This window comes from Motacilla alba, chromosome Z (genome assembly GCF_015832195.1).
Source record: "Motacilla alba alba isolate MOTALB_02 chromosome Z, Motacilla_alba_V1.0_pri, whole genome shotgun sequence".
Classification (NCBI taxonomy): Eukaryota; Metazoa; Chordata; class Aves; order Passeriformes; family Motacillidae; genus Motacilla; species Motacilla alba.
Window position 1 is genome coordinate 51,942,397 of NC_052046.1, and position 144,179 is coordinate 52,086,575.

Sequence of the window (144,179 nt, forward strand, 5' to 3'; positions counted from 1 at the left end):
TAAATAAGCCTTTTAGCAGTTTGGTTCAAGGACTGCTGCCAGTACCCAAACTGTAATGATTAAAGGGCTGTTTTACATTAGACACTGTATCTGTCTTTCCTTGGTCAGCTTCAGGAGCACAATCGGACAGTAACACATTCCTCATTTGCAAAGGAAACTGATCTCGCTATTCACCTCCTTGTAAAATTCCTATTCCTGGCAGTCAGAACGTTGACCTTCCTACCTAAGGAAGACTTTAAAATGGTTAACAGATTTGGTGAAAGTGACTGGTAACAGAAAATCTACAATTAAGATGGTCTTCTTCAGAAAGCTGTTTGCTATTCTAGCCCAGTAATCAAGGCTGTCATGTCAAATCAAGGTCTTGATTATCCTTGTATAATTTTATGCATCATCACAGGTACAAAAACAAACAGATGATAAAACAGTTTTGTTAAGCAAAATTCATTTTATTGGATAATTCACGCCTCTAGCCCCACCTTCCTCCACAACCCTAACACACAAAATCTGCCTTTTTCTATACTGACTTAATAATTTAGAAAGTACAGCCTTTGTGGGTGATCATATTTTCATCTTGGGAAAGAAATAATGAAAGACTAACTGTACTTTAAAAATTATTGTGCTTGATTCTATAACCAGGCCTTTAAAATTTCTTCTCAAAGGAGCATCCTTACAAAACTAAATAAGCTTTCATAGGCAGGAATTTGAAGGACTGGGCTTTACTAGGTGAATAGTTTTCACATGCATGGTACAAAGATCTATTAGTATTTCTTAAAAATCTTCAAAGAGTTAGTGACCAAAACAGACAAGCATCTATTAAATAAAGATTATCTATTAAATAAAGACTACTACCCTATTTTAAGGATGAAACTGCTGACAAGCAGGGAGATCAAGCTGTTTTACTCAAGCTAAATTTAATCATACAGCAGTGATCCTTTTACCATCTTCAGGTAGATTATTATGAAAAAGGCTGGTATAGCATTCTTGAGTATGAAAACCTGAAAATTAGTAATAGCCAATCTTAGGATATCTATCTTATTTTTCAAGAAAAGTGAAAATGCTTGTGAAGAACAGTAAAATTCTTTGTGGTGCTGGGAAGATAATTCCCACAAGAATTTTAAAGTTTTGACTTATTTTTGTCTTCATCTTGGTATAAAAACCAGAAATTATATAAACATTTATGACCTGAAAATCTGAAGGAAAAACAAATGGGGATCTGATCTGACAAAATATTCAAATTAGGCTCTATTCCTCTGCTTATCCATCCATATGCTATGTGTGTTGTCTTTGCAATGGTTTCTATTGAATGGTCATTTTGACCTGAAACAAGGACATTTTTGATGAAATCTGTGGTCAAGTTTCTGTGAAAAAATCTTCAGATTCAAAATGAAAATGATACAGTGAGGAGGAAGATGCCTCTATTTTAATGCCTATGCAATTTTATCCATCAGGGATTCGCAATGGACATTACAGTAATGGCACAATAAAGGCCACTATATTCAACCTGCACCTTCTGCAAGAAATTATTTTGTGTGAGCACATATTATTTAAATTCTTCAGAGGTTAGTAAAATTCTTACAGTTTTAAGCATATCTTGTACCTGCAACCCCCCAAAACAAAACCTGTTCTTTTGCAAGCAGAGTTTCTGTATTCATGAACTTAGTCCTACACATAGTTTGCACAAGATACATAGAGCCTTTGCACAAGATAATGCAGCCTATTTTAAAAATAATTTCAAAAATGTTTGTTTTAAAATAGTTTGTGTAAGCATATGATATACAGTTAAGTGATGAAGTAAATGAGAGAACCTTTCAGGGAAGATTCATTAGAAAAACTGAAGAGCACAACTTTCTTGAACACCTGGTTCCAAAACATTACAAATTACAATCTTCTGTAACTAACAATTAATTCTATAAACAAGAGTCTATTTTAGATCATCTATGTCAAATGCTGATTTGCTACAATCTGCAGAACACAGAGCTAAGGATTTATCTTGCAGTTACCCATCTGAGAAAAAAAAAAAAATCAGAAAACAATGAGTACTAATGTTTTTCCTAACACCCTAAATACATATTCTGTCATCTTAAGCTTGTCTTTACATCTATTGAAATTGTACCAGAGGGGAAAAATGTGGTTTGGAAAAGTTATTTCATTAGCTGCTTTGCAAAAATCAGGAGAGGTACAGAAATATTAGTAATTAACTTTTTCTGCAGCATATTCATGCATTTAGTGGCTCATAAACTTCTATATAGGTAGAGCTGCAGCAGAAACTCCTGGATCTGTTGTAATCTCCTTTTTGTATGTGAAAGGAAAATAATTCAAATTACTTTCAGTAGAAGAATTCCTTGCACATTTTTCTGCAAACTTCCATCATTCTGTATGAGGTGGTATTGTGATCAAATTCACCATCTAATCATAACTCCACCATCTCTTGGCACGGTATTCTAAACTTTAAATGAATGCAATGTTTTTGTGATTCCTGAGTGAAGGGAATTATGTGTAAATCAGCCCTCTAAGGAATCCATAGCTATTGCAGAAGTTCTTTTGTCCCATTATTCCAGTGCAATAACTTCCCTGCTGTTACTTTAAACATTGTAAATAATTTTAGTTATTTTACAGTAATTGGAAACTTATGCAATTTTGTGGCTTAATAGTGCATATGTAAATATAGGCTAATTGAAATTTCCAACTAATAAATGTTCCTAATATAATACTCATAAACCCAGGATATTTCATACAAATATTTGGCCGCATATGAGACATCTGAATTAAATTTTGCTTTGAATTTAAAAAAAAAGGCCTTCATTTTGTTGAATTAGGCTTAAAATGCCATACTAGACATTGGAAAAGTGAGTGAATTCACACAGAAAGATTAAGACAACTATAATATCAGAAGATGCATAATCATTTAGCTATTCTTCAGTCTTATTAACAATTTGTACAATAAAATTTGCCTCTGAATAAGAAACTGCAATGATTGGTGGTGGCAAAACAGAATCATGTTTTTCATGTCAATGTTTCTAATTTTGTCTCTGTTTCATGGCTATCTCTTGCATTCAAAGTTATATTCTCAGCTTGCTCATGGTATATTGCTGCTCACAGCTTCCAAAAGGTAGCAGGTATGGAACTAGCAAATTGGCTAGTCAAAATAAGAATTATTTAAAAATAGGAACATAACATCATGAAACTGTAAGTTCACTGCACTCTTTTATATACTGTGTGCTTAGGAAGAAACATTGTTTCATGGGAACCATCAGGCAGCCTTATCAATAAGCAGAAAGAGCCAATAACACTCCAAGCACAAATGCGTCCTATGGCTTAAGAAAGACAGCCTTTCCACTACTGTGTACAGGCAGTTGTAACTGCAGGTGTCTTCTCCACACTGACAGTGCTAGGTGACAGAGCTCAGCCAGAGTTTCTGCAAAAGTACAAGCTGAAATACCTGGGTGAATAAGACACTAACCAGACGGCTGAAATGGTGAATGGGATGGAGGAACTAAAATGAGTATAAAGTAGAGTCATATTTTTGTCAATAATGTTAACTCTAAAGCAAAATGACAGCTGTGGCATAGCTTTATGCATGTTTCCCTGTTGTTTCTCATGTCAAAGTAGCCTGTTAATGTGTTGACAGGTGATACAGATCCTACAATATTTATGTAATTATGAAAAATATCTAAAGAGACCTGCTGGTGATCTTGAAAGCTCACCTGTGAACTAAGAGCATATGATTTCATAAAAGTTCTCTGTTTTCTCTGAACAGGTCACAGTATTTGATGAGTAGGCACTTTTAGTGAACCAGCCTTTCATATCTCACTGGTAAGTGCAACATGGCTGTCTGTGAGTTTTGCAATGGCACAATACTTCTGGTCATATTCCCATTGGTGTTTCTTCCCCATAGCAATCAAAAAAGTGGTGAAGAATGGTATCTCCTTTCTCTGAGACATTTTCTAAGACTGAATTCTCTCAGTTGAATCTGTTGCTGGCTCTCAGGCCATAGAAAAATTTAGACTTACATCTGTACAGACATAAGGATTGTGTCTGTGTACACAAACCTGTTTCACATCTTTCTTCCCAAATAGCCTGACTTTTTTTTCTCCTTAATGCACATGGCTTTGAGATGTTAGCTATCTGCCAAAAGCTGAAGACTTGCCCAAGCTGACTTTGGCTAGCAAATAAGTCAGCATGTGTTTCTACTAAGCATGCTGTTGGCTTAATTACGTTTAATTAACAAGTGCTTATGTCTGTTGTAGAGGACTATGACTATCTAGTGAAGGCTTATTTATTGGCAACATATGGTATTTTGGTGAATGATTGTCAGAATAACTACAATGAAGCATTTAAAAGAACTTGTTCAGTTCAGACTTGGAACACTAAAAATGTTTTTCAGATGTCCACACCGCTCTTATTTCTTTGAAAATGGGCCTGGTGCTTCTTTCAGCATGTTGTGACCTAAAGAGATGGGAGGTGAGATGAAACTGTCATAATATTAGATTATTTCAGCAAAATCCTGCATGTGAAATAATAGAGGTACTGAGAAGCATAAAAGTATTATTGAAAAATAACATCATTTTAAAAACTTATTAAAATTCCTTCTTTGTATCCTAACACAATTATGTATGCCCTAGACTTTACAGTGATAGCCAAAGAAACAGGATCTCCATTTCAAAAGACACAGAAAGTTAGCATTAACTTTAAGTAACTTGTAAAGAAGAATACAATTAGAAATGTATACTCATGGACTCTATACAAGCACAGACATTAACAATAGTTAAAAAGATTTGCCACAAAAATTTATCTAAGAGAAAAACAGGCAAATCCCACATAAGAAAATATGCTGGTCTAAGCAAACATGGACTTTGCAATATAATGCTTTTTAATAGGATTGGCTAGTAAAAGCACAAATTCAGAACAATAGTTTGCCATTAAAGTTAATCTTCTGATCCAGGGTCAATGCTGACAGTATTTCTGTCTGGATTTTAGCTAGGAGCTCATTGGCAGTTTAACCACCTCTGAATAAAAATCTTTATTCTTTCATGGAATTATCTAGAATTTTGCTGGAAACAAAGTACTTTTCTTTTATTACTTCTTTGAATTGTTATTTTTAGGACTGTACTTGCAAACCAAGAATAGAAAAAAGAGTCACACCAGTCTAGGCACCCCTTTGGCATAAAGTGGCATGCCAACTGAATTTACAGGCTTCTGAGAGGTTGCCTTGAAAATGGAAATTTCCAGGACGAAATTTTCATTCTGAATTAGTGTTCTCAGCATCAATTCCATCTCTAATATTACTGAGGGGACCCTACACCATTCCCTTCCTCACTCCTCAGATAAAGAATGATAGATCTCTTGTTGGTAGGCATCTTTCATAGCTCCTTTTCCCCTGGAGGAGTCAGAACCAGGAGGTTATTCTATACCACCTTAGGTTATTGCCAGGGATGGGGAAAAGGAAATCTCTTCCAGGGAGAGGGGTCCCTCTGGTTAAGTAAATGGGGCAAAGGGAACACAGGAGGACTCCACTTCCAAACAATCATTGGCAAATCGTTCCCCTGTTCTGTAGATTTCATTATTGATTATGTTGCTGTTACTGCTCCCTTTCTTATCTCATTGCTGTTTCCAGTAAATTGGTCTTATCTCAAGCCAAGATCTTTACCTTTTGGGTCACCAGTTCTCCTCTTTGGCATGCCACAGGGAGAAGAGGAAAAGAAGAGGGGGAGAGAGTGAAGGGGAGAAAGATAAAGGGGGAGAGATATAGGAACAACATTCGTGAACCACTACAGAGACAAATAAGATGTATCAGTTGCAAGGGACTGCATAGTTCAGGGCTGTTGTAATAGAACAAATATTCAGCCAATCTAAAGTTGAAGTGTGGAAAAAGACAGTCATGGGATCAGAAGTCCTACATGATCACTTTTGTTGGAAGTGTTTTATCAGTATATAATTTATAAAGAAATGTCACAAAACCTCTTAATAATTGATATTTAACCACGACTGGCAGAATCAGAGGGCATTTCAGCTTCTTGTGCTAAGAAAATATTGTAAAATACTTAGAGTGCATAAAAGCTCACAGAATTAAGTTTTATAATGCTGACAATCTTCTTTCAAGGGGGAAAAGGAGGAACTATTTTGACTGATTGAAAAGCTATCACTTAAATGCAGCTCATAGGACAAAGTTGATTTAAAACCATCCACAGTCCTTCAGTACCTCAATGATCTACATGAAGAAATGCAGCCCAAGTACAACCCCATTTGTTGAAACCCCACTTGTAGAAATTTGATTCCAGTATGTACTTCCTTGTTTTAACAACTGCTTGGTTCATACTGCATGAAAAATATAAACAAGCACATTAAGAAAGTTGAACAATGTTTTTTTTTGGAGGATAGTATTTCCATCATTACCTTTGCTATTGGACCTCCACATTTACTGTTAGTGAAATCCTGGAAGATCTGAGGCACCAGTTTCTACCCAGAAAATGGGGACATTGGACAGGATTCCTCATCAAAGTTTTATGAGTAGGCTTATAACAAAATGCATTCTCAAAAGTTTGCTAATAATATGGTAGACAGGTACAGCTCACCAGTTCTGATGCAACAGTTTATTTGGTGGCCAGAGCCCATGTGAATAAGAAGAATCTTGTGAAATATATTCTTATTTGTGGAAGGGTAAGATGCATCTTCAGAGAAATGCTGCTGTGGTTATGAAACAGTATTTCATGAGAAGATGCAGAAATACTTGTAGAGGTTGAAATGTAGCTAGGATCTCTTTAAATCCACCCCAAGAATGACAAGGTAGAATGAAATATGTATAAGAATTGTACTTGAAAGCAACATTATAGCAACATTAGAGTGGAAATTCTGTTTGTCCAAAAAAGTAAAGAAGGTCCAAGTCAAGCTCCTCACTGAAAGCATGATGGTGTCCCTCATTACTTCTGAAGTACATGACTGTTTTAATTATTTATAATTGCCTAATATACACACTAAGTGAAGTCTCATGACTTAATGATTGACAAGGAAAAAAAAGGTGTTCCTTCCTTCGCTATAACCTGGGAACATTTTGTCATACAGACCTTTTGCATATGCTGAAGCAAAGAAGGAAAAAATCAAGTATCCTCACATGAGAACAGATTTTAAATTCTGATGACTGGTGCACAACTGAAACAGTTCTATGCTGGAAAAACAGGGAGTGAAATTCTACTCTTTCCCTCTCCCCTCTATTCTTCTAATGCACTAAAGAGACTCTGGCTTTCCCAGCTGTCTAAAGAAAAGGCTAATGTCCTTAGCTGTGGATACATGTGCTCCTTGCAAGAAATATAGCCTCTCAATCAAAAAGCTAAGCAGTAGACTTAGATACAAATTAAGAAATCAAACTGTCCTGAAATTTCTCTAGCACCAGGCTCAGGCAGCACTGTTTTCTCGCTAGGGTTGTCCATAGGCATCACCCTTCACTTGTGTTGTACCAGTAGCTGGAATGCACAACACAAAACTGCATATTCACCAAGTTTATTGTATAAGCCCAAGGATTGTCAAAAGTCCCAAACCCCCATATAACTGTGGCCTCAGCTCAGGGCCTGGTCATATCCCTGAACAATTCAACAAGGCATCATACTGCAGTATGAGTAAGGATTCAATTTCACTTGAAATGGTGGAAAATGTAACTGAAAAATATTGGAACAATTTTTAAAATCAGAAGGCCCTTTAAATCATCCTCCTTCCTACATTCTTCAAAATCCCTGTAACTGCGGCCTTCATCTTAGCACCAAGCATTACATTGCACAGAGCCAAGATTAGCCTTGTCATAGTGAAAAATAACCATCTGGCAGTCCTGGTACAGTGTAACAGCGTCCTACTCAGAAAAACAGTGCATTTTAACTATGGACAACTAGTTTAATATCTAAATACCATTACTGTGTTTAAAAGTAACTTTCATTGTTGTCATTTTCCCTAGGAGGATCAGTGACATTTTTCCATGAGAAAGTGGGTGGTGACAAAATTGAAGGGGTGTATGCAATGACATTTAAATTTTGTCCCTCTATTCAAAAGACTCCTTGCCTGCAGAAAACAATTTAAAAATCTATATTTTTTTTCTAGTATCTGCCAGAAATTCATTCCCAGGTGTCAGCTTTCTGATTCAGAGCAGTATTTCCATTTGCCACTCCTCTTCTGAACAAGTCCCACAGTAAGAAAAGCACTGTTGCTGACATGACCCTGATAGGCTGACATACAAACAGAAATGAAAGTTATGATGTTCAGTGTCCCGTTCATTGCCAGAATGCCCTTATAATGACAGTACTCAGACTGGGTGTTTACTATGGGAAGGAAACAAAGAGGTTTGCTCTATATGTGAGAGTACCTTCACATTTTCCCTAACATAAAATGACTTTAAAATGTTGTTTTAAACAGGACAAAAATTAGGAAACTACTTTCCTTCTATGCTGTGTGACAAATCAAAATTACACCAGAGGAAAATCTCCTTAACAATCTTAAGCTAATTCTTGTAGGCCAAACAATGCAAAAGCATACATGTTCAGACAAAAAGTAATTATAGAAAGAGCAATGTATTAGATTATTCATCAGAGAGTATACTATTCATCAGATGTTTGGCTGCATAGACCTTTAATTTCCAATATGGTATCTGCTGCAGTAAAAGTTGATGTTAAAAAGCAATGACCTTTAGATTGGCAGAGCTTTATGCTTCATGCAGTAGCTGACCAACAAATGTAAAACTATAAAAGACAAAGTCAGAATAGATGTAAGAATAACTCAGAACTTATTTTCCTCTCCTACTTCTTTCCCTTTTTTAATTAATTGCACTCCTCCATAAAGTCTAATAAAGATAACCTTATAATTAGATTGTAACTACACACTTCATGTTTTGCCACTGGATTTCATAATAATGGTTGATCTGGATGTCAACAGTGCTGTCAATTCAAGTAGAGCTTACCCAGCATTTCTTCATTATATGCATTGCTGAATTGTCCATGACAGCAGGATATGGAATTTTTGCATGCATTTGGTTTGTGCAGTTCATGGAAACACACATAGGGCAAGCCTACTGCTCCCTTATCTTCCTCTATATTGCATCGTTAACACTGATCAGATTTTATTTATTTGTTAAAAGAGAAAAAAATATTCCAGGAAGGATGAATGTAAAGTCTAATTTCAGATTGTGAGTCTCTGTGAGTCTTGGTTTTTCTTTGTGGTGTTGTGTTTATCACAAAGGGATCCCAAACCTCACCTCAGTTCAGTACAAAAAGGAGACGTTAATGACTTTCTGTGAAAGGCACATAGAAGCACAATCATGTGAGCATAGATTTTGCAGTATAAAATGGCAATCATCCATGTAAGAATGTAGTATTTGTACAGCGTTGAACAATTTCTATTTTTAGAAAACAATAAGAGAAGCCAATGGTGAAGAATGTTGTAATGCCAGCGAAATTTTCACAACTTCATTAATTAAAATATGAAAATATAAATTAATATAAGCAATCTCAAACTCATGAAAAATGGGTTCCATGCAATTGAAATAGGCAAACAAGATGCTTTAGTAATTATTTCCAAATGGAATCAAAAACTGAGTTGTAATATTTAAAAGCGAAGTATTTTTAAAAATAGGATTACGAAAAATATCTTAGGTAAATACAATGTTCATAAGGAAACTTTTATCTATTAAATTTTTTGTTACAAACTGAATGATCTCCCAGTCTCAAAGACTTTCTTTTTCTTTAAGTAAATTGAACCTACATTAAGTATCAATCAAAATTCTACTATAATATAACATAATGAAGTCCCATGCTGTAAAAGCGATACTCAGAACTTAAAGGTGCACATGGGAAGTTTGTTTAACTATTAAATATGGAATTCTCAAGACAGACAATTTAATCTTATTATTCATGTAATGTTTTTTCACTGTGTGGTGCAAATGGAAGCAGGGGACTGACTCAGCAATCCAGGCAGTCCTTTTCTGCCACACTCACATATAATCTTTTCTCGTTTCCCTGAGCACTACCAAAGTTTCTTATTCCTGCTCCTTTCCTTTCCTTTCCTTTCCTTTCCTTTCCTTTCCTTTCCTTTCCTTTCCTTTCCTTTCCTTTCCTTTCCTTTCCTTTCCTTTCCTTTCCTTTCCTTTCCTTTCCTTTCCTTTCCTTTCCTTTCCTTTCCTTTCCTTTCCTTTCCTTTCCTTTCCTTTCCTTTCCTGCCCCTGCCCCTGCCCCTGCCCCTGCCCCTGCCCCTGCCCCTGCCCCTGCCCCGTCCCGTCCCGTCCCGCCCTCCCCTCCCCTCCCCTCCCCTCCCCTCCCCTCCCCTCCCCTCCCCTCCCCTCCCCTCCCCTCCCCTCCCCTCCCCTCCCCTCCCCTCCCCTCCCCTCCCCTCCCCTCCCCCTCCCCTCCCCTCCTCTTGTCCTCTGGGATGGATCTTATAACAGCTAGAAACAGAGAGATATTATTACTAATAAAAAGCTTTGAGCACTAAGGAAGTTAATTCTTTTTGTATGAAGGCAAGGTTTTTTTAAAAACAGTGTTTACTCATAGAAGCAGATTACTGGAAATGAGAGACAGGTAATTGTTTCTCTCAGTGGTAAACATGAATTACTACTTTGTTTCCAAAGGAGTTTCACACACTCTCTAAAATCTGAAAGGCATGTAAGGTGAAATGCAAGATTGAAAAGATAGCTCTTTGTTGATTTTAAGCTTAGTTGAGAAGACAAAGAGACAACAGAGCCATGGCTTGACATCACATATGCATGATGCAGGAACATTAGTCATGTAAACAAGGCAACCTGAAAGGAATAATAAGATAAATTATACCCCAGTTATCACCATCTAAAAATCTGAAAGAAAATACTCTATTTAAACATCAAATCACACGTTCCACAAACAAAGGATAAAAGTTGACAATCTAGATAATAAACCATATTCTTATAGGTACGCTACTGGTTAAAAAGGTATGCAGTCCATGCTCCAGGTTTTGCAGTAGCAATCATTTGCCTGTTTTCCTACTTGTGGACATTTCTCTTTTAATTGAGATAAAATTATTTTCCTTGCACTAACAAACAGTTTGGGCCAGAATTTTCAGGTACATAACCTCCAAATAAGCAATTTTGCCTAGTCATAAGACTTGTTCTCCAAACCCTTTACCAGCTCCATTGTCCTTTCATGGACATGCTCCATCTCCTCAATGCCTCTTGCCATGAGGTGCCCAGAACTGAGCACAGGGCTCAAGGTGTGCCTCAGCAGTGCCACATACAGGGGGATGAACACTTACCTAGTCCTGAGGCCACACTATGCTGGATGCAGGACATGGGCTGCCTCCAGGAGAATACTGTGGGTCACAGAATCAAAGCTTTACTGAAGTCCAGGTAGACCACATCTACAGCCTTTCCCACATTTACTAAGCAGGAATATAGCATGCTACAAAAGAAGCATGGTGTGCTTTCTCAGAAATACCTTACTTTGCTCTTTTGTTGCTTTTTAATACTTCCTTCCTCTCATAATAAGAAGAAAATAAAAAGAGAGACCTTTTTATTTCAAGTTTAGAGCAAGTGAATCTTTTCAGCTGGGAACCTTGAACAATGGCAAAAAATCTTCAAGAATGCATGGAAGACATAGAAGTAACCTGTGTTTCCAGGAAATATTTGGATTCCAATACATATTGGAAATATTTATTTCCAGGAGATTTAGCCCATGAAATGCTGTAGATCTTTCAAAAGTTAATGTCCTTCTTGGGCTACTGCATAGCAGACATTGCAACTTTTCTGTGCTACTAAGTCTTTCCCAGGTATTTCCTCATATCAATGTACATCAATGGTTCTTACGCAATGATAACTCAAGGGAATATAAAATTTTCAGAGAAGTTTACCAGGCAATTTTAATATAAAACACAATGTCCTTTAGGAAGAGAGATATTTTTTAAAACAATTTTTTCAATTGTAAGTGCTTTCAACTTCATAATGTGCATATCTGCTGGTAGGTATCATGGGGGCAGGTTATAAAGAAGCAATGACATTACAAAGACGAAGAACTTCAATGTCTCTATTCAATTTGGATGCACTTGCACTTCTTTAACAAGTCTCTGTGTTGGGTTGTGGTGGGGTTTTATGTTTGGTTTTGGTTTGGCTGGTTGGGGTTTTGTTCAGTTTTTTGCTTGTGGTTTTTTTCTTTTTTTAAATAAAGACAGTGAAAGTAGTTGAATTCTGAAAGACAAGGAAGTAAATTTAAGGTAGCAGCAATAATATAGCAGGAAACTCAGTCAAGATTGTTGACTACTGAAAGCTGTGACCATTTGTTGATCAATCTACTAATTACAGTTGAGACTACTATAAAAAGTCTCAGTCCTAAGGAAATATCATATGTGATTGACAGAGGTTTTTTTTGGGTTTTTTTTGCCCACCAAAAAGAATCAGACTTTCTTAGGAGCAGACTAGGTCTTTGCTTTTCCTCAGAATACTACATTTCAGATGTTAGAAGCTAGATGAAGAAAGACACCTGGTAGAGGTTCAAAAGAGTGTCGTGGTAGATAGAGTCAAAGTGAAAGATAATTTACCATTTAACTAATTTAATTAAGTAATGTAGTAATTTAATTAATGACTTCTACCACATAACAGCAACTCACTGGGTTTTGTTCTTATTTAAGAAAGGCTTGTTAATTCTCACTAAGATACATCACAAGTCTAAGAAAACTGAGTCAGGACTTATAAAATGGCTAATATGAAAAAAAAAATACAGAAGTTACTTTCATAAATAATGTAGGACCTGAACTACAGCATAAAAAGAAGCACATTAAATGAGTTTTATTATTTCAAACATACATATAAAAATGTAGAAATGCTGGACTTTCTGCTTATGAGAAAGCCCAACATACATTTGACTTCAAATGTAAGTTGATTGATTTTTTCATACTTCCCATAGTTTTTATCACTTAAGTATAGATAAAACAGAGCTTTTTAGTATTACATAAACCAAAGCACACATTCTGTATAGAAATGTCAGCTTATATTCCCCAAACTTCCAGCTCTGACTTCCAGCAAAAGACTGTTTTAAAGTTGTTTTTGGCCAAAGGTTAGGAGAAACTACACCAGAAAGAAGACATGGCTTATGACCGCACATTATCAATGTAGCATATGGTGGCTAGCATGAAATTCACCTGCCTGTGGATGTGGCTCCTTCCGTTTAGAGTTACTGCAGCTCTATTAGATCTAGAGTTTATGAACACTAAGCTGTGATTTATGTTGCTTAGAGTTCTTTCTTCTCACGTTGGCATAGTTGCTAAATCTTTGGGTACACCAGATGCCTCTTACTATTTTTTTCAGCTGCACCTCTTTTCTGCCATGAATTTCTAACTAAAAATCTTAATATTTGACAAAAACAAATAACCAAAAAAGTATCTTTGTCATTACATCTGACTACACATCCCAAATTTTTCATGAAGAAGATGAAATTGGGGCAGTACAGAGGAACCTGCACAGAACTGTTCTACGTCAAAAGCACTGTTATGCAGTTACCAGGTGCAAGTATCTGATAATAGTGTCCCCTTTGCAGTGCTTCTTTATGAGAAATGTCAACACCACTCCCTTCTGAAAAAGCAAGCTTCTCCTCTTGGTGTACCTATTTCCTATCCCTATATTTTGTGGAAAGATAAGACAATGTTCCCAATGTCTGGTCCTCTCTCATGTTGGCATTTTATCTCATTGTGCTAGTGCCATTTAAGCAGTTTGCATTGATCAAAAAAGTATGGTTGCTATTCCTGTATTTCAGCACTTGTAAATGCCAAATAAAAATTTGACTACATGAAAAATTCAATGTTTTGACAGTTGTTTTTTTCCAGTGGAGGTCTGATTGTGCTCTTTGAAAGTTATATTAATATATCATTAGCACCCCACTACATTTCTTCAGTTCTTCAAGGTTGTTTTGTGGTTATTACAGAAAGTTCCCACATTGCCATAGGTTGAACAACTTCAGTTGTAGTACACTGAATTCCCTTACTTCAGAAGGGAATTCCGTGTACTGCAAAACTACAAGCAATTACAGAATATTTTTTCCTTGCAGAAGCACTTCAAGGACCAGTTTCCACTGAAATACCCAGCAAATGGTTGATAACAAGCTCTAAATGAGATAGCATGGACACTGGAAGTGACCTAGCTGTGACCACTAACTGGAAAGCAGGTTTATGTATCTTTACTTTATTTTGGCATGCTTCCAGTGCCATCTTAAATCTTTTCCACAACCAATATGTGAGCATAGACCCACATATTTTGAAGAAGAATCTTAAATTGTGGAGAATGGTTTGGTCACATGAATCTTTGTTTCTGCCCCTTAAAAGCACATCTTTGATGACATGAAAGAAAAATATAAATATGTTCCTACAAAGATCACACATCAGGTAATTGAAGCTAAAACCTGGGAACTTAGCAAACTACTCCAAAGCAATTATTTAAAACGGACTTTAAAGAAGTACTCAGGGGTTTTTAGCCAAAATTTTTATGTATTCTAGTTAAAAGATATACAGCCCTAGAATAAAATTCTATGAGGTTCCTTTTAGGGGCAAAAGAAAAAGCAAAAGGGATAAACTCCAACTTAGTTATTGTGACTGCTTCCCTCTAATAACCTTCACCACATATGGAACTCTGATACTTAATTTACAACCTACAGACTTATTCTTTAACTAAAAGCAGAGATCTTTTAGCAGGAAGCTGTAGCTGGATCTTTAAGTTCTGACAAAACTGGAAAGAATCACTAGACACAAAACCAGCCCTATCCTCAGTGACAGAACCCCCTGCCATGTCCTTCAGATAAGGCTGAGTTTACAAATAGCAGAGAAACATCTAAGCCCAACCCACTTGCAACAAAATAATAACTCTACTTGACTAAACCCTTTTTCTTGAAATACCTCTAACACATGAACATTCAGCCGATTTATGTAAAATATTAGTTTTAAGTGGTAACAAAACAACAGACACTTTGATCTAGACTGATTAAAACAAAATTTTGAATTACAATCTTTTTAATATAACAAAAATGTTATTTGACTAATTTATTCCTTGCTTTACAGAAACATTCTGACTTCCCTTTAAAGTAAATGGGATAGACATCAAGCCAGACTTTTTTTTTCCAATCTGGAATTACAAGACTGGATGAAACAGGGTTTCATATTTGTGGTTGTTTTTACCCTGAAACCTGAGATTGTTACTTGGAATGTTAAAAAAAAAAAAAAGCCAACCAGTGATTATTTCGTGGGACTGAACCAACACCATTATACAAGTGAAGTGGTGTAGAAATATCTGAATTTATTGGCTCCAGTTTTCTTTCATAAAACGTGAGGACTACATCACAGCGGAAGTGTTTGGATTCCCCTTGTGAACCACTGACTCTTTCATTTTGCTATGCATCAGCTGAAGAGCAAGATGTAACTTCTGAGTATGTCCTGCCAGGATTTTCTGCATCCTTGAATGACACATCTTTTGCCCCTCTCACAGTAAGTAGGCAGCAGGGGTAATTCAAATGGGAAAAGAGAAAATGTTGTCTACAAAAGAATATCATATATTCTAAAAACAGTAATGGAGAGCTTTAAATTAAAATAAAAAATACAAACATATCACAATTCTATATGAGCTCCAACACTATACAAAAATCTTAGTCTGGTATATACAAAATCTTCACGGTACAAAAATCTTAGTCTGGTACTGAGTACAGCTTTTTTCTTGGTGACCAGACCCAGTGTGAACCACACATAAGATATCTACATGGTCTCACAGTTTGCCCTTTGTACCTAGACAAAGGTACAATGTATTCTCATACTCTCCTTTAACCAGACTCAAGGATGAAGATAAAAAAAGCTTGTTTGCTTCCTACCTATAAATGTAAAACATCATGTCAGCCTCCCATCTAATAAGCTAAAGGACCAAGTATATATATCAACTAGAACATCCTTTTCACCAAAACACAACCAAAATATTTTTGTAATTTCTTCTATTCTGCATAAATTTATCACAAATTCCAATAGCTTTTCATCTCCATGCTCATTAAGCATCTTTTGATTTGTGATGTATTTGTTTGTGTGAATGCAATTGAGTGTGCAGACTTGTATATACAAAGGAAGAGAAAAAGCAGAACAACAGAGTATCATATTGAAAAACATGCATTTTAAAACCCACCTGACTGAATCATATAGCCCCAGAAATGGACAGAGAAATGTAAGAAAAAAATCCACAAAATGTCTAAAGTACAACTTTGAATCAGTCAATATGGTGTCACTTTTACCACTGATTTTGCATTTAATAAAATCAAATGGTTTAATGAAAGGAAGCAATATGTGTTACCTTATTTTTGCATAAAACTTTGGGAAAAAACAAACAAACTCAATCTGCAAACAAACGAACTCAATCTGCAAGAACATTCCACCATTTCCTTATCATACAAATAACAAGTTAAGATCTTTTGGACTCTTAATTACAGAGCTATCTCCAGGAGCTTTTTTCCTCTCAATATATGAACAGATATTTATTATTTAATTCCAATTTTTGTCCATGTATTGATTACATTAATATGTCTGTTTTCCCAGATACACACATTTTCAAACAGATGATCTAAATGAAGGTGATATGACTTCCAGCAGGCCATTTGCATTTATCAATGTCATGCCAATACTTTCAAGTGCGTTTTAACACTATTTTTCAGGTGCCAGTTCAGTTTGCCATTTATACTAAGGAACAGAAGATCTAAAATGCTGAAAACAGAAGACAACAGCATTTCCTAGCATCTGATGCAATTAAAAGGAATGTTTTTAACCAGACTGTTAACATGCATTTTGAATAATCATTTGGAATGGGAAAAGCAAGGGAAAAAAAAAAAAGTGAGGTTACTTTGGTTTGACTTCAATGGATCATGGCATAAACTAAAAGTCTAACACCTCTGGATCAGATTTTCTTCCAGCCCTTCAGGTTCACTGAATGCTCTGCCTGGAAATTAAACAGATCACTATTTCTTACCTCATGTATATGTCTATGTTTACATGAATGTAGTTACACGCATATATATATATATATATATATATATATATATATATATATATAAAAACAACTTTATTATTTACTGAAGAATAGTAAATTGTTTTTTCAAAACAATCAAGAAACAAAATTATACTCTGTATCACATAATGTTTTATTTCTTAGCCATAATTTTGCATATACCACACTTAGTGCCCTAAATAGTACCTGTGAGTTGACCTTTTTGCTCAGCTAATGCAAGATAAAGCTGGGAATAGTATTTAAACATTTTTCTATTTCATATGTTCAGGATATTTATAAAATACACTTTTTCAGAAAATTTGGGAAACCATTAATATTCACTTTTTCATTCAAGTGATATATCTTATTCCTATGTGGGCAAATAATAGTCGCATCTTAGATGGAAGATGGAGTTCAATCAGAGGCTTAAGGCAGTACATTCTGTCTTCTATAAAAGAAAAATCTTCCTGGATTGGGCCAGATGCAAGTAGCTCAGTTTCCTGTAATAATCTCTCAGTAAGAAAATATCTAACTGGGCCCAAGACATCATGAAATGGTTTATCAAATATTTTCAATGGAAAAAAAATTTCAACAAACAAATATCTAAAGCAGCACCTAAATTAAACTCTATTTTCCACTCTCTCATGCTTTTCAAATACTTACTAGGCCAATAAATGTTTTCTTCATTTTTACTGGAGATTTAATGTAGATGTCTTCCAATATAAAAAAGTTCAGGGCACTATCAATATAATCAACTGAATGATTTGAAGATTTCTATTTTTAAAGTTCTGTTACTTTCCCATTACAAAGCTCTGTTAAATAAAAAATCCAAACAAATTATTGAGAAACCAAACCAAACCAAACCAAACCAGACAAAAAACCCAAACCACCCTGCAAGACCCTCCCAAAAACAACCAACCAAAATGCAAAAAAAACTCCAAAAAAACTTCCCACCCAAACAAAAGCAAGTGACAGAAGTATACCTTGGGAAAGAATTGTTTTTTTGTGAACTCAAGAGCTGCTTATAAATATTTTTTAGTACTGTTATATGCTGTTATTATTTTAGTATCTGTTATTCCAGATAAACCAGATTCTAGTACTTTTTTGTGCAAGTAAGTAAACCAGTCCCAGATGTTCTTCATAGACAAAAGAAGATTTTAATGCAGAGCAGCAGAATTATGAAAGACCTTAAGATAAGAAAGAGTGGACAAAGAGGGACAAATATTTCCTACAGTAAAATTCTACACCCAGCAATATTTCTGCAATTGCCCAGGTTCCTTGAAAAGAAAGCTGTGCTTGACAATTACGTCAAATTGGTAATTCTGGACAGTTGCTTTTTTCTCTGAGAGAAAGGAAAATTCTCAGTATATCTTAGGGTGTTCAGTGTATTTTACTAAACACGTCAGAGACCTAGGATAAAATCCTACCTCATCTGAAGTAAATGGAACCTGTTGAATGCATAGAGCTCTATAGTTAGCCCTGTACCTCATTCACTGAAAGTCTTTCATGCTAAATGACTCAGGGGATGGGGAAACACATCAGCTTGACTTATGCTATTAAACAAGGTAGGATAATGTATGAGGCAGAGGTTAGGATTAGGTTGGGTTTAAGGTGATGAGGTTTATGGCTGTGCTGCAGCTGGCAGCCCACATTCAAGGGAAACCATTAGAAGACAACCATCCTGGTGCAATACTCCATAAATGAACTGTTGCACTCCTAGGGCCTTCTGTGAAGTGTCCGACACCTTGGGATAGAAGTAAATTGTGACAGAAGTAAACATGCTTCTCTCTAGCCCCTATTGTCTTCAAACACAGGGGCAAAATACACCAGACTTTGTTGAGCAATTTGCTTGTGGGGAGTTTCACTCAATTGAGAATTCAGAAGTTGTCTTGTGGTTTGGCTGGCTAGTTCAAAGAGAAACAACCAATACTCAAAACTTATTTAAAGACATGTGGGACCTTGTCTGCACCATCTGACCAGTTCAGCAGGAGTCCAATGTGAACCACTTAAAGTAAAATCCTTTAGAACACAGTCTCTTCATTTCCCATTATATCTCAGACTAAGACTGACCTAAAGTTCAACAATCTGTGATTTTTTTTTCTCCCTACATCTATTTGTTTTCTTTTTCCTACCACTGAAATTGATAGTTTAAGGAAAGAGAGAGGAGAGGAGAGGAGAGGAGAGGAGAGGAGAGGAGAGGAGAGGAGAGGAGAGGAGAGGAGAGGAGAGGAGAGGAGAGGAGAGGAGAGGAGAGGAGAGGAGAGGAGAGGAGAGGAGAGGAGAGGAGAGGAGAGGAGAGGAGAGGAGAGGAGAGGAGAGGAGAGGAGAGGAGAGGAGAGGAGAGGAGAGGAGAGGAGAGGAGAGGAGAGATTTAACTTGCAGATGTGAAAAGAATTGATAAAAGTTCTCCTGTATTGTCCCACCTTCAGAGGACTAATAATGTGTCAAATGAAACACCTTATTGAAAACCAAAATATGGGCAGTATAAAAATACTTACTTCAATGTATAATAATGCTAAATGCTGCATGTGCACCTCTATTCCTGTATGCCTTGTGCTGCTTACTCTCTGCTTTTTGGGGTTTACATGGGTGAGATTTGCAAACTATTTTATAGCAAAATTAATGAAGATATAATGGTTTCACTTATGAGATTCAGTCTGTTCCCAAAGTACAATCTATTGCCAGTTTTAAGGCATAGACATTCTCCTGAGTTATGCTCTGCGGTCATGTTGCATAGAGATTTTCTTCTTCATGGATGCTACTTAACTTGGACAGCCGAGCACCTGAGCATGCATAAGCACACTAACAGACAGTAAAACTACAGCAGAAAATGTGAGAGGCTGGGTAAAAAATGTCTTACTACCAACTATTGGATTTATAATAGTAAATTATGAATATGTGCATACTTTTCATTGCTTTTGAACTCAGGCGGATAGATGGAAAATCCTTCTTTTTCAAAAGACAAACATACAAACCAAACCAAACAAAACAAAAAACAAAAACAAGTACAAAACAAACAAACAAACAAAAAACCCACAAAAAACCAGCAGAGACCCGAAACAATGAAACACAACCCCTCCCTGCCCCCCCCACTCTCTCCACACCCAAATAATGTTCAACACCTCACCTATACTGTACTCATTAGCTCTCTTGTTTTCCAAAGGTATCCTTTCAGTGACTTTGGTTGCTTTCTCCTCAACAAGTAGTATTAACTCTTCATCATGCTTTCTTACTGCTAAATATTCATGTATTTGCACTGCTAACCATGATTATTCCACTGTCTGTGTAATCATGATGTGGTTTTCTGCAACAGAAGGCATATCAATATTTTAGAGGCAGTAATATGTAAGCAGAATTGAATGAGATGGATCTATTTTTCCTTACCTTCACACTAACTTTTTATTGGGTGATGCCAGTGATTATGAGCATACCAGTACATCAGAATAGATGGATAGTTGCAAGACATGCCTTTTTAATTGGATGCTTCATGTAAACACTCACTTGATGACTGAGTAGATGATACATATTAGTGACAATTCTATGTGTATGTCAAATAGTGGAATTTATTATTTTGCATTTTGGAAGATAGATATACTCTAGTAATAATCACAGTTGTCAGTACATGTTAGACCCTCAGGATATAATATGAGACTTCTTCATTGAATGTAGTGGAAGGGCATTGTAAGTAGAAAAACAGAGAGGTGGACAGTGCTGGATGACTCAGACAGTTAATTATTTCCTTTTTATACTGTGAGCAACTGTTACTGTTTAAATTTTGCCTGAAGTTCAATGTTGTTTTACTAAGGAAATTTCCACATTTGTTAAGAACTGCATCACACTGGTACTGATATTTTCCCTCCCAATTTAATTTCTCTCCACAGTTCTCCTCCCTATCACTACCATCACAACCTTTGTGCAGCGAGGATACTTCTTTCACATAATTTCTCCACTTTTCATTGGGTCCTAAAAAATATTTTTGTTAATTCCATTCCGACAAGAATATGGGAGCCCAGAGCTTTTGGGGGATGTTGGAAACAGACTTAATGCCTTTTTGCCACCAGTACTGGAAGAGCATCTCCACAGATGCTGCAGCTGTAGCACGCCAGCCTACTACAGCATCTGCATTATGAAGAGACACCAGGACAGGACATTCTGCTCGCACTGAGATTCTACCAGACTGAAATCTGTGGTCTGGAGTAGAAGGTTGGTATAAGAGCAGTTCATACAGCATTTATAATCTCAGTAGGCAAGAACCTCTTCTGAAGGCAGAGGCAGAGAGGTACAATAGGAAAGAGAGGCAGAGGTACAATAGGAAACAGCTGCCAAACTCTAGCCATCTTTCAGCTCAATCTGCTTCCTATTGGCTGACAGAGACCCATGGTTCCACCTAATATTTCTGTACCACATCTCTTCTTTAAAGATTCCTAAAGGCTGCTGCTTTCATACGAGAACAGATACTAAGGTAAAGGAACAGATACTAATGTAAAGAACCTTCATGTACCTTAGCAGTGGCAAGCTAGTTGCTATTCCTAATCCTGAAATGCCAGTGCATTTGAGCCTTCTCTCCCTCTCAGACAATCCCTTTCTTTGTACAATGAAACTTCCATCAGCCATTTCCACAAATGTTTTGAAAGCATGATTTCCACAACATCATTTGCCTCAATGTTATTTCCCCTGTGGTTTTAAGTCTAAGAGTCTTTGGTTATCTGTAGACTCTTTCTAATGTTATTGACAGCTTAGGGGGAAAAACCTCCTATTAATCCTGTCAAAAGACAATATGGAACCAAAACAGGATGGAAAAGTTTTAGTATTTTGCCAGGCAAGGAAAAATAGTATAAAATAACTAGGCCACTGAAGTGCAATGATTAACTGCACTTTTGTGGCAACCTTCCCTTTTAGGTAGCTCCTGAAAAGGGCGATGAAACTTCTACACTTGCATGGCGTCACTGGTAAAAACACATGTGTTTTGCATATGTATGTCACACACAACCTACTATTCTGTATGCATGGCCCTGATCTGGTAAAGTCTGACACAAAGACATCTTTTTTCAAGCAAATATTGTCATGGACTTCAAAGGGACTACTTCCAGGAGCAAAACTTTGTCATGTGTGTGATGACAGGATCAGGGAGCTGGTATGGTCACGCACTCTCATTTACTGTACAAAATAGACACAAACTGCTCCTTAGTTGTCACCTCCTGCAATGGAGGCCTCATTCTTCTATGGGCTGAAGTGTGATACACTGGCAAGTGGTCTTTATTAGAAAGGTCATTGACACTGTCAAGCAGCCTTTGAAAGGTGACATTGCACCTAGAAGGTTATCAGGCCAGAGCCATGAAGTCTACAACAATTTCTTTGTCAATATTGTAAACAGGTAATACATCTAACCTCTTTTCATACTTAACAAAACACAGATGATTAAAGTTCTTCTGCTCCTGCTTCACCCTTCTGTCATCCATGTATACACTTTTCCCAAGCTTTGTTTTGAAGTACCCTGCAGCAGTAGTGAAGTTGAGAAAGAGCTACTTTAATTATAAGTACCACAGTAATGAATTCAAGTACACTCATTTATCATAAAGGGCTTCCCCATCTGTCTCTAAAGTATGCTCAAAAATGCTGCGTATTTGATAACATGAATGTTGAGAATTTAACACATTTTAGTTTTAAGCACTCCATTTTGGCTAGCTTTTTGTAAGATTGTACAACTGACTTTTGACTAAAGGAGCAGATTGGGGGCGGAGGGGAGAGTATGTGTATGTGTGTGCGCACGCGTGCCTGCGTGTGTGTGTGTGTGTGTGTGGTCTCTTCCTAATTTATTTTCACTTCAACCCACTGGGATCAAGCTGCAATCCCTGTAGGCAAAAGAAGATTAGGGAAAGCGACTGACTGTTTTTTCCCAGACACAGAAGGGAAAGCGACTTCTCAAGTACCGCAAGTTTTTCTGGCCACTGTACAAATTGTTCCTTAGTATGGAGAGTTTCCAAAAGACCTAATTAGCAACTCGCTACAAACATTTCTTTGCATTAGCTAATGATCCGGCTACACTTGTAAGCAAACAGTACCAACATATCTAATCAATGCAGAAAACCAACAGAATGCCTATTAAACATCTGGATGTAATTTTCTAGTTAGACTTAGAACAAAATGAAAACATATGCAGGTTTCTTTGATCTATGCCTCAATAAAGAAACTGTCGATAAAAAAAACACACTGGCCAGTCAATGTGTCATTTTCATAAAGCCCAGTCATTTCTTTTCAAATGTTCCCAGTTTAATTTTTTTGGTTTCCTGCAATCTCTAATTTTACCATATTGTGTGAAGCCAAAAGGGATTCTTTGGATCTGATTCTATTTGAGGTTTTACTGCTGTATGATCTGCTACTTGGTTTTTTTTAAATTCAGCTCAGGGATTTTTTAAGCGTGAAGGAATGGGGGAAGTGAATAGTCATAATAGTAAAATGACCTAGTGCAACTTTTTGAACATTCTTGTCTACAAGGAAAGCTACTAATTAAAAAGAAATCAAATTACTAAGAGGGTATGCAATGGCTATTAGCCAAAAGACAGCAAATAATTAGAAATGTAATTGCTTTACCCTGTTCACATCATTTGCACTTCACAAATAAATGAATATTTAAAAAGTGATATTGTTTTTCATGTCCTTATAATAATTACTATTCTTTCGACTGTATAGACAGTCACTACTATACCACATGTACTCTATGATTCAGGTTTTTTTTCTATTTCACCTGCCCTAAACTAGCATTAAAAACAAACAAACCAAACCCCAAAACAAACAAACCAAACCCTAAAATAAACAAACCACATAGAGCAACCCCCATGCCCATTAACACATACATGTTTCTCTTTCAGTTGAAAATCCAGTGATCTATCTAAAACTTTGAAAGCATAAACTCTATTGAATTCTAGAATTGCTTCCTCTATTGACTTGCTCTCACAATATAGAGTAGAAGAGTGGGACAAATCACACTAAATTCTTTACTGCCCACCTGCAGCTAACACCTTAGTGATTAACATCATCAACATCTTTGTTTTATGTGCCAGTTTGCACAAAGTTAAAAAATAGTGCTCATAAAAAGTACTGTGAACAGTGAAGAAAAAAATAATAAACAGTGTATTAAATAGAACATTACAGTTTCACTAAAGAATGGATGCTACATCTGAAACCCTTTCAGTACATTTAACCTACATTTTGGACCCAAGCGTGCTTTTTTTTTCACCCAAAGCTCCAACTGCTTCCAGTGTGAATTTTCAGTAGCCAGTTTAGGATTAGGCCTTTTGCTTTATGAGGTAGGAAGACAATACTAAAATTTTTATAGTAAATAACTGATTTCAAGCAACAGAGTAAAATGGATGACTGGACAGAATGGTTGGGGGGATAAATACTGAAATAAATATTTTTATTTTTGAAATATGAGACAGACATTTAAAACCAGGTATTTTTAATCCAGTTGGAGAATTGTGAAGAGTATATACAGCATTGTGGCAGAACGATCTGGTATAAAATGCTACCTACTTGAATACAACATGCCTATATAAATACAACATTTTGCTGTCTTTCTATGGTGTAAATAGGGAATATTCCCATGGAATGAGAATGTCCAGTTTCCTGGAATTCATCCAGATTTATACCCATCAAACAAAAATATTTTTATGCTTTAATGAGCCAGTGATGATGCATTATAAATGAGTCAAACATCAGATCAAGCTGGTTATTATTCCTCCTATGTAATGTCAGTAGGTCTCACTTGAAAAAAACCCTAGCACATTTGATTCTACTTCTGCTTGTACAGCTTTTCTATCTCAAATATAATGGATAAGATTCGAAATGCCCTTAAGTGTCTGATTCCAGAATCAAAGTTGCTAATAAGAACCAGGAAAACAGAGCTTTTCTCTCGCTGTTAAAACATGCCTTGGACGTTTTAATGTTGAAAAATACAGGTAAGAAGACATTTCAACTTTCATGTAGGTGAGCAATTAAGAAAAAACCAAACCCCTTTAGTTTATGTTCCAAAACACAGTGTTGTTTTAATGTCATATCTGTCAATATCTCATTAACGACTTGTGCCAGCAGGTTAAGCAAAGTACAACAAAAGTTGGGTAAGTGTTACATTATTATAGACTCCATAGCTACTAGGTACACACACAAAGTATATAATCATGGTTTGCATTTTTATGGCACCTTTCATCTGGAGATCTAAGTACTTTAATAAGCATTAAGTAATTAAGCTTTCCATTGCCATGAACAGAGCAGCAAGTTAGCTAGTCCAAGACAACAAGGGAAGAGCTGGGAACAGAATGCAAGTTTTTGAGCTTTGCTTATGCAGGTTGAACACCAGACAAGTTTACACTCCCATCCTGGGAACCACAATCTATCAAAACTCACTACCAAGGGTATTTTGTCTCATCTCTTAGAAACCATTAAAAGCCTACGTGCTTATTTATGTGTTCCCCAGGATGCATGCACATATGCACCATGTACATTAACAAAAACACACATACGTATGTACACCTATAGGTACAGACCCCATTACACGCACTTGTATACGTGTATACAGACAAGCACGGAGACACAGCTGTATCAGGGCTCACTGACAAAACTCTGCGGTCCTGGAATGAAGTCCAAACTTTTCACTGCAGAAGACTGAGACAGTTTCACTCCATTTTGTGTTGGATGTTTTTAAGTAAAACTGGGAATCCAGAATATTCTGGGAATAATAATGGGAAATTATCACTCTGAATGAGTAAAGCTTTATTTTGATATTGCAAAACATTAAATTTCCTATCAAATATTTAGCACAGGCTGCTCTTTCTTTGGAATACAAGATGAAGCACAATACAATTCTAAGGAAGTAATATGTATCTAGCAAAGGCTAGTGGGGAATTATAAGAAAATGCAGACCGTAACATTACCCTTACCATGTTTAAATTATGCGGTTCAACATTCTAAGATATCTTTTTAGGTAGCACACAAGTATATATCAACAGCAAAAGTGTGTATTAAGGCACTGTTTTAAGTCCAAAGGTATTTCACACTTCGTTGTGGAATTCTGCTATGAATAAGGTGCTTGCTAATAGAGGATATGTTTTGAAATGTACTTCCCACTGCAAGCTATGTCACCATTTGTCATCTCCTCAGCAAGCACAGAGTCTGTGGAACTTGTTTGACCCTCATCTATCTCAAGTGGGCCTATAAAGCAAAGTTATTGACAGCTTTCCTCTATCAAGCCCCTCTTAAAAATAAGCCAGTTTTCCCCAAAGGACAACTTCCGTCTGATCAGAGGGTCATTTCAACCAACACAGCAGTTGGCGTGCCCTGAGCCGCGCAAGCACGGGGAGGGCTTATCCTTCCCCTCGGCGTTTTCCGTGTCGCATTGTCAGCAGGTGCCGCGGCCCTACCGCCGTCGTCTGGCGAACGAGGCGGGGCCGTGCGCCCCGACCCGCTCGCCGCCCTGCCAGCGCGCGTCGCCGTGCCGTGTGGGGCCGGGGCGCCGTGCGGGCACTGTGCGGTGCGGGCACTGTGGTGCGGTGCGGGCACTGTGCGGTGCGGGCACTGTGGTGCGGTGCGGGCACTGTGCGGTGCGGTGTGGTACGGGCACTGTGGTGCGGTGCGGGCACTGTGCGGTGCGGTGTGGTACGGGCACTGTGGTGCGGTGCGGGCACTGTGCGGTGCGGTACGGGCCCTGTGGTGCGGTGCGGGCACTGTGCGGTGCGGTGCGGGCACTGTGCGGTGCGGTACGGGCCCTGTGGTGCGGTGCGGGCACTGTGCGGTGCGGTGCGGTACGGGCCCTGTGGTGCGGTGCGAACACTGTGGGGTGCGGTGCGGACACTGTGCGGTGCGGACCGTTCTCCGCCAGACGGGACCCCCCGGCGACTCCGGCGGAGGCGCCGCGCGCAGGCGCCGCGCTCCCGCTGCCGCGGCCCCGCCCGCCAGCGCAGGACCCCACGTTACTTTGACGGACAGCTCGGCCTCCCCGCTCTCCTTCCCGCCGACCTTCCCCGCCCCCCCGCGGCGCCGCGCTCCCCTCGCCCTCCCATTGGCCGGCTCCGAGCGCTGCCGCCGCTCCGCCACAGAAACGCTTCCCTGCGAAAGCCGAGAGGCGGCGCGACTCTGGCCCGCGCCATTGGGCCACGGGGCCGCGGCGCGTCACGGGCCCACGTTGGCGCCTGGGCCGGCGATTGGGCGGCCGCCCCCCCGCGCGGCGGCGTGGGCGGGGCCGCGCCGCTGGTTAGCCGGCGGAGTGTGAAACCGCGTGCTAATGTAAGCGGCGCGGGCGAGCTCGGCGTGTCCAGCCCGGCCACAGCCGCGCTCAGGTCCCGCTGAGCGCCGCCCGCCAGGCCGCCGCCTCGGCTTCCCCTTGCCCTTGGCCGGAGCGGAGGGGACGGGGCAAAGGAAGCCGGTGGTGTTCCCGTACGCTGGGGTTCGGATTTTCTAGCTGGGGGGAACTTTATCCCGGGTCGACGAGGAGCGGCGGGCCACCGCGGAGGAGAGCGAGCATGAGGATGATGCTGATGTCGCCGCGATGTATCGCGCTCGGAGGGCTCTGGTGAGACGCGCAGCTCCCAGATTCGCGCCCGCCTGTAAGAGGCTGTAGTGGTGCTGTTGCACGAAGGAGCTTCCCGTCTGATTTAAACCTCAAAAGGACGCTTTCATTTCTATTTTTTTTTTTTTGGGATTTTTTTTGATCTTCCCCAGCGGGGCTGGTTGCCTGGACGCTAAGGCCAGCAAGCATCTTGAGGGGTTTGCTTTCCTTTTGTGCTGGGGGCTTCTCTGCAACTAACGGAAGAGTCTGTGCTGCGTGTGTGGTACCCTTTCCTCTGCCCTCCAGCGTTTTGTGCATGTGCTATTGGAGCTGCTCCGATCGGCGACGGCTGTGCGAGAGCCCCCGCCCGCCTCCTTCCTCCTCCTGCCTTCCTCCCTTGTTCATCGCCCTGTGTCTTGCCGGTGGTTTGGCTCCTGCGCCGACGCCTGCGAGCAACACGTCTCTGCCTGGAGACTTTCTTTGGCCCCCTCGGCTTGCGACGGTCCCGCCGCGGCACTGCGATCGGCTCCCTCCTGCTGGATTTTCCCCTTTTGACAAGGGGCAGAAGAGGAAAGAGGAGTCGCCTCCGCCTGGGGTTTCCGGCCTTACAATCGCATCGACCACTTGCGAGTCCGTGAAGGGGATTATTCGCTCCCTCTGACGCGCGGCTGTTGCCTCCCCCCTGAGCCCGTCGGGTCCCGTCCCGCCGCGCCCGGGCATTGCGGGCGCCGCCCGCCGGTCGAAGCGCAGCCGAAAGAGCGCGGAGCGCTGGTGACCGTCCCGAGCGCGGCCCGTACGCCTTTCCCGGCCACCTTCAGCCCTCCTCGGAACAACAGCAACAAAGGACGCCGCGGCTGGGGAATGTCCCCGCGGCGGGGGCACTGAGCCTCGCCTCGCCCCGCTGCTGCTCGCGGCGGCGGAGGGAAGGCGGTCGGCGGGTGTCGCCGCTCCTGTCCCCTTGGCGCACCGGGTGTGAAGCCGGGGCAGGGCGGGGAGTCTCGCCGCGAGAGCCGCGCTGCGAGGGAGACCCGCCGCGGCCGGAGCCATGTTCCCCCAGAGCCGGCACCCCGTAAGTACGGCTTGGGCCGCCGCTGCGCGGGTCCGGGGCGCGGGGCGAGGGCCGGACGGTCCGGAGCGCGCCTCCAGCTGGCTTGCTCGGCTGGAGCTTGGGGGGAGGGAGAGGAAGGCGCCCTCACAAGTTCATTCTCTCCGGGTTCGAGCGGCTCGTCCTGCCTGCCGGAGCGGCCCTCAGTACTTTTGTAGCGTGGGCAACTTACTTGCCTTGAGCAGGACGGCGGGGGGGTCGCCGCTGGGCCAGGCAGCATCCGCCGAACGCAGCGCCCGGAATGAGGCTGGCTGTGCCTCCGCGGCGGGGGTCGGCGGGGAGGAGCCGGCACTTCCCGCTTTCGTGTAGACGGCGGCGGCAGGAGTGGGTGGGTCGGAGCCGGAGCGGTTAACCTCGGCCCCACCGCAGATGAGGGACGGGAAGGTGGGTAACAAGTGCGCAGCGCCCCGGGGCGGGGGCGGACCGGGCCGGGCGCTCTCTCCATCCCTCCGGCCCGGCCGCGATGGACAGCGCCGCCTCCTCTTGCCCGCGGGGCGGCCGCGCAGTGTCTGAACGTGCATCTTTCTCCTGTGCCGCCTCCGCGCCAGACCCCGCACCAGGCTGCGGGCCAGCCTTTCAAATTCACCATCCCGGAGTCGCTGGACCGCATCAAAGAAGAGTTCCAGTTCCTCCAGGCGCAGTATCACAGGTGAGCGCCGGCGGGCCGCCCCGGGACCAGGGACTGCGGGAGCAGGACTAGCCCCGGCCGGGCGCGGGGGGCTGCAGCGAACGGGCGCGTCCAGGCGGTGGCGTGCGGCGTCGCGGCAGAGCCCCGCCGAGGGACCCCGACGGGCGAGAGGGGGGCGCGGGCAGCCCCGGTCCGCGGCCGGGCGCGGGCTTCCGGGTGGACCGGGCGCGTACGGGGGGACAGCCTTGCCCTGAACGCGCCGGTGCTCCCCGGGCAGCTGCGGAAGCTGAACTGTCGAAACTGGAGCGTTCGGCACCTCTGTGCCTTTGAAAAAATACAGTGTGTCTTGGGAACCCGTATGTGGAGGGGTCATTTCAGTATATCGCTAGAAGACCTGCGCCAGTTCTGTGGCACAGCGCGTTAAGGAGGCTACTTCTCATGTTTGCTCATTTGTGTGTGGTGTAAATGCAAAAATTAATAAAATGCCAGCGTCCTGTGGTTAAGATCCAGGGAGGACGGTTAAAACACACAAGTACTCAGAGTAGTAACACAAAGTTTACCAGAATGCGTGGAAGTTGTGGGATGCACTCCTCGTTGCTGCTCTGCCCTACAGAAGTTCTTTGTGGATGTGTGCTTGCTGCTGAGGTCCTTTCAGAGATTCAGGGTACAGGTTCTTTTTGATCCTGGCCATCTGGTGTTAAGGAGCATTAATCTTCATTGATTTTGTACTTACATGCACCTGGAACATTTGGAGAGAAGTAAAAGCTTTACAGGTTTCTCAGTCAGAAATTGCTTGGTTTTAGTTATTCTTCCTCTTCCTTTACCTATGATACTGTAGCCTTAACTCGCTTAAGCCATTTATTGCTTAAGAAATACGTCAACTCTAAACATCTGGTTTTGTAGTTGTGAGTGAAAAATACTGTTTGCACACTAACTGTTCCTTAGGATGCTCACAAGTATCATTAAAAAAAAATGGTTTTGATAGAAAACAAAGGAAACATTGAAGCTCAGTGAAGGTAGTCAGAATTATATCACAGTTTGTCATGCAAATGCAACTTAACTTCTGTTTATGAAAACAAAAATGGAAAAGAAACTTGCCAGTAAATGGTAGTCAGAATTACCAGTTTTCAAGCACTGGGCAAGGTAACATGTGCTAGAATGTATTTAAGGCAAGAATTATACTCAAATTGTAATTGTAAATGTGACTGGTCTTACTTGGCAGTCACTTACTAAATGCTGTATAGAAAGAAATGCCTCTATTTTTATCTCTTTTACTCCTGAGAAGTACTTAGAGGAGATTCATATCCTATTCTAACTTGTGAGTTGCAGCACTTAACAGCAGCTCTTTGTCAAAGTATGAAGAGTGGATATGTTTAGGTACTGTAGATAGTTCAGGCCTCATGAAATGTTCTTTAAATTTCAGCACTCATGGAATGTTCTTCAAATTTCTTCTTTTGCCTTTTTATTTCAAGTATGATTGAGTCTTTCTATATTGCAAGTCAGTTTATGAGTTTTTTGGTTTTTTTTAATTATCAGCTTCGGTCAAAATACAAATAGGGAGGGTAGATGCCAAAAAATGACATGTTACATTAAATCATGATCTGTTTTGTAGCCTTAAATTGGAATGTGAGAAGCTGGCAAGCGAAAAGACAGAAATGCAGAGGCATTATGTGATGGTAAGTATATTTGTTTTTATCTTTATTTCACTAAATATCTCCTAATGCAATGTAAGTCAGTATAAGAAAATAATGTGTGCTCATTTATTTGCAGTACTATGAAATGTCATACGGATTAAACATTGAAATGCACAAACAGGTAAGACCTTTTGTTTTCTAAGCCACAAAATCTGCACTCTGTCTGGTGCATTTAAATGTAGCTGTGCTGTTTATGCTCAGATGATGGTATCGTGTCTAAATCAATAGCCTGATTTGTAGCCTGATTAGTAGACCTTTGCCTACCTCTTGTCAGATGAGGTGTAGATTAGGTTAAGCAGCAATACCTTTTTTGGTATTGGTTCTAAAAGACTTTGGCATAAATAGGAAAGATCTTGAATCTGTGGTTTTAAAAATGCAGTTCAGTACTTTACAAGTTTGAGGTTTTTAGGCTTGGGTTTTTTTTTGTTTGTTTGTTTTGTTACTGGTAGAGGTGCTGACATGTAGAGCTGATCCTGTGTCTGTGTAGCATATGTAGTCATAGTTACTCAAATCCCTGCCTTATAAAGGTATGAAGAGATTAGTGACTTGGAAAGCTCTAGTTATGACTGAGTTTGCAAGTTCCCATAAAATTCACACTTATGGCCACTATAATGGTGAATAAAAAGAGTATTGAACTGGAACAAGACACTAAGGACCTCATAAGAGAAGAAAAGCTAAATGATTGCACAGCCCAGAGGACCCTCAATTGAGTAGTCATTGTCTGCCAAATAAAGCATTAATGGCAGGGTGTAAGTATTCTGTAGATATGCTGACATTCACTTTTTCATCAAGATGCTAGTACAATAAGTCTTTCAGAAATCGATGGCCTCTTAAAAAAATTATCATTAGATGAAGTTGCACAGTTGGACACATTTCAAAGTGCAACAATACAATTCTTTCTTGATGTGTATGTGCTATTTCATCTAAAACTCTTGTTTCATTAAATTAAAGAGCATGGCTGACCGGCTAGGGCACAGCGAAGAAATTGATTAGTTCAGGCTTCGGATCTTCAGTATATTCAAAGACATTCATTAAGCAAGTGAATTACGGAGTTGAGTTTTGCTTTTGTAACTCTGAACTCTTTGAATTTTTTTTTTGTTGCTTGTTTTGTTTTCCCCTAAAAATACCATATTTGGTAGGGTGACATTGTAATTCCATGATGGCTTTCCATCTGCAAATCTGGGTAGGTATTCTTTAGGGTTTTGGAGGGTTTTTGCTTGTTTCAATTAAAAATGCCATTAAAAGAAGTCATATTATGACAACTTTTTTTTTTTTTTTTTTTTTTTTTTTTTTTTTTTTTTTTTTAATAATGCACCAAATAACCAGATAAAACAGCAAGCTTAGTATTTGACTTGGTTCTGTATTGTAGCTTAACAAATTTTTTGTGGCTTGTGTTTTAGGAGAATGTCAGTCTTTCTGTTAGGTGACTTTTCATAACTTTGTGATTTTGAGATTTTTTTCTTGCATTTTTTCTCTTCAACAACTTCTTGGCATACTGCAACCTGTGAGGAAGCCAGTATCTGTATAGGGAGATCATTTGTTGAGAAACGGATGTTATTTTCAGGAGCTCTTTGAAAGGAATGTGTTATTTCAGTTACTGTACTAGGAATTAACTTTTAATAATTTAACTTTAAATCAATTAAACCCCCAGGATTAAAGTGGGTGAGAACTAAGGTTCCCACTTTGACCTTAACATATGTATAAAGGTTTAATGTTCCGTATGTATGGCAATTAGAACTATGTACCCGGTGATATGTACGTAGAACTGTAGGCGGTGATTCTTCGGAAGCTTTTAAGATTTATGACAGAGCATTATATCTGTGTTAGTTGTAGCTGGGGAGAGTAGTGCACACTTGCTCTGTGCTTGCTGTTAAGAAATAGTAGGCTTTTGAAGGTATAAATACATTTCTCTGGATGTGAGTCTCAGACACTATGCTTTTACATGTTAAGTAATTCTAATTTCTGGTAAAAGTAGCACCTTCATGTTAAAGGCTATTGATTTAGATTCCTGCAGTGAGGATGCCAAATGGTGTTGCAGTTCAGTATGTAGGTGGCCTTAGATTACAGGAAGCAAAAAAAAAAAAAACAAAACAACCAAACCAAAAAAACCCCTAACAATGACATCCTTCTGAATTTCCACTGCTAAGTTCCGAGGAGGCTTTTGACAGATAGTAATCATAATTCTTATTAACTGGTGACGTCTACCCCCAAGGGTGTAGCCAGGCTCAAATTGATGCTTTTTGCTGGCTGATCACCAGCATGGCCTAAGTGCTCATTATGTTGTAGAAAGGGCCTTTGGAGCTCTCATTACGTTTGACAGGAATTCTCTCTAGGGGGAAACTGGGCATTAGCTAGACTCCTGACAGGCTGAAATTATTCCTGCTTTATGGCTTATAACCAAATGCTAGCAAGACATCATCAGGGGACACGAAAAATTGTCATTTCTGACAACATCTTTGTTACTGGAAAATGCAGCAATGGGGAAACTTTCCAGTGAACAAGCTTTAACATTTTTAAGGTCTTCCTCCTGTTTGGATGCTGTACTTGCTCTGTGTGAAACTCTTCAGACTGCTTGGGCTGCTGTTTGAAAACAAAATTGCACTGCAGCCGAGCTTTTTTGTGGAGTGTGGTGTGTACATCACTTTTAAGGTACAGTCACTTAGATAAAATGAATTACTTGCAGTTAGCTTGCGTGTAAATGAGTTTGAGTTCTTGTACTGATGGATTTGTGTCAGCAGTTCTGTCTTTGTTTAATTTAATAGTCTGTTATAATTTAACTAAAATAAAGTTAGTCAAGACTTTAATGTTGTTATAAATGGACTTAACTGAGGTGAACTTTGCATACACAAACAGCAGAGTTTTTCACTTGAATATGTTGCATTTAAGTCCAGAAATGGCCACAGAAAGGCTTTCCTCTCAAATCTAGCTTTGACCCTTTGCAGTGCTTAACTGCATAATGTGTGCTTAAATCAAGGTGCTGCTGCGTCTCAACCTGCTGGCTGAATAGTGGTCAGGAAATAATGGTTTTGACACATTTGTGTCTGGTTTAGATTTGGTTTTGTTTGTTTCATTCTTTTTCTGCTTAGGTTTTTAAACTTTAATTTAAGAATTCCAGAAATTTTTTATTAAGCACATGTTTTATGTAGACACTTATACTGTGTTTATAGAAATTGTCCTATGGTGAAGTTACTGACCAAGTTTTGCATATCTGAAACAGAAACAACCACCTGAGGATTTGTTTAGGTAGGGTATGGGTTGATTTAGATGCTGTTTTCATATGTGTCAAGACAGAATGAATAAGAACATTGTGTGGTCTTCAGTTTCTTTTCTGTGTTATGCTGTCCAAGTGAGATTTTCCCTGTGACATCTGTGGCTGGCAAAGCAGATGAATCAACTGCTAGTGCCAAGATGAATAGCTGGTTGGGTGTTAAAAATCCTCCTGTACTTAGAGTTGCTGCGCTTGGTTCCTAGGGCGCTGTGTCTTTATTTTCGCCAGCTCTGCTTGTCATCTTCTGTCATAAGTCAAAAGATAAGGTTTCCTGTGCATTTAATGTCTGGATTGGTTAGGTGCAAGATTATCTTTTGTTCATTGGCAGGCAGCCACAGGAAAAAAAAATACAGTAGTGCTGAACTGAGTGCTAGACTTATAAACTCCTGCAGCATCTGGATTTCTGCTATCCCAACAGTTATAGCAAGGTTTCCTTCTCTTTGGGTGGGTCTTTTTGATCTCTGTGACCTGCCTGGAGGCAGACCTGTCATTCAGCAGCTTGCCTGTTGTAGAAAAGTATACAGACTCCAAAGCTGCATTGTCTTAACCAGTTGTACAGGAGTTACATGTCTGTGTTATCCTGGACCGTTCTGTGGAATCATTTCTAATGCTTCATGGCAAAGGACAGAGTCTTCTAATGATATCTCATTAGAACATCAGTCTTCAGGAGAGGGTTAAACAGGAGGGAATTAAGGAGCTTAGTTAGCTCTCTGCAGCTCTTGAGTAGGATGGCTTTGCTGTTGAAAGGGATTTAAAAAGAAATTAATTTTCTTCTTTTTTCCTACGTTTTAATTATTGGAATGAAAAACTCCTTAAGGTTTTGGTGGTGTGCAGTGAATGTTTCAAGAACATTTTACAGTTGGCACAGCCACAAAAGACATGCAAAACCAGTTTTTATTTAGAAGAGAAAATGTTAGGCTTGATTGTAACAGTATTTTTCTCTGAAAAAACTGTACTTATTCTACAAATATTTGGTTTCTAAATGAGTACAGTTATGTCAGCAGCCTAGCTATTTCAACCACAAATAGAGTTGCCAGTTTGAAAGAGGAGAAAAGACTAGAGTAATTACCTCAACTTTCGTGACTTTTGAACCATGTTTCAAGCTTGAGGCCAACATTATTGTGAAGGAGTTATATGACAGATTCAGGGCGCTGTGAAGTACATCTCCATGTGTCTTTCACATAACCACGTTGTCAGATACCGTCTATTATGTCAGCTCCATATCGAACTTAATTCAAAAGCATGTCAGAGTGTAAACACTGTACATATGTTAAATAGGGCCTGATCATCTCTCATTTTAGACTTAGTCTACCAGATTTCAGGTTCCTCACAGAGCCAGAGTGAGGACGCTGTTCCTACCAGATACATTGTTACATCTCCCTTGCATTGCTGGAGCTTGCACTGCAAGGTCTGTTGATGTACTTTGTGTATCTGTTCAATTGGAGGGAAGGAAAAAAAGTTCTGGTAACTTTCAGGGTTGGGGGAAGAGTAGGAGAGGAGATGCTTTCTGAATGCGCAATATCCTTTTGTCACAACAGATTATGTGGGGAAAGCTTAATAGTTTTCCTCCTTCTGCTGGTTGTTATACAAAATCAAGCTGAGCATCTGAATTGCCTTTTGTCCCTCTCTACTTGAGTGTTAGCAGCAAAGTGCTAAAATTGCAGTGTCTCCTATGCAAAATGGAAAATTAGGATCCTTTAGACTTGATAGATCACCACTGGCATACAGTAGAAGCCTTTAAACCCAGTTTTGGATCAACTGGCACTTATCAGAAGACTGCACTGTACCCACTTTAAAAATGATAACAGCTTTGAATGGAACTAATGAAATTACTTTTCAACCTGGGGTAAGATTTAGGGACATCTAATGGCAATTATGTCTAACACTACTATTGTTACTTTCTGCATCACACTTGGATTCTTAAGTGTAGGTATTTGAACAATAGTCACTTACATAGTTCCTTTCAGAAAGAGGAAAAACAGAGGCAGGGAGAATTCATAGTTTTGTCCGCATTTAATTGTCAAAACAGCTAGTTTAACAGATTAGTCCTTATGGTTACTTCGAAGCTACGACTTTTAAAATTCTTCCAAGTTGATCCAATAGTCAAGCTGAATTTGCAACCTGTGTTCTTGTAAGTACCAAATTTCTACTCAAAACAGTTTTCTGGAGGTAATACTGCGTGACATGTCAGAGCAACACTTTCTAATGTTTGACCTGCCCTTATTGTGAAGAATTTTATCCTTCACCAGCTGAGAGTTTGCCTTTCCGCACTGGTAACCATTGTGTGCCTTTTGTTCTTCTATGGTGCACCTCTGAGAAGGAGCTGACATAGTCCTCTCCATAATCACTTTTTCGGCAGTGAGGTCTTGTCTCCCCATTAATCCCCTTCTTCCTGAAGCTGATCAAATCTATTTTCTCCCTGGTATCATGTGTGCTCTGATTGCCTGATCATCTTACTGGTGACACGTAGAGACTTGCTCCAGTTTGGCAGCATCTTGCTTCTTGCCAAACAAGGGCAACAGAAAGGGGAATTGTTTCAATCAGCCAGTTGGTTACAGTCATTCTCCTGTGTCTTTACATGAGGTGTAGCCTTCATCAGCACATCAGTGTGGGACTGATGCATATTCAACTTGTTCTCCAGAGCTTTCCTCTGCAAAACTGCTTTCTAGTGTGTTTCCACCATTGCTGTGCTGTTGAGGGGAGAAAGTTGTTCCTGATTTAGGACAACCCCCCCACCTTTGTTTGCTTTGAACCTGGTTTCCAATGTATTAGATGGTCACTGCTTCTCAGGACAGAAACTGTTGATGCCTAGCTGCATTTTCAGTCGAGTCAAAATGTTGTACCTCTTGCAGCCCATCTGTGTTGACTCCTTTTAAGGTTGGGCAGTCTCAGCTTAAACAGTTGTGAAGCTTTCTTTGATCACTTTCTTTTCTTTTCACTCAACCTTTTTGAATTTTGAACTTAGACTTTTGAAAAGGGGAGCTAGAACTATATGCAGAACTATATGCTGGTGAATGAGAGATTTGTATTACCACCTTTTTCTGTTTTTCTGGATGATGTTTGTTTGTTTTTAATTTTTATTTCTTCAGTAAAATTTCCAAGTTTTTCCTTTTCATTGCCATGAAATGCTAAACTGCTTGAGAGTCCTTTCACATTTGAGGTCTTGCTCATGAATGATAATTGTAAGCTCAGGGACCATCATTTTACGTGGCTAGGGATGTCTACTCCTAGTATGTGTAAATCTTGTTTATGTACAATTGTTTCATTGCCCATTTACTCTTGTAAGGTCTCTTTGCAATTCTTTGTCTGACGCTTTTACTTTCTTATGGATAAAATAATGTACTTCTATTTCCTTGCAGCCTTTGTATTTACTTTCTTTCTAATTCTTTTATGGAGCAAGTTTTCATACTTGCCGCTTGCTCTCTTTTCCAGGCTTTGCTGCTGATCATATTAGTAAAACAGATTGCAGCAAAGGCCCCTGTGAAACTCCACCGGTGAACTGTTTCTGGCACAGTGCTGGAGGTGATTGAAAAGTGGATTAGAGCTTGCTGAAATTGAGTTTAATCCTAACCGAACTCTACTTAAATCAGGTTAGACTTAAAAAATCAGTTATTTCTTGAGGTTGTCTCTTTTAAGAAAGAAGCCCTAGTGCTGCACAAACAAACAAAAACCTCCAACAAAACAAAAATTTAAAATACTGCAACTCTGTGAAACAATGTGGTAAGCCTTTTTTGATTCCAATTTCCCTTGAAAGTATTTTGATTATATTTTCAAGTTAGAGATTTTAGTATTGTTGCCATAGGTTTATATGAATCTTGACAGCATCAAGGTGGGCTGTTTGGGTTTCTTTTGTTTTGAGTGTTGAGTCTTATTTCAGTTGTTAGCAAGCCTACTTATAAAATACACTTTCTAGTATGGGGAAATCAGTTCAGGAAATTAATGTGTTTGGTGAGTGTCCCTGAACTTTTTTATAATGATAATACTCTGTGTCTAATAAGAAATTGCAGAGTGTATTAGAAGAGTCTAGTCACTAACTGGGGATTGGCTAAGTTGCTCCCATCTTTTTTATGTTCTTCAGAACATTTGTTCTTAGTGAGCAAATTAGCCCTGATGATTAAATTACAGATTAAAGTTCTTTAAAGGGGTGTTAGGTAAGCTTTGTGTCAGGGCTGCCTGTCTGAAAGTATTTTGTACTTCATACATGATCTAGGCAGCTAAATTGCCTTTTTGGCTATATGGTAACAAAACAGAAAACTGAGGTTAAACTGTGTTTTGGTTTAAGACTTCTTGGTTTGTTTGGGCTTTTGTATTTTTTTTTTTTGTCCTCCTCCCTCAGCAACATGGATGTTCTCATTTTTCTGTTTGGCCTTTTTTCTCTTTGTCTTGAAGCTTTTTGATGTTTGTGTAAACAGTTGGTCAAAGCAACTTACTTGTAAGGTGACCAGTCACTGTATTGACACAAGAACAGACACAATAGAAAACTGCATTAGGAGGCAAGCCGTTGGGATTTGCAGTAAATATGTTACAGAACACAAGTGCATTGCCGATACTGCTTGTTTAGCAGTTTGCAAGGGCAATGGTAGTATGGATTTTTGAATTAGAAGGGAAGGACTGATCTTTCTGTGTGCCGGAACATCTAGTTGATGGCTGAGGATAAAATTGATTTAGAGAACAAAATGCTGCCATCTCTATTTGTGCCATTTTAAAGGCTTCTGTGGATTAGCAAGCATAAACAAAAGACAGCTTTCATTTTGGAGAATGGGAGCAGGAATAGGTATGCTTGCTGAGCTGCTTCTTGATTAGACGTTAAGTCTATGAGAACCTGCTTTTGTTAGCTCAAGAAAAATGAAGGATGTCTGAAACTGGATGGGTTTTATGATCTGTGGAAATGTGCCTGTTTATGAATTTGTTTTTTAAGTGTTCTAAACCCCTTGAAATGCCATGCTCTCTGTTTCAAGACATGATGATCTCAACTTCAAGTATAGAAATTTGAATTAAGCTGGGGAGAAGGGATGAAAACCTTACACTTTCTTGGGAAAGATGACTTGCAGAAAGATCATTCTTTTGTACTTTTGCTCCAACAGTTCCTGTTTACAACAAAGTTTTTTGTTTCTCTAAAAAGAAGGTAAAACATTCATCTTTCTTTAAGGTGCAAGGGTGTAAGGTCATTCTGAATTTCTGTTGTTGTAAAATGGCTGGCTATAACATTTCCAGCCATTACTTTTCAGACAGTAAACTAGGTCAGCTGTCTGCGGCCTCAAATGGTGACTATAAATTGTCAGTTAACAAAAGCAAAATTTTCTACAAGACATATGGGAAGCTTTTAGGTTGTTTATTCAAACGGAAATATAAACTCTAGAATCGTGTCACTAGCAGGGACCTAGTGACTCCCTCCCTGTGTCCTCCTAGCAGGATCAGCTATACCAATGTCATTGCTGATGATGACATTGGATGCTTGTTCTGTCTGTTAGCGAAGACTTCAACAGTAGTGGCAACCCTCAAGCTCTTCAGGTAACAGATTGCTTTTATGTCCTTGCTGTTGAAGTGCTTCTTCAGTTACAGTTTCAGTCTTTTCTGTTGTAGCTTCAGCTCTTTACTATGCATTTTCTTCACCCTGGATAAGGAGAGCAAATCATTCCCCTGCCTTCCAGAACCATGCTGCATACCTCTAAAGTCGAGTGTTCATTCTCTGAATGGTGTTGCCCAGCTGAAGTACAGTACTCCAGGGGAGGAAATGCCGTGCTGAGTGGCATAGAAGGCTTACTTAGAATACGGCTTACTGCGGTGGCAGCCTTTTCTGCAACAGCCTGCTATTGACTTATGTTCAACTTCTGATCCTCTGTGACCGAGAGATTCATTCCTAAGGCCCATTATTTCCTTTTCTTTTATGTTCCTGTCTAGGCATGCAATGGGCCTTTATCCCTGTCCTTTTTACTTTTCAGCCCATTTTTCCATTCACTGTAAAGTGAGTTCTGAAGCTATTATCTAGCATATTCTGTCTTTCTCAGCTTGAAACTCTTTGCAAATTGAGGATTAGGGTAAATGAAGAGATCTTTATGGTTGTTAGTGGGAAATACTAAAAAATACTGGACCTATCATGAATGCAGGACTTCTTAGTTTCAAAAAAGCCCCAAATGATTTTATCCATACATGGTTTAATAATCGAGCAGTCTTGTCCTTGTTCCCCTGAAGTTTTTGCTGTGCTGCTAGTGTTGTTCCAAATAATGCTATGACTCTCAGATTCTTAGCAAAGATGTTAACATCATCTTTCTCTCTTGTCGGTAATTACTTTACCTTTTTGGACTTTGCATAATTCTGATGTTTTTTGCTGAAAAATATTTCTGAGCTGTGGTTTTTTATGGCACTCTTGTCTATTAGAATACAATTTAGATAGTCTTTTTACTATTCCTTCGATTCTGAAAGCAACAAAATATATATAAAAATAATAAAATGGGTAAGGAATTTAGTGACATGTTCCCAAAGTTTTGCTGAAAGATTTGTGAACCTTTTTCCCTACGCAGTGAAAATATCCATTATGTTCACCTTCCTTGCAAATCTTATGTGGTGGGTAGTTCCGCTAGTTACTATCAAAGGAGTTGTCAATCCTCTTAACTTGTTATTCATTAGTGAGTCACCTGATGGCACCTGAAGCATTGATATGAATAAGTGTTTAAATTCTTTTTCTGACTTGATAGATTTTTGAAACTGAGCTGTGACAATACTAAGTATTTTAAAATGGCGAAACTACATTTAGAGTAGAACATGTGACTTAGTTGGTATGCTTACTTTGGTAGTTATTTCTAAAGTCTGATTGTTGCATAATGATTAGATTCCCCCTGCCGCCCCCACCCCCCCGCCCCCCCATAATTCAGACCCTTGCCTTAATATTTCTCTTTTGTTGGACACATACTTATTGTTCTAGTAAATAAATTCTAGTCTTACTGCTGGTACAGTCTTATTTGAATGTTGAAAAGGATAGAATCCTGACTGGGAGCTTTGTTATTGACTTGCATACTGTAAATGTGTGTGCTTGATTTGAGGAACTTTATGCTCTGATTTTTTAGAAACTTATTCCAGGTACTTCTCCAGCTGTGTAAGAGTTTTGACTTTCTACTGTCATCCCAACTGAGTGGCTCAGTGTGATAGGTACTGAAAAGATATTTGCAGAAATTCCAATGTGGTTTATGGGAGTAAGAGTAAAATAGGAAGTAGTTTTAAAATAGCATCCTAAACTAAATGAAGAGCCACTGGTGCTCTTTCCTGGTAGGAGTGTAGCAGTTAGGGTTATACTTTTTATGCTCTTTTATCTTTCTGTGCTCTTTGTCTCCTCCTTGTTACTGTGTAGTGCAGTGTTGCTCAGTTGTCCAGAGTAAATCAAGTTCTTAGTGACCTGAAAGATAATTTTGCAAAGTGTGCTGGATAATTTTGGAGACCATGCTGCTTATAGAGCACCATAACTTGTTGGACTGTAGTCAGATGAGAAGAGGGGAACTTGTTGGTAGCTTATGTTTCTCCCAAAAACCACTTCATTCTCCTGATACTTTGGGCTATTCTCCTACTGGATGGATGTCTCCTGGGAGTTTTAGCTACCTGATGTAGTGGTCTACCAAGCTGGTCCTTTCCCAGTTTATATTATAGTAATGTTTTCTGCCTGATTAGTTGTTGAGATGCTTGGCAGGTCTCTAGATGTCTGCAGTATGGTTCAAAGAAATAGTGTCCCTGGAGGCAAAGGTGGCAAAGACCTCTTCTGGATTGGAGTCAGCTGTTGATTCGCTCAGCATCTCTTGGAATCTAAATAAAAGTGGGAGCTCTGTGTCCTGGAAAACAGCTTGAAAGTAAAACAAAGCTGTGTGCTCACTTAAGAGATTTAAATACTTGTGTGTGTATTTAAGGTTAGCTTAGGCTTGGAAACTAAACAATGGAACTAAAATTTAGATAAACACACCTTTTGTAGTTGTGAGTGCTTAAGCAAGATGGGCTGAAGTTAGATTAAAGGAGAAATGTGGTAACTGCCCTCTTTAGCCGAGTTTAAGAAGAGTCTTGACATAGAGAAGATACGTGAAAGGAGCACTTGATATCCTGACAACAGATTCTTTGTTGCCCGACACAGGACTTAGAGCTGTTAATGGGATGGGCAGTTGTGTACAGTAGTTCATTGAGAGTTACACACAGCCTCTCTCTATTTTTATAAAGCATTGAAATGATACATCTGAAATATATCCAGTCACTTTACTCTTGAATGGGATCCAAATATGTAGTAGATATTTGGCAAGTGTAGCTGTTGTCTTATGCATCATATGTAGCTTGTGTTTAAATTATTGTGACCTTTCTGTAATTTAAATGAACATCTAAGAGGATTCAGATGAAAGTAGTTTGGGTACTGAATTAAAGCTCTCTAATTTCACTTTGGAAACTAGGTAGCATCCAGTATCTTTATAATTTTGAATTTTTATTCTGTTAATATTTCTGCTACTTCTTCCTTTCTTCACTCCCACTTGCAGTACAGTGGTCTTTTAGGGGTTTTTTTTGCTAAAGATTTTTCATCCCAGTCTTCTGGGATTTTAATATCATTTTGTGGGTGACTGATCTCACAATTAAAATGAGTAGTACTAATGTGGGGCCGAAGGAAAACTGTATTTATTAATTACATGTCATGCTAAACTGAAGTTTATGCCCAAAATACAGAGATTATTTCTGTTGCTGAAATGAATGCTACCCATTGCTTCTTGTCAGATTGAATATCAAGTATCTGTTGAGAATAAACCTTCTCATTCCTTCCTATTGGTGAGAGTATTAGTGATGACAGTGTTTATAATTTAAAGTACAGTTGGAAGGCTGACTTCCGCAGTTTGTCACAGGTTGGTTAATGCGGCAGTAAAAGGGGAGATGGATGTGGCTACTTGTGCAAGTCTATTACTCAGGAGGCCTGTAAATTTGATTGGCTGCTGCAGTTCTTCCAGAATCATTGGATTTGAGAGCAATAGAAAGATAAGATATCCAATTACCCAAATGATTTGCAGGGTTAGCCAATGTTGTCATGGAAACGCAAGTTGGAACAAATTAAATTTTAAGCAATAAAATAATCTTAAAGCACGTCTGGGAACAAGAAAATTTGGCAGTGGCACTTACCTGAATTGAATCTTAGCTTGACACGCTATTGTTTGACATTGATATACTGTGGGGGCCTAAACTTTTAAATGGCATGTTGCCTTTATTTTTTTAATTTTTTTTTCTTTTGCAGCCATTGCCAAAATGGAATGTAGTATATTAATTTTAAATAAAAGGGCATTCATAATATATGCATATCTCTGTGCTCAACCTGGATTCAATAACATGAATAGCAAAGTTCACAGAATACTAGCCTTCATCATTTGAAGCTTTTGAGTGTTTAGGTTTTAAGATTTAATTATAATTCCAACATCCTCTCATCCCCTGAATTCTTAGCAACTAATTTTTGAAGGTGCTAGAGTCTTGCTATAGCAAGTACTAACAAAGCATGCAGAAAACTAAGCACAGTGAAATAGTTGGTTTTGGTTTTTTTTCTGTAATTGCTCTCTGAATATGTCTGCTTGCTTTTGTTTTTGAACATTTTGATCACAAAAAGAATAAAGGCTTGTTTCAATGACTCTGTTGGAAAAATTAAAACATTAAATGGATATTAAACTTCAGCCCAAGACTAAAATAACAGTTTCTTACTGCATTTCACAAGTCTTTAAGTATTTGAATGAGTTCTGGCTTGCAGCAGGGATTAAAAAAATGGTCAAGCATGTCCCAGAAAGAGGGCTTTTATTCACATGCCTTACAGACAGATGGAGATGAAAACTGGGCTGAGGTCAAGCCATTTGCAGCATTCTCACAGGCTTCGATTTTCTTCTCATCCCCACCACAGATAATCTCAAATGATTCAGTAATGACCAAAAGTGCAACGTTCACCTTTCCTCCCCAGTGGATTACTGTGTTACATGCTGTAAATGGCAGGAAGTCCATTTTGTCCTTCCAGGAGGAGCTCAGTGTTCTACTTGGCTTTCTAAGTCTTGAAAGTGTAAGCAGAGGCAGAGTGCTTAAGAATAACCTTCTAAAGCTTTTGTGAATGTGTTTAACAATATATTCCTTTGTGTGCATTAAAGGCTGATTCTCTGATTCTTTTGCTTGAAGGGAATGAATTAGGATATGCTTCTTTGGTGTTATCAGAACATTAGTGTTTTTTGCTTTACTTTTAATCATGTTGTTCCTAAGCTGTATTTTTCTAAATTTATTACAAATTTGATTTTCAAAATTGGATCAAAATAATAGCATCAGTAGAAATGTAATAAGTAAGAATACATAAACCCATCCTTCAGAACTGGTGATAGAACAGTGCTTTCAAATCTGATCTAACTTTGTGATACTGGAAGTTCAGTGCAGGAATGAATAAGAAGCTTATGACGTAAAATGGACATTTTTAACTAAACATTGTTTTGTAAAATAGAATCTGAACAGCTTTGATGAGCCTCAGCAATAACTATGGAGCAGCTGTTGCAGGGCAAGTGATTGCTAAAACTAGTGTGTTGTAAGATTTAATTTTTGTCTTAAATCACCATGGATCCAATAACTGAAGTTAGTACTGGAATATGTATTGGTAGACACTGGTTGGAGCTAACCCAAAATTACTCCTGTGGAAACCTCTGAAGCTGAAAGGAGATTAACTAATTCTCCTCAGAGAAAGTCTGTGTTCTTCCCTCAGAAGTTAAACTGCTGGTTCCCATAAGCTAGGGCTTCTTACGTTAGAGCTAAAATACACATGGGTGTTTGTTATGCTGTGAAATAGAACTTGAATACTTGTATATACTTCCTTTTAATTTCATTGCAAAAATCTGTTCTTTTCAAGAGACTGTGGTGATTTAGGTATGCTACCTTACGTGGAGCTTTGGAAAGTACAGGCTATCAAAGTGCAAAATTATCTGGAACAGACCACTGTTAAGGAAAACAGGTCAATACTTTTTTCTAACAATGCAGAAGGAAAACAGAATTCAATTCTACAAACAGACTTAAGTCCATAGTAAAAAGCCTTATTTAAATGAGTGTTGTATTTAGTAACTAGTCTTGCTGCTTTGTTCTTTGTCATTATGTTAAGAATTCACTTTAACAAGTGAGAAAGACAAACTTAAGTACAAACACTTGAGTTTGGCAATGGTTAGGTCAAAACATTTAAGTCCTTAACTAAATGGAGCAGAGGCAAAAAAATTACACAAGTGAAGAGGAAAAAAAAATCCATCAGCTCAACTTAATTTTACAAAATGCAGCTGAATTCCTTCATGTTAATTTTTAATGATACTTCAGAAAAGAGGGTAGCACTTCAGTTAGGGGTCTGACAAGCCAGTCATTTGCAAATAAATCAAAAAACAATCATTACAGCAGCAAGAACCAGTGAATGATGTAGTTTTGTTATTCTTTGATGGGCCTCACACTCAAGTTCTCTATTAAAAATGAATGTATTCAAGAGGCTCTGCATTAAGAACACAAACAATTAAGGGCACTTCAGATGCTTTGCTAAGAGCTGCCATAGAGCTCAGAGGACTTTCATGAGAGATGCAGGCTTCAGTAGCCTGCTTTACCAAGGAGCCACAGAACATGAGCAATTACTCATGTTTGTCTGTTTGAGCAGCTTTCTGCAAAGTTTCCTTTGTTTATTTATCCTTAGGACCTCTTTATATGTCTCAAGATGAGCAGTTAGGTAATAGTTATGTTATATTCCATGGCCTCTAGAAACAGGAGAGATAAGTACCTTTATTTTAAGACTTTCAAATTCATGAGCCCCAGGTCTTGGGGCTTATTCTAATGACACCAGTTACTGATGTCTAGTCTTGATTAACGAAACTGTCCTGGACTCTTTCAGAAAGGGGTTTTGCTTTCCAGAATGAATGTGTACGCACTTACAAGCATGTGCACATGCATAGTCAAGGGTATTTCACCTTAAAAAGCAAACATGCATTGTCTATTGAACTGTTGCATTTACATTTAAAGTAACGAATGTTCCTTTTTTCTCAATTCTGAAAACAACCTCTTGCAACTCTTGATCAGTAAAATTACATAAATTGTGCATTAAAACTTTGACAAATTGCTAGACAACAAAAATATTTTTTAACATGTTTGTGTGTGAAATTTTTTTACTTAATATTAGAGGGCAGCAAACAGGAGCTGCATGAAATTGCATAGTAGATAAATAATTTTAAGTACTTAAAACGTGTGTGAAAACTCTTAGACAAACTGTCTTTTAAATGCAAGCAGACTTTTTTGTGATTAATGAATAGTCATTTCAGTTTTCAGTGTAGATATCTCTTAACTGGCACTTGTAACAACAGCAAGAAATCTCAAAATAAACTCCTTTTATGGCATGTGCATTTAAGTTTATCTAGCACTGTAGTTGAATTAAAGTTGCTGATCATATATGGGCATCAATGATGCCCAGCTTTAGTAAAGACAAACTAAGAAGAATACTTTTTTTTTTTTCCTGTTCTGACATTAAATCGGGTGTCATAATACTGAGAGAGAAGATTAACAGAAGACTGGTATGGAAAGGGGGAAAGTTGATTATGCCTTCATTTTTAGAAAATAAATATCTAACTGACCTTCAGTGGAAGGCAATTATAACCTGATGCACATGATACTGCATTTTTATCTTACTGTTTGATGTCATGTATGCTATGTTATTACAGTGTAGCTCAGATATTTGGGATTTGGAGCAGAAAAATCTAATAATATGGACAATTTGCATGTTGTACAGACTCTACTAAAAATAGGATTGCATTTTGTTACGTTATAGCAACAATAAGGACATTTACCTTAGAATAGGGAGACTTTTCTGCGGCGCATACAGGCTAAAGAACTTTGCAGTAGACACTGAGTTTCTTACTTTATTATTTCTCTATTCCCTCTTGTCACCTGCTATGATTCATATTTGTTCCTGCCTGAAAAACAAAGTTAATCCCATTGGCAATTAAGTCATTGGATCCTAAACGTCTTAGCTAAACATCATCCAAACAGATTGCTGTGCAACAGACTACCTTTCCACAGCTGATGTACCCTGCTTTCTGGAGAGATATACTAGGTATGTGGAAAAATGCCCATTAGTATATGTGTTTGGCTTTTTTTTCCTTTAACAGAGAAATACCAACAGATTTGGTGGTAGTTAAGTCTGATAACCAGTAATGGATAAGCTGGTAACTTCAAAGTATTGACTTTGCTATTATGTATGTAGTACTAGTACTAAAGGCTAAACATGGAATTCTAGATGTTTTATGGTTGTGGCCTAGACAGAATGGAGAAGACCACTGTGGTACTCTGTGAAAGGATAGCTGTTTCAGTTGAGAATAGAAATATGTTCACCTTGTTGCAGGGGGCAAAGATTTCCCGTAAAGCAACTGCCACTTCATTGCCCTTAGTTAAGGAAAACGTTCTAATCCTAGGAAGAAACTATCCCAGAACTTCTTTGGAAGCTCCTGCAAAACTATGTATTTTTGGGCATGTCAAATATCAGACTTTGGTCAGGTGGAGTGCTTCATGTCAAGAGAGATGAGGTGTTTTACAGGTCTAGATGCCATCATGTATTTTCCCTGTGTCTGTCAGAGGTTTGGAAGGAGGTGTTAAAGCCTGCTAATTATGCGTAGATCCCAAATCACCTGTCTACTGAGACATAAAACTAGGGGGTTGATTTTGTATCCCAATTATTATGTGACTGATATATAAACATCAACATATCACAGTGTCTTCTTAAAAAAGTCAGAATTGTGGGATGGCTCAGGAAAAGGCTTGGCAGAGAGTTAACAGTTTTAGTCTGACTTAAGTGAATTTATCTTTGCTCAGCTTTAATACGTGTGACTTCATAGAAGGCCTATTCATAGTAGTGACTGCTTGTTTCTTCTGTCTTGAAACATTAAAAAAAACCCAACTAACCAAGAAATATCTTTGTGGGTTAATTGTTCGATAGAAATGGACAGGAGCTGTTCAGTGTCTCTTACATAAGCTGCGTTCTTGTCTAGGTGCTGATTTTGGTTTGTGCAACTGTGCTACAGTGACTGAAATTGCTGTTTTTAAGGAAGACTGAGGAAATTGTATAGGTAGCTTGAAGGTTAATGATAATAGTGGTTCTGAATTATGGGCAGATATATGGGTCTGAAAGGCTGTAAACACAGATAACACTGAGTAATGAGAGAAGATCTCTTTACCCCACCAGGAATCCAGGGTTTAGGTTGACATGACAAAATGGGAGATACAGAAGTGCAAGATATGTGAAGCTGTTGAAAAGTAGGACTCAAACTCTTTGTCCTGCTGTAATCTCTGTTGATTTCCCTGAAGGATTGTTCCATTCTTTACTGGTTCCTAACCTTGCTCTCCTGTTGTTCATGGTTTCACAAATTTGCTGTTCTCAAGATCACATTTTCTGATCTGTTTTTTTTTTTCCTCCTTGTTTGCATTATTTTGATTCTCTTTCAGTATGGATTTTAGAAGTCTGTACTTTTTGTCTCCATTCTTAAACTCACTTCTGTTTTAGTATTTCTTTTGTATTCCCGATGGTACGTTTCTGTCGTTTTACCTTTTAATAGGCAGATAAAATTGATCATGAAAGAAGCATTTTTCTTCTACTCATCCTGCCTTCATGTTATGCTGCTTGATAATTTGAGTAATAATAAATCTACCTTTTAAAAGGCTTTATGTTGGCGTTAATGGATTTCAAAAATGCTCTGCTTATTAATGAACTAGATACAAGGACCAGATTTGTGCCTAAATGTGTGTACAGATTAGGTGCTTTAGACATGGCAGATGTCCTAGAGTAGCTAACAAAATCTCTTTCCATGTCTGGGCTTCTATATTAAGTATTTATATTTGCAGTAGTATGAAAAATGGGTAATATTTTGTTACTTTCTTCACTGTCTGAACTTAATATAGTCCTGTATACTAGTTAATATGTCAAACCCCCTAAAATGCAGTTTTTAATCAAAATACTTTTACTCTGTAGACAGAAATCGCGAAGAGATTGAATACAATTTGTGCACAAGTCATCCCATTTTTGTCTCAGGAAGTAAGTAAAACTGTTCAGCTGTTAAAGTGCAATTATGTTGTTTTTCTGTTTGCAAATTAGCTAGTTTTAAGATGTTAATTTTATCACAATACACAAGTGTAAGGAACATCTGTTATAGCTGAAGTGTGCAAACCCCCTGCTAATTTGATCTAACAAATCTGAGTTCAAACTAGTGACAATGGCTCAGCCTCATTCATTGCCTGAGGAGAGTGGGAGTCTGTAAAATAGTAGCAATACAAGAAAATGCTTTTGTTTCTAATCATGATGATTGTTTATTAGATATTCAGTTGTCAAGTGTAGATCTAGTGAAATAAGCATGGTTATGTTCTCTACATAATTTATATCAAAGGTGAGTGTTTAGGTCCTATGCAAAACACTATTTAAGTTTGTAGACCTACATTTAGTCGAATGACTGTGATTTTAGCATGTTGTGAGCAGCTTTTCCTTGTTTGAAATTTCAGTTGGTTTTGCTATGTGGACACAGAGTCTATAAATGTTAAAACTGAAACTAATGTAAAGTTGACATTGTCCTGTCAGCTCAATTAAAAATGATTATTCATTTGCCAGACAACTAATAGTGAAGGGACTTAGGGGAAGAGATAAGCTGGCTGCCTTCAGGTCTCTTCTTTCCTTTTAAGCAGGTGAAAAATAGGGCATTGTTACCTTTTACCTGCATGAGATGTCTTGCAATGGGTATTGTGGGCTTCAACAGACAAACTGGTTATTCAAGTATTTGTGATCCTGGTTTGATATGGTGTGGTAATACCTTAACACAAATTCCTTCTTATACCCCTTCTTCTTTTAACAGCATCAGCAACAAGTGGCCCAAGCTGTAGAACGTGCCAAACAAGTGACCATGGCTGAATTGAATGCCATCATCGGGGTACGTGGCCTTCCAGGTCTACCTCCTACAGTGTGTATAACTTGCTTTCATATCTTACTGCTTTGCTATTTTTAAAACAAACTTACTGCTTTGATTTCTAACATTGTTTTGATGCCCAGTGTTGCTGAAGTGTTTTTGTTTCACACAGATTTTAGCAGAGATAAAGGTAGTAGTTTACTTTGTCAGAACATAATTTTGGCCAGCAGTGCTGCATGTAACAAAACTTTTCCTGCAAGAAATAGAGTTTTAGGAGAGTTGCTTGTTTATTTATTGGTATTGTATGTCAGTTGAGCTAGATACTTTTTCCTCATGCCTTTTGTGACACTTGAGTTCTTGGAGCTTATACAAGTATTCATTCTTCTTTCTTTCCCTTTCTTGTGAATCTTTCATGAATTTTAAATTAGCAAGCTACTGAATAGAAACTTCACTTGCTTTTGAAGTAGTATTAATTGTCTGACACAGTGTTCTAATAGCCTTTCACCAAGAATGTGCTTTTAAATATGCTAAAAAAGTTAATACTACTTGCTTGTGACTGGTTGTCAATCACAAGTCATTTGCTTTGTATTAATGAACTTTTTGAACCATACATTCCTTCCACTGTATGAGTTCATTTCCCCTGCCACTAAGTCTGGAATATTTCTCATGTTTTCTGCCCTTCTGACTAAGTGAAAGAAGTAGCCGAAACAAGAACCTGTCCTTTCTGATTTTATTCATATGTGGGCGCCTTGAGCGGATTCAAATTACTCATTTATCAATTTATGTTAATTGCTTGTGAGAAGATGCCCTGCTGGTCTTTATAGATCCCTCAGACACTTTGTAATGATAATTAGACATGCTGCTGTACGGATTAACAGTGCCATAGTCCAATGACGTCTACAGACAATGGAACCAGTTAATCCATCTGTGCTTAAAATTACATCCCAACTGGAGATGGAAAAAAAATAGGAGAGAGGGAGGATTAAAAGAATGAGCCTCAGCTTGAAAATGCTCCTTTCATCAGTTTCTCAATTGCAGATCTGCAGTCGGTTTGCCTGTGGTAAGCTATTGGCAGTCAATTAGGTGAAATAAACTGGGAGGGTGACCTTCATTTCCTTTTAATAGCTTTTCCTCCCTGAAATGGGGAGCTTCAGTGGATTTTCAGCTTAAATTTTATTCAAGCTGCTTTATTACACTTGACAGATTAGCTTTGCATAAACATACCCCCCCTTCAAATCTGTGCTGTTTTTCCTTCATATCAAATTTTGACTGTTACTTAGTTGATTTGCTAATCACATCTTAGAAACCCACACAATTACATCTGTATTTGTCAGAATCTCCTCTATGCTTTGCTTGTGTAATGAATTAGTTTATGAATACCTGATTTGATCTTTGGAATGCGCCACATGTATTTTTATGCCATATTTATACCACGTTTGTGGTATTCAATTAGTAAAGATTAGAGAACCATACTTTCTTACATTTTTTAAAACAAATTGCTTCTTAAGGATGAAAATGGAATGGAATGGAAAACCCTTCATTATGAGCTAGTTTTAAAGAAGTGTTTAGGCAGTAAAAGGAAACATATTAAAACATATTTTTAAAAATTCTTTCTTGCCTTAAAATAGTGCTACTTAGACAAAACAAATTTTGCTATCTCAAGCATGTCATCTGCTTCTTTTTAGTGTCCACATAATATAGTCTTAAAAGCCATAGCCTCTACAAGTACTACATGCAATTAAGAACTTTAGGGGTTTTGGGGAGCCGGGAGGGAAGCTCTTTGGACAGGAATAGTAGGTGCTAACTTTTTTTGTTTTAAAATCATCTAAGATTTACCTGAAGAAATACTTTCCTGTGTTTTTTGAAAGACTCCCGAATGATGCCATACAAATCCAAAACTTTGGGTGTGGAAATTAACATGCTGGGCACAAAATTTGTCTCACCACATAGGTGCATGCATTTACATAATGCCAAAATTAGATGTATGCCCCAGTGATCTTTTACAGTCTTATTAATCAATAGTTACCTTGCTCTGCACAATAAGTTTCATGCTCTGACATATGCTTGGTTTTGTTTGAAAGGGATGGTGTATGTCCTGGAAAATCTGAATAGCATAAAATCAGGCTGACAATTCAGTGGACCTTTGCTCCCCCTCGCTGAGCACTCAGGGTGTCAAGCCCTTTCCCCAGAGGGGAGGACACATCAGAAGCCTGTCTGTTCCTACAAGCGGCAGCTGCACCGAGGGTGAGCACTGCACAGTTTGATAGCAGCTGTCAGTATTGTTCAGGGGCCCGACTTAGTGTAAAGAACAATGGAAGGGCCATGCTGCTAAAGTGCAGTGTCTTTCAAGATAAGAAAAGATATAGTAATTTAACGGTTTAGACACCTATTATGGGCATGAAAGATCATCAAACTTCTTTTCAGGGTGCAAATAGGCTGGACCAGTCTGTAACAGTAGAAGATGCAATTGAGGGGCTTCTGGTGTCACACTACCTAAAATACATGCATATGATAATTCTTGAGGACAGGAGGGAAGTTTAATTTTGCTAGCTGGTACTAACTTGCCTGGTTTCTCTTTGCTAAATAAAATTCTACATTTTTACCAGGATTTGCCTTTTTTCCCCTCTTCCTTTCTGTCCTTAAGGGCCACTGTTTCCTGACACCAGATGATTCAAGAGTTTCCCAATTGGCTTCCTTCAGTTAGAGAAATTCATGTTACTCCTGTGCAATGTATGAATTCTGGAAGGGAACAAAGACTTTTAAATTATTGGGAAAAATGTTTTGAAATACAAAATGATTTTGAACTATATTTATTTTATATTTTTTATTTCCAGTTGAAAAGAGGGAAGCCTATTAGAGGACAGACTATGAGGGTAGAGACTTATAGTGTCATAGGACCAGTGTGACAGGATTTTTCAGAGAATTTCACTAGAAAATCAAAAGCTGGGCTTTGGAATAGGTGTATATCAAGCACGTACAAAACAGAATGAATAAATTGACACATTTTTTTAAGAAAGTAATATAGTTGGACTCAGTGAGCTTGCAAGCAGTGCTAATCCTCTGTGTTGATTAAAAATTTTTACTTCAGGAAAAAACCCTGGATGTTGTTTGGTTATTGACAGTCATACTGCTGGCCTTACACTTATCCTTCATGTTCTTGAAGGCTTTTACTGTCAGCCATGGGTTAGCAGAGTGGCTAAACAATCTTCTTTCAATTTTTTTAAAAAATAGCATCATTTAATATTCTATTAGAGTAGAATGAAGTAGCAATTTTGCTAGATAAATAATGAACAAAGCAGAAACCCTAACTAAAACGATAAGTGCCCCCATTAACTCCTCGGTCTTGCTGCAGCTGCAAGCAGTGTCCACTTCCGCAGTTAGAAGACTCTAGATCACGGTATGAAAGAATTAGGTAGACTATTATGATGTAACTTGAAGGCTTGTTTTGGGTGGGTGGTTTTGGTTTTTTTGTGTTTTGTTTCACTGTTCGCTTGGTTTTTTGTGGGGTTGTTTTTGTGAGATATGTCTAGGAAATAACAGGTTCGTGTTAGGGAGAATAAGTGACAGTTAAATTGGTATGTCTAGGTGTGAAAAATGGAAGATTAGGTTTACTTTCCAATCAATAAACTAGTTTTATGAGTCAAATATGCAAATATCTGAATGAGAACTACAAGCAGCAAACAGTAAACTTTCTTCAGCACATTATTTTTGATGCATGATTTCAGCATACCACTGAGAAGCCAGGTATGTCTTATTTTTCCAGTTGAGGTGGGTTGCTAATGATTTAGTGAAATATGTATCTTTTGGACTGACAGTTCTCCTGAGACAGATTGAGTTGTTGGCCTCTGAGAGGCCTCTCCACTGTTGCATGAGGTGATTGGCTAAAGGATTAGCAAGATGTGGGATTATTTTTTCTCTCTTGGCTGTGGTTGCCAGCTATCTCTGGGATTGTAGTGTGTGAAGCTTAAGAGGATGAGGTTAACCTCTTGAGGGTTTATTCTTATGAGTGTGTAGTTAATCCTTAGAAAGCCTATAAATAACTAGGCTGTATGTTTCATTATAAAATAGAAATACAGACTAGAGCAGAAATGAATGCAGAATTTAGTGCAAGGGAAGAGCTAAGCAGCTGTAGCATTACTTAAGATCCTTCTCAGCCATGATCTGCATTATGTGCTGAGGGAGGAGAAATTGCCTAGTTCTTTTAAATTAAATAAAATGAGATCTAGTGAGCACAAGACACTCTCCTCACTTTTAACATGAAGTCCATAACCGCAAGTCTAAATTACTGAACTCTGGCAATAGGAGCTCTATTGTGTAGTAACATCCTGCAATATTCTTCATATTTTAGACACATAGAAACCTTAATTTTATCCTAGGATTCATGGTAGTTACTTTTAGAATACAAAGGCTCGCAACTCAGTTTACCAGTTTAAGGTAGAAAGCAAGAGAGGAAGGTACTTGTCAGCATGATAATGAGTGTTCTCAAAATACCAGTCCCCAAACAACGGTCAGATTTTTATTGTTAGTGCCACTAAGCTTGGAGAAAAAATATGGAAGTGGTATTGATATGTATTGGTAGCTTGACCTACTCAGAAGAGAAAATCTGGGAGAAGGTGTGTAAAATATGAAAGAATGGTATTAACCAAACTTGGTTTCCTCTTGACACCTCACCCCCACCCCCACTCTCTGTAGACTGATGGGAAATGAAGAATCTTGGAGCAGCAACAGAGAGGAAGGTTGTATCTAAACAAGAAAGGTAGTATCTAAACAAGACAATTTTCTGCAGAAGAAGGTATTCTCAGTCATTCTGGAGAGGGCAAAATTGCATCCAAAAATCAAATGGAATTGAGTTGCAGGCCAGACCCTCCTTGTTTTGCAAAGCTTCATGTGGGTTGAATGGAAAAATCTTCACCTTGGTTCTTGCTCAAAAAGAAAAAACAAAGAACTTGAGGTGGCTCTCATCAAGATCTAGTATCCAAACTACAAGTAAAAGGTGAGACCAAGTATGCAGTTGCAAATTCGTGAAGCCTAAGAGCTTTCAGAAAAGGAATGAAAGTATGACAGTTGAGCAAAAATATTGTTAACTAGCGCTAAAATCTGAAGATATGCATCTGCAAATATGAATGCAGAGAGAAGGCAGATTCGTATAGGATAACATGTGGGCTACCAAATGTGAGTTGGTACCTCTTGCTAGATTCCTTTTTATTGACTGGGTGTTGGGGATATAGTGTGTACGCATTGAATGCTGTAGATCTCAAAACTGGTCTGTTTCTCAGCAGAGGTGAATTAATTTTGGTGGTAAAACGTGTGTGAAAAAAAGAAAGTCTAATTGGAACATATGGTTTCAGGAAGGGTTAGAAGGATTTGATATTGAAGAGTTGATTGATTAATTTTGTGTACTTCGCTCCAAATGATCTGGTTTAGACTGGTTTAGAAAGAATGGTTTTGGTGAAATATAAGGGACTGAAGTTGGACACAAGTGCTGGAATAGTGCAGTTGAAAGCAAGAATTTGCAGAATGTGGAGTAGTACGTGTATGTATTCATATATGTAATTGGCACAGAGGGTAAGTTATTTATTCCTAGAGGAAAGTATTACTTTCTCTAGAAAGTGTTTTAACTCACCTCTCTTGATTCAAGTGTATAAGCAGAAAAGCTTATGTGCTTTGAACATAGTGTTAAAGTGGATAATATTCATAAAAATGAAGTTTTTAAGTATAAGGAGACAAAATTAAGAGATGCATGTAATTTTTCTCTCTTACAAATGTCTGCTTTGCTGTCGTACTTAGTGAGATATGTGGAGGAATTGGAGTAGATAAAGAGTCAGTAGGCTGAGATAAAATGTAATGCAACCTTCAGTACTTGTCTGGAAATGTATGTTGGGAGGAGAAAGGAGTTGGGTGGGAGAGCTGAATTGATTGGTGCAGACAAAAGAAAAATTCAGCTTGGACTGCGTATGAGGAGAAATGAAATGTAAAGAAGTTAGTTGAGTAAGGACGAAGGATGATTATGTTCATGGAGCTGTCCCATCCCAGTGTGAGTAGGAGTAGAGAAAGTTGTTGGGAGTTAGTATGTTGAACAGTGTAGAGCTGCAGGTTGGCTTGCTTTGCAGTAAAAGTGGTGCAAAGAATGAACCATACAGATTTTGAGAAGGAAGCACTGATAAATTGAGGTGATCTAATTGCCACTGCATAGATGGGAGTGATGTGGACTGCACAAGCAAAATACACCTCTAACTAGGTGCCAGTGTCAACAATGGAGTCACTTGACAGTAGGAAGGTGCAGAGGAAGATGCAGGTGGAGGAAGAATAGGGGGACACAGGTACTGTAAATATTAAACTTTGGAATTGTACAAGAAAACAGCAACCTGCTTGCTGTGTTTTTCATGGAAGAAGAGCAAGACAGACTTGAGATAGGGACTGTGTGGGAGGACTAGACAAGAAGCTTGCTTTCCTTACTCTTGAATAGAGAGAGGCTAGCATAGACTGTTAGGATAACTTCAGGAAATAGTAAAGGCACAACAAAGATGTGGTTTTTCCACAGAAACTCTTCAATATGCATAGAGTTTGTTTCAACTGCAAAATTTCTGCTATCTAGGAACTGCATTATTTTTGAACTTTTCAGAGTACTTGCTGAACTACCAAGGTCGCTATCTGCTGTAACAGTTAATTGCCTGAAATTAATACTCAACTGCCTGAAACAGTATCTCGTACTATTTATAAAGGTGCTGGCTAACTGGCTCTTCAGATTGAGTACTTACAAGCAGCAGTAGTGAGGGAGTAAAAGCATGAATTAGCAAAAGTGCTTAAATGCAAGTTCAGAAGTAATTGTTGTTTGGTGTGTCGAAGTTGTTATGGAATGTAGAGAAAACATACAAGCTTCTGGACTTGGCTTGGAACACTAAATAAAGATTAGCGCGCTGCTTTTCTTATGACTGTCATATTTTTGATTTGTTGGTGTCTCTGAAATGTTTTTATAGTTGGTACTAACTGGGACAAAAGGATAGTGAGTATAATTTCAAATCCTCTATTTAACTTGTGGATTTTAATTTACAAAAAGTCTTGCTACTTAATAATTTCTGTCATGTTCAGCAAGTGTTAAATTTCTGGAGACTAAAAGAGCCTGGAAGGAAAATAAATACTTTTTAAGATAATCACATGTCAGTAATAAAACCCTCTAGAGTAGTATCTGTAAGTCATTTCCAAATTGGTGCATGCTTGAACTAGTTGTTTTTGGCAACTGTGCAGTAGGAGCATGCTTTTGAAGTGTTGTTGGATGATGGTTGTGTGCTAACAGTAGCTAAAAAGGCAAGTACTAGATTTGAGGTTAGAAGGTGAGTAATAGCAGGAATTTATGATTGCCACAGAAATGAAATGTGCTGGCAGTTTCTGCAGAGCAGAAGCAGTGTGTGCTGACAGCTTCATTCTGGAGGCTTCAGGCTTGCATCTGAGCCTTCAGAGAAGGCAACATGTACTTGTCTAAAGTTAAAGAAAAGCTTTGTTTTTGAACTGACTTGCACTGACAGTGATAGAGGAACATGAATGATTTCAGAAAACCAGCCTTTGTCTTGTCTGGATCAGGAGATTTTTAAGGTCATCTTCTGCCACTTTGAGACTGTGGTTCTGAATTTGTTGACTTTCTTTTAGAGTCTGGGAAGTCCTTTGGTGGAGACATGTTTTCCCGAGCAAGGATCATTTTTTCTGTGGTGACTCTGACTCTACATTTCCTGTCCTGTGGCATCTGTTTTTTACAAAGGCTTGTCTGGCTCTCCCATTGTGGCAATCCTTTTCTCCTGGTTGCCTTTGGCTTTGCTGTTTAGCCATTATTTCTTCAGAATTTAGCCTAAGAAATGAAAAAAAAACCCAACAACAAGATTTTATCTAAGTTAAAAACAAGGTAAATAGCATAATTAATACAAGGACCCTTAAAAACATGGTCTTCTGTTTCAGTTCTATTTGGTTTTTTGGGGTTTTTTTTGCTATGAAGTGTTTGAGACAGGAATTGTTCTTAAATGAGCCCTGAAATACACATTTTTTATATGTACAAGAACACCAAAGAGCTACATAGAAGTTACTATTTTTACATAGAAGTATAAATACTCACTATATATGTAACATACACAGAACAGTAAATGTAATATATAGTAAAAGTTGTACGTAGCAATATGTTAGTGATATATTAAGATGTAAAATATTGTGTATATGCCATATAAAGTGTGATGTGTTTGTGCATACATAAAAGGCTAGACAAGCAAAAGGGCTTCTTTAGTTTGTGAGGTGCTTGTTGTGTTGCTCTACTCATGCTTCAATGGATCTGCATGTGGTACAACCTAGAGAGTTTTAGGTTGGCTTGCATTGCCTAAAAGCACAGGGGAAGGAAGAAAACCCTTTTCTGCTGGCAAAAGCCTTTGTGTGGGTGCAGCTATGAGGGGAGTGTTAATGCGGCTTGGGGAGAAGATGTCACTGAACTGGAAGAATTCCATCTGCTGGCGATGCCCTGCATCCTTGCTGCAGGGGTCTGCCTGCGTGTGGTGGGATGACCCACAGAGGCTTCACAGCCTAGAGAGGCTGCTAGTGCAGACCTACTCCAGTGAAAATGCCAGTCCTGCTGGCAGTGCTATATGATTATTCCCTATATGATAATGGGAAATCCTGCCATTTAAGAATTATCACTAAAAATTTGTTAAATAGTTCATTGCTGGTCACTTTAGTGGAAAAACAGCTGATGGGCTTATTCACTGGGTGTGGTGGCGAATCATTTGGGTGTGGCCACCCACACCTGTCATTTACTGTTTACAAAAGTGATCTGAAGTGTATTATCTCTTATCTTTCTAATTCTGGTGCCTGGGCTTGCCCTTGAAGATGCCAGGAGGAAAGGCAGTGAAACCTAGCTGTTTACAGTAAGACAGGAAGGCCCAGAGATGATAAAAGTTGCTGCTCAGATTTGTACTAAGGGAAAGATAAGAGTCCTTTCTCCCTTGCTATATATAGTGGTAATGTGGAAACTAATCAATGATTAATAAATTACCCTTGAATATTAATTTTTAAATGCTTTTTGAATTACATTGGGAAACACTGAAGACCTGTTTCTTAGTTTTGTAGGTATAAAACTAACTGCATTATTAAAATTTAAGAGTGGGATCCTGTGATTCAGCGAAAAGTACTGTGTGTGTACTGGTATTGGCCATGTAATTAAGAGCAGCCCAAGCCTTTCTGGAAGAATTTTTTTCTTCTCTTCATGTTGAAAAAATTCAAATTTCTCATAAAAGTAGAAAATATTTCAGCATGCAAGCCAAGGAATACATATGTAAGAATGGGTAAGGTTGGAAGGGGCAGCAGGGGGACATCTAGTGCAACCTCCCTACTCAAGCCAGGTCATCCCAGAGCACATGGCACAATGCTGTGCCCAGATGGTTCTTGAATATCTCCCTTGAGGGAGACTCCAAAAGCTTTCTTGGCAACCTGTGCTCAGTCACCTGCACAGTAAAGAAGTTCTTCCTTGTGTTAAAGTGGAACTTCCTCTGCATCAGTTTGTGCCCATTGCCTTTGTCCTATTGCTCAGCATCCCTGAGCAGAGCCTAGGTCCATCCAGACACCCTCCCATCAGATACTGACAGACGCTGATGAGTACCCATCTGTTGTCTCTTCTTGAGGCCAAATAGGCCCAGCTCTCTCAGCCTTTCCTCATACGAGAGGTGTTCCACTTCCCTAATCACCTTAATAACTTCACCAGGTGAAGGCTTCCCAAAGGCTGAATAGAGGGGATGGATCACTTTGTTTGTCCTGCTGGCACTGCTCTTCCCAATGTACCCCAGGACACCATTGGCCTTCTTGGTCACCAGGACACACTGCTGGCGCATGGAGAGCTTGCTGCCCACCAGGACTCCCAAGTCCTTCTCCACAGAGCTGTTTTCCAGCAGATCAGCCTCAGCCTGTGCTGGTGCTTGGGGTGATTCCTCCCCAGTGCAGAACCCTGTATTTGCTCTTGTTGAGTTTCAGAAGATTCCTCTCTGCCCATGTCTCCACCCTTTTGAGGCCCTTCTGAAAGGCGGCACTCTAGAGTATGGCCACTGCTCCAGTTCTGTGTCATCAGTGACACATTTGTTGAGGAGGCATCTGTCCTTTTGCCTGAGTCACTGATAAGCAAGTTAAACAATAGTGGGGTCATTTTGAACCTTGGGGTACAGGCTTCCATTAGGCTTCATGTTGTTTTGAAGTAGGTTCATGGATTACTTTGAGCATGTTGTTGGACCTTCTGTATCTTATTTTTCTATTTTAATAGTTTAAGTGACTCAGGAGCTTACTGTACTTATAGCGGACCCCTGAAATACAGCTTCTCTGTCTTATCTCAGTTACCTTAGAGCTGAAATTAATTTGTGAAAAAAGGACTGTTTGGGCAATATGTGTGGCAAGCTGCCTTTATCCTAGTATAGCATCAGTTTTCTCTTTTATGAGAGGCAATTTATGCCACCCTTTACTGCTTAAAAATGTTGTGCAATTGATACTTATTAGTGTGGTTTGCATTGTCTGAACAAGCAAAAACAGGAAATGGGAAAAACTTTGAAGAGCTTTCTGTTCAGAAATTTAATAGACTTGAGTTAACTTCATCTTCTTTCTGACTTGGATATTTCCTTTCTGATATGAATTCTCTTCCCAGTAAAGTTGAGGGGTTTCATTTGCTTTTTTTGTGGAAGTGGAAAATCAGTGTGAAGACCCCAAGACACTACCATATACATCTCCTTTATTAAAGCATGAAAAAGGAACAGGATTTTACCCATGAGACAGTTTGGCCTTTAAATAATCATGCCACTGCCACACAGATTCTTATGTGTGAAATATACAGCTTTGAATAGTTTTTGCCAATGCTGTCCTTTTATGGACATAATGTTCTGTAGTACAGTGACATTTCATGTGGTTTATAGATGGAAGACTTGCTGAAGACACTATTCTTTGTTTCTGAAGGGACATTCTCTTCCCACATGAGGCACTGTGGCTTGTTCACATACGGACAGTTTTCAAACAACTACAAACCCACATTCTTGGGTCATTAGCTAGACATGCAGGGGTGGGCGCTTTAGAGTTTGTTTACTGTCGCAGAATGTGGCTTTCTTCCTGTCAGAATAAAGGATTTCGAAGACGAGGAAGTGAGGAAACCAAATAGACCAAAATAAACAAATATTTCAAAGGAAGTAGTTAGAAAATTAAGACATTATAGTGGTACCTGACTCACTTGTCGAAAACTTGTTTAAACAAGGAGACAACAGTAAGCAGTGAGAATTGGCATGGTCTAGTGGCAGGCCTGTCACTAGCAGGAGGCTACAAAGTTGATTAAGGAACTGGACCATCTCACGTATGAAGAAAGGCTTACAAATTTGGGCCTGTTCAGCCTTGAGAAGGGATTGAGATGACAAGGATGTCCTCATCATTGCCTATCAGTATCTAAAGGAAGGGTGCCAGTGGATGGATCCAGGCTCTGCTCGGTGGTGCTGAGCAATAGGAAAAGAGGCCACTGTCACAAACTGATGCAGAGGAAGTTCCACTTGAATATGAGGAAGAACTTCTTTACTTTGTGGGTGGCCTAGTGCTGGAACAGATTGTCCAGAGAGGTTTTGGAGTCTCCCTCACTGGAGATATTTAAGAACTACATGGACACAATCCTGTGCCATGTGCTCTGGGGTGACCTGGCTTGAGTAGGGAGGTTGTACCAGATGTCCCCCTGTGGTCCCTTGAAGCCTCAAGCATTCTATGATTCTGCAGTCTGTGAATCATAAAATTGGTATAAGTTGGAAGAGACCACTGGAGGTCATCTGATCTACTTGTTCCTGCTCAAACAGGATCACCTAGGGCCAGTTATGCAGGACCATGTCCACACAGCTTTTGAGTATGTTCAAATATGGAAATTCCAAAGCTCACTGGGTAGCCTGTGCAAGGGCTCGGTCAAAAATGAATGTGTTCTAATGTTCAAGAACTACCTCTGTGTTACTCTGCACCCATTGCCTCTTGCCTTTCATCGGGCCATATGGTGTTGGGCTATAAAGGTGAGATCTGGGGTATGTCATATGAGGAGGGGCTGGGAGACCTGTGACTGTTTAGCCATCTCTAGACATATTGTTGGATGCTCTCTGTTTTGTTTATGTCTCATGTAAGGAGAAACCCAGAAGAGTACACAGTAATTCAGCTGTAGTTCCCACAGTGGTAAGTAGAGAAGGATCCCCTCCCTAGACCTGCTGCAATACTTTGTCTAATGCAGCCTAAGATGCCATTCACCTACTTTTCCACAAGGGAACATTGCTTCTGGCTCATGCACAATTTGGTATGAAAGGACCTTTTCTGCAAATCTGCTTTCTAGCTCTGTGGATCCCAACATATATAAGTTTATGGTATTGCTCGTCCTGGTGTAGGTTATTGCACTTGCCCTTGTTGAATGTCATGAGATTCCTGTGAGTCCATTTTTCCAGGCTGTTGAGTTGTCTGTGAATGTTATCTCAGCTGTCTGGTGTATCAGCCGCTCTTCACAGTCAGCTAAAGAAAGCAAACTCAGACCTCAGTTTTGTAAACTGCTACAGTGGTACTGAAGATTAGGGCTGAAATAAGTCAGAAGGAAGGTTTTGTGGGGACTATTAACACACTTTGTGTGGTGATATTATCAAGGAAAAATAAGCATGTAGTAGCATCAAGAAGGAAACGTGACAGCTGCTGCCAAAACAAAATTGGGAAGTGGAGCAGTAAGCGGTGCATATTTGATATTTCACAAAAAAGTCTGTTTACCTATGATAGAAAGGTTTGGATTGGAAGAAACGTTCGAAGATCAAACCAAACCCCTCTGCCATGGGGACAGAAACACTTTCCATGAGACAGGTTGCTCAGAATCCCATCCAACCTTGACTTTGAGCACTTCCAGGGATGGGGCATCCAGTGTCTCACCGCCCGCAATATAAAAGTTTTGTCATTGTGTCCAATGTAAACTTACCACCTTTCAGTGTAAAACCACAGGCTCTTATTCTGCAGCTACAGGCCCTGGTAAAAAGTCTTTCCATTTCCTTACAGACCCACTTTGTGTGTAAAGGTCACAGTAAGGTTTCCCTGGAGCCTTCAGGTTGAACAACCCTAACTTTGTATTTTTTTCTTAGGAAAAGAAAAGGTGTTCCAGCCCTCTTGGATCATTTTTGTGGGCCTTCTTTGAACCTGCTGTAGCAGGTTAATGTTTTTCTGCACTGTAGACCTCAGAGCTGGGCATGGTACTCCAGTGAGCATCTCATGATGTAGAGGGAAGAAGAGGAACAGAACCACTTCCTTTGACCCACTGGCCAAATTCTTTTGATGCAGCCCAGGATACAGTTGGCTTTCTGGGCTGCAGATGCAGTAATCCAGTGATTTATCTTCTAGCACCCGCCAGTCCTTTTCAGCAGGGCCATTCCCAAGCCCTTCATCCACCCAGTCTAGGAATTGTCACAGCTCAGTACCAGACATTGCATTTGGCCTTGTGGAACCTGTTTAAAACCTCGTAAGATGGTCCCACTTCTTGGGAATGTCACGCCTTCCCTTAAGTGAATCAATTGCACTGCATGGCTTGGTGTCATCTGCAAGCTTGCAAAAGGCACAGTTTTTTCAGTCCCATTTCTTGTGTTATTGATGAAAGTGTTGAGTAGTGTTGGTCACATTTTGTGCTCCTGAGGGACACCACTCGTTACTGTTTTCCACAGAAGTGTGAAGCCATTGACTCTTTGATTTAAGTTTCATTGACTCTTCAGATGCAGTCATCCATCCAGCTCCTTATCCATGTAATAATCCATCCCCCAATGCACTATTTGTTTGAGTGGCAAGAATTTTGTGAGGGGCCATATCAAAGACGTGCCAGAAGCCTTAAGTAGATGGTATCTTTTACTGTTCCCATGTCCATGGATGTAGTCACTTTTGTAGAAGAATTGAATATGTTCTTCTAAGTGATTGTTTGTTGTCCTGAAATATGTTCTTCCCTATAGCTGAAATATTCTTTGGAAAGTACTTACAGAAATGTAAATGTGAGTATTAATTAACGGCTTAGAGTGTCTATTGAGTTTCCTCCTGCCAAATTCCACTGCTCATACTGCGGGTTGTACATACAGCTTTGGGCTTTTGAGTGTTTTAGGATGAGGGAGAAAATGGGATGTGAAAGGAACATAGTCTTGAGTTACTTCCTTTTTTTAAAAGGTTATATTTGCAGTACTGGTTTTGAAAATATTTCTAAACCAGTGAGGGAAAAGGTTGTTCCTTGATCAACTACCTTATGTTCTCGGACAGTGTCCCTCTTGTGTTTGTTGGCTGCAGATATTTGATGCAGGCTCTCATTTCCTTAAGAAATTCAAGGAAGCAAATGAAAGACCGGAAGATGTCCCTTTGGAAAGGAAGTGAATGTGATAATGAAACTGAACACAGTAATATGTGTTTTTCTCTCATGTCTTTCTGTCTGCTTGAGTTGAACAAAATCACATTTCTTCTGTTTTACAAAAGTTGACATGAAATAGTGTCCTTTACATTTTAGGTCTCTAAATGACTTGTGTTTTCCAGATATTTTCTCAGAACACCTCTGTGGAACTTGGAGGCAACTGTTGATAGTATTACTGATGCTAGTGATAATAAGATTTTGGAAATTTTTTTCTGTGTTTATTTTTCAAGTGTTTATTTAGAAAAGCACAAGAGAAGACAGCTCTTGTAGTCTGGGATAAAGCATAACCTTTTTTCCACTGTTCATTTACAATCACAGCTGAATTTTTAATTCAGCGCTTTTCAAGAGATACCGAAGAGTATATCATATATCTGTTTAAGAACAGAAGAATGCTCTAAGTGCTTAATGATAAGGATTAAAAAACATATATTTAAGTGAAAAAGGTGTCAAAGTAAAATCAGGTGTTTGAGACCTCACCAGAGCTGCTTATAGGTGAGGAGTGGGATTGTAAGAGCTTGTTCTCTACGAGCAAGGAGCCTAAGGGAGACCTATCACTGTTTAATTATAGGAGCTGTTTCACGAAGACATACTAACTCTATCTTTGGAAGTCTTTGTCGAAGGTTGAAAATGTAATTCCACATTTTAAGTATTGATTAAAGACATTTTCATAGCTGGACTTTGCCTAAAATGTGAGAAATAAAAAGCTGTTCTACCTTTAAAATTGTTAGGAGGAGCTTGCTCAGAGCTCCTCAAAATGCTGTTTTTTGTATGCCAAGTTTTGGGTCTTTATAGTTTAGTTATGGAGACACTGGGAAATACAAATCTGAGCCAATAAAACCTACATCTAAACAGTACAGTAATATGAGTTTGTAATTCCTTTTCTGCCCTTGCAAATATGAAGAACATCTGGGTTTGCAACAAAATGGTAGGTGAACTACAGATATTTTTAAAATCACTTCTGTGGCTAATTATCTTAAGTGCAGTCACTTAAGTATGCATCATTGCACTCCTCTCTACCTTTCCACTTTCCTCTGAAAGTGGACACAGCCTTTGCTCTGCAAGTAATGATAATAATTGGTACTAAGACAGACCTGTTACTCATCCTTTTTTGAGCACATTTCTTATGGCAGATGTCTAGTTTTTAATTAACTGCTAATGAACATGCCTAGTAGACCATGATACTGCTGCCAGCCTACTCCGTTTTATATCTCACTGCTGCTAAGCTCTTAAAAGGTTACAGAGCAGGCATTAGTGTCTTTGAAGTGATGGGAAAGTGATTATATGCATAACATAATTGTTTGTAGGATCTACTATGGCAAATGTTTAGTTACTAAATGCATCTGGTGAACATTGCTGTTAGCCCTCTCCCTGGTCTTTATTTTCTTCTTTTGTGTGCAGCACATATTCCTTTTATCCCTTCTACAAGGATAATACAATATGCTTTTAAAAATTAAAGTTTTTTAAATAAAAAGAATATGAACTTCTGGAAGGGATCATCTTTATGGATGATACTTCATCTCTTAGGGAGAACTTCAAACCTGTTATGAATAAATAACACAAGCAATAAATCAGTATATTAAAGTCCTGAACAGCAATGAACATCAGATAATAAAAATGAAATCCTTACATAACTTTGGTGGCTTAAAAGACCAAGATCAGGATTTCAGATTTAAATCAGTTTCATGTAGTGCCATATTTACAGATCTTTGTGTACCATGCCGTGTAAGTAACCATTTGCAAAGCTGCAAAAACGTGCAGAGCAGCTTTGCAATGCACTTGCAGCTCTCACACCACACCTTGCCCATTGCTCCCTACTATCTGTGTGCAATACCACCAGTGAGCACAGGATGCAACCCTTCCAGTCTCAGCTTCAGAACCTTTTATAAAGCTTTAATCTGTTCCTTATTTCTCATTCTTTTATAATGTGTGGTATGTAGGCTACAAACCAGAGCCAGGGAAATGGCAGGTAACATGCCCCTGACATTTCTTAAAACGTTAACCTGTACTTCCTGAAATCAAGTGGGTTAACTTGTTTGCTAATTAAACCAAGCAGGAGAGAGATGGATAAAGGGTTATCTTGGTACACTTCCCAAATTGTAGGGACAAGAATGGAAACAATTTAACTCCTGTTCTCTGTTTCAACCTTCCTGTGGTCACTCTGCAAAAGAAGCTGATTTGAGCTTATTGTTGGAGGAGAGAGGAGGCTTTTCTCCATGAAACGAGTTTCGAAGCAATAAATCACTTTTTATTCTTATGCAGTTGCATACAGAACTAGGTAATGTGGGGTGATAGTGCATCTGGGGACAAGTAAGACGGATGCCAACAATGCTGGACAGTACTGCTGATTGAAGCTGCCTCAGAGCTAGAGTGCAGATGACTGATCTGGCTGAAGTGGTCAATGAGGAAGGAGATGACTAAATTACCATCTCTGAAAGAGGCTCCCAAAATATCAGGTTATCACCTGTTTTGAGGAAATGTGCTGGAAAATACTGAAGTCTTGTTAAATACTGTGGGGAGAGGGATATCATATTGTTTAGAGGCTGGATTCAAAAAACAAGCAAAACCCCCAAACCAAACCTCTGCAGACCTGTCAGACCTTACAGTGCTCCTTACTGATACTACTTCAGTTAAGGGAAGCTTCACTAGCAAAACGTGATTGATATTGTAGAAAGTGGTCTACTGTGTTAACTACTTTAAAATCAAAATTATTCCTAATGCTTCCTTCAAAATGTTGCCTTTTGTAAACACATTAAATTAGTAGAATAAGAATAAGTTCTCTTTTACCTTGTTTTTTAAACATATTGAAAAGGGTGATGATCCAGATGTTTGTTCTGAAGTGTAGACTAGCATGGCTTTTTATGCAGCATTCAGAAATAAATTCCTGATATGTTTTGTGAGAAGGATTTGGTAAATACGTGGCTTTATAGAATTGACTAATTGGATTGTGGTAAATTTAAATATTGTCTTGTAATTAAAAATAAGTAAATGACTGCTGCATGACAGTTGGGACAGCAGAAAAGTGAAAAATTAGCAAGTGCAGTTTGGAGTTTTTGAATGTCAGCCCCTGTGTCTGCGTAATTTTATAAATAGCTCAAGGCATGTCTGGGGATGGGGTTATGAGAAGTAAAAGTATAGGAGTTCAGTAGTAATATATATAAATAGTAATAAATAAATTCATTCATATGCCAGTAGATGTTGTACGGGTATTGTTGACAAGTTGTCTTGAAAAGACTTCACACATAAAGAAACAGTTTAAATATGTCCGCATTATTTTGAATTGAGTTGGTTTTTTTTTGTGTGATGTGTGAAATATTGTAACTTGCAGTCCAGGTATGATTTTAGTAGCTAGCAGCAGTTCTGTAAAAATTTTATGTGCTATTACAGGGCCACTAGCATTCACCTGGTCAAACTTGAGTTCATCCTGTTCAGACATATGTTTATTTGTCTCCTTTTCAATCTCATTAACTGGATGGCACTCTAGCTTTTTCCTGGTATCTGTCTTGAGCAGAGGGGTAGTGGAGAGTGGCCAAGGTGGAGAGAATTGTTCTGTCTTCTATTCACATGTCCAGACACAAGGAAGCAGGAGAGAGAGGCAGAATACCTGTTAACCTGGAGCAGATTATGGGAGCTATGACTAAGCTAAATGTGCTTTTGAAGCTTCATTTTCTAAAAAAAACCTTTGCTAAGCATTTTGGGCAAATTAAATGGATAGCTGAACTTGGTAAACATTAATAAAACCATGGAAGCTTTAACTAGAACATATCTTAATATTTAAACTATTGGAAAGATGTTCTAATGTAAAAACTCTGTTTCTAAAATTACTTACAGATTATTTTAGCAGATTGGTTGCAGGGTTGTATGTCCACTCGCTATGATTTTGATCTTGCAAGCTCCTTTTTAAATAGGTGGAAGTATTCATTAATACCATGTTTCTTGTTGAAAATTCTATGCTATCTAAAATACCTGGGTTTTCAGCTCAAAGCTGTCTCCTAAACAGAGTAGTAAATCATGAATAATTTCCCCTCTTTCCCTAAAAAACCTTGGCTAGAATAAAATGCAAATTAAACTTTACTAAATATGAAATTCATTATATCTTTTACATTATTTAATATTCAGGATAGAAAGGTACTTGCTGCTTCCAAACTGGGGGAAGAGAGGGATGTGAATTTAAATCAATCTTGCCACTGGAACTTTTTTTTTTTTTCAGAACAGTGATACAGCTTTCTCTAGAAAGGGAAAGGTGTTTGATTCTTCTGTGCTGTTCTTTGTTGCCAGAGATGCTGTGGCAGGCAGTAGCTGCCCAAAACAAGCTATAATTGCTGAACTTATGTGTCAGGCTGCAAAATAAGTATCCAGCTAGCTTTTCTGGGATGTAAGCAGCATTTTCTCGGACCTCATGATACAATGCAGTGTATATAGTGCGGTGGGTTAAAGGGGAGGGGCTAGATTAAGAGGAAACAAATGAATGTCAAAAATAACTATAGATTCTCAGTAATTAACTGAACTTCTGCCTTATCCTTCCCTAACTATGTGCTGTACGTTGTTCTTCTGGGGATGGTGATACCACTGAGAACAGCAGCAGCAGTTGCAGGCTCAGCATCTCTCCCATGGCCATGGACCTCCAGTGCCTCTAACACCACATCCATCAGGACTTCAGCCTCCAGGAATCCCTCCACTTGGAAGCAGTGCTGGCCTTCTTGCCCTCTCCAGTGCTTTGGGTGGGCAGTCTCACTTGGCAATAAAAGATGACAAGAAGCATCACGATGCAGACCACCACAGAGGTGAGAGGCATGGCAGGCCTGATTAGGACATTGTCAAATTTGCGCATTGCTGCAAATTATATGCATCTCTAAAGAATCAAGTTATATAGAATGAAAAAAACTGTTGGCAAACTTTAAAATGTCTGCATATAAACCACTGAAGCAAAATTCAGCTTGGAATTTTTCAATATTTTAAAGGGGATCACTAGGTGTCACCTGCTCTGTACTTTGCAGGGCCTTTTGACATCCTGGTAAATGCTTAGTTGTAATAACAGTGGCCTGCACCATATTGTGGAAAATTGTTAAACTGCATAATGGTGATTTTTTTCAAAGAAAGTAATGTTGTTAAATGGATGGGTGGGAAGGTAGGGGGAACAGAAGTTAAATTTTGAAGTGAATGTGTTCAAAGAAAAGATTTAGATAATTGCATCTGTTACTTTAGTTTCATAAGCTTAAATTCTAGTACTCAGATATTGGACAAAATTGCACTTGAGTAATTTTTGAAAAGAAAATAATTTATTCTGTCATGAAATAAAACTAGGCTTTGTATATGGTTAAACTGTAAATCATGGTTACAAAATACTGTAATTTTCAGGAAATCACTGTATTAGGAATGTGCAATGACTTATATAAATAAAAGCCATTTTAAAACTGTTTGTGGCTTGTGTTCTAATTTTTTCCCCCCTTTTTTATTTCTGTTCTTGCCTCTGTGTCTGAACGGGCATGTCTGTCCATTTCTTGGTTACTGCGGGAGCAGACAGAGAGCCAGGCACAGTAAGTACCAACATTCCTGCTAATGTTTCCATTTCCAGTAATGTAATAATCCGATGATGTGCTGTTTGTCTGTATTGTCTTCCTTTTAGTTATTTTCATGATACAAGGCATATGTGTTTTCTGTTAAGATATGTCTTGGTTTATGCAGAACACCAGATCATTTGTTTATTGGACTGTATTAAGGAGTCTTGTTTCTGAGTAGAATGCTTTTAAGGTAAACCTGAACTTTAGTTTGCTTGTTGAAGGCAAAAAGAGGGCACAAAGCTGCAAATCAAAAAGGATGTTGCAAATACAGCATTTTTAGTCCAGAGTTAAGATTTTTAGTCTCTAAGACTTTCAGGAATTAGAGATGGAGAACAGGTGAGAAACTTAAATGTGAGAATTTTAAATGTGTCATGACGGTGTTTAGCCCTAGGAGGTTTTTTTAACTGCATCTGTTTAAGCCATACTAATGTCATTACTGCCTAATTGTGCTTCAGGTATAACTCCTACAGCGATACTTTTTTCCCTGTAGACATAAGCTGTAATAGCCATGGCCTTGTCTGAAAATCCCTCTAAAGAACTACTTGCTGCTTTTCATGCTGTTTTCTTTTAAGTGATATTGCTGTATTAATCTGTTAGAGATAGTCACGTGCAGCTTAATTCAAGTAACAAAGCTCATTTCTGTTTGTTTATGTCAGAGGTGAATTTTGGCTCTATTTTGTTCCTTTTCTCAATTACAAAAGACAAGAACTAGGAAAAATTATTTGACAGATAGCTGTACAGTACTAAACTTCTGACTTTTATTACTGCTTATTTAATATAGATAAAAGGCTTGCTTGACAGTTATTTACTGGAAACTATCTGCATATCTTTTGCAGCAGTCTTTTAGTTTTAGATTACTAAGCAAGAAACATTCATTTCAGCTTGCTTATTATTAATGGCAGTGCATCTGCAGAAATAATTTTAAGCTGTGTTCTTATGAAGTCTCTGACTTATTAAGGGCTTTTTGCTCTGTGTGGGACATACTTTGAGTGCTTTTAGTTGACTGCAGGAATCCCCAGCTAGTGATGGCTCTGTGCTTTGATTTGATTGTTATGTTTCGTGTCCTTGCCCTGGTCCCAGCTTCCCCTACCCTGTCTGTCATATAATTTGGTTTAATTAAGTTTAATTTTAAGTAATTTTGGTCGAGGCTCGGAACTTTAAATCAGGTGCTCAGCATTGTGAAATTTGGACTCTGAATTAATCTTGTAGCTGAGAATAGTTTGTGCCTATGGAAGGAAAAATATCAAAAATTAAACCTCACTTTTGGGTTGTGGGAGAGTTGCAGGATCACTTGCTTAGTTTATTATAGATGTAAATTTTACTTAAGCTATGTAAAATTATTGCTGCAGTTGCTTCTGTATCCATATGTCTAACTGATGATTGCTTGCTTATAACCTGAAGCAGACTTGTTTTTATGCTGGTTTTATCAGTAATTAATTTTTAAATAATCTGAGGCTTTATATCGTAAAGGAATTTTGCCATGTGGATATATTGAGTTTTGAAAACTACACTATGGTAATTCTAGTTTCTTTTTTCTTTTCAGTGCAGGATAATACTGCATAGCTAACTTAAACTTTATTAGCTGAATACAGGTGAACTTGAACTTAAAATTGCTTAAATACATTGTTACATCAAAATCTTAACAGTGAAGGACACCTTCAATGAAAGAATAATTCAAGAGATAATTTTAACCACAGAGTCAAACTTAACTATCAGCTGGGTATTATGGGCTCTTCAAACTTCTCTAATTCTCTTGTATTTTTAATGGAATTTTCTATTAATGTAAAATATAGTTTTAAGGATAATAGAAATGGGTTCCAAGTACACAAGGGATAGTAGTAGGTCTGTTTGGTTATGTGTGGTTGAAATCACTTTATAACATCTGGATCATCAAGATAAAATTAATTTGATTTTTAGAATAACATTTTAAAAGTAATGGTGCTGCTAAAAATCCTGACAGGCATGCTTTCATCATCCAAGACACCAAACTCCAGGCAGTTTGTAAGTTACCTAAATTCACCATGATGTTTGGTATTACTGTGCAGTTCTACAATATGATTTCTATCAAATATGTCTGGCATGACCTTCAAGCACTATCAGTAGAAGCTAAAAGCTTGCAATGTCAGTTTGAAAAGTTAAAATTTAGCGCCTGTCTATGGGGTTTTAAATTGATTTTTTTGTGACATTACTTTGGGTTAAAGCATACTGTGACAAAATGGAGCATATTAATTTTTAAATTAGATCTGGGTTTATTTTTTTTTGAAGTCTCCTTAGATAAGCAGTAAGAAGTTTTTATGTATTGTATGTATAGAAATACACCAAAATTAATGAAATTCTTGTATTTATATATGAATATACAGACAAGGCTTCATTATTTTTTATTTTGAACAGTTTAACTACTTTTGTTGTATCTAAATAGCAAGGGCTACATTTTAATTTTCTATATTAGCTCAAGTTCCAGAAAGTAAAATGAAGAAAAGTTTTTTGGTAAATGCTTGTTTGTGTAATGAGTAACATATAAGTTAGTTATAGTAGTGTATTTCCTACATGAATGCTAAAACCATATTGTCAGATTTAAATTGCGTGCCTAGGTGGGTAGTGGCTGGTTGGTTTTGGCTGATTTATCTCTTAACCATCTCAAACTGGGTTGTGTTATTGTGCAAATGCAGGCATCCCTTCTAATGTGGCAAATTCTGGCTGCAGGTAGTGAAGCCAGGCAAAGGAAGCAAGTTTTGCAATGGAAACTGAAAGCTTTGGGAGATAGCAATATAAAAGAACTTTGATGTCCACATTTTTTTCTTTAGGAAACTTGCTTGCAGAAGTATTCAAACTCATTTTAGGCATTCATTTATCACTTGTCTTCCCACTGTTCTAGTATCCTCTTTGGACAGCACAGAAATGCAAATGTATTGATGCACTCTGTTGTAACAGTAATAATTTTCAGACAGTGAAATCTTACTTCATTGTGTGTTTAGGATTTGCATTATTTATCTTTTTATCTTTTTACAGTATTTATCTTTTGTCCTCATGAAAAATACTGAGCTTATTTTCTAAGGCCTAGGAAGTATTCATAAATCTTCCCAGACATTTTTTTACCTTCATTGTTAAGCGTAAATATTGCTATTGTTTTGTAAAGCAAATGATCTTTTCCTACAGCTGAAAAATATTCTGTGTCCTGAGCTCTCTGTCCTATTCTTCACCTCCCAGTCTTGGAGAAGGTGGGCATGAACAACTGAGTGCTACTTTTTTGGAAGATATTATGTGCAAGCTGGTTTTGTTTTGTGTTTTAGTTCTTTTAATGGGTGGAAGAAATTAATAACAGTTGTTACATGGAAGTCTATGGTACTGATCAGCATACCACAAGTATGTTTCTTGGACTTTTTGAAGACAGAATGGCTCCAGAGGTTGCTCATGTGTAAGAGCTCTGGGTTGTTATGTTGCAGTTTAGTTTGTAGCTGATAGAAGGCAGCATAAGGTTGATGACAAAGGGCAAGGGGGTAGAGATGGTATGGTAAAAATTTTTATGGATACCTTGATTTTGGCAAACAGTAGCTCAAAAATACTGAAATCAACTTATTCCTTGTTAATGTCTTCCGATTGTAAAATCAATATAAATTAAAATGGTGCTTAAAAAAAAGGTGAAGTCAAGTAGCTTTCCATCAGGAGTAATTTAACACAAAACCTACTGACTTCATAAGTCAGCTTTTGGGTTTTTGACACTGTTTTGCAGTAAACATATTGAACAAATTGAAGTTAATGATTCTGGAGTAGAATAGCTTTGAGTGCAACCTTTTGCCTCTCTGGGGGATATTGAAGTCCCATCTTCCAGCATCTACTCTATTCCTGTCAGTGAGTCCTAACAAAGAGCAACTGATGTTTTGGGTGTAGTTGTTAGACTTGATCCTGTTTTGCCTACTCAGCAAGGAATTGCACTTGTTCCCGTCTATTTTTGCATATCTGTAGATAGCACTTATGTGTGATACAGCGGCAGGGTAGAGGTCCCATACATGGTTAAATAAAATAAACACAGAGGCTCTACTGAGCACAGCAGGCAAGCCCAAGTTGTTAGCTGTGGTAACTGGCTGTGATGGCTGGTGGCTGTCCTTGGCATGGATCTACAGCGAGTCAGGGAATGGCCCAGCACAGAGCCAGCCTATGTGTGTGCACATCTTTGGGGAAAAGGGGAGTGAGAGGACTAAAGAGCCCAGCACTAGAGAGCATCTTAACTGGGACCAGGTGCAGTTGAACCATGTGCACAGATGTAATGTAAATACTGTTATTTAATTGATGTAATGATCAGCATAAAGTCAGTTGTCAGTTCTGTATGTACTATTCTGTATGAATTGTCTGTGCTGTATTGTAAGTGGAATAATGGGATAAATGAGATACTCTCTGCCTGCGCCTGTGGCACGCATAGTTGAGGTTTGGAAGTGGTTCCTGTGGGGAGCAGTGTTGCAGTCAAAGACGTGCATTTGAGTAATGTCCATTATATTCCTAGTAGGGAACCTATATTCTTTCTGTGCATCAGGACTAGGTTTTTTGTTTCACATTTGCCTTCTGGTGGTTTTAGTATTTAACTTTTGCTGGCAGCAGAGTTGCTTTAGGATCGCAAGTTGCCTGTTGTACAGCATTTATTCGGTCTGGTAATTCTGACTGGAAAACACATGAAACTGATTTTTACCACTTCCTCTGATCTGAGCTTCATGATTTGTAAGTGTTGCATTGGTAATCCTTAATAAACTGAACTCTAAAGTATGAAAGGCGTATCCTCAGTCATGTATCTAATCTGTTGAAATTAAGACAAAATAAAATTTGGTGCTGTGCAGTTTCTCTTTAGGATACAAACTATGCATGTATGTGTATATATATATGTATATATATATATATATATAATTTGCCCTTTTTGCATAAGCTGAATCATTATTGAAGAGCTGTCCCAGCTGAAAATTTCTGTAGAGTTATTTTGTTAGTAGACCTAGTTAGGAGAACTAAACAGATCACTCTTCTAAAGAGACAATATGGAAACTCTAATGTTGTAAAGCTGCTGCTGTTGTCTTCTGACTGGCCCTGTTTGATAGTAGACATACAGCTGGTATAAACCCTACCAAAGCTAAAATGAGGAAAGATGGCTTTTAGTATGCTGTTCTCACTGTTCTCTGAACCTTAACTTTACAAGGGTGAGAGATATTAGCCCAAGGCTTATATGATCAGCTCTTTACCGGTTCTTGTATTTTCATTTATTTAATTTGTTCTTCAGTGTTCTGGATTTACTATTTGCACTATCTTAAAATATTCATATTTTCACATTATTGAATGAAATCTTACATATTTGGTAGTTTGAGTTATGGTAGTAGTTTACAGTAGCAAGCTGGTTTTCTTTACCTGGTTTTAGTCAAAGTTGTTAGAACTTTCTTGAACTTCTATGGGAAACAAAGCAGTAATTTTTTAATTTTTGAGTTTACTCATAGATTTTGCCATTAAAAAAGCACAATCTTATTTGCTCTTAATCTAATATAGCTGTTGGTAAATGAGCTGCTCTACAACAGCTTCCTATCATGGATGCTCTGATCACAGAGAACAGTGGTTTAAATTAATGTGATAAGTAATAGAAAGGTGGTGTAAATATGACCATAGGGGATAAGTTTTGCAGAATAAGCTTGTGATATAATTATATATTTGTGTGAGAAACCATCAGTCTTTTAGAGAAAAAACAAATCTAATAATCTTTGTTTGGTGTTTAGGACACAGTGGGAGCTGGGATTTCCTATGTTATATATCACAGTTTTGAAAATCTACAAGACAAACAGTATAAAATATTGTCAGCGTTGTCTAGGTAGACTAAAATTTAAAAGAAAAAAAAATCAGCTATTGTAGTTATGCCTAAAGGTTGTTACTCCCAAATAGCAGGTTTGCTAAATTTTTTTCCAGATGTTGCCTTTTTCCCACCTTTCTGCTGTTCACATTTTTTTGAAAATTAAAATGAGGAGGTGAATTTATTATCTTTACTGCATTTGCTTTAATTGTTTCAATCTAAATTCTTCAATAGAAAAATAGATACTTTTAGTTATTTTTATGAAGGAAAGTATCTCTTAACCAAAATACTTTCTTCCTTAGGAGGAAAGCACCTCTAGTCAAGTTTTAATTGACATCTTGCTTCTTAAGGTGTTCCCATTGCTTCTTAAGATGTTTCTACAGCTACAAGCATGATGGATTTAACATAAAAATGTTGAAAATTAGTTTTAATGGTTTTCAGACTAGTGAATCCCTGAATTTGTGTGCATCTGGGAGGAGATAAGGGGTTAAATTCCGAATGTATTTGTCAAGGCAATTAGTTCAATGATCCAACAAGCCCACCTTTTAGCCACAAAACATTTTGGTAAAGACATTATTTTGAGCTTCTTTATACTGAATTTCAATAGACCCTCCTATATGCTTTATGTAAGCCCTTTGGCATTTGTTTAGCTTGAATAGTCATGAATAAAAGAGCTTAGAGTTGGCTTTAAAGTGCAGCTTCTGAATTAGGAAAAAGAGGATTCAGATTGCCTTATGTACCCTGTTTCCTTGTCCTTCTCCTTGGGGCTAAACATTTGTGTCTGAGCAAAACTATCTTGATGTCTTCAGGTTTTAAAGGGGAAGCTATTCAGTGCACAGTTCTGGCTATTTGTGTAAGTTTATGATATATTACAAGTAAATATCTCTGTCTCTTCGGTAGATCTAAATATGTCTTTTGAGGGTTTACGCTGAAGTTCATGTTGGTATTGGACTCCTCTCTTGAGAGAGATGCGTGTATGGATGTAAACGCGTGTTTACTTATATATTTATGTGAGCCTATATTTATTTATCTAAGCATGTACTTGGCTTTTAGGATCTGGGCTTACCAGGTCTTTGTGAAAGGAGATTTTTTTCTCAACCCATTCAGTATTGTTCACAGCATTAACACATCAGTGAACAAATTGCCCTCTTGCATATGCTAATCCTGCACTTAAAAGAACTCATTGTAACACATTTTAATGCTTTAGCTGGAACTGAGATGGAGGTGGGAATCCGGAATCACAGGCATATCAAATTGTCATGTGACTGAAAAATGTCTAAAATGCTCTTTGGGTCAACAGTTTGTACTTAGCATAACTTAGCATGAATGAAAGCAGCCCATGTAGTTTGAGGAAAAGATTAGTCTTAGCTTTTTTCTTTTGTGTGTCTGTGTTGGCCTCAGTTTTTCAGATCAAGTCTGATTAAGCAACACTTTAGCCTTAATTTCACACTAGTAGTGAATGTTATGCTGGAAGTAAAAATATTTGATCTTTGTTTGCAATACATTTGTTGAAGGAATCCAATTGGAGTTTACTCCAGCTAACAATTGATTACTGAATTACTGTATTCAGCACATACTTGTTATTTTAGGCCTTAAAGGCAAACTGCTGTTCATCTATCCATACCTGCAGGTGTAGGTACCAAAGCCTCATCTACTTATGATGTTCTGAAAGTGACTGATCAATCAGATTGTGTAGTAAATCTCTTTTATTATATGTAATCTGAACATTATAAAAATAATAAAATCTTTGTTACTTGCTCATGAATAAACTGCAAGCCTTCTTCTCCTAAATAATAAATTCAGTTGAATTAATTAGTTAAATAGATGGTGACTGACAAGTGAACTAAACTTTTGGTAAGCTGAACAATGAAAAGCGAAGCTGCTTAGAATGCGTGGAGCTGTCTGTTTGCCTGGAGGACTTTGTTTTGAATTAAATTGAATTAAAACACTAAGTACGTATCACATTTCTAAAACATCTATCACATCACTTTGGGTTTTTAAGAATATATGGAGGAATCCTAAAAGGAATTTTTTTGATTGACCTTGTTTTTTGTCGTTACAGAGTAATTCTCTGTTGGTCCCTGACAGTCTACGAAGCACAGATAAACGCAGGAATGGCCCTGAATATGCCAATGACATCAAAAAGAGAAAGGTGGATGATAAGGATTCCAGCCACTATGTAAGCAAATCTGTGTCAAGGAAATGATTAATTTATTTGCACATACCGTGCTTGTATGAGGAGTAATAGACGTGTGAAGACCAAGGCAACTTTCCTATAGCTGAAGTAGTACATGAATATATGTGCCAGAGAGGCACAAGATTCAAATTTTGGGTAGAGTAGTGACTCAGTATTTTAGGATATTGTGAAGTAATAGTCCTAAATAGGAGTGGCTGTTTGGGATTCGTGTGTGCTCTGGGGCATTTTCAGAGTTTTTATTTGAGTGAAAGAGTTTATTTCTGGACTTCTCTAGAAACTACATTTGTTTGAAACGGAGGATTTTGTTATTGAGAGGAGTTTGGTAAATTTTAATGCTAAGTAGTTATTACCATGCTGAGTTGTAATTACCATTACAAATTACATATGCCATCAAGCTGTACCAACTTACTGAATTTTACTTCTGACTGATAAGGCAATTTCAGCAGAAAGCGAACTGAAATATTGAAAGTTCAGAGTTTTGTGTTTTGCAATTTTAACTAGCTTGCTTGGTGCTTGGTTTCAAAGAGACACTTCAGTGCAACAATGTGTGTGAATGTCAGAAGGTTCACATAGGCTTTTGACTTCAAGTCTAAAATCTCAGCCAAAACACAGGATGGTACTTAAACAGGCCTAAGAAACTAGAGCTGGTGTGAGAAAAGCAAAATTCAAATCTATCAGAAGATACTGTACTTTGATACAGAAATAATGTGGCAAATTATCTGGTTTATGTGATTCGGATCACTAATTAGTTCTTGGTTACTGAAACCCAAAAGAAAACTAGGTGCCATTTTATTTTCTCAGTATTTGGTAGGGTAATTTTAATTTCTCTCCACTTGGATAATATCTTTGAGCAGCTGTTAGATATTTTAGTGCTGTTAATGGTTTTACAAGTTTTATTTCCACCACTTTCTAATAATAATGTTTTGATTACAGAAGGGTTTGGCAAACTTCCCCATGTTACTCCCTCAACTTTAAGGGTTTGATACTCTATTGGCATTTTTAATTTTAAATATTTGGAGATTAAGCATTCTTAAGCTATGCTTGATATAAAAAGGAAGAAAAAGCTTAACTTAGTTGTTTTTCTTGTGTTTCTACCATAAAGAAATGTAAAGGATGCTATTGCACAGTAGAAGCAGTTTTTAATCCACATTTTAAGTATGGTTCTGCCCTCTGTTTGTTTGACATAGATTTTACAGGTAAAGGCAACATCAAGTTAAAAAATGGAGCAAAGCAAGGATATTGGAAAAGTCCAGATTTATTCCAGTCTTGAAGATAACTTTTTTTTGAATGTCCACCAGTTAAGCAAATAAACATCTGCTGATTTTGAGCTCATTTTAGATTAATCCGTTGTAGGGACAAGGAAATACTGCTTTTGTCAAAAGGGACATAAATGAATTGTAGGACCTGTAGCTTTTGGTATAAGAATAAAAAGTGAATTTTTTTCCCCTTTTTAACTTTTGACTAATTTTCATATTAGTACCTATGTAGTTTCACTGCATGAATTTATTAGTCAGGAGACTCTTCTAATGTTAGTAGAAGTTGCTGGAAAGGCCTTTGATAGTCCCAGGAAGTTTGTATTTATTAAGACGACAGAGTAGAGTCGCTAGGGTTCACTTAAAGATTGCTTTGCAACTAATTTTGTCCTCCTCCAGAGGGGCGTTTCTGGCAAACAAGTGTCCCTTCCTCCCACATTCTCTCACCTGTTCTAGCACTCTGGTTGCTTCATGCTTCTCAAGAGGTGGCAGATAAACGGAGCTAAAGCTTCCATGTCCTTTGTTTTCACCCGTTGATTGGATAGCTTCCTGAGTAGCAAATAGAGTGACCATTCTGTGTCCAGCAGCGCTCTTGGATCCCTAATATGTTTGTGTTATTTCTTGGAGCAAGATTAATCTATTAACAGAAGGGAAGGGTTTAAACTATCTGTTGGTTAGGGAGTATTTTTCTGTTCGATTTTTGTGGGGTTTTTTGGTTGGTTGGTTGGTTTGGGTTTTTTTTTGTCTGGTTGGTTTTGGGTGGCTTGGTTTTGTTTTGTTTTTTAAAGGATTGTGGCCTGAAGTGAGAGAAAGTATTTAGTTTTATGAGTTTAGTTTAGAAAGTTTTTAGTTTTATGCCTGAGTGAAAGCTCTGGCATTTTGAAAGCAAGAGATGGAGGATAGTTGAGCAATCTTGTATGTCTGGTTTGTTTTTGTAGAAGCTTTTTAACTAAAAGTACTTTTATTGGAAATGTCAAACTTCTTCCCACAAAAATTTAAAGTTTTGATATTCACTTCATTTCTTTGTTTGATTTTGAGTCAAGACTTGCCTTCTGATTGAAACACTCTGGGGTGCTGTGGAAATCACTAGACCTCTGTAACAGAATGTTACAGAGGCATCCTGGAGCATCCTGGCCTCTGTTGGAGAGAGGGACCCAGAGGCATACAGTAAAAGCAATCATTAGTTGACCAGCTCAGGTGAACATCAATCTATGTGAAACAGTCAAAATGCAGTTTGACAAGCTCCAGTAGAACATTTCTGTTTAGGAACGTCCAAGTATTTTGCTTTTCTTGGGCTGAAATGTTGAAATTCCTTGGCATTTCTGAAGTTTTTTCTTCCCAGAACTTTTGATTTAAAAACTTGCATTTCTGAAAAAAAGGGAAAAATGGTACTATCACTTTAAGGAAGATGATTCATCAAACATGCCAAAAAGCTCTGTTTTCCTGAGATCTGTTTTTTGGTGTTTTTCCAGGTATGCACAAACAGTACTTTCTCTAAATTATCATAAGATTAGTGTATGAACAGAGTACCTTTCTCTTTTAGGAGAAGTGATAGCACTGTTTATGATGGTAATAAAGGAGGGGTTTTCGACCATCTTGCACTGATGGTGAGATCCTCATTTTTCAACTAGTTCTACCTTACTTGGGTTTTACTATTATAGCAGAAAAAAGGTGTTGTGTTTCCTTTTTAATTATTCTCCCTACTGCTAATAACTTAATGAAAGGCTGTTTGATTTTTCTTTAGGAAAACCAAAAAATGTCTGAGTAGATGCGTAGTCTGTTTGGGCTCTTACTGTACTAATTGAAATGAACACTATATTTATTTATTTTTAATAGGACAGTGATGGGGACAAGAGTGACGATAACTTGGTTGTAGATGTGTCCAATGAGGTAACTTTTTTCATTTTTGTAGTCTTGACGTTTGCCCAAAGGTGAAAGGAAAAGTACATTTAGTTGTTAGAAGAAAAATAATCCTCTGTGGATATGATAAATATTCACAACTTCTCCTTTTTATTAGTACTGTGTCTTCCTCTGAGCTTTATCTGGTTGCCTTCTGAGTTTTTCCTTCTGTTGCTGTCCAGATCTGTTCTCTCCACAGTTAACTTTGTAGAGTTAACTTCTCATCTGCTCTGTAGTGTAGAGGGTTGTGGTGAACTCCTGTCTTTGAATGAAAAAGGAAGACATTATCTAATGTTGTATTTCATAGTAAGATTGTTATTTTAAAAATTACCTTAAAAATTGCTTGTATTTTAATCTCCTACGTTAAAGACATTTTCCAGAAATGCTGATTTTCTAGAATGAAGTTAGTTTACAAGACTGTAGACACTTTTACAAGATTGTAGACAATTTTTTTTCTCCAGGACTGAGATTTGGTAACGGCATCAAGATAAAGGGATGGGCACTCCCTTTTCTGCATCTTTTATTGCATATAACACACAGATTTAGGAAGCCTGACTATGGTAGTGAGGTTCTTCAGGTCTGTGAAAAGCACACGGAGAGAAGCTGGTAAGGAGAGAAGTGCCCCCTGTAGCCAGAGGTGCCCAAACTATGTCAGCCAAGTAGAAAAATGGGTGTCCAACTAGTGATTTTAGTAATCCTTTCAGAAGGTCGGCTTACAATGAAACTGCTTAATAATCAGTCAGTAGACTTATTGCCCTTTTGTGAGGTGTGATTTCTCCCTGCTGCTATTCTTATGAGCCAGAGGAGCGTGGAGAACCTGCAGAGCTCTGATAGTATTGTAACTCATGGGACTGGCTATTTCAAGTTAAGGTAAATGCAGAATGTGAGTCTGGAACAGAGAAAAATAATCACCTGAAAGGTGATTTCAGTTTTTCTGTAGATGTAAGTGGCAAGGCAATTACAGGTGGTGTTTAGCAAAAATGTGACAGCTATTATGGCATATAAAGATCCCTGTATGGGCCATTCCACTTAAGAGCTGGACTCAATGATCCTTGTGGGTCTCTTCCATCTCAAAATACTCCGTGAAATCTGTGAAGGCACTAGTCTGCCTCTTCTTCTGAAGGTAGAGATAAGCAAGGTCTTTATCACCTATAAGAGATTATTGAAATGTTTATTGTGACTAGCAGAGCATGGAGAACGGACATGATAAAAACTGTGTCAAGTTACTGCAGTTTCTGTTGGTCTTCCTTGCTCTTACCACGTTTGCTGCACTTGCTTTAGTTTGTACTTAGGTATGCTTTGCAAGCTCTGTGCTTGAAAACAGTTTATGATTACTTGTAGTGTAAAATAAAAACAGATTGCTTATTATATGGCTTTATGTACTTCTCTAGGTTGATGAAGGGATTTCAACTTTTTTTCTACAAAGATAACAAAACATCTTGTCATTTGCACTTACTGTTTAAATTCTTCTAGTTTGGTGGGGTTTTTTGTTTTTTTTCTCCCATAGACTCCTTAGTGTTGTTTGTGTCCCAGTTTATAACACAGTTCTATGCTGTTCTTCCCTTCCCATTGTTTTAGGATCCTTCTTCCCCAAGGGCAAGTCCCACTCATTCACCACGTGAAAACGGTATTGATAAAGCCCGCCTACTGAAGAAGGATGCCTCCAGCAGCCCAGCATCTACAGCCTCTTCAGGAAGTTCCACTTCCCTCAAATCCAAGGAAATGGGTCTGGTAGGTAGCAGTCAGTGGTCCTGGTAGTCTTCTTTCTTGTACAATCTGACTCTCTACTCTTCTGCAACTACTTGTGGCACAAATTACCTCTCATTAAATGTTTGAGGCTGAAATTGCTTACTGTTTTTCCAGATCTTTTGAGTATTATTGAGCTTTCTTCCTCAGTAGTATTTTCTGCCTTGTTTTGATTTATTGTATTTCCTACATATTTCCTACATTTCTATCAAATGAGTTGTAAATTTATTATAAGGAACTAGAGTTGCTTAAGCATTGGCTTGGTAGTTTTTTGGAAGCAATAACTTATGGTTTAACATGGCCTGTATATAGTCATTAAGAAGTTCTTCAGGCTTTTTTGTTAAACTCTTCTAAATAGGCTGTTATTCCTTGGAGTCTTTTTCTTGTAGTATCCCTAATAATTTGATCTGATTCTCTGTGTCTTGTTTTTTTGTTTGTTTTTTTTTTGATACTATCAACTATGGTGGTATTTTGGTTTTGGAGTTAGATTTTCTGTGTCAAATAATAATTAAGATATTAATGATTTCAAACTAAAGTGGCTTGGTAATGCATACTGTATTTTCCTGAAGAAAAAAATGAGCTCAGGCATTCCTTTTTATATGTCAGTGGAAGAGGGAAAATAACTTTTTACGTTTCTTATTTTAATTTTGGCAGCAATCAAAAAGGTCAACATTTCTCTCTCACATGTTAATGTTGTCAGCATTGTGTGGATTTATGAAAATTGGCTGAGGGACTAGGTAATAGATGCCCAGCATCCCAGCTGCTGTTGTGATAAATTGTATAATATGGCCTGGATTAAAAATAATACTCATTTAATTTGTTTAATGATACCAGCATGAAAAAGCCAGCACGCCTGTTCTGAAATCCAGCACACCAACTCCTCGAGGTGATGTGCCAACCCCAGGCACTAGTGCAACTCCAGGACTCCGTCCAGGCCTTGGCAAACCTCCAACAATGGACCCTCTGGTTAACCAAGCTGGTAAATGCATTACCTCATGGTTTTTTATGGTTCCAAAATTAATCTTTTTTTTTACACATGTGACTGCTAACTAAATATATTGCTTTGTTCTTGATATCAAGAGAGGGCTTGATGAGAAGCAGATGTTTGGATTATCAGGAGTTTGAATATCTTTCTGTCTCTTAGTCTTCTTTGTTTACTTTTGTCTTTATCTTTTTTTTTCAAATAATCCGGAGACTGAATGTAATATAAAAAGACTTCTCAGAAGTTTCTGGTACTTATTCTGTATGCAATCTCTTCTACAGGCTTTGTCTGAGTCTACTAATATTTGCTGCAGTGCACAGCTTGACAAATGCCGGGGGAAGTTTACTTTTGCTATTCAGGCTGGTACACACAGTTGCTTCAGACATGAGCTGTGTAAACCATGTCTGTCAGCTTTACTGCTTAATTTGGCAAAGAAGAGATTAATGTAAACAGGGGAATATTACAGAAATGGAAATAGGTAATGCTAGAAGAGATTGCTAGAAGTAATCAGCAAGTTCAGACTTCAGTAGATCTTATTTACACCGAAAAGACCTGGTGGTACAGATTATGGCAATGTTTCTTGACAGCATATGAGAGGGGAAGGTAAGGTGTTTTAGGGGAGGAAAAAAAGGGGCTTCTTTCCTGTATGCAGGAATACACAAACAAACCCACTTAATTTCGTTATTCTGTAGCTGCAGGTTTGCGGACACCGTTGGCAGTACCAGGACCATACCCTGCTCCATTTGGAATGGTACCTCATGCTGGCATGAATGGAGAGTTAACCAGTCCAGGGGCAGCCTATGCCAGTCTGCACAATATGTCACCCCAGATGAGTGCTGCTGCTGCTGCAGCTGCCGTGGTTGCCTATGGAAGATCTCCTATGGTAGGCCATACGTTGCATGCAATCTCAGTCCTGTGAGTTGTGGTTCACTGAGAAAAGCTGCATGCTTCATTTAGCACTGCAGAATTCCCAGCTCATAACAGTGCCAGAGGCTTGACAGCTTCACTGCATGCTTCACTGCATGCTTCACTTTGCTGTGTGGCTGAAGAAACAAATTTGCACCTTGAAAACAAAGAATTTCAGTGTATTAATGTATGTTTTCTCTGTCTTTCACCTTCATCAGGGCATTAACTGATGAATAAAGGCCAGAAAATTATTTTGTGCTGCTGTAAATGAAAAAGTAGTTTTGGTACACACAAAATTTTTCACTGTCGCTGTGGGCATCTGCTTTTCTGTTGCTGAACCACGTTTGTATTCCGTATTGACATAGCAAATTAATCTTGAAGCATGTATAAGTTTTTTTATCTGGGTCTCTGTCCCTGTTTTTGGGGTTTTTTTTGTGGAAATCAGCCTGAGGAATTGATCAGTACCTATGCTGAAGCTGTGAGATCAGGTGTGTTAATAGTTCCTCTTGTGGGTGCAGTAAGTAAATGGAACCTGGTAGTTATAGTGGCTGTCACACAGAATAACCTAGGGGCCTGATTCTGTAAACATGCGCTTAATCAGAGCTTTCTGCATAGACAAACTTACCTACTTGTAAATTTGCAAAGTTGAATTTATGCTTGTCAACTTCTCATTATTGTTTCTAGGACCACTTTTTTCAAACTGGTAAACAGGGCTTTTGTGTGAAAATGTGCAAATTTTAAATAGCCTACACCCTCCTTTTAAGGCAATAACGATGTTTATTCTAGCATAATGTTCAGAAGAAAAACTAAGTCTTTTTGGTCAACACCTTTCTGCTTGGATTATTTGATAAACATACTCAAGATATAAAAATTCAGTGGAATTGCAGGATGTAAAGAGAATGTTGTTTTTTCAAGCTGTGGATGAGCTTGTTTGCACCCCACAATGTGTCTGAGAGATCTCTCGGCTGCTGTGCCCACACAGAATGCTGTGGAAGCGTTGAGATCCTAGCTGGGGCCCGGAGCTACTTTCCAGCACTACTGTGCCGGCCTGAGTACATGCTAGCTCAGGAGTGAAAAGCACTGGCATAGCTTGGTGCTGACATGGACTCTGATTCCAGGGCTAGCACTGGACTAACCAGGACTGCTGGGTGATGCTCAGTGTGTGAATGCACGATAAATTATTTTCTGCTTTCGTATGAGTGCTTCTATCAAAAGAATGCTCAGGGAAAAGGTCTGGGTTTTGCCCCACCAGTGGAGGGTCATACAGTTATCTGATACTGGGGGTAAAAGCCACCTTTTGGTTAAAGGCATAGTATCTTGGGAGTGGAGAAAAGAGACTTGCTGAGAAGTGGATGAGAAATTCGAAGTGTGAGATTAATTCACTTTTTGTTGTCAGGTTGGGTTTGATCCTCCTCCTCACATGAGAGTACCTGGAATCCCTCCAAATCTAGCAGGGATTCCTGGGGGAAAACCGTAAGTAACTTTTAACATTTTGGTAACATCTGCAATATTTAGAGAGAATGAAGTTATATTTGTCAGTGAACAGGGATTTCAAAGGGGATAGTGTCTGGTTGTTTTTAAGAGGGTGTTTTAGATTCTCTGGGTAAAACCTGCAGCATAAAAGTTCTCAAATGGTAGTTGTCATATTCCAAAACCTGTAAATACCTGTTTCCAAGTTGTTGAAGATACACGTTAAGATTTTTTTTATTTCATTCTTCCTGGGGGAAGTTAAGGGGATGACAAACTAAACGGTAAATAGTGGTAAAATGTGTTAGATAAAAATATGTTGAAACTAAAATTTGCACTACACCAGGAAAAGTGTGTATTGCAAACTTGCAGACTCCTTGTCTAGCACTTGTTTTATCAGGCATGGGAGTCTGCAACCGATGACAGTAGGTATCTGAAGCAGTTACTTTAGCAACAGATTACACACACTTTGCATAATGGAGCAAGCTATTTAGAACTTTTGTGTGAGTGCAGCTGGAGAGCAAAAGGCTGATGAAGCAGTTGTGGAGCAGGTGGTGCATAGATGTAGAAGAGTTTCCACAATAAGTTGTTTTTATTTAAAATTTTTGGTTATTGGTGAAGCAGTTATTAAATAAAATGGTTCTGTGATGCTGTGACTTATTGATGTTTCAAGAAAATAAGTTCAGCAGCATACATGAAATGTTTCAGTAATTTGGCTTTGGTAGTCCATTGACCCTGAACTTAACCAGTGCAGTAGACTCATGAGCACGTATGACCTCTGAAAATACGCAATTAATGTCTAGGTATTTCTGGACAAGTAGTCTATGTGGGTACTAACAGAGCAAATTAGACTCAGCTGTTTTTCTGGATAGAATGAGGCAGAGAGAGCTCCTAACAGTTTTTTCAACACTCTGTTAGAACCTGTTCTTTGTTCACACTTGGCAGAGAGTCCTGACTTCTCTTTCAACAGGAACTTGCAATTAGAGTAGTTTTTCTCTACCTAGGTACTTATATAATTTTGAAACTTATTTAACACTTTGGACTTTCTGTGCGGGACATTCATGTTACATAACGTCTATTTACCAATCTACATTTAATTTTTCCTTTTGCAGTTTCAGTAAAAATTTAGAAACTATTACTTTTAGGATGCTAAGTTGTCAGAAAGGCTGTGGCAGAAGTTATATCCTCACTCATTTCTGTTTGCTTTGATTTTGCACTAGTGATGCCTTGTAATGACAGTCTTGCAAACATCATTGAAAGGATACCAGATTACAGGCAAAAAAATGTATATGTTCTTCTAATCTTTTCCTATAACAATAGGAAAGCAGCAGACTTAGTTTGGAAAGCCATCCTGAATGTGTTTTTGTGGTTATCCACCATGCTTCTGGGAACAGGCTTAGCTGTCTGTTGACAGTGTGAGAAACCTGTTAAATCTTGGTTGTACTTAAAGTTGGTGGTGTGTTGACAAGATTAGTGAAGTGAGGGCTCAATGAGTTGGCGTTGTGTATCAAATGTGGTGTATTTAAATTTAGTGCAGTAAGGATCAGGCTTTGTACTCAAAACTCAGACATAGTCTTGCTGCCTTTCATGGAATTTGGCATACTTAAATAAAATGCTTTTGAAAATCACATAATTGAGTGGCTCTAAGTTTATACTTCTAAACAACTGCATTCATAAGCTTTCAATAACATATTTTATTGCCTTGCAATATTTTATATTGTAGTCTAGTGAAACCTAATTTTGTTCAGAAATTTTGTTCACAGAAGTTTTCTGTGGTTGAATTCTAGTTGTTACACTGTTCAAGGACAGCATATATATGCTGCTCTACTTTGTATCCTGGTAATTTAACTAAATTACCGTGTGTGGTGGGGGGAAACTGTGTGTGGGTTGCTTGGGGTTTTTTAATGTTTTTACCACTATATTCACACTGCTTCATACACTGCCTACTTTGATACATACTACTCCCTAGTTGCCACTTTATTTAATGCATTCTGCAATGTTTGAGATTTTTTGTGGTCATGTTACTTGTACATTTCTTCTAAAATTACTTCTTTGCTTATCTTAGTGAAGAAAGCCTAAAATTCCATAAAGTCATGGAATTGTCTTTCCATTGACAGCTATAAAACAATCTCATGTTCTAGTCTTCATTAGCAAGATGCTGTCTGCTACCTGCAGCATTTACAAGTATCTCACCTACTTCAGGTTTTTCTCCTGTAATTTCTGTAGAGAGCAGATATAATCATGCAAACTGGTAGAGTACACCTCGTTTAATTTCAAAGTCAGCCTTTTTCCTGATTGCTGATATGGTGACACATTGAATTTGTTTTATTAGATATGAAGTCTTAGTGAGTCTTGTTGCAAGTGGTACAGAGAATTTTTGAATTGTCTATTGAATCTCCACTGATATGTGTGTGCTTTAGGCTGCATATTTTTATGAATGGTTATGCTTATACTGTTTTTTCACCCAAGAGAAAATTATATTCCCTTCTTTCTAAAGGACAGACACTTCTGACAGCACCCAGGTTTTTTTAAGCCTTGTATATTCTGAAGTCTGTTAATGACCTGCTTGTTAAAAAAATGTGTAGCCTGTTAAAACCCTAAAATCCTAATGCATTTAAATATGCCCTGGACTGTAAGTTTTTGGTGTGTAGCTCTAATTCTTTTTTTTTTTTTTTTTTTTTTTTTTTTTTTTTTTTTTTTTTTTTTTTTTTTTTTTTTTTTTTTTGCTTTGCATAGTCTTTCTAACAAGTATTTAGCTTTTAGTATTCTATAGCTGTTGAAATAACATTCTTATGGATTTCTGGTTTATGTGAACCATGCCTTCTAATAACTGGATTTTGGTCTAAATGCAGAGTTTCAAGATTAGTGGTAAGATTAATGTCCACAGTACTGCTTCCCTAGTGTCTAAAATTCTGAATTAATGGTAGTATTGAGAACAGATATATTTCTCAGCATGTTTTCCCGGACAGTGAAAAGAGCTGAAAATATGTTTCTTATTTTTGGTAGGAAAGGAAACTTCACATGGTAAATGTTAAATCTTCCTCCTTCTACTTATGAGTTGACTTTTCACTTGTTTGTGGAGGGGTATACTATACTCTTTTGGAATTGCTTGATTTCAGTTCTGTTCTGTTCTTCAGATCTTCATAATTTTACAGTGAATGTACAATGAGAGATACTGTAAAGGAAGACTAATTTTACTGTATTACAGAAGATTAAAGGACTGTGTGCATCCCTGACATTTATCTCTAAATAGAATCATTTGGTGACATGTATGAAGATGAAAATTCAGTCATTTCTTTACAAACATGTCTATCCTTATTTCTTGGCATTTTGTTCTATATCATGAAACAACACACTCGGATGTTCCTTAACTACAATTACAAATGAGCTGGAGTGCAAAGATAAGCTGAAAGCAAAATGCAGTCGTGAATGGAAGGAGCTTTTTGCTTTCGTGTTTTGCTGTTGAGGGTATTGTTCTGCTAGTTAAAGAAGTCTGCTTGAATTAAACGGATGAAATGGAAGTTTTTGAGGGATTTTTTTTAAGACATTAGGCAGGAATTGTGTGCATTTGTACATCAATCTGAATACTTAGTGTAGCTGGCAGGTAGTTTAGTTAATTTGCTATATTCTTGGGTAGTGAATTAATTATCCTGAACTCTCCTCAGCATGTCAGATGGTACTTACTTACTGTATACTTATTTGGAAATTTGAGAGTTAAGCTCAGAAACTGATTTGTGTCAGTATCACTTAACCATGTTGCTGTGCACAGGAGCTTTGAAGGTTCTCAGTACTGCCTTGACGCACGTGAGGGAAGTGTCTGGATGCAGTAATTTAGAAGACTATTTCCATTTTTCAGGAACAATATAAGTGTACTATTTTTCAGAAGTCTTCTAAGCAAAAGGCACAGATGTTTGTCTTGTAATTGTTGTTGTAGTATTCTGTTAATATGTATTAGTTGATATGTACTTAGCTTATTTTATATTAAATTTTAATTGCATTTTTATAAGATAATTTTTTCTTTGTTTGTTGTTAGCCCAGCACAAGGAATGCCTCTCCTTTGACCAAAGAGGGATTATCATGGAATCCATGATAGGATAGCTGTCTTTCATACAGACAGAATGTTCTGAGTGAGACAGAAAACTGCTAGTCATGAGACTAAACAGCAGTTTCTGGCATACATGGTTAGTTTTAAAAGAAAAATGGATGGTCAAGTGGTGCCTGTTAAGAAATCCTGAGCTTTAGGGAACTCAAGAATTTGCCAGATTTTGCTAGTTGTTGAATCCTTTGAGGTTAGATAATGAAAGTTCTTGTAATTTTTGAGAATTGAGGCCCGTGAATATGTCTAGTGCACTAAAAATTGAATCTTCTGTAGGTGTGAACTGTTAAGTACTGTCCTCCCCAGAAGTAGCAGGATCTCTCTCATGATGAAGAGGAAGCCAAGGGCTGCAGCGTTTGGGCTGCAAATAGTCATTTGTCCTCCTGCTGTCTCCACTCCTGCGTTCTTCTGGAGACAGACGCTTTTCCTTGTCCAGGGAGTGTCTGGAGTGTCAGTCTGGCAAACCACGCCAGTCTTTTCAAGGTTAAAAGGTACTGTGTAACAAAAGTTATACCATTATACCTAGCAGAGACGAGTCACTAGACTACCATACCATAAGTATGCTGGCAGCGGTCAGCATTACGTGCGACATATCTTCAAGCAAACAGGAACATTTACTGTTTTGTGTGCTTGTCTTGGCAGAGGGATTTGGCAAACTGTAGCCATTTCTCTCTACAGTGTATTGCAGATAAGTTGCACTGTAGAAAATGCTGTCTTGGCTTGTAAGAAACTATGCTGGTCTGTTTGTTAGGCCATCAAACTCGGTCATCCCGCATCCTCATCAACCAGTCTCAGAGGCAAATGCCAAGAAAGAGGGACTGTTTCTATGATTAGTATAGCCCCACTTTAAACATAGACATAGTGGTAAAATTCTACATGATTAAAAAATATACTGGGTAGGTCTCTGATGTTTCAAAGCATAAGAGTCACTACAGTTCTACAGTAAACAGGAAGTACTTGAAAAATGTTGCTAGTGTCTTCCTCACACTCCATCTCAGCAAGAACTGAGGATCTCTGTGTATGCACCTAAGCATTTCAAAACACTAATTATTTAGGCATTTTGAATTGAACAGAACATTGAAGCTGTAACCTTCAAATTAAAAAAAAAAGTCATGGACAAGTAGATTATTAATCTTGGATACGCTGGAAAAAATTGCCTAATACGTGCTTAATTGTTTTGCTTCAGTCCATGATAAAAGCAAGGGCGGGCTGAAACTTCAAAGTTGTACAGTTCTGTGTACTCTTACTGCTAACAAATACTCTGCAACTGACTTTGATCTGGAGCCCAGGATGCAGCAAAGCTTTTCAGTGTCTTAATGACTCTTTTGTTGGATTCTGTAGATGAACCTGAGCAGTTCAGCCTCAAGCAGCCTTGTTGCCACTCCCATTCTGCTTCCTCTCCTGTCCTGTGCCTGATCTGTTTAGTGAATACCTACTTCAGGATTCAAAGGAGGGATTTGTAGGACCTACCTACAATCTTGTCTCTCTTCTTCTTCACAGAAATGGGTTTCTAGTTAAGTCTGTATCATCACTGTAGTTCTTCATACAAAAAGCCAGAAAGGGTCCCATGGGACAAAATACATTTGATATACTGTGTGCCTTGTGTACATGTAAGGGAGTGAACATAACACTTCCTTTCTTACCTTACATTTCCCATTCCTGACATTTCTGTGCTAAAAAAAGTCCTCTTTTGCACTTGGTTGTTCTCTATTTCTGTGTACTCTCTGAGTAAGCTTTCTGCTTATACGTGCTTATATGAAACATGAATGAGTACAGGAGTTGCATACATATGCACTATTCATTTCTCCTCTGTTTAAGAGCAGTTACTGTTAACCAGTTTTTACCCTTCACTTAAGAAAAACTGTGATATTGCATGGATTGATTGTTTCCAGTCTTAGTTTCTGTATGAAAGAACTGTGGAGTTCTTTTATCTCTCATGGTTTTTCAAAGGAGTATCTTATGCCCAGGGGCAGAGCAGATTCTGTTGCTTTGTGATGTCTGTTCTGGAACCAGATGCCAGAACCGGACATCTTCCTTGTTCCTTCATTTCAAACTGTGTGATACTTGGGAGCATGTAATAAAATACCTTGAAAATACCAGCTTATTGTTCAGGACAGAAGATTTAATAGAAATATCTATTTTTGGGTTCTTGTAAGATGGATGGGATACTAATAGTTGAACTACAGTGATTGAAAATTTTTGAGGAAGAAAGTAGATTTGGAAAAGAAAGGGAAGTTCTGAACAAAAGAATATATTAGAAAAACAAATGTTTCAGTAGGGAGATGGCATCTTATTTGTAAAAAAAAAAATTGAATACTCATCTCTCACTGTTTTTAATCCACTTTGGCTTCTCGCTGGATGTAACAACAGCATCAAAAGCATGAGCTATGGATCCATTTACAACAGAAGTAAGAGAAAAGGAGTTCACTAATATAGCAAAAGCCAGCCTTTTACAGTAGTATTTTCATTAGTAGTTAAAATAAGCAAACAAAGAACACCCCCTGCACCTTGAAACATTTATTACTTGGTATTTGTGCCCTGGTCCTTGAGTAGAACTGACTTACTTTTCAGTGACCATGAAAAAATAATTTCATGTACTTTTGCTGAGGAGTGTTTTTATTCAGTGCTAGAATGTCACTTCCTCAACCCTCAGTTTCCACAAACTGGAAATCATGCAATGAATACAAATAAAAGGTATTTCTGAAGTGCCAAAAGTACCTGGAAAACTGAGCCTTTCAGGTTTTTCAATGTACGTGTTCAAGAAAATATAATTATGAAAAGATGATATCAGCTTTCTGATGAAATCTGTGTGCAACCACTCTGTGTTTCTATTTTCTGTTTAAAGCACTACTTACCAGCTGGAAAGAGGGGTATATGAGCATAGGCAGTGGTGATGTTACAGATGAGGTGCAGGAATCAAACTTTGGTTTGTGGTACTGCAAGGCAATAGGTGCAAGCCTCATGGAAGGATGATTTGTGCCTGGTGAAGGACTGCTGCTGTAGGACTTGTGGTGGTGAGACTTGCAACTGCTAGCTAGAAACCAAGGGCTGAAAGGTCTTTCGATTATCTAAGTGGCTGAGGGATAGCAGCCATGACCTTGGTCTGTAGAGTTAAGAGTGGAATTTAACCTGGGTCCCTATTACACAAATACTTCTGCTGAGTCAAGCTGAAAATTTCTACTGTGAATCTTTGTGTCTATTTGAGGTTTCATCTGCCTGCATTACTTGGCACTGTAGCTCTGATTTTTGCAAGATGATTGGCAAAGAACTAAAATTTAAAAGTCTGTGTTTTCTTGCATTGCAGTTCTGTAATGGCTGGTTTTTTAAATTGTTTTGTCTTCTCTCTTTCCCCTCTCCAAAAGAGCCTACTCCTTTCATGTTACTGCAGATGGTCAGATGCAGCCAGTTCCTTTCCCTCCTGATGCCCTCATCGGTCCAGGAATCCCTCGCCATGCCCGTCAGATCAACACCCTGAACCACGGGGAAGTTGTGTGTGCAGTTACCATCAGCAACCCCACGAGACACGTGTACACGGGTGGGAAGGGGTGTGTCAAGGTTTGGGACATCAGTCAGCCTGGCAACAAGAGCCCTGTCTCTCAGCTGGACTGCCTGGTAGGTGAACAGGAATTTATGCACAAGGGTAGCTTCTCCTTAGAGACTCAAAAAAAAGTCCTTGTTTGGATTTTGTTCATATTAGAAGGAAATAGTAGGCAGATCTGTTTCCTGGTGTCCCTTTTTTTTTTTTTTTTTAATACATAATGGTGTTACAGAAAATAGTGCTGGTCTGTTTAGTGATAATTATCACTAAGGGTCAAATAATAGATTAGATCAGATTTCTGAATAGAACATGTATGTCATGTTTTGAATAAAACATAATATTTTTTCCCTTTCTAGTTATACTGATGATTTTTGTACATGAGTTTAAAAGGAATGTAGCTTGTCTTATGCAAGAGACTGCAGAGAACCTTCCTAGGTCTTTCACTCACACAAGAAGAGAAAACCTAATTTGTGAAAGATAGCAGCCGCAAATAATGTAGCATGGTACCAAAGGTCACTTTAAGTTTTGCTACGATTTTTGTTCATGATCCACTAGATATACATGTAGGTTATTTTCACATGTGCGGGGTACAAAAGGGACTGAGTGCAATAGTATAGGTAGCTGAAAAGTTAATTCAAAAAAAGTAATGGCTCAATAAGAAATGCTTCTCACTAGAAGCAGCATAGAGGTTTGTCCAGTGTTGAATGAGAAGACTTCATGTTGTCATGCACAGCAATATGTATTGTAAATGAAAATTCTAGCTTCAGTGTAGATCCAATTAAATGTGGTGGGATTTTTTACCCTTTATCCTTTCTTTATTGCTATCATTTTGTAATTGCTGGGTAGTAATAGTGAAGTTGAATAGGTATTCTGTTCTGTGGCAGGTATATCTGTCTGGATGAAGAACCTTCATTTAAGTCAGGGAGCAGTAATGACTGATTAAGTCAACATTTTCACTACTCCACTTACTGCTCCTTTGCTGCAAATTTAAAAAAAAGTCATAGTAGGAATGCTGTTTACTAATTCTTGCAGTGTTTTTTTCTGTCTTGAGTTACATACCTTAATCATCAATTTTGTAAAAAAAAAAACCTGTTGCCAGTCAAGCAATGTTGTAATAAGGAAAGGTAGAAATGTCTTCTGTCACTAACTCCCCCACAGTACCTCTCAAATCAGCAATAACATCACGAATGAGAGATCAATATGTACAATAAGAATCATGTTGAACAACAAAGGACCAACATAAATACAAGACCAATAGAGGAATCCTTAATCTTTCAACTTTAATACTGTGAATGCAAAAGAGTATTTGAAAGAAAAATTCAAAAATCTGAAGCGCATGAGACTAGAATGACATTTTCATATAGGGCTGTTAAATGCCAAATGAAAGGTCATTTGCTTTAATATTTCTATTGTTGGTGACCTTCACTGATGGAGTACATTTGCAGAAAAGCAAGCTTACTTTGGCTCTGTTTTTGTGTAATGAGATAGAAAACTTGCCATTTGTCACGTTTGAAACAGAGTAGACTGTGGCAACAGGAGTCTGCAGTTTTAATTTCTGCAGCTGCAGTTTCTAATTAGTGATGAGAAGTAGGTGTTTCCAACCTTTTAAGATCTGCTGGCTCCTCTTCAGTACTTTGGTAATGGAAAAAGTACCAAACTGCTTGAAACTTTGATGCATTCAGAATTATATTAGTGGTCATTACTGGCAGGCACGTAACTGAGGTGATTTGTGTTGTACAGAACAGAGATAACTACATCCGCTCCTGTAAATTGCTGCCTGATGGATGCACCCTCATAGTTGGCGGGGAAGCCAGCACATTATCCATATGGGACCTGGCAGCTCCAACTCCTCGTATAAAAGCAGAGCTGACATCCTCAGCACCTGCCTGCTATGCTCTGGCTATCAGCCCTGACTCCAAGGTGTGCTTTTCCTGCTGCAGTGATGGGAACATTGCAGTGTGGGATCTGCATAACCAGACATTGGTCAGGTGAGTCGTTGTTTACAGAAAATTTTTATAGAAGTTACTCTTTGGACAGCTACATAAATATTTATCTCCCTGAATAGGGTTTATAACAGCAAAGTAAATAGTGTCTCTTATTCAGAGGAGTGGTTTACACCCAAGTCAGGCAGAAACTAGTTTTGGTAGTTTCAGCCTAGTCTCAGAAGATATGCTTTCAGGGTTTGTCCGTAACCTGCTGCAGCCAATGTAAAAGCTCCTGCAGGTCTCTATTATTTGGGATTGGTCTGCAGGTTTCTACAAGCAGCGTTCTTGCTGGTTTGTTACTGGTATGGGCTCAACGTGCCTTCTAGGGAAAACTTTGAGGTTTGTTCATTTCCTTTGTCTTAAGCCTTGTTAAGTAAAAAAAGAGTGTTTTCAATTCTTATTTAGCAGGGATATGTAGTAAAATTAATCTTATGAAATGGTTGAAAGAGTGGCTCCTCTCAATTCTTTAGGAAAGCATAGGGGCTTACTATAAGATAAATTTAGTTTATACTTACCAGAGCAGTGATGGCTTATAATATTTTGAGAAGAGTGAGTCTAATTTTGGAAAGGCCATGATACCTTGAAAGTTCTGAACACAAAAACTAAAGAATATGCTTAGTCTCCTGTGTTTCAGTTAAACTTCCTGTATATCCATAATTGGCTGAAAATTACATATGTACAGTCATGTTAATGTACATGCAGATTTTACTTTCTGTTGAACTTTAGGTAAATAAATATGATTTTAGTTACATAAAGTTTTCACTTTGTCATGTGCGTGCTTGGTCCCTGTAAAGGTACACTCTGTGGCATCTATACACATCTGTGAATGTCTTGCTTTTTAAATATTTGCTGTATGTGTTCCCACCAGTTGTACGCTGATCTTGCTGGTTGATAGCACATGGAATTTTGAGACCAGAGCTACTAAACAAAATATGCCATGTGACCTTTCTGTGGCAGCTCTTGGTGATTCATACCCTTCCTTCACAAGCTAGTTGTCTCTTCCCCACCCACCCTCCACCTTTCATACTGAGACACAGGACTTTGCTAAAGCTAATTGCTGATGAAAAATGCAGGAGCTTCAGAATGCTTTTGCCAAAGGATTAAGAAAAACTTGAGATGACCTTCTGGTTGCTGAAAGCTGAGATTTGCTAATGAGAAGGTTATAAAACAAACTGCTCCATTTAGATTTTTCTAATCTCCTGCCACAGAGAATGCAACTTTGTGACTCAGCAATGCTTGTGTTTAACTGTCTGGATCTCTATCTGGATCCCTTTCTCTTAGTATATCTGCTTGCTATTTATCTTCTTGACTTGCAGCCAAAGAAAAATATAGAAGCTGTTTTCTGAAACTGGAGGTTTTATTCTCTGACCACTTTGATTTTACCTGAGTTATCCTTAATGGTTTTAACTGTAGTTACTGGGCTTCAATATTCTTACAAGTGGATATGGGTTTTTGGGGGGTTTTGTTGTTTCGTTTTCTTTTTTCAAAACCTGATAGGAAATATTTGACTTTATTCAGCTAGCCATGATGCAGATCATTTCTCTAGCACCTGGAAAATGTTTTTTTAATACTGGTATTTAATGCTCAGTGAGAGGGAGGGGCTGATTCTTGCTCATCGTTGGACACAGAACAGATGACACATGTACAGAGTCCAAAACTAACACCACAACAGTGTTTACCTTGAGCTCTGACAGGAAATCATTATTCAATCTGCTTTGTTTTATCAGGCAATTCCAGGGCCACACAGATGGAGCCAGCTGTATTGACATTTCTAATGATGGTACCAAGCTCTGGACAGGAGGTTTGGATAACACTGTCAGATCCTGGGACTTGAGAGAAGGGAGACAGCTACAACAGCATGACTTCACATCACAGGTAACTGGATTTTCCTACAGCTTGTGGCAATATGTAGGGTGGGAAGAAAACCTTTAGGATCAAAGGTAAGACTGAGCCAGTAGAACTGGCAGATTGTTCCCTCTCTTCCTTTTGGCTGCTCCCAACACAATATTTTGAAGCATTTTTATGTGCCTAGATTACAGAAGAAAATGATAACCTGACATTACTCTTTTCCTATTTTTGTAAATTAATATGTAAAAACAGGGGTTATTTAGTTACTCGAATTTTGAACTGCAGTTTTGCTATTGAACTATGTAAATTTGCCCTTATCTCTCTCCCTTTCCCAAATAATTTTAACTGCAGAAAAAATTATAGGAAAAATTAAAAAGGTGTAAATATGGTATAATTTTCAGATATTTTCCCTTGGTTATTGTCCTACTGGTGAATGGCTGGCTGTGGGAATGGAGAGCAGCAATGTTGAAGTGCTACATGTAAATAAACCAGACAAGTATCAACTGCACCTTCATGAGAGCTGTGTATTGTCACTCAAGTTTGCTTACTGTGGTAAGTTGCCCTCAACATAAAACTGGAGGTCAGAGCTCTTAATTCATGTTTTTCTGATTAGTTATTTCATAGTCATTAGTTATTACATTTCAGTTTCTTAAGTAATACATAAATATCTCTGCTTTATGAATTCAAATGCACTTATCTACAAACAGCCATCTGTTTGTCTAGAGGCTGCTGTGAGGATTGATTCATGTGTAAAAAGCTATTTCTGTTTGAAGTTTAGGGATTTCCTAGTATGTAACACACTGCAAACGTGCTGAGCATCCACACTGATTGTAAGCAAAAGTACTGTGTTGATTCGTAGTAAGAGCTTTTATAAGGGCAATTAGTTAACAGATTTCATTGATGTGAATTGAAAATCCAAAATTTGTCAGATGTCTCTTTCATGTTTCTGTAATTCTTCTGGTTTATATTCTAGGTAAATGGTTTGTGAGTACTGGGAAAGATAACCTTCTTAATGCATGGAGAACTCCTTATGGAGCCAGTATCTTCCAGGTGAGGATGATGTTGTTTTTAATGAAAAAAAAAAAAACAAAAAAACATACAGAGTTCCAGGAGTGGATTCAGATACCTTCACATATGTGATCTACCTAAAATAGGATGATGAAATGAGGGTAAATAGACTTTTTTAATGATGTAATATATTTCTATTTTTCTTCTAGTCCAAAGAATCTTCATCAGTGCTTAGCTGTGACATCTCTGTGGATGATAAGTACATAGTCACTGGCTCTGGAGACAAAAAGGCTACAGTCTATGAAGTTATCTACTGAAAAATATGATGGGGATATTCTTTTAGAGGTTGAACTGGGCCAAAATTGTTTGTAGAAGTAGAAAGGTTTTGAATTTTTGAAAGGAACAAAAGTGTTGAGGTTCCAGACCTTGCCATGAAACTACTCCGATTTTTCAAAATAGAAGGCAACATCCAGCAACTAAGTATTGGCTACGTGGACCAGATGGAACACAGAGGCAAGATGGACAAATGTAGCCTAGGTTTTTGACATAATTTTTAAAAGCCAAGTCTACTGAAGAATGTTGGAGCCTTTTATTTTTTTTCTTTTTGTGACCTCATGCAAATTTTTCTCATTGCCTGAATATGGGGGATAAATACCTTTCTGTTCCTTGCAGTTCAAGTTGCATTCTGTCCTGGGTAGAGCAGCAGTGTCTCAAATGAACTTGTTTCCTGGTTTTGCATCTTGTGATATGTTTTTGTATTTTTGTTGAAGGTCAAACATTTGTATAAATTGTAAATATATTTAGTTTACTACAGTAAAGGCTTTCGTACCAACAACCAGTCTTCCCCCTTGCCCCCTCCCTGCTTGCCCTGCTTATTTAAGATTAAAAACCTTTTGGGGATATAAATACCTTTTTAGAAGCAAAAGCAAACACTATGTATAGTTTGAAAATGGTGTCTTATTCTTTATAACTGTTCTTAGATTCCTTTATCATACTTCAAAGTACTTGATTTGACATACTAGGATATCAAGTCCAGTAGATATTGTCTTGTTCTACAGAAAACTTAAAGGCAGTTTTGTACTAATTATAGTGTAAATATAAAAATTGAACATTTCATAAAGCTGTGCAGTTTAAGTTTATTCTCATGACCCATGTATATGTTCTTTGGCAGATACAGTAATATGTGCCTGATCATAACTCATTTGGTCATTTCTCTAGCAGAGGAGGTGACTTCCCTGTCCTTTTTTTCCCCCAGCTGAACAGAATTCATGTGAGACTACATTTCAACTAAGTACATCAGAGCCTTTATTTGTTATATGAGGATGTCTGTGATTAAATAAATTGCATCCTTCATGTTTTACAGAGAAGTGGTAGTCAATGACCATTTCCTTTTTAAAGTCTTCTCTATACTTAGATACTCAGGTAAATTGAACTAAATTACCAAAAGTGTGAGTTTATAGGGGATTGCTTAAAGATGTTAAATACTTGCAGGGTTGCAAGTCAAGTGAATTAACCTAAACTAAGTTAAACTTGCTTCTTAATTTCTTGTGAGAATATTGACAAAGGAATATTTTGATTTTTAACTAATCCACTCTACAAATTAATTAGAATAATTTTCCTGAGTGTCCCATGTTATGCAGGCCTGTAGGCTCTATGTATTCATGCTGAGCAATCTTTGAGTCCTTTCCATTGTCGCATCACTGTGTGACATCTGTGAAGAGCCATGATAAGCAGCCCGTTACCAAAGCTATGTATCTTCAAGTTTTCTTGGTGTACTCAAGAGCAGTGGATGAGGAGAGTATGTGTTCCCTTTATTTGACTATTATTTTTTCAGTCTAATGTGTTCTACCACTGTGTGCTAGAGAACAAACTTTGCTGTTGCACTGGTAAGAGCCAAATTACATTCTATAATTTGGTTATAATTTCTGTTACTAATGGAGAGTACAGATGAACAAAATGATATCTTTGAACAATTAATTTAGATTACACAAACTGGCAGACAGAAGAAGAGCTGCTTTCTCATTTTGCTAGCATTTGATGATGGCCTATGTCCCTGCTCTTTCAAAGATGTGTAGCTAGGAAGAAACAACCTTGACTGACAGATGTGTTGATTGGATAAGGAATTTTTCATCTGGGGGCAAATTTTATCTAAGTTTCTAGTCTGAAGAGACACAGGTTTTCTTTTCAATTTACATGATCATTCTACTGAAACCAAATTATAGCATCTAAAACTGTAATAGCCTTAACGTATTAACATTCCATTCAGAATGTAAAATATTACCCATTCAGGATAATCTGGTCTCCTAGATATTTAAAATTAGCATTGTATCAATATGTATCCATATATATCTTTGTTGATTGCTTAGTTGTTAATTTCTATCTGTATGAAAATGACAGACCAGTTTAGATGCTGATCATGTTGCTTTCGACATAGTGGGGCAAAAAGCAGAATCATCAGGCTTTTCAAAGAATTAACTATATTTTCTACACTGAAATATTGGGAAGTGCTATGCCGTTTTTAAAAGGGAAAGTTTTAAAACAAGAGTATTTACAAGATTATTTTTACACTTTTCATATTGAAATTTCTCTGAATATCTGGTTCTGGCAGTGATCATCGACTTTAGCAGCACTGGCAAATTTGCTTTAATTAGGATCTTTTGGATTTTTGCCAAACTGCTATCACCTTGGCTTTTACTTTATAGGTGAAGTATATATCCTTTTGCTGTTCTCTGAAGTCAACATCAGAGGAACCAAGAATGCAAGTATTCTTACACATCTATCTCTATTTAAAAAACCCCCACAAGTGTAATTTGTCTGCTACATGTTGTGGCATAGGGCTTGCTAATAAGATCACACTTGCCAATCAGGAGGTTCAAAATCATAGTGTCAGGAAAATAATAAAATATCTTGTTTTCTTGCCTTTTAGAATGTACAGTGTGTCAGAGCAGTTATAGAATCAGAAATTTATGTGTAGGAATTTAATCATATTTGTACCATGTATTTCTTGATTATAATTAAGAAATTAATTCCCTTTCCCCCCCCATCATATCTTTAAGCCATGGGTCTGAAAATTAGTGGGTACATCTGAAAGCTTCTGGATGCATCATCCATATTTGTGGATGAGTAGTTCTCTCCATTTATTGTTTCAGATTTCACTTAATGTTTATAAAATTTTGAGTCTTTTCATTTGTCAGAGAGTAAAGCATATTCTACTTGCAGATGTAATTTTTAATGAAAAGATAGATTTGCTGAACTCCTAGCATGTCTGTCTATGCAATTACCTAAAAGATGTAAAACTTGTGAAGCTTGAAACTTCTGTAAGTTCTTGAAGCCCTGTGTAAAGTAGTGGGTGGAAATAATTGCTCATTGAATGAAGAAACAGACTAACCAAGATCAGCAGTAACAGAAAAGGCACTGGGAAAACCATGTAGGGAAGAGAAGTTCACCAGTAACTATTGTGTAGGTAATTCATTTTTTTGTGGGGGGTCAACTTAAATACAGTCCTAAAAGATTCCTTTGGTTAGCACCTTTTGGGACAGTCTTTGTGTGCTGGGTGGCCTTCAGTATTCAGAGATGTCTCAATGCCACTCTGGCATCAGTTCTGAATAGAAGCAGGGAGTCCATACAAAATACATTTTGGATGCCAGTGCAAACAATAAGTGATGAAGAGGGGATTTGTGGTAATACCAATTCAACTGAAAAAAATCCTTTGTCAGCTTTAATATGTATATTTTGTATATGTGCACTTGGTATAACCCTTCATAAATCAATTGTGCAGAAAGTCATTATATCATTCCACACAATGTATTTGTCAGTGTGTCAGACTTTTTTGATTATAATTCCAAGCAATGGTAGTTCCCCACGTTAGCTCACAAGCCACTGCTATCTTGAGAGAGAATTTTCATCTATGTTAGTTCTTTCTGAATCATTTGGCATTTCAAAGACTTTTATTCCTTTAAAGGAAAGAGAGACCACTAAATGAACATCCTTTTCACAGACTGTTATAACAAGTGGGTTTTTTTAATATAAACATCAATGTAGAATCTGTCACCTAGTCTCATACATACTTCTATGTATGAATGATTGACCATAATTTTTGGGTTACATTTTTGTATTGGTGATACAAGTAGAATTTCTAAGAAACTTTTAAGTTACTCACGTAGCTTTAACTCAGATTGACAAGCTGATTTTTTGGTGTTTAATTCTTGATAGGCTTTTTTGTTTGTTTGTAATTTTGTGGAATGGCTGGCCCACTTAGGAGCCCATGGGATTATGTAATCTAGATAAAATAGTCTTTAGTATTTTCTATTATATTGGTGCAATTTTGAGTTGATGGGGAAATTTCACCATTCTGCTAACAAAGAAAGGTGAATTTTGAAGTTTTTGGGCTAAGGAGGAGTACAGACTTATGATTTCGCACTACTGACAAAGTGTTTACCCCTTAAATCACTTCACTGGATAATCTGGACTGACTCCAACTCTGCTGTCTCTTTGAAGGATTTTGGTTTTTTCTCCTACCACAAGCACACAGAAAGAATTTGAGAATGTAGGTTTATGTAAGACTTCAGCCAATTCATTATGTCCTGCCAGACAGACATACTTCATTACATAATGGGGAAGGTGAAGTAACTCAGAGTTGAACCTGACAAACACCAGAATGCAGGAGAGTTATGGCAGGGAAATTCATGGACAGAATCACTTCAGTTAGAAAAGCCCTCCAAGATGAACTAGTTCAACGTTTGGCTAAGCATTACTTAGCAAACTAAGCCATAGCATTATGTACTGCATCCAGTCATTTCTTGAACACCTGTGGGATGGATGACTCTACCACCTCCCTGGGCAGCCTGCTCCAATGCTTGACAACTTTATCCATGAGGAAATTCTTCCTGAGGTTGAACCTGAACCTCCCCTGGCTCAGCTTAAAGCCGTGTCCTCTTGTCCTGTGGCTGAGAAGAGAGGCCAAGTGATACCCAACTTGCTACAACCTCATTTCAGGGAGCTGTAGAGTGATGAAGTCTCCCCTGAGCCTTTTCTCCAGTCTAAACAATCCCAGCTCCCTCAGCCACTCCTTAAAAGACTTGTGCTTCAGACCCTTCACCAGCTTCTTTGCCCTTGTCTGAACACACCTCAACGGCCTTGCCGTGAGAAGCCTAAAACAGAACACAGGATTTGAGGTGCAGCCTTTCCAGTGACAGGGACAGGTAAAATCCTGGCCCTTGGCCTGATAGTCACACTATTGCTGACACAAGTGAGGACACCGTTAGTCACCTATGGACACCTAGTCACACTGCAGGACAAGGGAAAATGAGAACAGAGAAGCACATATATTGTAGGTGTAATCTAACATGCAATCTATGCAATTCACCTAGAATGAGATTTCAATCACAGAGTTCACTGTTTCTCTATAAAGTTGTTCAAATGTTTCTGCAGGTATTCAAGGACACTTGAGTTGTGTGTTTGAACTGGAAGTGGACATTTCTTTGAAATCCATAAACACGTAATCATCTCATCCTAAGAGGAAAGGGAGTCAACTCACAGCCAGTTCTCAACATTTACCATTACCTTTTATTTCTGTAGCTCAAGATCTGCTTCCAAGCACTTGATAATCCCATTTTCAGCAACATGCTCCCAAATGTTCTGCTGCAGCTTAAGTGCTTAGTGCTGTGTGGTAGATTTTGCTAGGGAAACCAGACATGTAATAACTGGGTGCTTGAAAAATCTGTTCTATGGGTCTATCTTACTGACATTTCTGAGAAACTTACCCAGGATTTCTGCTCAGCTATATAAGAGAGCTCAAACACTCACTGAAACATTTTCTAAATCAGCAAAAAGTGTGTTTTGAACATATTTTAAGCACATGGATGGGCTTGGGTTTTTTTGGGGTTTTTTTTGGTTGGTTTGTGGTTTTTCACTATTTTCTGTTGATTTATTTCTTTTTTTCTTCTGAAATTACTTTTAAAAGTATTGAATTGAATAATATTAATTGAATACAACAAGAAAACATGAAGGGAAATCAGAAGAAGGAATAATAGTCTTCAGAGGGCAGAATGTTGTTGAAGATGCAAAGATGCAAGGACCTTCTATGATATATTAATTCTTGAGAGAGCTGTATTTCTATTTCCTTGAGGCTAAAAGTGCTGCTCAGAAAACTGAATGCCAAAAAATGTCTGTTGTGGGGACAAATGTTAGTTATCATTTTCAAATCTGAGCAGGGTTTTTTGTGGGGTTTGGGTTGTTTGGGGTTTTTCCCCCCATATTTCTTAGATCTGGGTTTCACAGTTCACTCTGAGAAGCTGAACAACAGTCCATGTTCTTTCTGGCTCTGTGCTCTACTCTGCATTAGTAAGAATTTAGTTGTCTGTTAATGATATATAGTACACAGGAAAATCTGGCTTAATATTTTAGTGGATAGCTGCATAATTATATTTGGGCAGTGTCTGCTGTAATGATTTCCCTTACTAAAGCAAGCACTCAGATATAAGATAGCTGCATTATTCTAAACTCATACTTTTATTGTTTATGGAATTCCTGGTTTGGCACAGTTGACTCTTCCTACAAAAATTACTGTGATGGCTTCTGAGGTAAAACATAAAATTATTAGATTTTTCCTGTCCTATAATTTCACATGTGATTTTGCCCATATTTTGTAAGGTTATGTTGATTCATAGAAGAGATGCTGCAAGGAACTCAACATTTCTATTGTGTACGGCTTGGCAAGGATTGCCTTTGCTATGTTCACAGCACAAAGGTATCTCTCAAACCCTCTTTCAAAACCCTGTTTTCTGCCAAAAATGAGTTTGAGGTGAAGATAACACATAGTCTGGAGACTAAGCAATCAAACATACTGTTATCATTATCCCTTTTGTATACTCTGTCATTAACATAGAAAATGGAAATGATAGCCTGTAACTGCAAACAATAAATGCTGTTTTTCCTTTGAGCACTGATTTTAATGGCAGTTTAAAGAAGTTAACAAGCAGAATGAAGGGGTCATAAATGAAAATTAATCCACAGCAGTTGGAAACTGACAAACCCTTGTTACTTTCCTGATAGTGATCCTAATTTGTTTAAAATAAAATCCATCTGCTCATTTCACAGTCTTTGTCACACTTCCTTCAGCAATCCACAGTGGATTACCCCCTTACTTTAAAACGTGTCTGCAGTTATGATAAGCTAATAACTCTTATTTTGTGGTTTGCTGTAGCATAAAGTTTCGCAGACCAGGGAAGATGCCCTTTATTCTTAAAAAATAGTCAGCTATTGGGGTTTTTTTGCAGTTGGACATGATTTTTTAAAATTACATATGAAATAAATATACAAACTGATTGCTTTGTAAATTCAAAGTATTTTCTAATTGTTGACAAATCAGCCAAACACTGTTGTTAAGTATGTAATGTCAGCCTGGTTTTTGCTTAGCATGCCATGCATGCAACAAAACTTTGGAGTGATTCAACTTTTGCAGCCAAATTAAATTTACTTACTGGAATAAGTTTCCTTTTTCATACAGAAATCAGTTTACTACCGTGCTCCTTTGTGTTTCCTCCTGGATATACATTAGATCTCTAGAGATGTTTTAATGAGTTACAAATACATAATGCTTCTAATTTTTCTCTGTCTTTCTGATTGTTACATATGTGAGATGTGTATTTCTGACAGCAGTTGAGTGAATATTCACAAATATATGATATAATTGAATTTTTGAATGTGTACTTCAAAAAGTTTATAGACTTGTATAGCTAAATCATTGATTTTCATTTGTCAAATTCAAGATTTTCAAGTCCTGATACTCATGTATTTTTATCAGTGAATCTGTTAAAGGAAATATTTCTGGATCTTGAATGGTTTTCATTGCTTTTTTAATTTGTTTATGTAGATACTCTTCTTTGTTGAGTACAAGTTATTGACCTGGTATTCTATTTATAATTCTTCCTGGTTCTTCAGTATTTTCTCTAGCTGTAACTTATTAAAAACCACAAATATGAAATGGGGATATTAATGACAAGTGGTTTAAATGTGAGAGTTTCAAAATGCATGTTAGAATATTTCAACACTTTGTTCACTGTAATTTTACATTTTTTCATTACTTAAGTAATTAAAAAAATCCTTAGGGTTGCATTATAGTAAAATTTTATACATCTCAGTACTAATTTTGTCTCCCAGTGGACAGCAATAATTTAGATGGGATTGTTTTCACTCTACCTAATTTATTCTTGGGCTGGGGGAAGGGAAAAATATTAACCTTGCAAATTTTGTTAATTATAATAATTTCATTGCTACTGTTAATGCCTTCAGAAATTTGTTCTTCTATGTTTTGAAGAAAACATACAGATATACAGGGTTCTGTAATAGAACGTGTTTACAGTATTTATCCCCTGGGTTAGCTATAACAGTAAGGGGAAGTACAGTGACAGATACCACTTGCAATAGTTGCTAGTGCAATGTGCCTTTGAATAATTTTCTTTAGTTATTAAATTTTTTTGTAATCTTAGATGAGATAAGCAGCTTTAAATCAGTTTCATTTCTATCAAAGTGGATATGATAATACATTCTTAGAGCTTTATTAGTCTTACTAATTTTAAATCTGCAAAGTAAATGGTTGCATAGATGGTTTTAAACTGGTTTGGCTGTTCAGGTTAACTTCTTAGGTTTCAAAACCTGCTAGAGTAGAGGGAGAAATTACCAGTTATATTTGGGGATTTTTTTGTTGCTTTCATTTTGTACTATATATATAATCAGTGGGACTTTCTTATTACAATAGGTGTGCTCAGTTTTAATGTTGCCATAGTTTGCTCCATCTGTTTCCTTTGAATTTAGCTTAAAAATTATTCCCTTTCCATACGTGGCTGCTTTGAACCTTAACAAGTATGAAAATAATCAAAATCTCACTATTTGATAGAGACACTGTATATTTCTCTGTTTCTGATGTGGATATTGTTTAGCAGGGCTTGCCTAGTTAAAAAGGCAGTTAAAATAGTAATCACACATGATCTATGTCTGTCATTCGTAGAAAAAGTGAAACAAAGTGATATGTGGTGGTAACAATTCGGAAGGAGAAGAATATGAAATTCAGATAGCAGCTTGAACAATTTACTGTTAGCATGGGGCCCAATAACACTACAAAGCTATAAACTCTGTCTTTCTAGATTGCCCAGTTAGGTGGCAGAGATGCAATTTGTCTTTTCTGAAGCCGCCTGCTGCTAGCTAGCTCCATCTCCTGTCACAGCCTATTAGCTCCCCAAGAAAATTGGTGGGAAATTGCCTGCAGATTGTAGGAAATTGCATCTCCAGACCCAGGAAAAAATGTAGGATAGCACAACACTGATCCTCCCAGAGCAGCTATTAATACAGCAAAAGCTGACCTTTGGCATGGCGTGAAACGACTTTGCTGAATAAAGACTGTATTATGTGTGGTTGAAGGAGGGAAGGAATTATTATCCTAGCTATGCTTGTAGTCAGCCTGTTCCAGGAAGCTTAAGTATGAGCAGCTGGTTTTGCTGCCCCCCAGCTCATTCCCATTGGAAGGTGGGAGAGGACATTTTGGAGCCTTATACACAAATTTCATTATACAGATGGGCAAAAAACCCATTACGTATTTAGATAATGTTAGTACATACCAAATTCAAAGGTTTAGTGACAAAGCTGACGGGTAATTTATGAAGCTAATTGCAAAAAATTTAATAGGTACCTCTGCTCAGTCAAGTCTTGGTCAGACTAGGAACAGTTTTTGGCTATTTAATTCTATTTGTATATACATATTATACATTTGATTTTGGAGCAGTTACAATGAAAAGGAACTGATTTGTTCTGTAACTGTGAACTGTAAAAAGTCATTGGATACACATTACTTATCATAGATTTTAGCATTAAATTCCTTGCTGCTAGGAAGCTCACTTCTGTCATGTTTAAACCAATTCCCATGTATTCTTTATGGTGTGGTATACGAGTTTCATCCTCTGTCATTTCTACTACAGCTACCTTTCTAATTTTGTACTTTACCTCAGTTTTATAGGGCATTTCAATAAAACATTCAACATTTCTGTGGATTCTGAGAGAGGGGGTATGTATAGTTAGGGTTTTTTGCAACATAAAAATAAATGTCAGTATTTTCTTTGAGCTTGCAATTGTACTTAGTTGATTCAAAGCCTCCTGAGGAAGATGTGGTTGTGAATCAGAATGGTGTATTGATCAGAAGTGATTATGAGGAGGGCGGCAGCAGCAGGGAAGAAATAATTTTGCAATCAAGAGCATTGCTGTTTTCAAACTCAGACGAGATCTCTTGGTAACTGGCAGCTGCCCAGGGATCTAAGCAAAACCAATAGGTTCATTTCCTGTTGTATTAGTGTCCACTGTTGTAAATGAGCTAGCAGGGCTTACAAACTCTCACACCGCTTATTAGAGAAAATTAGTGGCCGGCCTTATGGAGCTGAGGCAGAGGCAGCAGGGTAAAAAAGGTATTGCACATAGTTCAAAGCACAGCTGAAGGGGATCAAGAGAACTTCATATCATGGGGCTCTCTGGACTGCTGTTTTGAATTCTTATGATCATGAATGCACACATATGTCAGTCTGAAATGCTAATTCATTGAGGCATTGATTTTCTAAATTAGTTGTAGCACCTTTTATGGAAGTTATGCAGTTTAGTGCTGTGTGTCTTTTCTTGTAAAACACATATACAAAAACAGGAGAGCTGTGGTGCTTGAGCCTTTATTCTGTATTTACAATAGCTGTTCATCTTCCAAGGTATTACATATTAATTGCATTCTCAAAATAAACCTTGCCATTTAGTAACAAACTGAGTTTTTTGTACAGTTCAATACATATATTGGATGAGCAAAGAACATTTTAAGGACACAGAAAATCTTCCCTGACTAATCACTGAATTTGCCTTCTCTTGTAACAAACAGACAAACTAAATTGGGTGATACAGTATTCAGAATTTCATTTCTTCTGGCTGACGGCACTATGTGCACTGTTACCTGCATGCATACTCTGAGGCCAAGCCTGTTATTCTACACAGAGCAAGGAGGTAACTAATCATTCTGTATGAAAGGCAGAAGCTTTCTTTCCATAAATTCAAGTTGCAATTTCTTGCTTTCCTATTGCAAGAACTAAAATTCAGACTGGGATGTGAGGAATTTGGAGTGCACCAAAAGCTGCTCTGGACGGTTGGTTTAAAAGAGGACTGGCAGAGGGGAAAAAAAAACATTGACAAACAGTGCTCAGCCAACACTTAATGACTAGAAAAGATGTGCAAACCATAAATAGCACCCTTTATCCTATAACAGTTGATGAGCTTCAGCAAAAGACAGCACACTAAACTGTGCTTGCTTCCTTTTTCTGTAGTTAGTTCAAAGAGAGTTTGTTGTCAATCTAAGCTCTGGTCAGTCCAACTTTGGTCAGACCATGTTTTTCATAATGCATTATTACAGCCAATAACACATCAGAAAAACAAAATCCAAGGTCTTTAATCAGTCTGATTTTATTTTTAAATTATGCCTTTCTAGGTAACGCTTCTCACTTGCAACACTAGGAAAATGCAGCTTTTTCTTAACCATCTGTGTTCAAATTTCCAATATTCCAAGTGCAGAACCATTAAATGGTCCTAATTTACTGCAGTATGCTGGTGGCATTTATTTTTTTGCTAGTGTCTTTTCTTCCTAGCCCCAGCAAAAATTTTTACCTTGTTTTTCAACTTTTCATTGTACCTAGCATCATATTCATGGTTATTCATTGCAACAATTCACAACTTTTTTCAAGTTCTTCGTCAATGGCATTCACTGGGTGTTTAATTTTTATGAAAAAAACTGTATCTGAGTATTCCTGAACTCTGTGATAATATCCTTTCTCCTGCACCATACCTTTTTGATAGTCTAGCTGAGAGTAAACCAAGCCCCCACCATTTTCTCTGAAGAATCTGACACTGTGAAAAAAAAATCCAAAATTGCTTGGTCTGTTTAGCAAAAAAGCTTTTATTTCTGTGAACCCTCACAATATTTTTATTTTATATTTCATCAAAGATTCAATTTTCTGCTGTAAAAAGGCATTAAGAAAGCATGTAGCATAACTACAGCCCTTCTAAAGGCTTTTCATGCTGGCATGGTGTTGCGGGTAGGTTGAAATAGGGTGGAAGAAATGAAGAGCAAAGCCTCCCTTTAGAATCAATTGGACCATATGTTGGGAGAGACCAGTGGCCTCCAAGATAGGGCTAGCAAAGGTTTGGAGGTGCAGAGGTGTTCTAGTGGGCCCCTCATAAAGCTGGTCATGGAGAAATGTAAGCAACAGTGTGCACACAGGGTGGTATCTGTAGTTTGGCCTCCATTTTGCCCAGGCAGCCCCAGTGCTGCTAGAGATAGGGCTGGGGCTGGAATGCTGGTCAAGAAGCTGAGGGATGGGGATGGTGCAGGAGAGGGACCAATGTTTGAGGGCTGCTGGGAGAAATTCAAGGGAGAAGAGTGTCAGCAGTGGGAAATTGGGATCAAAAGACTGTGCTTAAATCTCTTGGATGAGGATAAGCCCCAGCATTTCTAAATAAATAATTTATGGCCCCATCATCAAGTATTTTAGGGGGTCTAGGCTTGTCCAAGATGATCCAGGGACTTGGATATTTCTTCATCTAAGTGAAGAAAAAACCCAGGAGTGAAGGGGTTTGTGGGGTGACACCAAGTCTTTGTCTGGTCATGCCAAATTCCACCTGGAGGGTGTCACCTAATTTAATAGTGAACTTCTCATCTCCCTCACCTCCCTGCAGCAAGTTGCTGTGCAGTGGATTCGAAGCACCTGAGGGGAAGGAATTGCACACACTGGCTCTGCTGCATTTCTCCAGCCAGGGCGAAGGACTTTATGTGGGGCTTGTTTACTGGAAAAGAAGGTAACTGTGGATTGGAAAAGAACATTGTTTTTCTGCCAGCAGGGAAGACTTCCATTTACAGAAGAATTGGAGATACATTAGAAATAGCACACTTGAGCAGCAATGAAGATGCAACATCAAAAAGGTAAGCCCAGACTTTTTACTTGATTAAAGATATTTGGATGGAATATTACATTTGTGTTTAATCAAATACAGCAAAGCAGGAGCACACTGTTGGTGGTTCTTAATACCCTCTGGAAAGAAGGCAGTGGAAAAGCAAATAACCAAGCAAATGTTTATCTGTGTGTTTGATAACTTCCTGAGAAATGGTCTTATCCAACCAGGCAATGGCTACCAACCAGGTTAAAGTATAATGTGCTTTTGGCAGAGATTTCAGCATTCTTGCTTGAGACAGCTTGCTTGCAATTGTTCTAATTAAAACAAGCTGTATGTAAGTACTATCAGGGGTCCTCTCTGTTCCCAGGAAAGCATCTTACTTGTAAGGAATTTCACCTTCCTATTCAGGAATACAACATCCAGAAAAGACTGAAAACACCCAGTACAAGTATGTTGATTCTTAACTCTTGATCAATCAAGCTGGAGACTTTGAAACCTGGATATATACAGCAAGAAACAGATCAGATATTTGCCCCGATGAAGGCGCTGCCTTTTTTAGCATGACATAACTATAGTATGACATTACAAGCTCCTGTTTTGATGCAATACAGGTCCATGTCACTAAGTGCTGAACATTGTATGGCATTTACCTCCAAGAATAAAAAAATATCCTTTGGTAATCTTACTGAAAATTCTTTGCTCTTTAATTTTTTGAAACCTGGAAAATAATACAGAAAACCACAGGTATCGTTCAAAATTATTGTAGCTTTTCTAGGTCTGCTTCCATAGAAATCCTTGAAAGTGGGTTTTATATTAATGTGAGTTATGCTCATGTGTAGTGACAGAATAGTGTTCTGCCATGTTGCTTTGAAATGTTTCACAATATGTACTATAGCAGTGTCCTCCCCACTACACTGCTTTTAAAAGGCAAAGACTTATAATAGCAATTTCCCATGCTTTCATCCAAAGCCTGAAAATATGCCTTGAGCAGGACATTAAATCAAAAGGAAAACATTGCCAGCTATTTGACTGTCTGTCCAGCTCCTTGGGAGGTAGTTTGCTGCTACGCCAATGTGAAGAAATTCATATTACAAAAGCAAAATGAAAGAAAACAGAAACTAAACAATAAGAGCAGCTTCAGCTCTGAGCAATTCTCTGAGTATTCCATAGCAATCAACTTTTTCCTTCTAGAAGAACAGCTTTAATTTGATCTTACTTTCACTGATTTATTTATTCTGCCTCAGTTTTGAGCTTTTAAAAGGAAGCATTTCCTTTTTCCAGTGTCTCTAATTGGAGATTTGAAGGACCTCTCTAATATCTGTAACTCTTCTACTCTTTTTTTCTCCTTGATGTTTGTTTGCCTTGGGGTTGCACATAAGCAAAATATCCAGTTCTGAGGAATCCGTGTGGTGAGTGTGTTGGGTTGGGCTGCTGGACCATTCTGCATGAATGGGTAAATTAGGACTAACCTATTTAGATGAAACTAGTTTAAAAATGATTTTAAATCTCAATCTGCTGGGTGTTGGCAGCTTAGGAGGCCACAGTGGGTAGTATCTGCTTGTACTGGCAGAAGGAGCTTTCTTGTCATTTCTGCTAGCTTTGCAATGAATGTCATTTTGTGCAATCAATATGTGCTTTATTTCCTGCTGTGGGTGGAGGGAGGTCATCTCATAACTACCAATTCAGGCATGCAGCGGGAAATTTGTTGGGAGAAAACCACAACAAAACCACCACAACCAAACCAAACAACTGACTGGAAAAAAAGCCTTTCTCTCTAGACCTACTTGCTCCACCAACAGGAGGATGACACATTTTACAGCCACTGTAGGTCTCCTCTATTATATATCAGTGCCAGTCTTTGCTAAAATGTAGTTAATCTTCAGCCAATTCTCTTGTATTTGTCCCATAAAATGACCTCATTTACTTAGTGTAGGCCCCTATCTCCATATTGTTCTTGCTCCCTAGTGTCTATTCATTACTTCAGTAAAACCAAGGAGGAAACATAATCCTTACGCTGATGTTTATCTTAAAGGCTTCTCACCTCCTGCCAGCTCCTTTTCAAAGCTGAGATGCTTAAGACTTGTCCAGTTGGATTTTGCTTAACTCTGAGAATAGAGATACCAAATGTTTTCTGGACAACATGTTTCAATGCCTTGATATTCACATTATGGCTTCTCTGCTTTTGGGGGAGGATTTTTTGCTTGGGTTTTTTGGGGGGCTTTTTCAAAATGCTGTTGGAGTAAGGACTGCTGCCTCTTTTCCATTTGCTGTGTGGATCAAAGAGATGTGCCTTGTCCTGTCCAGCAGAAATGGCTTGATGGGAAAAATGATTTGTGGACCATTCTTTCTCCTGAGTAGGGGAAAAAAATGGTAATTTTAACTGCTCCATGGTTATGACTCAGTCTTGAGTGGGCTGTAAAATCATGTCGTGTTTTTTTTCCCCTTTCATTATATGAAGAAGGAATTTTTGTCTTAAAAATGCCATTGTGGTTTCCATCCTTGAGAACTGTTAAAACTCTTCTGTTTCTAAATCACTCCCTCCCATGAAGCAGCTGAGATGACTCTACCTTAAGTTCAAAATCGGCACTTGCATGCAGCATTGACTTTACGGAGAAGGACTTATTCTTTTGCAGGTGAACTGCAGAAGCACTAGAAAGCTCTTATTGTGCTCAGGTTGTCATAAAAGGTCCTTGTGTAACTTGAACAGTTACAGGAACACTGAAATGAACTTGGAACATTGGAATGAGCTTGGCTAGTGATAATAATGCAAAGTGTAGATTCAAAAGGAGAGCAGTCTTTTCATGGTTGTCTTCCTCTGGGCATGCTTAATGGAGAAGAGCTGGGAGTACGCTGCACTCCTGTGGTGCTGTCAGATATGCACATGTATGGACACAGTATGATGGAGCAGAGGAGATCCTAAGAGACCTTCTTTGCTGCTCCTTATTCAGCTGTTTGTAGCTTCATCCATTCTGTTCTGTTCTTGTCCACTCAGACACCATGTACTCTACAATGGCATTGAAATTTACAGATTATGTTTGCTAGTTGTCAAGTGTAAGTTAAAGTTCTGTGATGCAGAAATACTGTTTTCCCAGTGTAATAAGCATAGAACAAAAAACTGTGTTAGGATATTGGTGCTAATGCAAAATGTGCCCTACGAGATGAAACACATTGAATAACGCAGCTTGCAGACACAGGTGAACAAATTGCTCCAGGAGATTCAAGGTTCACTGCAGTGCAAACAGAAATCAGGGGCAACATGTTCTGTGTTCTCAAGACATAGTAAATACATCCTTCTTGCCGCTGCTTACCTTTTGCTGGGTCAGATATTTTAATGCATTATGGGAGTTTTCTCTTTGAGAAAAAACTCTAAGTCTCAGCTTCCTGTCTTTCAAAGAGGATTTCATTTTGTTATCCTTGCAAATTTTAACTTTAATGTGTTTGGAATGTCAATCTTTGTTTAAGAAAATGGTTGTAAAATTCTTGGGTTTAGCAACTGGTAAATTCATCTCCAGGGCAGAAAGTTTAGAAGTTTTTAGAGATGAGCATGACCTGGGAATCAGTTGTATATAATTTTGATGTGCTTTGTGAAGAGCAAGTACATTTTGCTGAATGGAGAACTGGGCTACTTCAGTAGCTGTTGAACACTTTCTCCTAGTTCAGGATTTCTTCTGTGCTGTCTGTGTACTTTTGGTAGTTGGTTTCTGCATTGTTATTTGCTAACCCTAATATAACAAGTATAGCTTGTCTGTTCCTCCTTTCAGGTGAGTTGGGAGGAAAAGTGGAACATCCATCTATCTTGAGGAGAACGCAGAAAGAGTGATAAATTCAAAGAAGTTATTCTGAACTAGGCATATTTTGCACTCCTATGAGCTCATGAATAACATATATCTTATGGGAAGGTGCTAATCTTGTGTGTGTGTTCATGTGTGTGCAAAATACTCATTTTAGACACTAATGGCCTCATACACTGACTTGGGTGTCTGTACATGGCACTTGCTGAGTATATGTTATGACATCATGAAAAGAAAGAGCAATAATAGTGGCTGTCTGAAGGAAAAGAAGCTACCAAATGAGTTTTTCCTTGTTTGTCATTTGTCATGATGATTCCCATTCAATTACATAATTTTGGAGCAGGTACCAGCAGGCTTTCAAAAGAGCCATGGAGCCTATCACAGATTACTGCTGTGCCAAATATGATGTTGCTAGTCATATATGTGGGACTGGAGGAAGAAAAATACTCAGCAATCTGCCATAACTTAATCCAGATGGTCTAGTTTATGTTTTCTTTAAAATGCAAACTGTCTCCAGTGAATTCATTAGAACCATATTGTATCTTTCTTTTCAAGTATAATTTTAGCGGCTAGGTTAAAAAGCCTTGGTCTGCCAAACTAATCTCAACTGCCTGATTATTTTCTTTTTGAAGGATTTAAACTATTCAACTAATCTTTTTCTTTTCCCCCTCCCTTTTTCTCATCTAGTTTTTCTTTCTCTTTTTTTTTAATTTTTTTTTTTTTTAAGTACACCAGTGTACAATACTGAATTATTGGCCTAGGGTACCTAGAGATAGCTAATACATTGTGTTTTGTCTGGGATTAATCTAGATGTTTGAATACTATGGAGTGGTAATTGTAATGTATTCAGCCAATGCTGCTGCCTTGTTCCTACCTGTGGCTGGATCAGTTTATTGAATAAGAATCGTTGGTCCTAAATAAGATAGATGTCTTTACCCATGCTTCCAGACTCTTTCTTCCTATACCTTTTTGTTATTTTGGATTTCTTTCTTAACTTATTTCAAAGATCTGCCAAAAATACCCAAAATTTGGGAAAGAGGTTCTTATTTAATAATTTAATTTAATCTTAATTAATGTTGTTTAATCAAAGCAAGCTAAAGCTGAAGTAATTCTGAGAAACTAGATAAAATGTTTTTAAATTAATTGATTCTGGTAGAATTAAATCTTTAAAGACACTCTAATAGCTACTACTAGTGGAGGAAAAAATTCCATCTGAATAAAAGACCCCAAGAAAATACCAAACTACTAACATTGATGAATGAGTATGCATGGGTTTTTATCATATATTAGGCAATTATTAGGCAATTATTAAGTGAAGCCTTTTCTGTTTTCTAAGATGCTTCCATCCCCACAGTGAACTTGGACTTTAATACTCAGAGACTAGTGCTTGCACATGAGTCAGTGAGATGCAATCAACCATAGTAATGTTTGGACAGTGTTTGCTGTACCTGGAACAATAGGCTTACTTATTTTGCTGACATACTGCTTTCAGTATTGAAGTAATGTCCAGTAGGAATCAGCATTTCATTAGACTTCACTCATTGAAACCAGCAAACCAAAAAGGCATTTTGTGCTAAAGACTATAGGATCCGCTTTAGAGTTAAATTAAACAAACTGGCAGAAAAGTGGAGTGGTAGACCAGGTTAAGCACTGTAAGGTTTTGGGGTTTTTTACTAGAAAACAAAAGAAATAAATGGAAGGGGTAGCTTTTTTTGTAACACAAGAGAAACAAGCACTGATACTTGCAAGGTGTTTTTATTTGTGAAGTAGCAAAACATTCAAGGGAACATGCCAGTGTTGGTCCAAGACAGTATTGCATGACAAGGGGTTGTGTAATGATATTTATATCCAGCCTGGCAAATTTTGTCTTGTGTGAGAATGCAGCAAGAGTTAGAGGCTGGAATCAAGATGCTTAGAAAATTGTCACCTGTTCCAAAATCTTTACAAACACATTTCAGGTATCATGGGATAGAAGGTTCTGAGATGCTACAAGGAGACCTAGGACCACAAGACAGACACCTGGTACAAGTTACTGGAATCATTACAGTAAGACACATTCCCAGAAGTGTGTGGGATTCAAACTTTGGGCTCACAATGGAAAGATGGAGGGGTTTTTGGGTAAGCATTTGAAAACATACAGTCATTCAAGCTTGTAGAAATGCTGTCATTGACTGCACTGAATCTGGAATTTTATCACATTTTTCTGTGCCATGTTTCTAAAAGCCTGGTGTGCCTGACAAAACAGCTGTATCTATTTTATTTTCAATATTTCTTAAGGGGTCTGTTGAAGACCTAGTGGAAATATTCGTAATTGCATTTCAGAGTTGTATAAAAACACATGAGGAACTTTCTTCTTTTGTTGGATTTCTTTTTGTTTGTTTGTTTGTTTTTCAGAAAAGGTAATGGTTTGTGATGATGAGTTACTTGAGGTGGTTTATGCCTGTTGGAGCTCTTGTCAGCTCACGCACCTAAACTTTCAGTAGCCCTTTTTTCTGGGGATGCCAGTATTTCCCAAGTCTCCTGGGAAACCTGAATCAAAAAACAAGCTTATTTCTCTCTAGGTACTACTTCTAACCTCAACAAATCATGATTTAAATGCAGGTTTTGGACACAATTTCCAATAACCAGTATGTCCTTTGGTGAAGGATTTTTCTGACAAAACCCAGTAAGACTTCCACTAGGAAAGCTGCTGCTTTTAGAGGGACTGTCACCAAAAAGAACCTGAGTAAATACTAGCTTTAGTGCATGCCAGGGGATGGCCCTAGGCAGCATAAGAGTTTTTCCTCAGTTAATGATGTTCAGTTTTCCGCATTTCTGTTGTGAAACAATAGTATAACAAAGACCATGGCAACACAGCTAACACTTTTAACTTACGACTGTACAACACACTACTTCATCCTTCTGCTTTTTTTCTCTTCTGCCAAAAAAACCCAAAACTGAATAGTCAGAATTAGTGCTCCTTTAGTACCAGTTTATTGCTTGCCTAGAAATTTTATTCAAAAAACAGATGATTCGGTATGTGAAAAAGGGCTGGTAGGGCCCTCTGTGTGAGGTTCTTGGAAGGGTAATCTCATTCCAAAAATCTAGGTGGCTGGAATTCCCTCTCCCTCCCCTTTAATACAAATCCTTAAGTGTCAAGTCAGGCAGAAAATTAGTCTAGTCCACATTTATTTCACTGAATGGCAGTCAACTCCCGCCTAATCTTTCAACATATATTTGTTCAATGGATCAACAGATTGTGTAAGCAGCATGACGGATGGGTTTAGAAATGTGTCTGCTTATGTTTGGTTTGTACTGAACCACTGACCATTTTGTGTGTGAATTCATCATAAATTACATCTCTAGGTTACTCAGTACGAGTGAGGAGGAGAAATCCTTGTTCTCAGTGCTGAAAGGCATCTTACACAGCTGTCAGCTCTCAGAATGGAAGCTGAATCACATCAGTACAACTTTAGCTCTGTTTTTCCAAAGCTGAAGGGGTATGGCTCTGCTTTCACAAGATTTTGCTAATTACAACTCTACTGGTCTTTCAAGATAACATACGGCAAAAGGCAAGAACTGTTATTGTGAATTAAATGTGTGATAATTGGGGAACAAGGATGTGATAGGGATTGTGTATGTTATGTTAGGTGCATTTGACAAAACCAAGGCTAAGTAACACCAGCTTTTTAAATAATGAAAATACATATTAAAATTTCATTGGTACAAAAAATGCAGAAATGACCTGATGGTTTGTATTTAGCCAGCTAGGAGGGTGCCACATCAACAGGAGTGTGGACGGTGCAAATACTTTGATTAACTCTTCCTAATCTGAAAATTGTTTTTGATATACTCGATATGTGACTACTGCTACAGTGGGAGATGAAGGAACAGGAGGAAGTTCCCAGATCTAGAAACTGCTCTTCTGCAAACAGGAAAATGGGACAATTCCATGTTCCCTACTTCTTGCCTGAAAATGGCCAAGGAGTCAGGGACATGGAAATTACCAGAGCCCTACCAAGCACCCCTTCCCAGAGGCCAGGAAACCAAAATACAATGTCTTCCACCTCTGGTGATTGCGTTGGTTTTGAGCCACTGCCTACCTAGAGAGCATAAGCATGTGGCACAAAGCTTCCTTACCCATATGCATCCCTTCACAAGGTTGGGTAAGGGCTTAAAAAGGGAGAAAATATGAATAAGGGGTCACCCCTATTGTTGCCACCTATCCTCATTTCCATCTAAAAGTTACTGTTTTGAAAATAATTTTGAAGATGAAAGAGGGTTGCCTTATCCTATCTATGGTTCTGGAGGCAGTGAGTCCCAGATGTGACTCCCTGCAGCCTGTCCCAAGCTTTGGTTAAACAGGTTTGAACTAGAAATAAATGGCTTTGAAAAAGAAAGACTATGGGAAGAGAGCCAGGGAAGAAGAAAGACACTAAGCAGAGGACTAGGCTTTTTTATGCAGGCACTGGGGAGAAACTGAAGGAGTGATGTCAGCCACTTAGTTGTTTAAGGTGATTATGTTCTCATGAAGGCAAGTTTTTGATTCATGTGGGTTTTTTGTGGGATTTGTGTTATCCTCTTTTTTCAGTCTCTTGTGCATTGAGAATTTTTAGGATTGGTAGAAAATATTTGAATCTTTTGAAAGGCTAGACTTCAATGAATTTTTTTTTCAAAGAAAGCACAGGAAATAAGCTATTTGTGACAAATAAAGTGCACTAATTATGTTTTAATTTTTTTTTTTTCATTTTGTGTTGAAGAGTAAATTTGTCATTTCTCTATGGAACAATGTTTCCAACTTTAGGTTCAGCAGAAAAATAATTTCTTTCTGATGATTTCTAATAAGATCTGAAGAACCTGATAAGGTTTTTTTACTGATAAGTAAAGAAAATTGAGAAGGAGGAAAGCAGCCTTGATATTACAAAGAAGAACCTAAGAATGAAAAATTGAGCATATTTATAGAACAAGATTTACGGCACAGAAACAAAAATGAAGCTTGTAACTGATAGAGTAGCATGAATGCTACCCTGTGAGCTTGAAATCTCTTTTCCTTTAACCATCATCCTCTAAGACAAAAAATCTAACACCTATTCAGTACAGTAATCCCTGGGGTATCATTTTAGTAATTTTACTTACCTTATTTCTTTTATATAGGTCATAATACTGACTGAAATTTCCTTACCCTTTTCTGTCTTGCTAAGATGTAGGGGGCTTTAGAAACTGCTTCTAGAATACACTGTATTCCAAATTCTGGCTCAGGGAATAAGATGGCTGTGAATGTCCATGTTTGCTGAAATAAATAATCCTACATTGTCCTTGTGAATACTTTTGTTGTTTTTTCCATTCCCTTTTTAAAAAAAAATCATAAAGTTGAGTGGGGTGGTTTGAGTATCCCCTTACGTACCATTAAAGGTTTCAAATATCACATTCTTGCTTTTATGTTTTGTTTATTTTCAGCTCTTCCTCTAAACAATACAGAGTTCCTTCCTTAACCAAAAACTATGGTATTATTGCCAGTTTCTTCATCTAAAAAAATAAATTACATTATTAAATCAAAACAAAAAGCCCTTCACCCAGGAACAAATGCATAAACTTACCAATGCATAGATAGAAATATCAATAGGTATCTTTACTATTTTTACAGCTGCTGTTTAACATAACACACTGAATACCCTGTCTACAAATATAAGTGTGATTTAGTGAATGATTCCATTTCATCCATGCCCTTGTGTATATATACACTAAATATCAAGGTTGTAACAGAATTGCTTGGACATTAAAATTCATAATTTTCTCTTAGTGTGCAGTATTTGTGAGGCCAGCAAATTGAAAATTGTAGTACAAGAAAAATATTAATCAGCCCCTTTGAAAAGTAATTCCTTTAGAAGTGTGTATTATTTCTATATCACTATCTAACTAGATAATTTACTTGTTGTTTTAATGATTAACTACAGAAATTCAATTAGAATATCTGCTGCCCCTCTACCAATAAAAAGGGAGTTAGTGTTTGTAACTAAGGCTAATTGAAAATCTGATTTCTTTTCAAGAATCATGTTATCTTTTCCATAGAAAATCTGTTTCTGTTGTTGAAAATATAATTCCTTCTGTTGTCAGATGCTGCAGTCTTCTGTGTCCTCAGGTTCCTCTTTCTCCTAGTTCTTAAAATTTCTGACCGCGTTTCATTGTGAGTATTCTGGAGGAAATATGGAGGAATGGAGGAAAACCATTCTAAATGCAAGTAATGCATCACAAGAAAGCATGGGTTAACTGGGCAGATTTATCTACAAGAAAAATATGGACATGAAATCTTCAAATCAGAAGCCCCATGTAATATGATTATGAAACATATTTTTAAAACTTTGGTTTTGTCCCTTGAAAGTTTATCTTCATCTTGCCCCTTTCTTCATAACACTTTGAATATTTTTAAATGGGAAACATAAATCCTCTTTTGAAGCTTGAAGTTGCCATGCAATTCCAACAATTCAAAAGTAGGTCTCAAAATGCTTTTCATCCTGTTTTGAATGCTGCACTCTCAAGGTATGCAAATTACAATTTATTCTCATTCCATTTGCTTTTAAACCATATAATATAGCTGAAGTAGCATGAATCCACTCTTCAAAGTGTTGAAAAAGATGCACAAAGACAGAACAAACAGCAAAAACTTACGGTGTGTCACACCGATCCCTTTGCCAACACTGGCAAATGTTTAGTTGTCGCTGAGACAGAAGATCCGGTGCTGAGGCATACACAGGTGTAAACAGTGTTAGTGCTGCAGTCCTCACTGAGATGTCTTCTGAGTAGTCTTAAAACATGTCAGACATAAAGAGATTCAGACGCTTAAGCATGGTCCTCTATGCATGTTACGCATCTGCTTCCTTCTGCAAGTAACCAAGGAATTCAGCTTTGGATATCTAGCTCTGCTTCACAGATTTCTCTTTCTCGAACTATGTAGTTGGAATTTTGTTTATTCAAGCCAAAGACTTCTCCCATGGATATTTTAAAATAAATATTTTAAAAACTTTTGACTTTTAAAAGCTAGGAGTTTGCTATTTTTGCCACCTGGTTTCTAAACTGGCATAAACTACCTTTGTTTTATTCTTTCAAAAGGGTGCTTGAATGTGTTTTTTTCTTTTTTCTGTCTGCTGCTTAACTTGTTTTTATCAATGTTTGAGATTTGTAAAAAAAGCTTCAGTGTTTTTTAGTGAAGGAAGATATGGTACAGCACAGCAGAGTAGAGTGGCTGGCTAAGAGCCAGCTTGTTTTGAATCATCTGCTAAAGAAATAGATTGCAGTTTTAGATGGTTACTGACATTTTCATATGGAAGCATGTTTTGATTAGTGTCTTTCTTTGCTTTTCATGTATAAATTGGGAAGGTTTCAAGTGGTTTCAGCAGTAGGATCTGGTTTGAATAGAGTCTGAAAATATGGCACTGGAGCGTCCTAGAACAGAAAAAGCACTCCTGGTGAAAAAGCAACTAAGAATACATTTTAGGAGAAGGCCAGCCTGTGGAAGTGGAGTCTTGCAAGGTGTCTTGTGCCTTGCCCTTACTCTTTTACAGCATCAAGGGCTCACGATCCATAGCATAGCATGGAAACCCTACTCTTTGGACCCATATTTCCAAGTTGTTTCTGAAGTTTTGCTGGCAGGCAGGAAAAGATCAATCTGACTCAATGTTACTGACCCCATGTAAGTTGTCAGGAATGGCTTTCCTGAGCAGCCTCTTGCTTTTCAACCACACTGTCTCTCACTCATATTTGTCTGCTTAATGACAGAAACATTGCTTACCATCGTCTGTATTGTGCTTGAGACTCACATCTAAAATGCCATGTAAAAGCTAGGTAGCACTAATCTATAGCGGCAGCTTGTTAAAATGTCGTGGTGATGCATTTGTAACAACTCTATTATAAGATAAATGTGACAAGTGCTAATTCCAAACACCCACAATCCTGAAACTGAGAACAGCTTAGTAAAGAACTTTGAATTTCCTAAGGACATCTGAGGTCTATGGTTACAACATCTCAGTCAGCTTTTACCTGAGCATTTCACGCTGCTTTTACCTGAAAAATTAAAATGTTATATTATTGATTCAAGACTAAATGATAAATGCTTGTTTTGAAAGAGGTTAGGGCAAAAATGCTATGCATATGGTTGAAATCTGCCAACATTTCTTATTCTCCAGACAAAGAGAAGGAAACTGTAGGGTAAGAATAGGTAGATTGCCCCATGGGAAAAAAATAAGCTAATACCCAAGCACCAAGACCTATGCATTAGCCACAACTTCATTTGTGAGCATCCCTCTTAATGAGATTTTTCTGACAAGTGTGTGTCATGTACACAAAAGATCCTAATGTGAAGAGGAAGCCAATGTGGGGGAGGAAGAGGTAATTGTTGTTCAGATGACACGTTATTAGAATGATGTCCTTTTTTGGTTTGAGTGGGAAGTTCTGTACACCATAGTGCTGAAAGGTGGCCCCATCAGTATCTAGTGAAAGCAATGACAATTGCAGGGATTTGGAAATCTTCATTTAAAAATGAGATAGTCTGAAAAAGCAAAACTGCATTACCTTCAAATGACTTTTATCTATGGGATTTCCATGTGGAAGGTTTTTAAATAATGATGTCAAATTAGAAGGAAGTACAAGATGTCAACTACGTCCTGAGGAATCACTGAACAAACAAGTACCTTGCTAGTACTAGTGACTCCAAGAAGGTGAAAGGCCCTTGTATGACAGACAGTAAAAGGTGCTTGGGGTGGTAGTAATATCGTGCAGCTGCAGAACAAGGACAGAATGGTGGGGAAAAAGAGAAAGACGAGAGGCGTGTCAGCAGTCTGCAAACCATGAGGCGGGGTCTCAGCTATACTATGTTGGGTTTGGAGGTGAAAACATGGTTTTTGCATAACTGCTGAAAAGAGTACAGAGAAAGCTCTTTCATACAGCAAAAGAAGGAAGCTTATAATGGGGATGTGTATGTTATACTATGTGGGGCTCATTTGGAACAGTGGAACTGTACAGAAAGAGGGATTCCTTTCCCATCATAAATCTCATTCAATGATATTTTTTATCTCCCAGCAAAAGCAATATAAGAAGCTTCACTAAAAGGACAGTGATTATGGTATTTTTTCCACTGTTCTTTCTAGGTTATTCTATTGTGAAGTATTTTTCCGGAAACTGCTGTTCTCTGTAGATATTTAGACACAGAAAAAAGTTTCTGGGTTCTAGATCACAATTAAAAGCTGTCTGCATAGAGAATAACTACAAAAAACAGGGAGAGAGATAATTAATCTTATTTGCCAAAATTTCACTTAGCCTTGAAATAGATAATTTATCTCTATCTCTTTTCTTTCTATCTATCTTTTTCTCTTTTTTTTTTTTTTTCTCCAGCTCTTAACCCCAGAAAATATCCTAAAAATGGCGGGGTTTTTTTAATAGAGAAAAGTATTTTTTTTTGCTGTTTTTTTTTCCTCTGAAGCATATGATGCAATTATTCTACATACTTACAGCAATTTTCCTTGACACTCCACTACATCTTCCTTTGTTTTTGGTTCCTTTGTGTGAGATATGGTTTCTTTATTGAAGTTATAATGAACTTATCTTCATGAATCACTAGAGATCAGCCAGGCTAAACTCTCTGCATTAAAGTTTAAACCCAACACTATTCACTGTAACCCAATGTTTAAGTGAAATATCTCCTTCTTATACAAACCAAGGGCAATAGTAAGTACGTAAAAATGACAGATCCACCAGTATAATTTACTCATTTTTATCATAGAATATCTTAGTTTGGAAATGACCTTAAAGATCATCTAGTTCCAGCACCCCTGTCATGGGTAAAGACACCTTCCACCAGACCAGGCTGTCCAAAGCTCCATCCAGCCTGGCCTCAAATATTTCCAGGGATGAGACATCCACAGCTTCTTTGGGCAACCTTTTCCAGTACCTCACCACCCTTACAGTAAAGAATTTTCTCCTAACATCTGATCTAAACCTACTCAGTTTCAGTGTGGAGCCATTCCTCCTTATCCTGTTTAATTTATACTCTTGCAAAAAGCCCATGTCCAGCTTCCTTGCCACTGAAAGGCCACAATTAAGTCACACTAAAGTCTTATTTTCTCCAGGCTGAACAATCTTACTCGTCTCACCCTTTCCTCATAGGAGAGATGCTCCATCCCTCTAATCATCTTGGTGGCCTCCTCTGAACTCATTCCAATAGATCCATGTCATTCCTTTGCTGGGGATCCCAGAGCTGATGCAGCACTTCAGGTGGGATCTCACCAGAGTAGAGTAGAGGGCTAGGAAGAATTTATAAATGGTCAAAAGACTATTTCTATCATGTAGCTATGCAACAATTAAAAATGGTGCGAACTTTTAATAATAATCCAAAGCACTTGTTACATTGAAACAAAGCAGAAGTTTAGCCCCTTAAAAAGAAAAGGAAAATTATTTGGATTTAAAAAAATCTGTATGCAGTATAAGGCAGGAAAAGAGCATTGAAACTCTTTTTCTTACCTTACACTTACTTTGAAATTGTGTAGTTCATGTGTAGCTCCTTCTCATTTCACATAATTTCTAATTGTCAACTGAACAGGAGGAAGTTTTTCTCCTTTGATGTTTTATAACAGCAGAAGTCTTCAAGTCGGGTCCTGGATATGTAGAAAAGCAACTTTCTGGCTTAATTTTTATGCCTTTCTCTTTAGGAAATACCTTCTTCAGGGTTAAGATTCTGTTTGGAAGCTAGATATCTTAGTACCTAAATTAGCTCTTTTAAGAGGGAAGTTACACAGGGAGTTGGCATCTTGTTCTTCTTATCTGGGAAATATCTTATAGAACTGCATGTACTGTCAAGGGCAGGAGTGAAAGGTGGGGGAATTTGAAGCAATGCTAATACAGTTGCTTTTGAAGGCTAGAGGAGCATGAAGACTCCCCCGAGGAGGTTCTGTCGAGCATGACCAAGATCTCTCATTAAGATTTCTAGAAGAAACTTCTAAATAAATGTATTTGTAGTTATTTGACCATAACTGTAGTTTTGAAGTATTTTTCCTTTGTACTAGGCTGTTTTCCTTTCTGCTTTAATGTATACAATGTTGTACTTGTTTGCATAATCCCCTGAAGTTTTATTGTGCAATTAATCTGCATGTTGTTCTTAAGATTAAAGATAAACCTGTCCTATAATGTCTTCCTTCTCTTATTCCATTATTTGCAAATCTGGGAAATGGTCATTGAGTTTAGAAAGCAGTGGGACATGACCTTCCATGGAAACTCTCATGTAGCATTAAAGTCATCAAGGAGACAGATGACGAACGACTCTGTACTTTTCAAGTTGAGGAATTTTAAGTTTTATTACTTTGGCTGTGGAATCTGCTGCTGACTGTGAGCAAACAGCTTAATCACTCTGTGTCTATAAAATGTTTATAATAATTCCTTGTTGCATCAATGTTATGATGAAAAAGAAGCAATATTCTAAGTAGTTGGTAGTGTGGCTGTGAGGTCGGGCAGTGAAAGCTAATCGGATTGCATCCCTATTTGCTGACAAAAAGTTATTTAACAGTAGTCCTTGAATCTCTATGCACAATATGCCTGTCTGTGCAGGGAAAGTGATATAGCTGTAAATCCATTGCCAACATGGTTTGTAAATGAGGGAGAGGGAGGGAAGCTCTGGGGTAGCTCCTCAGGCTGCATGGAGCAAGAAGTACTGATGAGTCATGTCTAGGCGAGGATGAAATGTGTGCATCTCCCTCCTCAAACATGGATTTATTTTTTATTGTTTGGGGCTTTGCAATAATCTTGATCTCTCTCCTTTTGGCATGGCTTGTACCTCTGAGTAATGCCCATCACAGACATATGATCATAAACACCAAAATTATCTTATGACTGAATCTAGTTAGGCCTGAATCTTCTCATCTCCCCACTCATGTCCACCACTGGATGTAAATCAGCTTAGTGCCAGTTGGCAGCTGTCTTGTTCCCTCTTGGATGCACAATGGACAAGCAGCAGTGGAGCAGCTTAATGCTTTTCTTTTGCAGAAAGTAAACTGGGACCAGAGTATGTAACTGGGTGTCTCTGCCTCACAGCAAGGTGACCCCATGCATGAGGTAACTGCTGCCAAAAACACCCCTTCTCAAGGTCAGTGCACTGATTTCATCAGATTTTTGTGAGCAGCTGTGGAAAGCCTTAAGGAAGGGTGCTCTCTTTTTGCCAAGGGGGAATCATAGTACAGCCAGATGAGCTAGGTATTTCCTTCTTCTGAGAGCTGAGCTGTGCAAATCTTCTGCAGGTCCCCCCAGTCATGATGGTGCTGCTGGCAGACTCAGTGCTGGCTGCCTGAGCTGCAGCTGGTGCTGCTGCTGGCCTTGCTTTAGCCAACTTGCCTGGGCAAAACCTGCCTCTGTATTTGCACTCAGGGTGACAGTTCAACAGACCCCAGTTCCCCCTTGCATCAGGTGCCTACTCACGTCTTACCTGCCTTCACTATTCAGGCAGCCTTTAGAAGGAAGAATGGGTGTGGTCTGACCACTATGTTAAAATTCTAATGTTAAGGACACGGGAGACTACAGGAAGGTGAAGTGCACAGAAAATATTCTTCTGTGGTGTTCATTTTCTTATGATAATGATTTTTCTGCTTCAGACATAAGATGGTAAAGCTGGTCCAAAAGTCAAAATTCTAGCTTTCTGAAACAAGAAGTAGAAATTCCAAATTTTCCTACAGAAAGAGAGAGTAAATATCTTTGTGTTGTGGGTTAGGCTTTTTCTTTTTTTTCTTTTTTCCTTTCTCTCAGGGAATTTTTCTTCCCATTTGTTGCCCTGAAGATGATGAACAGACAGTATTAAGAGACAAAAACATGGCTGGGCATCTCCAAATTCCACTGTGATGGTCCAGGGGGAGGAGCGGGGGAAGGGGTATAGTTGCAGTAGTCTCTTATCTGGGGAGTGAGCTCTCTGGCTGGGGGGGGTGTCTCTCTTGGGAAGTGCAGCAATATCATGAGATGTCAGGGTCTAACCAAGATGTGGCTGAGGGTCGGGGCTAGGCTCAGCCCTTTCTCATGTGGTGTGGGGAGCGGGTGCCTGTCCTTCTCTTGACAGGGCTGAGCTGTGGTTTGATTCCAGGGTCTATTTCTTTTTTCTATTTCTACCAGCTGCCAACATCAACTGCTGCTCAATTGGGCCTGCCCACCTTCACCGTTTCTGCCAGTTGCTAGTGAGTGACGCCAAAGTCCATTGCTGCCCAATTGGACTTGCTCACCCCTGCTGCTTCCTGCCACTGCTCTGGGGCTGTTTGCTACACTTAGCTCAACTTGCCGCCACATCTGGCCCCCACCGTTTCCTCCTGCTGCACTGAGGTTTTCACTACACTTTAGTTCCACCCCTGCCCCCCGGGGTCTACCCGGCCACTGTTCCTGCTGCTGTGTTGGGGTTATTGCTGCACTTTGATTTGCTGCCCTTGAATCCATTAGTTCACCTCTAATGTTCCAGCCCATTGCTCCAAGGTTCCTGCTACAGTCCAGGTTGTGACCCAGAGGTGCACTGAGACTGGCTGCTCCCCATGAGTTTCACAAGGGAAGCCATCTCCTCTCGCCTGAGCCACCATTACCGTGAGGGAGCCTCGGCGGGGCCCGCGCACAGCGCCCCCTGCAGGCGCGGGGCAATCACCGCACCCGCCCGGCCCACCGGGAGCCAGCAGCGCCCCCTGCCGGCTGCCACCGGAACCGCACCAAAAGCGCGTAAAGAGCGGGAAGAGACTTCCTGGGATTTCTGCTCTCGTTTGTTCTGCTAGCAGTGTCGTTATTTGCTTGGCTGGTTATGCAGACGCACACTAATAAAGAACTGATATTCCTTTTCCCATATCTTTGCCTGAAAACCCTGTAATTTCAAAGTATTAATAGTTCAGAGGAAAGAGGGTCATATTTTTCCATTCCAGGAAGGAAGGTTTTGGTCAGTACATACAGTGAGAATTCAGGGTAGTCTTAAGGCTGGGAGCTCCATTCTCTAGTCCTTGGATATTGAGAAGTGTTCAGATATTGGATATTGAGTGTGGGTATTGAGAAGTGTTCAGAAATGGCCATCAGTTTTAGTAAGTGGCAAGAAAACTTTTAGGTCTTGTGGTGATTTATGGAGCAGAAAATTTTTCAGGGAATTTTTGAACTAGAGCTACCATACAGTCTTCATTTGGAAATTATCCCAAACAGTGCAGATACTCCTGAAAAATAATGTGCAATAATGGGATGAATACTAAACATAAAGATATATGGCATGTTATATTTTTTAGAGAAAACTTAGGCCTGTCCCTAATATGCAAATTATGAGCACGATTAGAATTAGAATTAATTACACCTCAGTAATTACACATTATTAAGGGGTAATAATGCACCATGGGGGACAGTAATGTCAGATAATTAGACCCCACTTCTTATCTGAGCTTTGTTTGCTATCCTTATTTATGCTTCTTCACTTCAATTGAAGTACTAGAAAATAATTCGTGGTGAGGTGTAGCCTTCGTGTTTGGTTGTATTACAGTATGATCAGCTTTTACAGGATGCCATGTAGGAAGACCATGCCAATACCATGCCAGCAACTAAAGATGGAAAAAAGGCTAAGGCTTGGAATGCTTTCTTTGCCTAGTTAGGGTACCCAGCCCCCCAAGCTGGAAGACAGGATTGGGGAGTAAAATGAAGGCCCCACAGTCCAGGAGGAAATGGTCAGCAACCTGCTTGCCCACACTCCCAAATCTATGGGGCCAGAATAGATCCACCTGAGGGTACTAAGGGAGCTGGTGAAAGCACTCACTGAGCCATGTTCATGTGGATGTGTCTACTTGGACTTCATTTATGTCATCCATACAGTTTCCCATAGCACTCTCTGGAAGAAACTGGCTGCTTACGGCTTAGATCAGTGCACTCTTCACTGAGTTAAAAACCCCCTGATTCAGAGAAGGTTGGTGAATGGTGTTGCATCCTCTTAGTGGCCAGTTACTAGTGGGGTTTCTGAGAGTTCAGTGTTGAGGCCAGTTTTGTTTAATATCTTCATCAACAACCTGGATGAGTGTCCCTTCAGACAGCTTGATATGAAGTTGGGTGGGAGTGTTGACCTGCTGCAGTGTAGGAAGGCCCTGCAGAGGGATATGGACTGAGATTGAGCACAACAGTATGAGGTTCAACAAGGCAAGTGTGGGGTCCTGCACTTGAGTCATAACAGCCCCAGGCAGCCCTACATATTTCAGGCTGAGTGGCTGAAAAGCTGCTACTTTTCAGCATGGGAAAAGAATCTGTGGGTGCTTGTTGACAGAGTTGCACGATTGAGTGTGTGCCCAGGTGGCCAAAAAGGTCAGCCGCATCCTGGTTTGTATTAAAAATTATGCAGCTAGCAGGACTAGAGAAGAGATTGTCACTCTGTACCCAGCACTGGTGAGGCCACACCTTGAGTCCAGTTTAGAGCCTCTCATGACAAGGAAGACACTGAGGTGGTAAAGTGTGTTCCGAGCAGAAAAACTGAGCTGGGGAAGGGTCTGGAGCACAAGTCCTGCGAGGAGTGGCTGAGGGAGCTGGGATTGTTGAGTCTGGAGAAAAGGAAACTGACATGAGATCTTATCACTCTCTAAAACTACCTGAAAGGAGGGTGTAGTGAGGTGGGGGCAGTCTCTACTCTCAAGTAGGAAGCAACGAGATGAGAGATAATGGATTCAATTTGTCCCAGGGAAGTTTTAAATTGCATATCAGGAAAAATTCCTTCACAGAAAGGATTGTCAAGCAATGGAACAGGCTGCCCAAGGAGGTGACTCAATCAGTACCCCTGGAGGTATTTAAAAGACTTATAGACATGGTGCTCAGGAACATGGTTTAGTGGTGAAGTTGGTAGTGCTGGCATAATAGTTGAACATGACAATCTTAAAGGTTTTTCTAACCTGAATAATTCTATGTTGTATACACGTACTGGTGGATGTTTCTGAGCAACACAAGAAGGGCTGGGCCTTAGAGTATTGCTGAATCATCTGAAGCACCAAGAACGAATTGTGACATTGAAACTGTATTTACATGTTGCTGAAGGCATTCTGAGAAAAGACAATATTTATAAATAGTTGATCATACAACCATGAAAGTTAGAGACAGAAAAAGTAATAAGAATATACATAGTCCACATTCCTACTGCTACAGAATTTTCTTTTTCCTTTGGCAGACATGGCTGGCTAGCCCCTCTTTTCCCAAAACCTAATAAATATTGCATTCAACTAGCATGTGAGGACTAAATCAAGTAATAAAAATATACATTTGAGATGAGTTTTTAGAACTAAATTAAGTGTCCCTATCTTACCCATCATACACAAGTACTCTTGCAATTTATATTGTGCTGCATTGTCTCTGAATTACATAAATTCTCTAGTCTGTGATATAGTGATTTTTATTGTAAATGGTCATTGAATTTATAATCCGGTGGATTCTTAGGCCATGGGCTTATAGGTATTTTAGATGACAGCTTTCTTTAGTTTGGGCTACCAGTACTTGTTGTTTCACTGAATTTCATACCAGTTTAATCAGGAGAATGAAGTAGACAGAGGGACAATATTCATTACAGATTAAAAAACCCGCACAAAGACAAGAGTGAATCTGAGTGATGCTGATATCATTGTTTTACTGGATGGAAAATAAGCCTTAAGAATGATGGAGACAAAAAGGACAGTCAGACATCCAATGCATTCATTCACACTTGCGGATATTTGTTGATAAATCCTGTAAAGGACATCAGGCGTCATTGTGCGGGAGGCACCAGACCTGCTTGAGCATATTTAAATTCTGAGAACCAGATTTTAGATTTTTTTCAGTGACTAAAATGTGAATGATTTTGTACCTGAGGTTGTAATTTTTAATGAATAGGAGGAACAAGAATTTTGTACATGTTGCAGATGTTGAAAGAATAGTTATTTTAAAAAATTTACAACTCTATATATCCTCAATTTACATACACAATTATTTAATCTGCCAAAAAATAATGGCAACCATTAAACCATAGTCAAGTACATAGTGATACAGAAAAAAAGGAAAATAGTAACCTTTATCCTCCTACAAACAATGCAACTGTAATACCCATTGTGAGCAGACGTTTAACACTGTGGGTATTTCTGGCCTGGCAGATGTTTTTGAGTGTTCACCCTTCTAGTCACCACCACTGAAGTAACATCGTGGACAGCCAGAAGATCAAAGATTTCTCATTAAATGTCAATCCCTGCAATCCAGTTTTGACAAGGCATTGTGATGCCTCGTTCTGTCTGGTCCCTCTTTCCCATCTCTCATCCCAGGAGACCTCTCAGCTGTGCAAGCCATTGTAGTGTACTGGAGCCAGAGAAGTTTCTGCAGGTTAAAATAGATTATCTGTTAGTCCTGTCTTGTGCTATTCTGTCTTGCACTCCTTCAGGTTTTTTGTGCCTTAGGAAATGGTCCTTCATGCAGGGCAAAAGCAAAATTAATTTTGTAAGTGGAGCCTTAGGATTTTTTTGAAATAACAGGGTTCTTGAACTTACCTCCCTGGTGAAGTTCATTATCTTTCCTACAAAAGACGGAAAGAGAGCCATTCACATTAGATAAGAAGGCACGATAGCTTAAGTCAAAAACCTCTTTGCACTGAGAACTATGAATAATGTGGCAGCATTATCTACAGGTGATTCTGTAATTTCTAATAATCTTCTCCTTCTCACTAACAGATACAGGAACCAATGCTGGTTTTAGTGCCTTCTGAATCTAGATTTGTCTTCTGATGTGTGATATAGCATCTTAGAGGTGGAAAAAAGTCATTGCTTTGGGATTTGATGGCTAGTGGACATAGGAAAACAACAGTATCTGCTAGAACAGACTCTCAAATGCTTCAGCAGAGAGCTTTTAACAGGCCTTTACTGCTCATTCAGCCTTGAATAATCTTGGTTTTCCACCCACTTGGATTTTTATCACTCCATGTAGTAGTAGATTTTGCAGAAACATTATATATGCTGGACAATGCCTTGTGATATCACAGCAGCTGTAGAGAAGGAGAAAATGAGGTCTTTATACTTGAAGTGGAGATATTGCATGCTTTTTCTCTTCTCTTTTCTATAAACTTGGCTATTTAACAGATGCATGCCCTATCTAGCAAACATGAATCAGACATACTTAGCCTGAGGAATGTTGAGGATGGTCAGAAAAAAAATGTGCTTGTATCTACGTATCTCATTCTTTGCAGAAGACTTTCTTAAGCATAAGAAAGCATCAGATCTTGAGAACGTTGTCCAACTGAGCAGTGAAATTGAGGTCTTTAAACTTGAAGTTGAGATATTGCATGTTTTTTCTCTTCTCTTCTCTATAAACTTGGCTATTTAACAGATGCATGCCCTATCTAGCAAACATTAATCAGACATACTTGGCCTGAGGAATGGTGAAGATGGTCAGAAAAAAATGTGCTTGTATCTACGTATCTTATTCTTTGCAGAAGACTTTCTTAAGCATAAAAAAGCATCAGATCTTGAGAACGTTGTCCAACTGAGCAGTGAACTGATTGTGGGAACATGCTCAGTACCCCTGTGATTTAAGGCAGATGGAAGAGTCATCACTTTAGCATTTTTCAGGATGGCTTGTAAATTTCCTCTGGCAATCAATCAAATGGACATGTCTAAAAACGGGCATTTATGTCACTTAAGAGATTTTAAGGAAGTCTACCAACATAGTGGTTATCAGCAGGAGCGTGCTGTCATTCAGATCTGGGTCATGCAAAATGCCTTCCCCTGGGAAAGTCTGTTCTAAAGAGGCACATCAGAAACTTGTTGATAAAAGGAGCACTGAACTTTCTTATGGTACAAATGGTTGATGGTTATTTAATCTCAGTTATACTGTGCCAGATCAACTAGGAGTGAATTTGGACTGAGAGAAAGACTGTGTTTTATGCAAGCGGACTTCTTGCTATGACACATTGCAGGAGCTGCAATAGAAGGGTGAAGAGAGCTCTTTCTCACTTTCGCTGTGATGAACATCCTACATTTTATAGGACCAGATTTGCGTAGTACAGAGGTGAAATATGTTATCGCACGTTTTTTTTGAGTTGTCGTTGCCAGAAAGTGAGATGACTCACAAACTGAAACTATTTTTTGCTAGAAGAGTCAGCTGAATATGTGAAGATGCTTCTTCTAATCCCTTCTCAGAAATTTGATAGATGGACAGTAATGCACTGGCAGGAATCCTTGGTAATTCATACGAAGGAATAAAACCCTCTACTTTATTCGGTAATGTTAGGACTTGCAATGTTTTATAATAATGCTTTACAATATTTAGAGTGGCTGCCTACATACAGTATGTACTGTATAAGTTACTTCCAATATCAAAACTAGAATTCTTGGCAAAATCTGAAATGTAAAAGTTCATGTATTTTTAAAGCAAGAAGGAACTGTTAGATCATTTATTTTAATAGGTACCAAATGGGACACTGGTGTTCTCAACTTCTTCCATACAGTTTATTTTTTACTTAAATATTCTAGAAGTTTAGAAGGGCAAGAAGACAAATGATCATGAGTTGATGTTTTTCATAAAAGCAGCACAGCAATCTTTTGCTTGAAGGGATACTGCTAACATTTAAGCCTGTCTGTAGCTGGAAATGGATGTGAATTTATGTTGACTGTAAATAAATGTTAGCAGAATAATGACCTACTGAGACAGCTTTATATTATTCAGTAAATTATTGTACATGTAAGTTGTCTGATATAGCAGATAAAATAGGTGCAACAACAAACCACATTCTTAAGAAATCTCTAAATATATTAATATTTAAATTACAAAAATCTACTGTTGCTTTTATTGATTTACTATGGGAACATATTTATGTTGGTTACACATGTCTAATTGTCATGCAAATCTCAGAAGATAAGTTTCAAAGGGAGGCATGCAGCAGAATAGAAGTTAGATATATTGCACAATGGTGTACAGACATGACAGTGGAAATTTTTGCTTCTCTATAAAAAACCACATTATCTATCCTATGTGATGTGATGATGCTTGCTGCAGAAAGTATCTTATCTGCTGCAAGAACTAATCAAAATTTCTGTTTTCCCTAACTCAAAATTAATCTAGTTTCAGTGTCATTATTATGTGCTAAGTTACAAATTAATACCAGCTCTCAATCCCCTATGCTCCTTCCCGTTTTAAAATCAAAGCTACTGAAGTGAGATCAGACTGTGCTTTCTGCAAACATATGTTGCTTTTGTTGATCCTGCTATATTTAGTAGAAAACTAAAACCCTCACTTTAGTTCTGACAGTTGGTTGATCCTGATCTTACATTAGAGTGTCTGATAATTTCACTAGTGTTAGCATGCTTACCATGTAGTGGGTGGATGAGAATCCATCCATGTCTGTTGTTATTTTGCTCTTGAGAAGACAAGGTGCCTAATAAATGCCTACAACAAACCTTCATTCTCAGAAGTGTTATAGTGCTCTAAATGGACAACCTATGTAATGAAGGGTACGCTCCGTAATTTATGAACAGCAAAATGAGTTAGGATAGAAGACACTCTGGTCCTTTTCCAGTTATGTTGATGGTTAGGTAAAATATAGATCTTTTTCCTCCACACCATAAACTGCAAACACAGCTGCATAATATACACAGTCAAATGCCAAGGACCTAATAAGATTTTGCTTTCCAGAAATATAAATAATTTAATCAGATTAATGACATTGTTCTACCTGAGGGATTCTATAATTAGTAGATTATTGAAGCAGCACACAAGTTATCTTCTATTAGCACCTGGAGGAATTCCTGTTGTCTTAAAAAGTGGAATCAAATTATATGAATATTCCTGTCATGCAATCTGTAAAGATAATAAGCCTCTGGCATTTTGTAAGCTATATAAATCCATGGATTTCACATTAAATATTTAAAGCACAGGAGGTGTTATTTGTTAGAATACTGATAAAAATAGTTCAGCCATTACAGCTGCCTTTTCCATTTGGTAAATCCCTCTTTGTTTGATTTGCTTTCAAGCCTTTTTAATTTGTTGGGGGTTTTTTGTTGTTTAGGATTTTTTTGGTTTTGTTTGTTTGGTGTTTTTTTATTAATTTTTTTGTGTGTGGTTTTTTTTTATTTTTTCATTTTGGGGTTTTTCTGGTTGGTGATTGTTGTTGTTTGGTTGGTTTTTTTTATTGTTACATTTTTCCAGATCCTCTGGAGGTGTGTTTTGGACTTTTTATGATAAACACTCAAAATATTTTTACAGACATTTTGCCCTTTTGATACAGAGAACGTATTCAAACCAGGGGTATAAACAGATATGAAGCAGGAAGATCTTTTTTTGAACACCAAAGAAATGTTGCTTGAAAGTCAGTAAAAAGGGTGCCTTTCTTCTGAGTATATTTACAAAGCAGGAGCGTATTCTTTGATCTGTGCTCCATTCTAAGAGCTTGTTTGGGATAATACTGAGGATGGAACTCATCAAGGTCAAATATACATTTACATATCATAATGGGGGTGTTGAATAATTCTTGAATAATAGAGGCCATGGGGAAGATGGCTGGTGTCTTAATAGATTGCAGAATTTAACAGAGGATTTTAAAGATGATAAAAATATGATGACTATTTGTCTGAAAGTGACCTCTTAACAGTTTCAGTCATCTAGCAATTTAAAGTGAAAAACTTTGTTGGTAAAAGTCTCTGTTTTTAATGGATTGCTGTGTCAGTCTGGAGCTGCAGTCAGGATAACTAATGACCTTTGAAGTCCTTAGAATAAATTATGATTTGTGTGCAAGAGATGATAATGCAGTTAAAAAGATTTATGTAATAGTTCTTCAAAGAGCTCGAGGAATTAACACAGGGTCATAAATTAGTAGGATTTACAAGTAAGAAATTACTTTACTGGGAGAGCCCTTTTCATCCCATATGGTTTTGCCTCCAGGCACTTGCTGATGTTTAAATGAAGAGATACCCGATGAATCCTCCAGGCAGCTGTGAAATTACAGGGGCACCTGTGTTGTTAACAATCCATCCAGCTTTAATAACAGCCAGGTACTTCCCATGTAGAGAAGTGAGCTTCTGCTTGTAGGACATGTGTCATAACCTTGTCACGAAGTATTTTTAGACCTCAGGCTAAATGACAAGATAAAAGCTACTTTTACCCTTTTTCGCTTTATGGGTGGCCTAAGTAAATCCTTTCTAGCTGTTCTAAAGTGTATTAGCACTCCACAGGACTTGTCCCTATCAACACATAGATATTTCTTTGGTCTGCAAAAAAAGTTTTAACAGCGCTGTTCAGGAGATGCTTGACACCTATGCAACAAATGCTTGATCATTTTCGGTATTGTCTTTACTGAGAGTAGATATTTTTCAGTATTTAACCAGAAAGATATAGACTTTCAAGGACAGATAAGAAAGCAGAGTCTCACAAAAAACTGAAAAAATAATTAAAGAAGGGATGTGTCTTTCCCTTCTGCCCCTCATCCCCCACATTTTAGCTGGAAACCTCTCTGCAATAATTTCACAGCTTCTTTCACTGCGGAAACTTGTCTTAGAGTAGGCGCTGATTTTTCAAGTGAGCACAGCCATATGAAAGACTAAAGCTTTAAACGTTCTGAAGTCTGAGAAGTATGTTTTGGTTTTTTTTAGCAGACAAGAGAAACAGATGTTATTTGATTTATATGCCAAATCAATTTTATTTTCTAACATATTTCAAAACATGAATAATTCTATTTTTTTCCCCTTATCCTACCTATTTAAGAATAATATTTTGCACAACCCTATCTCTTACCCTCCTGCCTAAGGAGCAGCTATAGAAACTACTATAATCTTTAAACAAACTTATTTCACCTTTTCATGCATTTAAAAACTATTTGTAAAGAAAATGGAGTGAAAAACATCACCTTTTGCTTTCATAAGCAGTCATTTACCTCACCTGGGTCAGCAGAATGTTTAATGCAAACATGGAAGCATGTGAAGACCAGGGCTCCTGATGATTTTGGATGCTGATAATATACAACTTGTTTCTTGCTACAAGGCCTGAAATTTTGCATCTAGAAAAATAAAAATTGAAGGCTGATTTAAAGGAATATATGTATCTCATTAAAACTTATTCCAAACCTGATACAGAGAGGATGAAGTCTGGGGAAATGTTGGGTATTTAATCAGGGCAAATTAGACAACACTATTTTATCAATGCTTCTCATTGTAACTGAATAAGCTTTGGAGGCATCAGTGCAATGGGGTCTGATTATCTGTCTTAGTTCATTCCTCCACCACTTGGGCTTATTTTCTGACTGGTTAGATAAGCCACTCTTGTTACATCTACAGCTTGAATGCAATTACTGGTTTTCTTTTCCTCCAGTTAGCCAAAGATTGTGATAAGGTAGTTCACGCTGTTCTCCTACTTTGATTTCTAAAACTTCTAATTCTTATTTAAGACTTTTCAGACTTTATAGGAGAAAGTTAATTAATTACGATGCTGTGGCTATTTGTCTATGTCTGCAAACAAGGATGTATTTACACATTGTCCTTTTTCCTAAATTTTGTCTGAGTGAGTAAGACAGTCTGATTATTGAAAAAGGGACCAGACTGCCACCTGGCTTTATTGGAATATCTGTTTTTATAGCAAGAAGTTTTTTGATAAAACTATCCTCAAAAGTAGTTGTGTACCTGTAACTTTTGTGTGCTCCAATCTCCAGTCATCTAGGGATTTCCTGTCAGTAGTGGATGCTCTCACTTACCCTGCCAAAGACACAAGGATACAGCACCACATGCATGTGATATGTGCAATGAACTATGTTATCAAGCTGATTCAGGGCTATGGGAGCAAGTAAACTGTGATGTCACTTTCAGAAATTAGCTTGTACCCCATCACTTAGCTGTGATCCAATAGTTTGCAATTTATTTGAGTCTGGACTACTGGCTTTGTCCTGAGCTGAGTGCTAGATGGAGTCTAGTAGAAATTGTTGGGTGAAAGAGGGCTAATAATTTTCAGCAGCACAGTCACATGTGTGGCCATCCCATGTAGTTAGTTGCTGGGCATTAAGGTGGTATCTGTATTTTCTCTTCAGCTGTTGAATGGTTGAAGCCTGTTGTTGATCCAAGTCCCTGGCATCTGTTCCCAACCTTTGACTTGTATCTTGGCTCTGGCTCACAACCCTTGGATCATATCCTGGCTCTGGGTCCTTTCTATAGGCAGCTTGTTGGGTTCCTGTCTTTGGCTTCAGCCTTGGCTTGTATTCTGGCCCTGGCTCCAGACCCTGAGCTGTTAGGTGAGTTTCAGAATTTCAGTGTTTATCCCTGTTCCAGGCTTTTGTCTGAATTGGCTGTGCCCCTGTCTCCTGCAGTGGATGGTCTGCAAACATTTAATAACACTGGGATTCTGTACAAGGGAAGAAAATGTAATTGTTGAGGAAACCTTGTCTCTGGATGTTCATGCTGCATTGTCTGTCCCTGATGTTCATCAGAATGAGGTCTTGCAAGGAAAGAGATGCTCTGCTCAGTTAAGTTAAAAATGGACAAATATTTTTCCCTTGTTTTTCGAAGCTTGTCAGCATGCCCAGTCTAAATGTTGGTTTACACATATAGGAAAGGTTTATGTATATAAGGAAGATGAAAATTAGTACTTTTGGTGTCCTGGAGTATATACTTGGACTGTAAGCATTTTCTACAAAACAGAGATATTGCAAAAAGGAACAAACTACCAAAAAAATCCAAAAAATAATTTAAAAAACACCAAAAACCAGAAATGAAAAATGAGTGCTTATTTGTAAAATTTGTTCTCGAATTTTCCAAGTATCTTAGCGTTTTGGTCCAGAAGACAGTAAGAAAAACAGTGAAGAGGAAAAGGTTTTTGATAGAAAGGATAATTTCTGTATCTCTTTTTTTTTTCTAATTTTTTTTTTGTTTGTTTGATGTGACATTTGACCTTAGAAGACTAGATCATGTGGACCTGGCTCTTAATCTGACCTGAGTCCAAAGGAAAGATAAGCCATGGTAGAATGCTGGTATTCAGGGAATAGACTTGCACTCTGATGTGCTGCTAGGCAGGAGACAAGGACATGCAATAGCAAAAAACAAATGCTTAAGGAAAATTGACAATACTGACAAAAATCCACCTACTGGAGTTTTTTCAATGCCTGTCTGCAGAGTAAGGTCTGATTTTGACTTCTGTTTGTAAATCAGTGTGACTTCACACTCTGAGATCACCTAAAACAGGAATAGCCTCATCAGTCAAAATGTCGGGTTCCAGACCACTCTAGATCTCATTTTCATGCATAAAATATGCAGCATAACTGATAATTATGTTGGATTTTTTCTCAAAAAACCAAAACAATCAAAATTAAAACACCACAACCCCAAACAAAATGCATAGGCTTTTGACACGGTTGTGGATGGAACAGTAGAAAGAAGGAGAGGAAAGTAAGAATTTGGTGAGATGTGGGAGATGTGAGAGAGGCTATAATTTCCTGAGAGTGTATTAAGCTTGGCAAATCTTTCGGGAAGGCAGAAGACATAGGGCATGGGAGATGGAATATAGAACAGGAATGATCTAGAGTGTTAGAACAACAGGTGATGCTAGGTAAGAACAACTAGCTTGATGCTAATGCATGTAAACATTAGAAAGAAGACAGTTTTCTCACAGGAAGAAATTAGTGCATGGATTTAATTATAGTTCAGGAAGGCACTGAGAGTTTGAGTTGTGTTAGATAGGAAATTTAGTGGAAAAGGTGGCTGATTTTCAGGATAGATATTACTTCTTCCCATGCCAAAAATTAATTCCATCAAGTTCAAACCCCTCTAGAACACAGAAACTTTATTTTCTTTTCCTTGTCTCCAATTGAGGCCAAGCTGGAGCCTGTTTTTAAAAGGAGTTACTATTAAACACTTAAATCTAGACTGATTGTGTTTGTTTTCTCTGTCATTCCTATCATACTTATTGACTACATCAACAGGCAAGCTACTTTCAAGTCTGATTCTTATAACAACATTCCCTCCTCATATAAGCATTTTCCAATCTAATTTTTACTGTACATACTCTTTTTGCTTGTTTCCAGGATCTTGTCTCTGTATATTTCTCTGTAATCCTCCAACCTCTTACTAACAGGATTTGTTGTCTTATGGCAAATATCTTGTTGGTTTAAGTCTTCTTTACTGGATTTTTTAAAGATGGTAGCCTTGTATCAGTCTACTAATAAGAGCCCTGATAGATGCCTAAATATATGTTATGGCAAAAGCAGGCAAGGGCAAGTGCAGTGTTGTGTCTTTTTGGATAGAGGTACACAAGTATCTGTCTCTGAGTGGAGATCTCAGACTTGCTCTCAGGGAGCTGGAACTCAGACGATGAGCTGTATGCAGTTCTTACTTGTCTAATAAAGTACATTTCTGCTTAATTCAAAGTCACATTCCAGATTGCACAACAATTGTACCCATATGTAACCACTTAGAAATGTCCAACACAGCAAGTCATCTAGCGCTCACTGTGTGGCAGAAATGTATTGTCTTCATAGCTGCAGACTCAGCCTGTCTAAGCTTCAGCCACTCTCTCAGTCATTGTACCCAACTCTCTTTCAGAGGAGGACACAGGGGAAAAAACCAGCAGTCATGGTGGGCCTTATTTCAGTCTTGTCACTCTTGTTGGGAATTATGTAATTGCCTAGACACAAGGCCTGGACTGGAAATTGAGCTGCACCAACCAATTAGGACTACAAACAGCAGCCTTCTGGCTGATTTGATGCACAGTTGCTTTGCTTTTTATTTGGGAATGTTGCTTATGTTGATGGTTTAGGATATAGCAGCGGAAGAATTAAAATACTTAATCCCTTTGAATCACTGGTTGCATTTGGAGAAATCAATTCAGTGGCTTTTCAACTGGATCTAACTTTTAGCTTCTTTCAGGCCATGAGATTCAAGCCCTTTTCCAGCTCTGTTAGGTCCAAATAATGTTTCTTGGGGTGCTCATAAATCTTACTCAAATCACTTCTACACCCTTGTTTCCGCTTTCCTCTCGCCATCCTGTCCTATGGATGCAATGTATTTCAACAAGTCTCTATCAAGTCTATCGGTCTCTGCTCCTTAGTCATTGTTGCCTACTGTTTTCCCCTCTTGCTTTTACACACCTGGTCATTTTCTCACCAAACTCAAGGCACTTCCCTGTAAATTAAAGAGCCACAGGACATTGTATTCTTTTTCATTGTGTTCTTTTTTCAACTGGGATTAATCCTGCAGATCAGTTTGTTATCTGTGCCTGACAGGTACCAGGTTTGCCTACCATGAACCACTAAATTTACCATTTATCTTCAACAGGTTCATGTTTCTCAGACTAAAACCTTACCATACTGGGTTGTATTTGGCTTAGTAACATTATTATACCAAATTGTGCTGACTGCTATCAATCCTGCTTATCCTCAAAAATCACCTTGGCCAAATTGTTATGCTTAACAGTATCTGTTAGCCTAACAGAATTTTTTATGTTCCTGTTACATCTCGTAACATGATGTTTTCTGCTTTTTCAGGTTTTTGTTTACTTGTTTTAGCAAGGAACCTCAAAAAGCTGATTGTTTTACAAGAAAAGCTATGCATTTTAAAATAGCTATTGCTTCAGTATTGCTGCAAATTATGTAATCATACCAAAATTTGCAGTCCACACAGCAGTAAAGAGCATGCTTGAGAAGAGTCAGGGTCAACGATTAGACTGTTATTTTTTCATAAAATTGTTTTTCCTGAGAGTGTAAAAACCTATGAGTTTTTTTGTTTTAAACACTTTACTGGAAGAAATGCAACCAACATATCATCTACTTATGTATATATTAACACCAGCTGCCTTTGTAATTTGAACTGCCTGGATTAATCAAGCAGCTACCTGATTAAAAATTGGACTACAAATGAGCGAGTAAATACTTAGTTGTTTTGAACAAGTCAGAGTTTGGGGGTTTGTGTCAGCACTCTTGCTGTTTTTTTGGCAGCTATATTAATGAGCAGCTTTTCTTTCGTTGTTCAAATAAAAGCAAAACAGCCTTTGAATTTTGTACTCAGAAATTCCACTCATCTGCCTAATGTTCTTTTTTTAATTAGAAGGATACACATATGACTTAATTAATCAAGCCTGTCTTAGGGAATTATGCATTTATTAATGGTTTCTGCACTCAAACACATTATTAAGGGATTTGTGCTAAGTACCTGACATAAAACAGCCTAATTTTGCTTGCTTTGCCTAATGTATTGAGAAACAGCTTGTTGATCAGATTTCAAAACATTCATGCTAAGAACTAATGTCCTATTTAGAATGTTTAAAAATGCAGCAATTTGGCAACTGAGTACTCTACTGGGTTGTATTTAGAATTAAGTCAGTGCCAAGTGAAGAAATAAAAAGGATGGAACTTCTTCGACCATGGTGAAGATAGAAGAAATTAAAATAAGAATGATTGCTTTCCTTTAGGCTTTTTTCCTTCTTTTTTTTTTCCTTTTATTTTTTTTTAGTAGAACAACCATATTTTATCTATTCACCAAGAAATGGAATCTGGGATCGGTTTTTGCTTTCCAGCATACATCTTTGAGTTCAAGAAACATTTCTTCAGTCCTGCTTCATGACATTCGATAGTATCTGAAGTACGAGAACACTTCTCCTGCAAGCGCTTAA

The 144,179-nt window shown here is 38.2% G+C and overlaps 1 protein-coding gene across 4 annotated transcripts; it reads left to right on the forward strand.

The window, feature by feature from the left end:
* The first annotated feature begins 27,246 nt into the window (after positions 1 to 27,246).
* On the forward strand, positions 27,247 to 106,985 carry TLE1 (TLE family member 1, transcriptional corepressor). Of its 4 annotated transcripts, none has more exons than XM_038125873.1 (20): positions 27,248 to 28,599; positions 29,184 to 29,284; positions 30,876 to 30,939; positions 31,034 to 31,078; positions 49,221 to 49,283; positions 50,092 to 50,196; positions 69,141 to 69,345; positions 70,082 to 70,098; positions 77,997 to 78,113; positions 81,221 to 81,274; positions 82,862 to 83,014; positions 83,864 to 84,008; positions 84,704 to 84,894; positions 86,314 to 86,390; positions 93,843 to 94,092; positions 95,759 to 96,006; positions 97,731 to 97,878; positions 98,253 to 98,403; positions 98,825 to 98,901; positions 99,069 to 106,985. In XM_038125873.1, the coding sequence occupies exons 1-20, from the start codon at positions 28,576 to 28,578 to the stop codon at positions 99,174 to 99,176; spliced, it is 2,343 nt and encodes a 780-aa protein (XP_037981801.1). In that variant the 5' UTR covers positions 27,248 to 28,575; the 3' UTR covers positions 99,177 to 106,985. The 4 variants fall into 4 exon arrangements, with proteins under 4 accessions (XP_037981804.1, XP_037981801.1, XP_037981803.1 ...); XM_038125875.1 differs by having other exon boundaries at positions 27,251 to 28,599; positions 50,092 to 50,166; XM_038125876.1 differs by lacking the exon at positions 81,221 to 81,274 and having other exon boundaries at positions 27,247 to 28,599.
* The last annotated feature ends 37,194 nt before the right edge of the window (positions 106,986 to 144,179 follow it).

Coding starts and splice junctions, on each gene's coding strand:
- TLE1 (XM_038125873.1), top strand. CDS start 28,576: ATGTTCCCCCAGAGCCGGCACCCC. Junction 50,197..69,140: donor TTCCAGGTCTACCTCCTACA/GTGTGTATAACT, acceptor CACTGAGAACAG/CAGCAGCAGTTGCAGGCTCA. Junction 86,391..93,842: donor GGGATTCCTGGGGGAAAACC/GTAAGTAACTTT, acceptor CCTCTCCAAAAG/AGCCTACTCCTTTCATGTTA.